General features: G+C 32.5%; 14 protein-coding genes, 1 long non-coding RNA gene and 2 pseudogenes across 30 annotated transcripts in view; 10 read left to right on the top strand and 7 right to left on the bottom strand.

Annotated features, from left to right (window-relative positions):
• Positions 1–1150, top strand: part of LOC105775585 (cytosolic sulfotransferase 14) — a 5136-nt gene extending 3986 nt beyond the window's left edge. The window contains 2 exon segments of the mRNA XM_052622509.1: positions 478–529; positions 532–1150. Coding sequence (XP_052478469.1) covers positions 478–529; positions 532–881 — 402 coding nt within the window. The 3' untranslated portion in view covers positions 882–1150.
• A 14175-nt stretch (positions 1151–15325) lies between these two features.
• Positions 15326–59670, top strand: LOC105776268 (putative disease resistance RPP13-like protein 1). Of its 2 annotated transcripts, XM_052622691.1 has the most exons (4): positions 15326–19706; positions 20275–20474; positions 20660–20756; positions 20844–21135. In XM_052622691.1, the coding sequence occupies exon 1, from the start codon at positions 15697–15699 to the stop codon at positions 19639–19641; it is 3945 nt and encodes a 1314-aa protein (XP_052478651.1). In that variant the 5' UTR covers positions 15326–15696; the 3' UTR covers positions 19642–19706; positions 20275–20474; positions 20660–20756; positions 20844–21135. The 2 variants fall into 2 exon arrangements, with proteins under 2 accessions (XP_052478651.1, XP_052478652.1); XM_052622692.1 differs by lacking the exons at positions 20660–20756; positions 20844–21135 and adding an exon at positions 59364–59670.
• On the top strand, positions 27037–89998 carry LOC128031959 (putative disease resistance RPP13-like protein 1). 4 transcript variants are annotated; one of them, XM_052622699.1, is made up of 4 exons: positions 27037–31595; positions 32118–32240; positions 89577–89673; positions 89763–89998. In XM_052622699.1, exon 1 carries the CDS (start codon positions 27207–27209, stop codon positions 30183–30185), a length of 2979 nt encoding a protein of 992 aa, XP_052478659.1. In that variant the 5' UTR covers positions 27037–27206; the 3' UTR covers positions 30186–31595; positions 32118–32240; positions 89577–89673; positions 89763–89998. The 4 variants fall into 4 exon arrangements, with proteins under 4 accessions (XP_052478659.1, XP_052478660.1, XP_052478657.1 ...); XM_052622698.1 differs by lacking the exons at positions 89577–89673; positions 89763–89998 and adding an exon at positions 32513–33559 and having other exon boundaries at positions 27040–27116; positions 27207–31595; XM_052622700.1 differs by lacking the exons at positions 89577–89673; positions 89763–89998 and adding an exon at positions 32513–33561 and having other exon boundaries at positions 32118–32322.
• On the top strand, positions 30348–31580 carry LOC105776259 (putative disease resistance protein At3g14460). The gene has a single exon (XM_052622510.1). It carries the CDS (start codon positions 30348–30350, stop codon positions 31578–31580), a length of 1233 nt encoding a protein of 410 aa, XP_052478470.1.
• Positions 54056–59356, top strand: LOC128034061 (putative disease resistance RPP13-like protein 1). Its single transcript, XM_052622701.1, has 2 exons — positions 54056–58456; positions 58968–59356. The coding sequence occupies exon 1, from the start codon at positions 54185–54187 to the stop codon at positions 56642–56644; it is 2460 nt and encodes an 819-aa protein (XP_052478661.1). The 5' UTR covers positions 54056–54184; the 3' UTR covers positions 56645–58456; positions 58968–59356.
• On the top strand, positions 56847–58391 carry LOC128033996 (putative disease resistance protein At3g14460). The gene has a single exon (XM_052622511.1). It carries the CDS (start codon positions 56847–56849, stop codon positions 58389–58391), a length of 1545 nt encoding a protein of 514 aa, XP_052478471.1.
• On the bottom strand, positions 60885–63130 carry LOC105776263 (uncharacterized). Of its 2 annotated transcripts, XR_001127939.2 has the most exons (5): positions 62999–63130; positions 62764–62847; positions 62373–62504; positions 61051–62116; positions 60885–60953 (listed from the first exon to the last, which is right to left on the bottom strand). XR_001127939.2 is itself a non-coding variant. In XM_012598833.2 (4 exons), the coding sequence occupies exons 1-4, from the start codon at positions 63104–63106 to the stop codon at positions 61226–61228; spliced, it is 1215 nt and encodes a 404-aa protein (XP_012454287.1). In that variant the 5' UTR covers positions 63107–63130; the 3' UTR covers positions 60885–61225. The 2 variants fall into 2 exon arrangements, 1 of the variants encoding a protein (XP_012454287.1); XM_012598833.2 differs by having other exon boundaries at positions 60885–62116.
• On the top strand, positions 74000–74749 carry LOC128033997 (NAD(P)H-quinone oxidoreductase subunit H, chloroplastic-like; annotated as a pseudogene).
• Positions 84377–99525, top strand: LOC105776260 (putative disease resistance RPP13-like protein 1). 3 transcript variants are annotated; one of them, XM_052622702.1, is made up of 3 exons: positions 84377–88713; positions 89191–89385; positions 99182–99525. In XM_052622702.1, exon 1 carries the CDS (start codon positions 84535–84537, stop codon positions 86704–86706), a length of 2172 nt encoding a protein of 723 aa, XP_052478662.1. In that variant the 5' UTR covers positions 84377–84534; the 3' UTR covers positions 86707–88713; positions 89191–89385; positions 99182–99525. The 3 variants fall into 3 exon arrangements, 1 of the variants encoding a protein (XP_052478662.1); XR_008190098.1 differs by lacking the exons at positions 84377–88713; positions 89191–89385 and adding exons at positions 97608–98202; positions 98786–98995; XR_008190099.1 differs by lacking the exons at positions 84377–88713; positions 89191–89385 and adding exons at positions 97629–98202; positions 98786–98913.
• LOC128033998 (putative disease resistance protein At3g14460) lies at positions 86707–88648 on the top strand. Its single transcript, XM_052622512.1, has 2 exons — positions 86707–87193; positions 87342–88648. The coding sequence occupies exons 1-2, from the start codon at positions 86707–86709 to the stop codon at positions 88646–88648; spliced, it is 1794 nt and encodes a 597-aa protein (XP_052478472.1).
• LOC105776267 (uncharacterized) lies at positions 90121–92276 on the bottom strand. The gene is made up of 4 exons (XR_008190100.1): positions 92024–92276; positions 91731–91941; positions 91004–91635; positions 90121–90762 (listed from the first exon to the last, which is right to left on the bottom strand). It is a non-coding gene; the product is annotated as an uncharacterized LOC105776267 (long non-coding RNA).
• Positions 96593–119765, bottom strand: LOC105776261 (uncharacterized). 9 transcript variants are annotated; one of them, XM_052622695.1, is made up of 15 exons: positions 119621–119765; positions 119385–119468; positions 118994–119125; positions 117679–118746; positions 117406–117490; positions 117245–117315; positions 115187–116228; positions 114819–115099; positions 112993–113099; positions 112302–112452; positions 111288–111440; positions 110897–111040; positions 110603–110813; positions 110269–110505; positions 109118–109635 (listed from the first exon to the last, which is right to left on the bottom strand). In XM_052622695.1, exons 1-12 carry the CDS (start codon positions 119657–119659, stop codon positions 110909–110911), a joined length of 3345 nt encoding a protein of 1114 aa, XP_052478655.1. In that variant the 5' UTR covers positions 119660–119765; the 3' UTR covers positions 109118–109635; positions 110269–110505; positions 110603–110813; positions 110897–110908. The 9 variants fall into 9 exon arrangements, with proteins under 9 accessions (XP_052478656.1, XP_052478655.1, XP_052478654.1 ...); XM_052622694.1 differs by having other exon boundaries at positions 110130–110505; XM_052622693.1 differs by having other exon boundaries at positions 109986–110505.
• Positions 119766–123369: 3604 nt separating this feature from the next.
• On the bottom strand, positions 123370–124100 carry LOC105776782 (putative lipid-binding protein AIR1). The gene has a single exon (XM_012599692.2). The coding sequence runs from the start codon at positions 124059–124061 to the stop codon at positions 123615–123617; it is 447 nt and encodes a 148-aa protein (XP_012455146.1). The 5' UTR covers positions 124062–124100; the 3' UTR covers positions 123370–123614.
• A 3305-nt stretch (positions 124101–127405) lies between these two features.
• Positions 127406–127855, bottom strand: LOC105775586 (putative lipid-binding protein AIR1). The gene has a single exon (XM_012598089.2). The coding sequence runs from the start codon at positions 127853–127855 to the stop codon at positions 127406–127408; it is 450 nt and encodes a 149-aa protein (XP_012453543.2).
• A 2274-nt stretch (positions 127856–130129) lies between these two features.
• LOC128033999 (NAD(P)H-quinone oxidoreductase subunit H, chloroplastic-like) lies at positions 130130–132471 on the top strand (annotated as a pseudogene).
• Positions 132472–135751: 3280 nt separating this feature from the next.
• On the bottom strand, positions 135752–136467 carry LOC105776781 (putative lipid-binding protein AIR1). Its single transcript, XM_012599691.2, has one exon. It carries the CDS (start codon positions 136426–136428, stop codon positions 135982–135984), a length of 447 nt encoding a protein of 148 aa, XP_012455145.1. The 5' UTR covers positions 136429–136467; the 3' UTR covers positions 135752–135981.
• Positions 136468–143702: 7235 nt separating this feature from the next.
• On the bottom strand, positions 143703–144149 carry LOC128034000 (14 kDa proline-rich protein DC2.15-like). Its single transcript, XM_052622513.1, has one exon. It carries the CDS (start codon positions 144147–144149, stop codon positions 143703–143705), a length of 447 nt encoding a protein of 148 aa, XP_052478473.1.
• Positions 144150–144179: the final 30 nt, after the last annotated feature.

Below are 144179 nucleotides of genomic sequence, written 5' to 3' on the forward strand. Positions count from 1 at the left end.
TCAAGAAAAATCTAATATTGCTACCACAATACTCATGAAGTTATATTTAACAACTCACTAAGTGAATAAAGCTACAGTATCACTTATACATAATATTCCTAGCATAGTAGGATTTTAAACAACTTTAACTCTTCCAAAATTTCTTTATTTTCATTTGCGTTTCTTTACTTTCCACACTCATTCCATATGCATAACACACAAGTCATAAGCACATCATTCAACCATAGATACAGGCTAGTACATTTAAACATAGTCCTTTTTCGAATTAATCACACGATAACTCATTTTATAAGAAATTGCATAACTTAAAATTTACCACTCTTTCATGAACACAAGTATATTTTCACTTGAGCACTTACCCTTTCAACGCATCATATAATAAACATATTACCATTTAACCAGTAACTTGGCACTTGTCTAAGCGTCAACAACAGCACTTGTTAGTATACTTGAACATATTTCATATTTCATAACCAGAAGGGTTCCGGACCTTTCTGGGACCATGTTCTTGATTACTGGAAACAATCAACGGCAAACCAAACAAGGCCTTGTTCCTCAAATACGAAGAAATGAAAGGAAACCCAGTGGGTCAAATAAAAAAGATGGCGGAGTTCATGGGATGTCCGTTCTCAGAGGAGGAAGAGAAAGCGGGTGCCATTGATGAAATAGCCGAGTTCTACAGCTTGAGCAACCTCAAGAACCTGGAAGTGAACAAAAGCGGCAGCCTCAAAACCATGAAACGACAAACCAACTCTTTCTTCAGGAAAGCTGAGGCGGGTGATTACGTTAATATTCTGAGCCCATCGGCGGTGGAACGTTACAGTAAGATCGTGGATGGAAAACTCAGCGGTTCCGGTTTAACCTTCAAAATGTGTTGTTAAGATAAAAAAGTTTTACAGTTTCGATGGAATTGCTTTTTCATCCCCCCTATTCCGTGTAGCTCCGTGCGCTACAGTAATTCACTTATTTGGCTCATCGATTAAGTGATTCCCCGCAGAATAAACGCATCTTTATTCACTCAACTCTTGTAATAGGAATTTGTAATAGGAATTCAGTGGTGAGAACTCTGAATAGCTATTCAAACTCCCACTGTACCAAATAAAAAAAAATTCCAGAATTTCTTTTTTACAAAAATTGATATTTCTATCTCAAATTAGTGAATCACAAATCAAATTCAAATTAACAATTTTTACTTTTTTATTTTAAATTAGACCAAAAACAAAAAAAAAATTCTTTGAGCTTCAAGGGAATATAGGAAGTAGATGTTGAGCTTACAAATCCAAAATGAATAAATCATATAAATTTTTTAAATAATAATAATATGGAGTTAGAGATGAACTGATGATGCGATGACCGGTGCATGTAGCCGTTCTCAAAATTAGCTTTTTTGGGTTCTTGAATGAAGAATAATAGAAATTTTAGGAAGATGGAGAGGGAACGGGAATAGGAACAAGCTAGAGAGAATACAAATGTAGAAAAAAATGGAGGATCAGAATGGCAAGTGAGAATGTGCTTTTCTAGAACCTTTGAATGAGTCTACTCCATTAATAAAATTTGATGATTGAGAAAAAGAACCAGAGAGATGAGAAAGCTGAAAGGGAATTGGTAAGGAAGGAGAGCATTGAAAAAAGATAATGGAGGATTAAATGAGGCTGGGTGGGTTGGGGGGAGGGGGGGAGAGCATTGAAAAAATGATAATGGAGGATTAAATGAGGGTAGGAGGGGGTGAGCATTGAAAAAGGATAATGGAGGATTAAATGAGGGGGCCGGGGGGAGAGCATTGGAACAAATTATCTATTATAATTTTTAGTATTGAATTATTAATATTTTAATATATTAAATATTTAAATATAATATTTTAAATATTTAATATAAAAATTTAAAAATATTTTAATTATTTTAATATAAAATAATTATATTAAGAATGTTATTAAATTATATTTAATAATAATTATATTAAAATATGATTAAACTATTTTTTATTTTTATTAAATTATATTTAATAATAATCTTATTAAAATTTAATAACGCATCTAAAAAAATTCGTAAGGGTATTATGGTCATTTTAGTTTTTTTTTCTTTATGCTATTACATATTTATTACATTCAACCAAACACAATAATAATATTACAATTATATTCCATTACATTCAACCAAACAATTGAATTACTGATTATAGCTCTATTCCATTATAGTTTTATTACATTACAGTTCTATTTCATTACAGCCCTATTCTATTCCAGTGAACCAAATGTGTCGTTATGTATTTATTGTTAACATAATTTTCTAGTAAGTACATTAAAATAAGGATGTGGTAAATGGACCAATGCTCCCATTTGCTTCGTTTGCATCATGTTTCCATCTTCTTCTCATTATAAACAGGTGATTGCACCACAGATCTTAATTATTTTATAGGTTGTAATTTCACGTTATTTTTATTTTTTAATAAGAGAACGATAAATTATATTTTTACTCTTAATTTTTAATTTTTTCTCCTGTAAAAATTCAAATATAACTAAAAATGCTAATCGTAATTCTCCTATTAAAATGGATAAAGATGTGGAATCACAATTTCACACAATTCTTTCTCATTATCTTTATTATATATTTATACATAAAGATTGAAGACCTATAAATAAATTGCATGTACAAGCTTATTGAATTTAAAAAAATAAAATATACTTTCACTTTTGTGTCTACTCTCTCTCTTATTCTTATTATAATTATTTTAGTTTATAATATGTTATCGAATAATCTTGCTTAGAAGTAAAATTCTATCTATTAAAAATCAGACTTATCCTTCATGATTTTTCACACGAAGCTTTAGACACAAGATGTAAAAAGTTTTGCAAGGAGTTTTTATTTAACGTTTTATATTGGATTTTTTAAAGTCATGAATAATTATGATGATTTTGTTTAATTTATTTTATTTCTATATTTTAAGGATTGTGAAAAGATTCAATCTTAATATAAATTTTGATCAAAAGTAATTTTATGTCAAATTTAGGAAAATTTACATATCACATCACATGCTTATATGTACCTAGATTTTGTTCATAAAAATTGCATTTCTTAATATATATATTATTTGATATTTGCTTGGTGATTATGTTTGAATGATGATATATTAATTTTAATATTATAAATTGATAGATTTGTAAATAACAATTCATAATTTTATCGATATTTTTATTAATCAAGACCTAAAGTTTACTGCTCTTGACTTTGCATTGGTTCTCATCATCATTAAGCTAATTGTTTTATGTGTTTATTTGATGGTTTCAATTTGAATATATATATTCTAAACTCTAGACAACATATGTTTTTGGATTTTGATATCGTATAATTTTAATTCAATGTTCTTGACGTTGGGGTGTGTCAATAAGTTATTTTGAAAATTTTCAATTGATGAATTTTGATTGGATTCAAAGTATACTGTTGGAGCTTTATTTGCTTACTTCTTGAAAAAATTATCAAGACTCAGTGCTAAACAAGAAAGGTATATCAACTTATTAGATCTCTATTTTTACATTTTTTTGTCAACAATATCTTTAAATATTAAATTAGCCTGATATATGATTTCAATATTTGAGATGGTATTACTTTTAAGTTTTGATTCCATGGATTACTTATTATTTTAAGCATATTATTTGTTCATGAAAATGAATATTGATTGACTTATTTATGTCATTATAATATGTTCTATAATTAAATAATATATTTGACTAAAACATATTTAGTAGGCAAATTTGTTTTGATAAACCAATAAATTTTATGATTGTTCATATTTGAATTAGTTCAAATATAGATTATGTTCCTCTAATGTTTCTTCTTTATTTGGTTATACAATTTGAAAATTTTCAATACTAATACATGCATAGTTCTAAAGACAATTTTGAGTAATGTCTAAAGTGATTTTAGGTTGATTCTAATTTAGAATTTCAAGTTTAATTGTCTGTCATTCTTAATTCTTGAATTACTTTGGTTGAAAACATTTTTATAAATTTAAAATGAAAATTATTATATTAATTTAGTCATTGGTATTTCTATGGACCTCATATGTATTAATCGATTATTGTTTGATAAGAAGCATAAAAAAACTCTTGTGGTTTAATTTTGTAATTGACTTATATTTTTCCTACTATACAACCCTAAGAAACTTGTTACTTTTCTAGAGTGTTAAAGGTAGTTCAAGCGCTTTATATTATTCTATTTGTTAATAATTTAGAGACATGATATGATCCATTATAAATGAAAAGGTTTTAGTGAACATGAAATATATTATTTTGAAGTAAATTTCATGCATGTCTACAATTGTTTATGAAATTTTTTCTAGCACTAGATTATATCAAGTTTGCTATTTTATAAGTCAGTTTTATGCATACATTTGGTTTACAATAACTCCATGCATGACTTGACTATTTCTTTCTAGTTAATTGATGATGCAAAAGTCTTGTGAAAAGGATTTTAAAAGTATTATGAATTGATCTCAGGCATTCTTATGGCTAAAAAAAATAAAGAGTTATTTGTTCCACTGATTCTGCTCCATTCCTCGAAATGAATGTAGCAATAAATAAAAATTATGACAATGAAACCTATTGTCATTATTGGCAAATAGATAAGAAGATGGATGATTCGAAATGTTGCTAAATATTCATTCTTAGAATAAAATGACCAATGATTTATATTAATTAATCATTCCTTGAAGCGAATTACATCTATAGGATCTTATTGGTAAGAAATATGATATATGTATTTTTTACACATTCTTTGAAATGTCACACCTCTTATTTAGGGTTAAAAGTATTAAGGGCTTTTGGTTGGATTGGTTTTTGAGAAACACGGGCGTGTGTCGTACACGGGTGGTCCACACGGGCGTGTGCCGCACACGGGCGGTCCACACAGGCGTGTGCCGCTTAAGAAATGGGCTGGCCACACGATTGTGTGACCCCTGTTGGGGTTTTTGTCGATCACACACAGCTTGAGGAGATTCCACACGGCTTGAGGCACGATCGTGTCTCCCCTGTTTCTAATTTGTGATTTTTGTCACACGGGCATAAAGAGTTACATGATCTGCCCACACGGCCGTGTGCCCAGTCACACATGCGTGTCTCTCAGCCACACGACCCTGTATCTTAGCCACACAGACTTGTCCCTTAGCCACACGGTCATGTATCCTTGTCATACAGCCTGGACCTTTCCACACGGCCGTGTGGTTCTACTTTGCAATTTTTATCACTTGTTTGCAAATTGACTCATTTTGGACCCTGAGTAAATCTTTGCTCGTTTAAGCTTTTGTAGGATTGGTTGGGATGCTGTTTCTATTTGAGGAAGGACTCTAAAGTGTGTTATTGGTTGGATTGTTTATGTATATATAATCATAAAATTTAATATGGTTATTTGTATGAGTGCTTATATGACGTGTTAATTGGAAATGGTATATGTTATCATTCCGCTACTTTGTAACTGAATACAGGTATGTTTGATTCTGAATCTACAAAACTAAATTGGTTACAAATACGTTTATTGAATATGGAAACTAAATATGAGTATTTCTGATTTTGTTTATCCGTATACATATTACTATTTGCATCTGCGTTTGTGGTTGGGATTTGGATATGAAGTGAAGGAAGTTTGATTTGGCAGTAAACATGCATTTCTACATTCTATTGGTAATACCGCAAATATGTTAGCAGCTTGACTGCATAACATACAAGTGGCATACAACCACTTTATGGTGTAATTTGGCTGGATGAGTCCACCATAACCCAATATTGGTGTATAGAGGTTGGAAAGGGTTTATTATACCATTAACGATGTGTATGCAAGATTTACAGAGATGATGTGTAGTGGTTGAATAGGATGGAATTGGGACTAGTACATTTGAACATGAATTGCATTTGTTTTGTTTTCGAATAAGTACTACATATATGACTATTTGATTGTGATATTTGTATTTGTTACGCATAAGAGGATGTACTACGTATGAGACTGTTTACAAAATTTGTAGAATTATCTGCTAATTTGATGTGTTAGCTGCCATGAATTACTTAGGAATTTTGTATGTTTAAATGTGAGTTCGTTTGACTCTGCTTAATTGCATTGGTTTTAAACTCACACTGAGCTTCGTAGCTCACCACATTAGTTTTCACTTTTATGGTAATTCTCGAGGTTAGGTGTTAGACTCAACAAGTCGGAGGTCTCAGAATTGACATGTTTTGGTTTGATTTAATAAAGTCTTCCATAAGTTTTAATAAATTGATGTCATTCAAATTGTAATTAAATTTTATGAACTGTGGTATGAGTTTTGACTTGGACTTTTGAAAAGCTATGAGTTTTCAGTTTGGAACTACATTTGTGATTCCATGCATGGGTTTTAAAATAATTGGATATGGTTTTTGGTTCTAAGTTCACCTTAATGTTTTCGTGCATGAGCATAAATTTTGAGACTATTTTGTTTAAATAAACACCTAAATTTAAGTGTCAATTTTACGAATTTTGAATTATAGCAAAATAGCGGTTTTTTGCAGTAATAATGTTTTTGAAACTCCGAGTAACGATTTGCTAAATCTAAAGTGTTTGCTAACTGATTAAGGACATAACGAAATGGTTTTAACTTTATCTCAACAACTTTTAGACAACTGTTTGCAAAATCTAAGTAAAGTCTCTTACTGAATTTTGTTAAGATCAAGCAAATGAAGTTTTCAAAAAGAAATTTAGAAATTTGATTAGCATTTTGTTTTGGGCTATTCCGATGACCAATGTGACCTCCAAAATTTGGTCGAAACTTCTGGCCCAGGTTTGGGGTGTTACATGAAGTGAATGTCTACAATAATTATTCTATAATCACTTTTCTTCATTAAATTCAATTTAGACATTTGAAGATTTTGACATATTCACTGAAGTAAATATTGCATATAATTGTTTGCAAATTATATTTTTTTATTGAGTTAATGACATTATAGACTTCACATTGATTTTGACATTTCTAGAAGTAAATGTTACAATATTGTTTATATTTAGATACAAAGTAAAAGGAATGACAATAAAATTACTAATTGTTAATATTTATATTGACATTATTAGTACAATTGAAAAACATGTTAAAAGTAAACCAAAAGTGTACTAATAAAATACATTTACTACTTGGCGTGACCAATTAGACCATCCTGGATAATATATGATGCAAAAAACAATTGAGAATTCATATGGTCATTAAAGAACCTGAATTTTTTTTAATTTAAAGAATTCTCATGCATTGCTTGTTCTCAATGATAATTGATTATTAAAAACTCACTAGCTAAAGTTGAGATTTAATGTCTTACATTTCTAAAATGAATATGAGCTCATTCATCTACCATGTGGATGGTTTTGATATTATATGATTTTGGTAGATGGTCCTGTTGTCAAATGTAGTAGTTAATTCTGGAAATTTCCCCATTTAAGGTGCTTGTTTTCTACGCAATTTAGGATTCAATATTACCTTTCTAGTATTTAGGCCTTAGGATTAAATATTAATAAAATATATTTTTAACACATTTTGTAAGTGTTGTGACCTAATAGGCTGACATGGGCCTTAGGTTGTACTAATATGTTTAATTGAGTGTGTAGGATGAAGATATAAAGACCCAATTGACATGGAAGTGAGAATTCTCTTATCTCTTCTCTTCTCCTTTTTATTTATCTTTGGTTAACTCGGTTGATTAATGTTTGCATGAATAATCGAATAGAGTATTGTGCTTTATTTATATCTTGTATGATTCAACTTTTAAACTAATTTATTTGTTAAGGGATTATTGATCCAAAATTGATTATTTATTCAAGAGTACTTAGTATATTAGGGAGTGACGCCCCTGATAGAATAGCGAGACAGGTGAGACCGGAAGGCTATCTTGTCATGTATAACTTGTGCTAAGCAGTGAGACCAGAAGGGTGACTTAGGTGATAATCCTTAGTAAAGATGAATTGGGAGGGTAGTCTTACTAAGGGTGATAAATAACTCAATCTAGGATAATTAATTATATAACTAGATAATTAGGGATTTAACCGATCATGCTTGAGGCTCACATTGTTGACACTAGGAATTGGAAATTCCATTAGGTTAATTTAGGTTAGTTAATTTAATTAGTTTAATTAAATTATTAATTTGGATCTGCACTACTAATTCGTGAATCTATTAGATTAGTAATTATTTTCTGTAATTAATTTAATAACTATTTTTCCAATCTACAATCCGTTGGGTATGATCCTTGGAATACTTACCGGTGTTTTATTGTAAACCTTACTATATTAAAATTTGACCCGCACGCTTGTGGACACCGCTATTTTAATTTATTATATTTTTTGGTATGATATTTTTACTATAAACGATAACACGTTTATAGGCAGTTAGTAGATGCATCTACAAAATAATCATATATATATGTGTTATCAACTCGCAACTTGCTGTTTGCAAAATTGCTTGTTTAAATGATTAATTTCATATTATGCAATTAAAACAAGGCATAATTTTCGAAAATACCCTTAATGTTTATGATTTTTTTTATTTGAGCCATTAACCTTTTCTTTTTAGATTGACACCCTCAATGATACAATTTTTCAGAAATAATCCCAATTTTAACGATAAACGTGAGTTGACTATCAGTCAAACGATAGGTCAATGATGTCATAGATGACGATACAAAAATTTGTTTAACAAAATTATTTTTTTTTCATTTTTTACCTATCTTCTTTCTTCTTCAGGGTGTTTACCACTCTAGGTGTGGTCTGAGTTCGAGTCACGCTAGTCGCGTTACTATTAGGGTTTTGCCCTCGTATTGTAATTCTCTAAAAAAAAAATCAAAGGGCACTAGATTCAACATGTCATTCGTTTATAATTTCAATGAGTTAATAGAGGGACCAATTGAACATACACGATTGAGGTTCAAATGATTTATAATTAAGTTTCATCTTTTTGCCTATTAATTATGAACTAATTTAGTTACAAAGTCATTCTATTATAGTATCATGATTGAGCTCTTCCTAATGGCATACCATTACGAAAGTAACTCGATTAGTACTCGTCCAATGATCTTTTCATAAGTATGTTACCCTTGTAGGATATCCTTAATCTCTTTGGGATAATATCCATTCTCCCAATATGATCCTATTTTTTCTCATGGTAACTATTGCATCTTCCTTCATGAAAAGTCAATTATTATCAAATAGTAATCAAGTCATCTATCATAAAGATGAACAACCTGTAATCACGCTTACTTTTCATCAACCATGTAATGTCAATGAGAGGATATCGTTTACCCATGTATCGGACTATGAATTCCACTTTTGTGAATGACTCTACATACTGTAGAAATTGTATACCCAACGCACCAGCTTTTTGATTCCTTATATATTTGAACTTGGACTTTTACTTATATCATAGAATACGAGTCACACATACATAGCCCGTTATCCACTCAAGATTTAGGTATGCCACACTATGAATGTCACAAGTGAATAAATTTATAAATAAATTTAGGATCTATTCTGCTTGGGTCTAGTCTGATCTACTGTTAGTTCAATCAGTCACATCTATATCTCTATTTTCTGGGAGTCATCCGCTTTGATGTCCAAGACAAAGCATCTCCCCAATTGAACATGATAGACGACATATTAGTTTTTCAATTAGTTTTCTTATTTCTGATTAGACTAATGATATGTTTTGGTTCGTCTACTAATACAAATTGTCTTTCCTTATTATGATTTGACCACGTAATACCGCTTAGTATGGGTTTAAACATTAGACAACCAATGAGAAATATTTGCTTCCATTTTGCTTTGCATGCAAAAATCACGTGAGAATAATATACAAAGTATTAATGTAATTAATGAATAATTTTATTAATCAATCTGTTCACAAAAATTATAAGTGTACGTAGACAAAAGTATTACACTTAGGGCACCATATCCAATAATTTGATTGACCAATCTAGTCATGTTCAAGCTTTTTATGATTTTTTTATAAGTTTATATATTTTTAATATATTTTTATGATTTTTATAAGTACGTTTTTAATAAAATTTTGAATATTTTAAATGTTTAATTAATTTTATAAAATTTTATAACTCATAATTTGAATTTATTATATATATTTTATATTTTATAATATTTATAAGTTTATATCAATTTTAATAATTTTAATAATTAATAAATTTTTATTTTTAATGTATTTTTGAAAATATTAGATTAAACTAGAAGTTATCAATATCATCATCCGATTGATTCGTTAAATTTTTTTAACGATCAATATGATCAATGACAAAACCATTAACACAAGGCTCAAATGATTTCTTTATTAACTATAAGTCTTAATTAAGTGCAAATTTAATACAAAAATTTAATTAATTTTGTATTACATTTTCCTAATATTTTTTTGACATAAAAACCTATAAATAATACACATTCCAAAAACACAATACAATCAGATGAGGGCCAATCTGACTCCACCACCCATTTTGTACACTTTTTATTATTAGTTTCACTATGAGGCAACTATCGCATGCCGTTAAATTATTGTACTCTATATTTCTTTACCCCACAAAATGTATTAGTATTACTAATAGCATTCAAAATTTGTTTTCCAGTTTTCTTGATGGACAAGTTGCCAATTTTTTTTTATGAAATTAAGTTATATTTTTTATTAGAGCACAAAATTTTATTATTTTAATAGTTTATAGTTTTATAGATTTTTAAAAATTAAATCAAAATTTCATCATTTTTAAAAAATAAAGTGAAAGTTTATTATGTATTAATTTAAAATTTTATAACTTTTAAAAGATCAAAGGTGGAGTTTTCATTTTCTAGGGAGACGGGAGACGGGGCGGAGCTCCTAGCAGCCCCCTTTGACCCCGCTCTTGTTGGATTGGGTGCTATTGAACAAAAAACATGTTTATAAAAGAAAGTTTGATATGCTTTTTCTAAAAGCGGTGATGATCGATGATAATATTCTGTTTTATTTTCTCTAAAAGCCATGCTGGTATTACTACTTATAATTTTAGTTGTTGCTTTTAGTTTTGTTTTCACAAAATTTCGTTTCGGAAAAGGTTAAATCATTTCGGAATTGATTTTGTGTACCACTAGTACTGAAGAGTCTTTTGGGGATCTTTACCATTGTTGCTATTAACCCAAGTTCATTGTCAATGTAATTTGATAATAATTATTATGGATTGATCATGAGGGTGCATCTTTAAGTTATATTTATATGATACATATGACTAAGTTGAGAATATATATTAATTACAAGTTTCTTTGTATTTTTAGATGTTTTGAATGTATTGAAGATTGAATTATGATATGATTTGTGATTACAATTTTGATGCAATAGTTTTCCCGACATTAGGGGGAGAGAAATAATAATTTGTAATGAGTTAGTGGGAGAGTAATTTGAACCAAAAGTTCAACAAGGATAACTCATTACAAGTTAACTGTCAGATGTATTTACAAACTTAATGAGAATAATCAAGTTAATATTTTAATTTGAATCAAAGTCCCAGTAGGACAATTAGATTGATCGGTTCCAAAGATGAAAATTCTTCTTGATGGTCATATAGTGGAGGCAGATGCTCTAGAATAGACCCAAAATATAACTAATAAGTAAAACTCCAGAAGAGATTCAGGTACCTGAAACTGAATTTTAAAATAATAAAAATAAAAGATTTCGATAAGTTATGTCGATTCGAGAAAATATGGAACCGAAAAAGAAAAGTGGTCGACAATGATTTTGCATGCAATATTATTATTGAAATAATAAAATAAAAGGAAAATATTGAATAAATCAATTGAGAAATGTAGATATGGAAAAAATTGATCAAAATAAAAAGACACAACTCAAGTACAATTAAATTCGTGGAGTTTTTGGACCAGTAGTCCAAATATCTAAAGGTATAAAACCAATGAGGATTTTGCAAAAGCGGAATAAATATATGAAGTTTTTCGCTAAGCCCTGACGTTAATTGTGAAAAGATATAATACTCTTTCGCTAAGCCCTAACATTAATTATGAAAAGATATACTATTCTTTTGTAGTGGATGCAATAACCTTTAGATATATTATTAAACCGGTAATTCCTAAAAAAATTAGCTTGCGCCTAATAATTATTGTTACAATCTTTTATGATCACTATGTAGTAAAGTTTATGTTAAAATCGTTGAAGGATTTGAATGTTAGAAGCATATTGAAATTCTTGAGAAATTGTTCATTTATATGAATTGAAATAATTTGAACATATGTGGTAAATTTAACTTAGTGAATAATAGTTGAAGGAGGATTATAAAATGATCCAAAATACTTATTTGTGTTTTATAGAAGAATTATGATTAAAGTTTACTATGATTATTGTTAAATCTTCTGAAGAGATCAAAATATATTTCTCCCAAAATTTCCCTCACTCATGACTTTCAAAAGAATAATAATATAAATGCTTAGCAAATACATTCAAATAGTCATTTGAAAAACTAATATTCAAGATTGAATATGTAGAATATGAGAAAGTATGTGATGTTTTCATGAGGGGGAGTAAATACGAACCACACTCTTTTTCCCTTAACCAATGTTTTGTCCCATTGAGTTTTTCCAATAAGGTTTTTAATGAGGCAGCATATTATGCGTATTATAGATATGTGTACTCTTTTACCTTCACTAGGAATTTTTTCCACAGTGTTTTTATTTTAGTAAAGGTTTTAACGAGATACATTATCAACTAAGGAATATCCAATGGGGAGGTTTATGAATATCTTATTAAGTGGATGTCCATCCCGATCAAGATAAATTTTTATCTACTTAAAATTCTAATAGTCATTATTAGATTAGAATTAGATCTCAACTTCATTTATACTTTTATGCCTATAAATATAGACTTTGGAGAAGCAAGATAAATATTCTTATTGATTAATAAAATACACTCTCTCTTTGCTCTCCCCATTTTCTTTGTTCTAATCTCTATCTCCACTTTATTTTATAACAAGATTTAGTTTATGTAGTTAAAAAGCTAAAAATTAAGTATATATTTTTTATATATATTGGTATTATTAATATTTTCATTAAAATTTGTTAACTTAACATGTTGATTAAGTTATATTTATATGATACATATGATTGAAATAAACATATCAAATTAATAAATTTTGATAAAAATATTAAAAATATTAATGATTAACTTAAAATTTTTAAATAAAAAACAATTTAAGGTTTCAAATATTGTATCTAAATCTCAAATTTTACCAAAATAATGAATTAAATTAGCATCATAAAGTAAATTTTGGTTTACATCAATTCATTCAAATTGCAGCAATTTATTCAACAATAATTCATAAGGTTTAAAATGAAAACTTAACCATAAAGATGAATTCTAAATAAAATAGATAGAACTTTCTCTTAATTTCAGGTCGATGGATCTTCTCAACTGGAGGATCCCCTATATGGATAATATATGGATAATACACATTCTAGTTGGCCAAGCCTAATTCTATTCTAATTTTTTTTTGTTCCGAAGCAAAAATATTGATGGGTGTCGAATCCACCAGTATAAACCTACGCCTAATTTGCAATTTAAGCAGTATAGGTGTAGGGTCGATCCCTCAGAGACTGGGTTTACTGAAAGTTATTTTTATTTCTCGATCAGATTCGTGTCTGGGCAGTTGTCGTGCCCAAGAAATTTGGGGGGAGAATAAAATTGAAAACCTGGAACCAAGAATAAACAGGAAAAAAATGCGTGAAAAGTAAAATTTGAGAATTAAATAAAAACAGTTAAATAAATCTGAAGAGAAATTAATTAAATTAAGCTCAGCTTTAGACATGGGTTTTTCTCGTCTTTGAACCGATCCTCGAAATTAAATGAACTCCTCTTTTCCAATAAGCTAGTTATAGCTACCAAGGACGCCTCGGACACCAACTCTTCCTTGTGTAAATTAGTTATGGAACGTCCAATAACTAACTCTTACCGATCGAACAACCAACGAAACGTTCGTGATTTAGAACTCCGGCAGCTTTGCGTTCTAGAAGAGCCTAGCTCGAACCAATGCCCTCAACCGCGTGGGACATTTAAATCCGGTTACTACTTCCCTTGACGGAACCAAACAACAATCTCCACTTGGCACGCCAATGAGTTCACAGAAAACCGATTAGACAATCGATCATTTTGGAATTTCAACTGTACGCCTAACCACACTAAATCAAACGACGTCTTTTCTGACTTAGTGTTGATTTGACTTTGTGAGTTGACAAAATCATATTCTTAATCCAGAGAAATAATAAGTACTGGAATTTTAGGAGTTAATTTGCTCAGGTTCGTAACTCACGGGTCTTGACGAGGCTAACTCCGACCTAAAGCTGAAAATAGATTTAGTTGGCGAAGGTTTGGGGCATGTTGGTATTGGATAAATTAAATAAGGTAAAAAAAATGGGTGAAAAGGATGGGTGGTGTGACGAAGTATGGGGACTGAAAATTTAGTAATATATTAAAGTGGGATTGTTAGCTACTGGAAATGAAAAGGGAATTTGAAAAAAGAATTGCAAATGGTTTAAGTTGGTGGCTAACTAGGAATTAATAAATTGAAGAAAAAGAAACTAAAAACAACAAAATGCTATGTGAGAAATGAAGAAAAGAATGCATTCAAAGATGAAAGCTTGATTTATGACTTGATGAATAATTGAACAATGTAGCCTCCTATTTATACTAGTGGCCTTGCTAGAGCCACTAATCATAGAAAATCAAGGAAAAATATTAAAAATCCCTACATAATCTCCTACTAAGTCAGCAAAAATTTCAGCTAATTATATTTTGGAAAAATTCTGCTTTGGCCCTTATTCTTTGCTTCTTTCTTCAATCTAGCCCAATTGTTTCCTTTTTCTTCTATTTAGCCTCAAATTGCATCCCTGCACAAAATTCAATATAAACATGGAAAAATTAGTGGTGCACTCTCATAAATTAACCAATTTAATTACATAAAATATGTAACTTTAGCATTTAATCAAATATTCATAAAGCGATTTGCCCTATTCAAATATTCACGACCGAGAAGTACTGAATTCTCTTTTAAATAAAATTTTCATTCATAAAAATAAAATATATTTTATAATTTTATTTTAAAATAAAAGATGTCAACTACCTTAATTTCGAAAAACAAAGTTAATTGTATATTTGCCAAGTATCATGGTCTCTTGTGAGACGTAAATAATTATCTTACATTGTCAACTTTTGTGAGTGGGGCCGATGGGTGGCAATTATTACGTTCATTATAAATGTCCCATTTAACATTACCGCCAACCTTACCTGTCTGCTTCCCACTGTTAAGGGTAGAAATTACGACGAAAAGAGCTGGCATTTTCTTTAGAAATTATTGTGTAGGAGGATTCGAAAATCAAGAGGTAAAAGCAAGATAGCAAACTTCATTCACTTCCCTCTACCTTCGCTCAACACTCTTTTCTCAACCTTTCTCTACTCTTATTTCTTGCAAGATGGCAACCAAGCTTTTTCTTGATGCCTTGTCCGCTATAAAATAAGTTTTTGTCTCCAAGCTCGTTGACTTTTCCCTTGAGAAGCTGGCCTCATCCGACCTCCTGCAATTCGCTACTCAAAAAAAGGTTCTTGAGGAGATCCAGAACTTGAGGAAGGAACTGAAGCAGATCCGTAGGGTGCTTGATGATGCTGAAGAGAGACAGATGAAAGAGCAGCTGGTGAAAGACTGGTTGATCGACCTCCAAAACTTGGCATTCGATGTGGAGGATGTTTTGGACGAGTTTGCAACCGAAATTGGCAGGCGCAATCTGATGATGGAACGTCGAGGCAGCTCAAGTAAGAGATCCAGACTCAATATTCCTCATTCATTCAATGATGTTCTGTTTAACAGAGATATAGTGTCCAAGATAAGAGATCTTACAGCCAAATTGAAAGATTTGGAACCTCAGAGAAACAAGTTAGAGTTAAGAATGACTGCTTGCGAAAGACCCACAAGACGAGAAGAAAGACTGCAGCCTACTTCTTTGGAGATTGAAAATCATGTGTATGGCAGAGACAAAGACAAACAGACAATTCTTGATTTGCTCTTGAAGAGTGACGACGAAAGAAATTTTGTGATTCCCATCGTTGGGATGGGTGGGATTGGTAAGACAACCCTTGCCCAGCTTGTTTACAATGATGCTTCCATTCAACATCATTTTCACCTCAAAGCATGGGCCTGTGTTTCTGATTATTTTGATGTTCTGAGAATAACGAAAGAAATCTTACAAGCAATCACTTCCGTGTCATGCAATGATAATGATCTGAATATAGTTCAAGAAAAGTTACAGAAGGAGTTGTCCGGGAAAAAATTCTTAATTGTTTTAGATGATGTCTGGAATGAGAATTATCATGATTGGACTATCTTACAATCTCCTTTCAAAACGAGGACTCAAGGAAGCAAAATTATTGTGACAACAAGAAACCACGGTGTTTCATCAACAATGGGTGCCTTGCATGCTCATTCTCTAGAGCTTTTGTCAGATGATGATTGTTTGTCTGTATTTGCGCAACATGCATTGGGAGCAAGGGACCTTGAAGGACATCCAAGCCTAAAGGAAGTTGCTGAGAAGATAGTGAGAAAATGCAACGGTTTGCCTTTAGCTGCTAAAACCGTCGGTGGCTTATTGCGCACTAATGTAGACCTTCATGCTTGGGAAGATATATTAGAGAGCGAGATATGGAAGCTATCTAAAGATCAGTCAAGTATAATCCCAGCTCTACAGCTAAGCTACCATCATCTTCCTCTACATTTGAAGCGATGCTTTATGTATTGTGCCATTATTCCCAGTGACTATGAGTTTGAGAAGGAAGAAATAATCTTGTTATGGAGGGCACAAGGGTATCTACAAGAAGCACGAGATAAACAGTGCATCCATGATTTGGGTCACAAGTATTTCAACGACCTAGTGTCAAGGTCCCTTTTCCAAGTGGCCATCAACAATAATTCTCGATTTGTTATGCATGACCTCATTAATGATTTGGCTCAATCAGTTGCTGGAGAAGTATGCTTTAAAATGGAAGGTAGCCAACAAATTTCGAAGCATGCTCGCCATTTATCTTACATTGCTGAGAGGTTTGACGGCATCAAAAAATTTGAAGGGATTTATGAAGCGCAACATTTACGAACCTTTCTTCCATTAAGGTTTTCTTCGGTCTTTCGAACTGATAACTATCTAACCAATCATGTCCTAACGAATTTGTTGCCAAACTTGAGATGCTTAAGGGCACTTTCTTTGGAAGGGTACGAAATCATCATGTTGCCAGATTTTGTCGGAGATTTGAAACTCTTAAGGTACCTAAACTTTTCTAGGAATAGTGTTATTAAATGCTTGCCGGAATCAGTTAGTACCCTTTACAATTTAGAAACCTTTTTATTAAAGGGGTGTTGTAACCTTGAGAAGTTACCATCAGGGATGGAAAAGTTGGTCAACCTATGCTATCTTGATATCACTGGTGCATATAAATTAGAAAGCATGGCAAGCAATTTCAGCATGCTAACTAATCTTCAAAAACTTTCCAGTTTTGTTTTGGGCAAAGAGAAGGGACATAAAATAAGGGAGCTAATGAATTTGTCAAATCTCAGGGGTGAACTTTGTATTTCAGGATTACAGAATATAGCTGAGCCTCAAGATGCATGGATGGCTAGATTATCTGATAAGTCGAGACTTGAGAATTTAGAATTGCAGTGGAGCAAAGACTTTGAGAATAGAAGAGAAGAAGTGGAGAAAAAGGTGTTGGATGGATTTCAACCTTCTAAGAAGCTCAGGGAGCTCAGCATTAAGTTCTTTTGTGGTGAAATGTTGGCAAATTGGTTGGGAGATTCATCCTTCAATTGTTTACAATCTTTATGCCTTGATGATTGTAGAAATTTATTGTCATTGCCATCAATTGGGAAATTGCCATTGTTGAAAAAGGTACGTATTAAAGGTTTGCGCAGTGTAAGGACTGTGGGAGTTGAGTTCTTTGGAGAGAATAAGACCAACACATTTTCTTCATTGGAGATTTTAGAGTTTGTGGACATGCTTAATTGGGAGAAGTGGAACTTGTGTGAAGTTGATGAGGCAGCTAGGACATTCCCTAAACTTCGTGAACTCTTTATTGAAAATTGTCCCTTATTGTTAGGGAGTATGCCGGAATACCTCCCTTCTTTGAAGAAACTTGCAATTCGTAGTTGCGGGAAGTTGATAATTTCTGTTCAAAACTTTCCATTGCTTTCAGAATTAGAAATTCATGGTTGCCACGAGGTAATTTATAAAGGTTTTGTAGATTATAGCTCTATAAAAAGAATCTCGTTTGTTCGGATTTCCAAGTTTAGTTGGGCAACAGAATGCTTGAGGTTAAGATCAATCAAAGTGGAATCGTTTGAGATTGGTGATTGTGAGGAGTTGTGCTCTTCTCGAGAGAACAATTGGGGATTGCTAGCTCAGTCCATATCCCCCCAAGATTTGAGAATTGAAAAATGTTCGCAACTTGTATCCATAGCAACAGAAGAGGAAAGAGAAGAATTGATGCAAATGAAGATTCCTTCTAGCATTGTAAGAATGACAATAAGGAATTGGGGAAGGCTAGAAAAACTATCGACAACCTTGTACTCCCTCACATTACTTATGGAATTAGAGCTTCACGGTTGCCCAAAATTGATTTCTGTTGCAAGGAGCAATTTACCTTCGAATCTGAAAGTGCTAAGGATTATTAAATGTAAAAATTTGCAATGTTTATTGTTGGATGAAGGAAAGGATGTTGACTCCAACAATGCATATGCTCTTCAGCAGTTGGATATTTTCAAGTGTGAATCTCTAGAGAGAGTAAATAGAAGTGAGTTACCCTCCACACTGAAAGAACTTCGAATAAGCAAGTGTGCAAAGCTAGAGTCCATATGCCAAGAAATTCAAGATAACTCTTCTCTTGAATCTGTTGTAATCGATAGATGTCATATGCTTAAGGGTTTACCTCAAGGATTGAATAAGCTCAAGCATTGCAAGAGCATATGGATAAATAATTGTTCAAATTTGATTTCCTTACGAAACAGTGGTTTGCCCACCCCAAACCTTGAAGTGCTCCGCCTCCGCTCTTGTATACTTCTCCAAGCTTTGCCTAGGAATATGCACAGTCTCAACTCTCTAAAAAATTTAGGAATAAGGAATTGTCCAAATTTGACATCCATTCTGGAAGAGGGGATTCCTACCAATCTCACATCGCTTATAATCGATGGACCCAATATCTGGAAGGCAATACTTGAGAGGGATTTGCATACACTCACTTGTCTTAAATCTCTCTCCATATCAAATGGGTGTCCAGATGCAGTGTCATTTCCTCAAGATGAGATAGAAGTCACACTGCCCTCCTCTCTCAGCCATCTCTACATCTCGGATTTCCCGAAACTGGAGAATCTATCCTCCAATGGCTTTCGGAACCTCACTTCTCTCCAGCACTTGACTATCAAAAATTGCCCAAACCTCAAGACTCTTTCGGGAAACAACATGCTTTCTTCGCTTTTGGAGCTAAATATCGTGGGGTGTCCAATGATGGAAGAATGGTGCAAAAGGGATAAAGGACCTGAGTGGTCCAAAATTACCCACATACCTTGTGTTGCATTTTGGAATTAATAGTCTGTTGATGATTCAGAGACAAGTTCTTTAGAGAAACAATAATTTATGAATCAAATTTGCAGGTATGTCAATTTGGGTTCAGTATATCTCATACAAATTTTATTTTATTTATTATCTTTTTTACAATTATTGTCCTATTCTATAACTAGAAAAACAAAATATATTGTCCCTTGGCTGGGTCAGGAATATTATTATTTTAAAATACGAGTTATTTTAATATTCACTGAAAAATAGAATAATTAATTTTTGTAATGGTTTCTGCATAGTTAAGTGAAGCACCAGATGGTTTTAATCTAAACTATACAATTTTGCATGTACCAAAAAAGAAACAACAAAATTTTGTTTTACCCTTTTTTTATTTTTCATCCAAGTTCTAACCATTAATTGAAGGACTAAACAGTTTATGAATGAAAGTGAGAATCAATATAATTAATGTTATTGTCTAGCCGGCAATGCCTTGCTGCTGTTTAATATGTTTTACTTGGCACTGATGAAGGAATTGCATTGCCCCTCTGATACCGACCTACGCATGAATATCCTAATTTACATCTCTCTTTTAGTTTCTTCTATATATTGCTATTCGGATATGATGCAACTTTTATAACACACCTTCATATTTTGTTCTTGCAGTTGCTCCTCTGTCAAATGTGACAAAACAGCCTTTCCAACCAAATGATGCAAAACTGATGAAGAACAAAAGATGATTGGTGTTAGTTTATCAGGAATTTGGCTGACATCCCAATCACAAGTATATTATAATTGGAAATGCACCTGAATTTATTTGTTATTAAGAGGAATTTGGCTGAAATCCGATGAAGAGGATGTCTGAGGTATATGAGAATTTACAAATGCATCTGAATTTATTTGTAACCTTTAGAATTTTCTAATTAGGGAAACTTAGATAAGCTCTCTTATTCCTAATTTGCTAATTAGGAAAACTTAGATAAACTTCCTTGGGCTTCACATCATTTGATTAGTTAACAATTAATGAAAGCCCTTTGACCAAAACATGCAGGACTCCTTGGGGAAATGCAGACCTTTTCTCCAGCGAAAGAGTTGAGCTGATTCAACTCCTAATTTCATAGGCTTCTGCTTGGATGAGCTTTACATGGGTACCCTTCCATTGTATCAAAAACTTGTCTTTCATACCATGCCTCTAAAACTGTATAGCTATTTACACTTTGAATCTCTGTTTGCAGACACTTATGACAGTGACTACAAGACTCGTGTATGTTAGTTTTGCATGATCGGATTTGTTACCAATAGCTGTAGCTTGTGGATCTTCGGCTTCAAAGTTTGTCTCAATTGTTGGAATTTCTCAAACTTTTTCCGTTATATTTTGGAATAATCACTTCTTGATGATAGCTAAGATAGAGTTATGTATTTATTGTGATCATGTAGCCACACTTTTATATTATAGTGAAGTTTTGAGTGTACTCTCAAGTCCCGTGGTATTTTCCCTTTGATTTAAAGGGGTTTTTCACGTAAAAATTTTGTCTCATGTGATTGATGCTGTGATTATTCTTGGCTGCTTTGTGTTTTTCTTTTAAGAATATTTAGAGCTATTTGTGCTGCGGTAATTACCAAAAAAGAGCTGTAGTTATGCTTGCATCTCTTCTGTTGGGGAGCAGAGCATTCTATGAAAATAAATAAAGAATAAAACATCATCAAATACGAGAAGCTGCAAATCGAACTTCACATCTGAGACTGAGTTTTCTTTGATTTACTGATGTCTGGTATTTGGTATTGGTAAAGCTCAAAGTTACATTTAAAAAGAAAGAATGAATACATAAGAAGTCCTCCATCTCCTACAATTATAAAATTAATCATTTTCGTAAATATAATTTAGTCATAGTATAACATCTGTTTAAAATAAAGTATGTGTAACTAACTTACAGGATAACCCTCGGTGGCTGAATCAGTTAGTACCCTTTACAATTTAGAAATCTTTTTATTAAAGGGGTGTTATAACCCTGAGAAGTTACCGTCAGAGATGGAAAAGTTGGTCAACCTATGCTATCTTGATATCACTGGTGCAGATAAATTAAAAAGCATGGCAACCAATTTTAGCATGCTGACTAATCTTCAAAAACTTCCCAGTCTTGTTTTGGGTAAAGAGAAGAGACATAAAATAAGGGAGCTAATGAATTTGTCAAATCTCAGGGTGAACTTTTGTTGAGTCTTTTAAACAAATCAAAGATCAAAACAACTAAAATTTGTGTTGAAAGATGAAAACAGATGCAAAAATCGAATGCTGAAGGAGAAAAGAAGTTGTCTTTCTCTCTTACTTCATTAAGCAAAATAACTTGTACATATATGGTTCTATTACATTGGAAGAAAAAAAAGTCTTGCTTGATTCTGGGCCTAGTCGGAACAGTGGTTTCGGGACCACAAATCCGACGAGAGAAAATATGATTATCATTATATTTTTATGGTCTACAATTTCACGGAAAAATTTCATAAAAATTTCGTAAGAAAATTTCGACATTTGGGCACTCAATTTAGTCAAAAGAACTAAATTGTAAAAAGTGCAAAAGTTGAGTTCTACATGTTGAAGTGTCTAATTGTTATGAAATTATAAATTGGGGGTCCTTATATGGTAATTAGACCATTAGTTAATTGATGGTCAAAAATAGATATAAGAAAGGGGTGAAATAGATTTTTTTAAATGGGGGCATTTTAGTCATTTAGTAATAAAAAGAATTAAAAAGGGAAAAAGATGGCAAAATGTGCTCATCTTCTTCAAGGTGAATGAAATCAGCAAGGGGGAAGCCATAGTTAGGGTTTTTAAGCTTCCAAGCTCAATAGTAAGTGATTCCAAGCCCCGTTTTTAATGTTCTTTACGTTTTTAGAGTCCCGGTAACTTAATTTAGCTTATTCTAGCAATAATTTAACCTAGGATTTATATTTGGAAAAATACCCATAGATGAAAAGTGTTTATTTTGCTATTTTATGGTGTAATATGTAGCTAGAAATTATGTTAAACAACTTTTGCTAAGCGATTTTAAACGAAAACGGGTAAATTGACATAATCGATAAAAATACCTAATGTTCAAAAGTGTGTCTTAGAGTGAGGATTTGATGTTGTCATAGAAGGGAAAAATGTTCAGCATGTCATAAAACATAAGAATAAGAGATGAATTTTAATTTTCGAGCTTAGAGATAAAAGTGTAAATATGTAAAAGTTTGGGGCAAAATTGTAATTTTTCAAAAAAGTTGGGTGGAGGGCTATTTTATTAAATGTGAACATTAAATGAGTTAAATTTGCTATTATAGATCAAGAAAGACGAGAATACTACCTCAAACGGGGAAAAGAGAAGATAGTGGAGTAAATTACAAAATTACGATATTTTGCGCTGAGATAAGTAAACATGTGATTTAATGCATTATTTTGATATTATTCAATATATGTTAGGATTTAATAGAACATAGAATAAATATTCGGCAAGATCTTAAAAATGTGGTTAAGTTGGGAAAGGTGGTAAAATGTTGAAAATATGGGTTTCGGTTGAACACTCGAAATAAGCCGGAGTACATTGAATATAAAGGGGGTTGCTAAGTGTTGATTCCCCCAAGGGGTTGCTAAGTCTGATTCTCTGACTCATTGGTGGTTGCTAAGTGCTGATTTCACCGTATCTTTGAATATAAAGGGGGTTGCTAAGTGCTGATTCCCCGATTCATTGGTGGTTGCTAAGTGCTGATCCCAACGTATTTTAAATGTGAAGGGGGTTGCTAAGTGCTGATTCCCCCAAGGGATTGCTAAGTGCTCATTCCCCGAATCATTGGTGGTTGCTAAGTGCTGATTCCACCATATCTTTGAATGTGAAAGGGGTTGCTAAGTTCTGATTCCCTGAATCACTGGTGGTTGCTAAGTGCTAAATCCACCGATAACGATTAACATTCTGAGTGTTCAACGAGTAAATTGGGAAGGTGAATATTTATATGTGGTGGACAAGTTTATGGGAGGAATATTGGGTTTGATACTTAATCAACCCATGTATAAGATGGGAGGAAATATCAAAAATACAAAAGAAACAATTTAAATACAAAACTGTTTTGAACAACAGTAGTTGGGAAACTTTGAAAAATCACCATAAACGGTGGAAAATTAATTAGAGGTTGAATAATATATGAAATTGAAGCTGAATGAGTCTATTTTCATATGAAAGAAACAGAGAAAGCAAAAGAGTTGTATATTTGGGGATATTTGAATTTATTTGAGACAGGGTTGGATTGATTTCGAAATCCCCTGTTCCAACTTTGGAAAATGACCAAAAATTGTAAAAAAATAATTATGGCCTAAAATTTATATTCCTGGATTCCTTAATGAGTCTATTTTTAATAGAAACAAACAATAACATTTTTTTAAATTTTTTACAGGGAGTTAATTAAATTTTAGTAAAGGGAGGTCAGAACCATCGGGTAGTGAAATAGGGGAATCTTTAAAAAATAAACTGTAATAATGGGCTAAATAAAAAATTCTGAAAATTTTATGGTTGAAATGTATATGAGTCTAGTTTTGGGGAAAATTTACGGAACTTAATTTGGAGTCTTGTAGCTCCAGATAAAAATAAATTAGCATCTGTGATGCAGAAAGACAGTTTGCTGGAAATTAAACGAACCTTGAAATTTATGTATGATTAAAATTATGTTACTATGTAATCATGTGAGGAATTTATTTATTTTTCATATGTTTACTTACTAAGCTATATGCTTACTCGTTTTTATTTTCCCTTGATTATAGTGACATCAGCCAGCTCGGAATTTGGACGAAGTCAGGAAATCATCCACACTATCATCAACTTTTTGGGTATTTTGTAATTAATATTTTTGAAATATGGCATGTATAGATGACTTTATGTGATGTGGTATAAGTATATATATAGTATTGTTCGGTTTAATATGTTGGTGATTATTAATGGAAAAATTATGTCTGAACATATATCTGTAATTGGTTGGAAATATTGAAGTTGTTTGAAATTGTTTTTGAAAAGTTGCAGGGAGTTTTATGTAAAAACAAGTAGAAATGCTGCCGAATTTTTTATAAAAAATAATTTATAAGTGTTTGAGTTCTAGTAATACCTCATACTCTGTTTCGGCAAGGAACACGGGTAAGGGGTGTTACACAGATGCTCCAGAATAGACCCAAAACATAACAAATAAGTAAAACTCCAGAAGAAATTTAGGTACCTGAAACGGAATTTTAAAATAATGAAAATAAAAGATCTCGATAAGTTATGTCAATTCGAGAAAATATGAAATCGAATAATAAAAGTGGTCGACAATGGTTTTGCATGCAATATTATTATTGAAATAATGAAATAAAAGGAAAATGTTGAATAAATTTATTGACAAATATGGATATGAAATAAATTGATCAAAATAAAAAGACAAAACTCAAGTACAATTAAATTCGTGGAGTTTTTGGACCAGAAGTCCAAATATCTAAAGGTATAAAACCAATGAGGATTTTGCAAAAGCGAAATAAAAATATGAAGTTTTTCGCTAAGCCTTGACGTTAATTGTGAAAAGATATAATATTCTTTCGCTAAGCCCTAACATTGATTATGAAAAGATATACTATTCTTTTGTGGTGGATGCAATAACCTTTAGATATATTATTAAACTGGCAATTCCCAAAAAAATTAACTTGCGCCTAATGATTATTGTTACAACATTTTATGAACCACTATATAGTAAAATTTATATTAAAATCGTTGAAGGATTCCGAATGTTAGATGCATATTGAAATTTTAGAAATTGTTCATTTATATGAATTGAAATAATTTGAACATATGTGGTAAATTTAACTTAGTGAATAATAGTTGAAGGAGGATTATAAAATGATCCAAAATACTTATTTGTGTTTTATAGAAGAATCATGATTAAAGTTTGCTATGATTATTGTTAAATCTTTTGAAGAAATCAAAACATATTTCTCCTAAATTTTCCCTCACTCATGACTTTCAAAAGAATAGTAATATAAATGCTTAGCAAATACATTCAAATAGTCATTTGAAAAACTAATATTCAAGATTGAATACATAGAATATAAGAAAGTATGTGATGTTTTCATGAGGGGGAGTAAATACGAATTGCACTCTTTTTCCCTTAACCAAGGTTTTGCCCCATTGAGTTTTTTTGGTAAGGTTTTTAATGAGGCAACATGTTATGTGTATTATAGGTATGTGTACTCCTTTTCCTTCACTAGGAATTTTTTTCCATAGTGTTTTTATCTTAGTAAAGGTTTTAATGAGGTACATTATCAACCAAGGAATCCAATGGTGAGTGTTATGAATATCTTATTAAGTGGATGTCCATCAAGATCAAGATAAATTTTTATCTACTTAAAATTCTAATAGTCATTATTAGATTAGAATTAGATCTCAACTTCGTTTATACTTTTATGCCTATAAATATAGACTTTGGAGAAGCATTATAAATATTCCTATTGATCAATAAGATACACTCTCTTTTGCTCTCCCCATTTTCTTTGTTCTTCTCTCAATCTCTCTTTATTTTATAACAAGATTTAGTTTATGTAGTTAAAAGCTAAAAATTAAGTATATATTTTTATATTGATATTATTAATATTTTCATTAAAATTTGTTAACTTAACTTGTTGATTAAGTTATCTTTATATGATACATATGATTGAAATAAACATATCAAATTAATAAATTTTGATAAAATATTAAAAATATTAATGATTAACTTAAAATTTTAAATAAACAGAACATTTTAACGTTTCAAATATTGTATCTAAATCTCAAATTTTACCAAAAATAATGAATTAAATTAACATCATCAAGTAAATTTTAGTTTACATCAATTCATTCAAATTGCAGCAGTTTATTCAACGATAATTCATAAGGTTTAAAATGAAAACTTAACTATAAAGATGATTTCTAAATAAAATAGATAGACCTTTCTCTTAGTCTCAAGTCGATGGATCTTCTCAACTGGAGAATTCTCTATATAGATAATATATGGATAATACACATTCTAGTTGACTGAGCTTAATTCTATTCTAATTTTTTTTGTTCCGAAGCAAAAATATCCATGGGGCGATTCGCCCTATTCAAATATTCACGATCGAGAAATACTGAATTCTCTTTCAGATAAGTTTTTCGTTTATGAAAATAAAATATATTTTATAATCAATCATTTATTTTAAAATAAAAGATATCAACTACCTTAATTTCGAAAAAACAAAGTTAATTGTAAATTTGCCAAGTATCACGGTCTCTTGTGAGAAGTAAATAATTATCTTACATTGTCAACTTTTGAGAGTGGGCCGATGGGTGGCAATTATTACGAACGTTTTGAAGTCTGTTCTCATTATAAATGTCCCGTTTAACATTCCGCCAACCTTAACTGTCTGCTTCCCACTGTTAAGGGTAGAAATTACGACGAAAAGAGCTGGCATTTTCTTTAGAAATTATTGTGTAGGAAGATTCGAAAATCAAGAGGTAAAAGCAAGATAGCAAACTTCATTCACTTCCCTCTACCTTCGCTCAACACTCTTTTCTCAACCTTTCTCTACTCTTATTCCTTGCAAGATGGCAACCAAGCTTTTTCTTGATGCCTTGTCCGCTATAAAAGAAGTTTTTGTCTCCAAGTTCGTTGACTTTTCCCTTGAGAAGCTGGCCTCATCCGACCTCCTGCAATTCGCTGCTCAAAAAAAGGTTCTTGAGGAGATCCAGAACTTGGAGAAGGAACTGAAGCAGATCCGTAGGGTGCTTGATGATGCTGAAGAGAGACAGATGAAAGAGCAGCTGGTGAAAGACTGGTTGATCGACCTCCAAAACTTGGCATTCGATGTGGAGGATGTTTTGGACGAGTTTGCAACCGAAATTGGCAGGCGCAATCTGATGATGGAACGTCGAGGCAGCTCAAGTAAGAGATCCAGACTCAATATTCCTCATTCATTCAATGATGTTCTGTTTAACAGAGATATAGTGTCCAAGATAAGAGATCTTACAGCCAAATTGAAAGATTTGGAACCTCAGAGAAACAAGTTAGAGTTAAGAATGACTGCTTGCGAAAGACCCACTAGACGAGAAGAAAGACTGCAGCCTACTTCTTTGGAGATTGAAAATCATGTGTACGGCAGAGACAAAGACAAACTGACAATTCTTGATTTGATCTTGAAGAGTGATGACGAAAGAAAATTTGTGATTCCCATCGTTGGGATGGGTGGGATTGGTAAGACAACCCTTGCCCAGCTTGTTTACCATGATGCTTCCATTCAACATCATTTTCACCTCAAAGCATGGGCTTGTGTTTCTGATTATTTTGATGTTTTGAGAATAACGAAAGAAATCTTGCAAGCAATCACTTCCGTGTCATGCAATGATAATGATCTGAATATAGTTCAAGAAAAGTTACAGAAGGAGTTGTCCGGGAAAAAATTCTTAATTGTTTTAGATGATGTCTGGAATGAGAATTATCATAACTGGACTATCTTACAATCTCCTTTCAAAACGAGGATTCAAGGAAGCAAAATTATTGTGACAACAAGAAACCACGGTGTTTCATCAACAATGGGTGCCTTGCATGCTCATTCTCTAGAGCTTTTGTCAGATGATGATTGCTTGTCTGTATTTGCTCAACATGCATTGGGAGCAAGGGACTTTGAAGGACATCCAAGCCTAAAGGAAGTTGCTGAGAAGATGGTGAGAAAATGCAAAGGTTTGCCTTTAGCTGCTAAAACCCTCGGTGGCTTATTGCGCACTAATGTAGATCTTCATGCTTGGGAAGATATATTAGAGAGCGAGATATGGAAGCTATCTAAAGATCAGTCAAGTATAATCCCAGCTCTACAGCTAAGCTACCATCATCTTCCTCTACATTTGAAGCGATGCTTTATGTATTGTGCCATTATTCCCAAGGACTGTGAGTTTGAGAAGGAAGAAATAATCTTGTTATGGAGGGCACAAGGGTTTCTACAAGAAGAACCAGATAAACAGCGCATCCATGATTTGGGTCACAAGTATTTCAACGACCTAGTGTCAAGGTCCCTTTTCCAAGTGGCCATTAACAATAATTATGGATTTGTTATGCATGACCTCATTAATGATTTGGCTCAATCAGTTGCTGGAGAAGTATGCTTTAAAATAGAAGGTAGTCGACAAATTTCGAAGCATGCTCGCCATTTATCTTACATTGCTGAGAGGTTTGACGGCATCAAAAAATTTGAAGGCATTGATGAAGCGCAACATTTACGAACCTTTCTTCCATTAAGCTTTTCTTCGGGCTTTCTATGTGATAACTATCTAACCAATCATGTCCTAACGAATTTGTTGCCAAACTTGCGATGCTTGAGGGCACTTTCTTTGGAAGAGTACCAAATCGCCATGTTACCAGATTTTGTGGGAGATTTGAAACTCTTAAGGTACCTAAACTTTTCTAAGAATAGAGTTATTAAATGCTTGCCGGAATCAGTTAGTAACCTTTACAATTTAGAAACCTTTTTATTAAAGGGGTGTTGGAACCTTGAGAAGTTACCGTCTGAGATGGAAAAGTTGGTCAACCTATGCTATCTTGATATCACTGGTGCATATTACTTAAAAAGCATGGCAAGCAACTTTAGCAGGCTAACTAATCTTCAAAAACTTTCCACTTTTGTTTTGGGTAAAGAGAAGGGACATAAAATAGGGGAGCTAATGAATTTGTCAAATCTCAGGGGTGAACTTTGTATTTCAGGATTACAGAATATAGCTGAGCCTCAAGATGCATGGATGGTTAGATTATCTGATAAGTCGAGACTTGAGAATTTAGAATTGCAGTGGAGCGAAGGCTTTGAGAATAGAAGAGAAGAAGTCGAGAAAAAGGTGTTGGATGGACTTCAACCTTCTAAGAAGCTCATGGAGCTCAGCATTAAGTTCTATTGTGGTGAAATGTTGGCAAATTGGGTGGGAGATTCATCCTTCAATTGTTTACAATCTTTATGCCTTGATGATTGTAGAAATTTATTGTCATTGCCATCAATTGGGAAATTGCCATTGTTGAAAGAGGTACGTATTAAAGGATTGTGGAATGTAAGGACTGTGGGAGTTGAGTTCTTTGGAGAGAATACGACCAACACATTTTCTTCATTGGAGATTTTAGAGTTTGTGGACATGCTTAATTGGGAGAAGTGGAACTTGTGTGAAGTTGATGAGGAAGCTAGGAAATTCCCTAAACTTCGTGAACTCGTTATTGAAAATTGTCCCTCATTGTTAGGGAGTATGCCGGAATACCTTCCTTCTTTGAAGAAACTTGCAATTCGTAGTTGCTGGCAGTTGAGAATTTCTGTTCAAAACTTTCCATTGCTTTCAGAATTAGAAATTCATGATTGCCATAAGGTAATTTTTGTAGATTATAGCTCTACAAAAAATATCTCGTTTGTAGGGATTTTCAAGTTACGTTGGGGAGCAGAATGCTTGAGGTTAAGATCAATAAAAGTGGAATCGTTTGAGATTGGTGATTGTGAGGAGTTGTGCTCTTCTCGAGAGAACAATTGGGGATTGCTAATTCGATCCATGTCCCCCCGATAATTGAGAATTGTAAATTGCCACGAACTTTTATCCATAGCAACAGAAGAGGAAAGAGAAGAATTGATGCAATGGAATATTCCTTCTAGCATTGTAAATATGACAATAGAGAATTGTGAATGTCTAGAAAAACTATCGACAACCCTGTACTCCCTCACATTACTTATGGTATTAGAGCTTGACGGTTGCCCAAACTTGATTTCTCTTGCAAGGAGCAATTTACCTTCGAATCTGGAAGTGCTAATCATTGGAAGTTGTGAAAATTTGCAATGTTTGTTGTTGGATGAAGGAGAGGATGTTGACTCCAACAATGCATGTGTTCTTCAGGAGTTGGGTATTTCCGATTGTGAATCTCTAAAGAGAATAAATAGAAGTGTGTTGCCCTCCACACTGAAAGAACTTGATATAAACAAGTGTCCAAAGCTAGAGTCCATATCCCAAGAAATTCAAGATAACTCTTCTCTTGAATCTATTAAAATCTGTGGATGTGATATGCTTAAGGGTTTACCTCAAGGATTGAACAAGCTCAATCATTGCAAGAGATTAGTCATAAAGGATTGTTCAAATTTGATTTCCTTAGGAGAGAGTGGTTTGCCCACCACACTGGAAGTACTTGAAATAAAGAAGTGTCCAAAACTAGAGTCCATATCCCAAGAAATTCAAGATAACTCTTCTCTTGAATCTATTGAAATCTGTGAATGCCATATGCTTAAGGGTTTACCTCAAGGATTGAACAAGCTCAAGCATTGCAAGAGATTAGTCATAGAGTATTGTTCAAATTTGATTTCCTTAGGAGAGAGTGGTTTGCCCACTACAAACCTTGAAGAGCTCCGCTTCAGCTCTTGTAGAAGTGTCCAAGCTTTGCCCGGGAATATGCACAGTCTCAACGCTCTAAAACAATTAGAAATAAGAGGTTGTCCAAATGTGACATCCATTCTGGAAGAGGGGATTCCTACCAATCTCACATCGCTTACAATTGGTGGACCCAATATCTGGAAGGCAATACTTGAGAGGGATTTGCATACACTCACTTGTCTTAAATCTCTCTCCATATCCAATGGGTGTCCAGATGCAGTGTCATTTCCTCAAGATGAGATAGGAGTCACACTGCCCTCCTCTCTCACCTATCTCCACATCTCGGATTTCCCAAAACTGGAGAGCCTATCCTCCAATGGCTTTCGCAATCTCACTTCTCTCCAGCGCTTGACTATTGAAAAATGCCCAAACCTCAATACTCTTCCGGGAAACAATATGCTTTCTTCGCTTTTGGAGCTAAATTTTTGGGGGTGTCCAATGATGGAAGAACGGTGCAAAAGGGATAAAGGACCTGAGTGGTCCAAAATTACCCACATACCTTGTGTTGCTGTACGCACGTTCTTTAGAGACACAATAATTTAAGAATCAAATTTGCAGGTATGTCAATTTGGGATCTTTAGAGAAACAATAGAATAATCTTATTTATTATCTTTTTTTACAATTATTGTCCTATTTTAGAACTAGAAAAACAAAATATATTGTCCTTTGGCTGGGTCATGAATATTATTATTTTAAAATAGAACAATGAATTTTTGTTTTACCCTATCATTTATTATTCATTCCAAGGTTCTAACCATTAATTCCTGCTATTGGAAATACCGGCATATTGAATCTATGTATGGATTTTGCTTTTCTCTGGCCTGTAAATTAAAGGACTAAAAAGTTTATGAATGGAAGTGAGAATCAATATTATAGATGTTATTGTCCAGCCGGCAATGCCTTGCTGCTGTTTATATCCTAATATTAAAGGACTAGAAAGTTTACTTGGCACTGGTGAAGGAATTGCATTGCTCCTCTGATACTGGCCTACGCATGAATATCCTAATATATTGCTATTTGGACTTGTGAAAGTTGAGAGATTATGATGTAACTTTTTGTTCATATATTTTGTTCTTGCAGTTGTTCCTCCGTCAAATGTGACAAAACAGCCTTTCCAACCAAATGATGCAAAACTGATGAAGAACTAAAGATCATTGATGTTAGTTTAGCAGGAATTTGGCCGACAATCAGAGGATGTCACAGGTTTGTGATAATTGGAAATACTCCTCAATTTATTTGTTATTAAGAGGAATTTGGCTGAAATCCAATGCAGAGGATGTCTGAGGTATCTGAATTTATTTGTAACCTTTAGAATTTGCTAATTAGGAAAACTTAGATAAGCTCTCTTATTCCTAAATTATTTGCGTGTTCAAATATATAAATCGCTTTAATTGATAGGTGTTTCGTAACTTTCTTGGTTTCACATCATTTGATTAGTTATCAATTAATGAAAGCCATTTGACCAAAACATGCAGGACTCCTTGGGGAAATGCAGACCTTTTCTCCAGCGAAAGAGTTGAGCTGATTCAACTCCTAATTTCATAGGCTTTTGCTTGGATGAGCTTTACATGGGTACCCTCCCATTGTACCAAAAGCTTTTGTCTTTCCATACCATGCCTCTAATTCTGTATAGCTTGTGGATCTTCGGCATCAAAGTCTGTCTCTATTGTTGGGATTCCTCGAACTTTCTCTATTATGTTCTGTAATAATCACTTCTCGATGATAGCTAAAGTAGAGTTATGTATTTATTGTGATCATGTAGCCACACTTCTATATTATAGTGAAATTTTTGAGTGGACTGTCAAGTCCCGTGGTTTTTACCCTTTGATTTAAAGGGGTTTTTCCACGTAAAATTTTGGCGTGTCTGGTGTGATTGATGCTTTGTGATCATTCTTGGCTGCTTCTGTGTTTTTTTGGAGATTATTTTGAGCTATTTCTGCTATCGTAATTACCAAAAAAGAGTTGTAGTCATGCTTGTATCTCTTCAATTGTGGAGCAGAGCATTCTATGAAAATAAATAAAACATCATCAAATACGAGAAGCTGCAAATCAAACTTCACATCTGAGATTGAAGTCTCTTTGATTCACTGATCCATCTCCTACAATTATAAAATGAATCATTTTCTTAAATATAATTTAGTCATCCTATAACATCCGTTTAAAATAAAGTATGGGTAACTAACATACAGGATAACCAGCAGACTGCAATTTGATAGAAACAGCCGAATGAAACCATGGAAGAAGCGAAGAACTACTCCAGAAGCTTGTTTGAAAGTTAATGGGTTAGTAAAGGAGACTCTTTTTGCCATATCCAAACCATCTATTTTTCTAAACTACAACTACGTTTGAATACTTGAGGCCATCTAGTCTGCTATCCTAACTCGACCTCGTAGATTGTGCTGGTAATTTGTTAAAAACATGGAGGCTGCAGTCATCGAGCTCCAACTTTCATGTTATCCTCACTACCTTAAGATCATGCCTCAGAGAAGCCTAGAGAGGTAAAGGGGAAACACAACATCATACAAAGGCCAGTTATTCTAGTGATGAAACGATTAGTTTCCAAGAAATACTGTTAGCAGTCCGGTCTCAGGTTGGGCAGTAAGGGTCAGAAAAGGGTGATCACTCGATTCTAAAAACCAACATTCCCAAAGACCACTTTCATGGTTTCACCTTAATATTTCAAAATTCGAGCTGCAAGAAGATGGTTTGTCCTCAATTAAAGGCTAACTTGGAGGAGTTACACTAGCTTTCGAAGATTCGTTCATTTTCTCGAACCTCAGGTTGGCAGATTCCAATATAGGGAGAGAAACATGGCCGTCCAAGGGATGAAAACAAATGTACAGTTAATTCCCTATTCTTGCCATTTCATGGAACCATATTCAACCGGAAAATGTCTCCTTCGAGTCCTTTTGACTTGATTTGCTTCTTTCGCAAACCCAACACCATAAAGGAGAAAAAAAGATACTTGACTACTGAAAGAATATTGTACTTACGTCAAGCATAGTTCAAACTTCTCGACTCCAATTCTCAGAAATAGTATTACTTGAACCCATCACAGCATGCAGAGTGGTGAAAGGAAGAAGCTTCCCCGAGTACAAGCTCCTTACGATCCAGCTACATGATTACAATAAATATAGGATCCAATTTACAGAGATAGAAAATATAAAAAAATTGTTTAAAATTTTAAAATATATATTAAAATTGATATAGAGTTGTAAAAATTATAAAAAATAAAAATAAAAACTTGAATTGAACCGGTTAACCTAAAATCGACAAGGGTGCCAATCCAAGGAAAACCATCAGACCGGTTGACCTGAGAACCTGGTGGTTGAATCAATTTTCTATTTTTTTTAAATACTTTTAACAAACCAAACTTTCATTATCCAATTTTTAGCATATGACAGAATGAGATATTTTAACCAAAGTTTTTAGAACCAGACCAATGATCAAATCGGTCAAGCCACTAGTTTGTTAGTTCAATTGATTTGTTTACTTTGATTAAATAAAAATTTAAAAATAAAAATAATTAAAAAAATCAGTTCGATTCCCAGGCCAACCGGTCTCACTGCTTTCATCAGACCAATACCCTTATCGATTTCAGTCTAATCGATCCAACCAACTGATTCGATCCAATTCAAGTTTTTTATAATTTTTATAAGTTTATAACAATTTTAATACTTTTGAATTTTTTATATTTTTTATATTTATAAAATTTTAATACGTTTTTATACACTTTTAAAATATTTTAAATATTTTTTATTACTTTTATAATTTATTAGATTTTATTAGATTTCCTTTATCATTTTATAACTTTATATCAATTTTCATATATTTTTAATTTAGTAATTTTTAATATCTAATAATTTTTATAATTTTTTTCTGATTTTTAATCATTTTTATGAAAAAAATATTATATTAAACTAGAAGCCGCCACATGCCACCATTTGATTGATGCATCAATTTATTTTAACGGTCAATTTGATTAATTATAGAAATCATTAACGAGAGGCTTAATCGATTATTTAATTAAATGTAGGGGCTTAATTGGGTGTATGTTTAATACAGTGATGTCGAGTTCAGCTCGTCGGGACTCCATGCATCACGTCGTCAGGACGACGGGTTCTTCTTGTTAGGACATGGTGTGTCATGTCATCGAGGACATCAACTCTTCTTCATCACGACATCGACTTTGTTTCTTCCGAAATACGAAACACACTCCACGAAAGTTACATAAAGATTCCATGTTCCAACCTACACAAACCAACACGAAAGACTAGACCAATTCAAAATCTCCAATTTTGTGCTTGATTTCTATTGTATATAAAGTATTTACAAATAAAATATATTATTATAATTTTATGGTATTTATAATATATATACATTTATACAACAATAGTATAGACGTATAATATGTATACATTTAAGTTATGTCATTATATTCTTATGGGGATCTTGTTAACGAAGACCATTCAACAACCCTTACCTGTTATTCTCAAAAGTTTGAATATAAACTATTGAATGCAATAGTTGATGAATTTAAGCTTTCAAGAAGTTTTTGGACATGGAGGTTAAAGCTCCACTTGTTTCAAAGCAATTCTAGGCTTCTGGGTCTTTAATGGCAATTCTAATGTGTTAACCTTATAAACTACTTTTAAAAATAATGAATAATAATTTATATTAAGTTATGTTGTTGGTGTGTGGAGATAAAAATAAACTTACTAGAAATTAACAAAAGCTTTGAGGTGTGTATTAATGTCACTTTTTTTAAGTTTCTATTCTCTCCCACTTATGTTATGGTGAGAAAAAGAGTTACCGGCAAATGAACCTCTAGTATACAAGTAAGTCCAATGATTGTCTACACTTTGCACCGATGAAAACAACCTATTAAGTATTGAGCATTGAGCGGAGCATAGCAAGGATATCAATTTTTATAAAAATTTCTGCAGTAATTCTTTTTAGAATAATCTAGGAATATAAAAGATGGTGGGAGAATAGAGAGAAACTTAGTTTTTATGTTTTTGGGTATATCCTACAAATGAAATTTCTCTCCTATTTATAGGAGGTCTATGTCTCTTCATAGGGACATAATTACCCAAATTGATAGTCATATCTTTATCCATCAACCTAATTATTCAATATGTATTTACTTGAATAATTATGACCCTTTGTTATTAATTAAGTGGTATAATTTTTAGTGACAAGAGACATAATTAAGTGGTATAGTGATAACTCTTGCTTAATAACTATGCGACATTATTTTTGGATCACTTGTGCCTTTTCATTTGTAACTATTGAAACACTATATATTTTTTAAAAATTTTCCAACAACCTCCCCCCATTTTCAAAATATTCCAAATTTTGATAATCTTGGAAACCAATTGCATAAATAAATGTGTCTTACAATTGAATCTTCACTTAGTGAAAGCATGTTAAAGTTAATCAAAATTGCATGGTAGGCTATGCTTTGAACCAACTATTCATTTGATTAATTGAACATATCTCACACAATAATTTCAACACCATTCAATGCATAATTTTCAAGGACACTATTATAGCCATGTGTTTGTAGTCTTTTTTAATGAGTGTTGTTAGAGTCAAGCCATTGAGCTTTTAGAAGTGGTCACACTTCCACTCACATAGGTAGATCCCATCGAGACACTTCACGTAATTATAACACTCAAACAAATTTATGTTATGGGCCAATTAAGAGTATAATACTCATCCTCCCCTTTATCATTACAGGTACCTAGCACTTTTCATCTTGGTATGATATTATTATTTTTTTATAGTGCTAGCAATCACATACTGATGATGTTCTTGTATCTCATCTCAAATTTTCAACTTTCCAACTTAGCTATGTTAATTATCTATATCACACGGTGAAACTTTATATCTATTTGTCTTGAATATTCACAAGGCCAACATCTCCACCATGTTCAATTATCGATTCTTTCGCAAAAGAATGATATTAAGGATATCATTTCTATTATTGTCAAATTATAGTGGTCACTTTTTTTTTTCTTATCATGACACTTTCATATTTGACTATTTTACTTATTTATTGATATTCAAGAAATTAATTTCACAATTACCAAATATATGAAACCGAACATCATGTCTTTTTCACCAAGTAAGTTGTTGTAAAGAGGCCTCAAACCTCTTGGTGAAACTAGACAACATATTTACTATTTGTCATAGCTTCTTTTCAAAGTTAGTACATTTTTTCTCTCAACAGACTTTATATATACAATGGTGTAACATATATAGTCATATTAAAGGACCATCAATTGTCCAATCAAGTGATTATAAAATCACACATTTATCCACCCTTCACCATGGACATTATCAATTATTTCCTGACTATGATTGAAATCATGTCCAATAGTCAAATCAGTCAAGCCACCAGTTTGTTAGTTCGATTTCTCTGTTTACTTCGATTAAATAAAAAATTCAAAAATAAAAATAATAAAAAAATTGGTTCAATTGTCTAATTCCCAGGCCAGCTGGTCTCATGGCTTTCATCAAACCAATACCCTTATCGATTTCGGTCTAATCGATCCAACCAACTGATTCGATCCAGTTCAAGTTTTTATACTTTTTTCTAATTTTTATAAGTTTATATCAATTTTAATACTTTTTAATTTTTTATAATTTTTTATTTTTATAAAATTTTAATATGTTTTTATACACTTTTAAAATATTTTAAATATTTTTTATTACTTTTATTACTTTTATAATTTATTAGATTTTATTAGATTTCTTTTATCATTTCATAACTTTATATCAATTTTCATATATTTTTTAATTTAATATTTTTAATATCTAATTTTTTATAATTTTAATAATTTTTTATGAAAAATATTATATTAAACTAGAAGCCGCCACATGTCACCATTTGATTGATGCGTCAATTTATTTTAACGGTCAATTTGATTAATGACAGAAATCATTAACGAGAGGCTTAATCGATTATTTTAATTAAATGTAGGGGCTTAATTAGGTGCATGTTTAATACAGTGAAATCGAGTTCAGCTCGTTAGGGCACTATGCATCACGTCGTCGGGACGATAGGTTCTTCTCGTTAGGACATGGTGTGTCATGTTGTCAGGACATCAACTCTTCTTCATCACGACGTCGACTTTGTTTCTTCCGAAACACAATACGAAACACAATCAACGAAAGTTAAAGAAGGATTCCATGTTCCAACTTACATAAACCAACACAAAAGACTAGACTAGTTCAAAATCTCTAATTTTGAGATTGGTTTCTGTAGTATATAATATATATATTGTATTATATATTATATAAAGTATTTCCAAATAAAATATATTATTATAATTTTATGTTATTTATAATATATATACATTCATACAACAATAGTATAGACATATAATATTTATATATAATGTGGAAAGGAAAAAGAAATTAATATAAAGAAAGGAATGCTGTGAGAATGTGCCATTGATTTTAATAGAAATCACACCTTTTTTTTCAAATTTTAGTTTAAAATTTAAAATTAAAAAATGTTTCTTATCATGGAACATTATAATTACTTGGCTTCATTTCTTTGTGAATAGTTATATTACTTCATAAAGGGTCATTTAAGCAATTATTTATGTGTTAGATTGAAGACTTAAATGATTTTTTTCTATTAAGTGTTTTTGGAATCATTTTGATTTATTAGAATAATTTAATAACAATCACATTGTTTTAATCCAAGATAAAGATATTGTATATCGGACAATCATTTCTTGATTGTCCTGCATGACAGAGGAAAAATAAACTATTCTTAAGATAGTTCTTACGAAATGTCTTCTCTTTATAACTTTGTAATTTTTTTTGGATCCACCAATTTTTTTACAATTTGATCTTCCACAAAGATTAATAAGAACTAGATTCCTCGTATCCATTTCGAGATGCCATTAGCCCTTTTATTATCACTCAAAATACCACAACTTCGCCATAGACTTTGAATTTCTCAAAAGTTTCAATATAAACTATTGAATGCCATAGCTTTCAAGAAGTTTTTGGACATGGAGTTAAAAGCTCCACTTGTTTCAAAGCAATTCTAGGCTTTTGGGTGTTTAATGGCAATTCTAATCTGTTAACCTATAACATCCCAAACCCGGCCTAAACGTTATGGTCGAATCTGGTAATGTTACAGTAAAGGATTTTGAAAACAGTGCAAATTCATTAAAGCTTTGTAACCCATTTCCGTTTACACACCTTTTATTGAAAACATTATTTAATTAATTTATTTGCCAAATCATAATTTACAGCGAAAATCTTAAGAATCGTTATATTTGGAAATCCAGCTCGTATTTTCAAAAAAAAAAACTAGTTTTCATAAAATCGAGGTTGCAGTCAAAATCGCAATAAAAGATTAAAAATGCATCCAAAACCAAGTTAAAAATCAACAGTCTGGATAGTCCAATAATACAAAACTCCCAGAAATAGTCCTTAATTTAATTTAAACCAATATTTAGAGTCAGTTTACAAACTCGTGGTCACCGTGAGACTCCGTCGCACCGATCCGCCTAAGTCCTTTACAGATATAGATAAAGATACAGATACAGATACAGTTACAGAGACAAATATGCAGAACAGATATACAGAATCCTACCCCCATCCTCTACACACCAACTCCGACCATTCCATCACACCATGTGAGGTTAAAAACACCCACCTATCCCTACACACCACATTATGTCATTATGACACATGTAATAGCCCGATTTCGATCCTAATCGGACATAGTGGTTCCGGGACCACAAATCCGAGTTGGAAAAATATTTTAATATTATTTTGTGTGTTTATTATGTGTGAATTTATATCCATGAAATTTTTGCATTTTAATTTTGTTGTTTGAGTGCCGATTTAATAAAAAGGGCTAAATTGCGTAAGATGAAAAAGTTGATAGTTAAATATGTAAGGGCCAAATTGTTGTTTTCTTTAAAGGATAAGGTAATTATGATGCAATTATACCATTTAATTATGCATGGACACTTTTGGACATGAGTAAGTGGAAATGGAATAAAATGATAAAAGTTAAAATAGTAATTAATATATTATAATGTAAATAATATAAAACATAAAATAAACAAAGCCATGCATGTTCATCTTTGGGATAACCGAAAACAAGAAAAAGAAATAAGGTTTTAAAACTTTGAACATTCGGCCTTGGTGTTGCTCAATTAAGGTATGTTTCGGTTTCAGTTTTTGATAATTTTTACGTTTTTGAGATCATTGCTTTGTATTCTTTAAAGCCCATGCTTCAATTTTGTGAATTGGTGATGATTTTGAAATATGCCATTGATGAATTCATGAGTTTTGTGATGTTTGAAGGTGAAATATGAACTATATGTATTAAATTAACATAGTTTGTTTTTGAATCTTTGATGAAATTGAGTAATTAGGGCTAAATCGTAAAAATAAATTTTTGAGGGACTAAAATGCAAAATAAATGAAATGTGTGGACTTGTATAAAGCTATTGAATATTCGGCCCTAGCACAGTGTAAGGAAATTTTGTGTATTTTGTGTTTTATGCAATAGGGACTAAATTGTAAAAAAGTGTAAAATGTCAGGGGCAAAATGGTAATTCATCCATTTGTGTATTTTTGGATTAAATTGAATTAATTTATGAATAAAAGGGTTAAATTTGAATATGTATAGATCAAGAACTGAAGAAAACGAAATTAGATCGGGGAAAGTCGAAAGTAGTTGAGTAGTCGATCGTATCCGTCGATATCCGGAGTAGGTCGATAGGCATTTAAATTTTGTTAAATTCATTAGCATATAGTAGATATGTGATAAATTGAAATATTGACTATAGTAATAGTCTTGGCCGATTGTATATATTGAAATAGGTAAATTATTTGAATTCAATTTTAATTGATAATTAATGTCTGAAAGCTGTACGAACTCTAGAAATACATGAGATTTTTTATAAGTGTTTCTGTGTAAGACCACGTCTAGGACGTTGGCATCGACTTGTGTTTTCGTGTAAGAACCTGTCTAGGACAGTGGCATCGATCAGTGATTACATGTAAGACCACGTCTGGGACGTTGGCATTGTACGAGCTTCCAGACTATTCGCATATCCTTTTAAATTTCAAATAGTTCAACGGAAAATGTTAAACGAAGACGGATATGTAATGAATTATATATACCGGTATGTATTAGTTATGTGATTAAATGGAGATAAGGTAGGTAAATTATTTAGAATCATATATAATATATGGTTATGAGTAGTAATTTATCATGTTTATATATAAAAGTAATTTTGGGATAGTTGGTTACTATGTTGTTAAGGGTGAATGTTTTATAAGCATTCATACAAGAGAATACTCGGTTTACTAAATGATATATGTGGTTGAAGTGTGATTATGAAATGTATAGTATATTTATAAAATAAATGATGTGCCTTTATTCTTTACAGTTAAATATTATTCATGCTTACGACTTATTAAGTTTTGAATAGCTTACTGTGTGTGTATTTGTTTATCTTTCCTTTATAGATTTTGAAGTCGTTACGAGTTCAGGGATCGTCAGTAAAGCTTATCACACTATCGACTATTTACGGTATCTTATGAACTGGAATTTCTTTTGGGATTTTGGCATGTACAGACTAGCTTTAGGGTTTGCTTAATTCGAATGTGTATATATTAAAGCCATCACTACACCAAAACAGGCTTTTAGCGGCGGTTTTAGCGGCGTTTAGATAAAAAAACGCCGCTAAAAATCAAGCATTAGCGGCGCTTTTAATAAAACGCCACTAAAGATAGAGTATTAGCGGCGCTTTTTAAAAAACGCCACTAAAAATGAGCATTAGCGGCGTTTTCCATAAAGCGTCGCAAAAAACCTAAGTCCAACGACGTCATTTTCTGAGTTTTGAGGGCATTAGCGGCGTTTTTGAAGAAGCGCCGCTAATGCTAAGGGCTTTAGCGGCGTTTTTGAAGAAGCGCTGCTAATGCTCAGGGCTTTAGCGGCGTTTATGAGGAAGCGCCGCTAATGCTCAGATTTATCATATTAAATAATTTTTTGGGTTTTTTAAAAGTTTTTTGGGTACATTACTGAGTGTTTTTCATTTACATATTAAATAATTTTTTATATAATCGTAAAAAGATATTTATCACTATAGTTTAAGGTTTTTGGTTTAGGGTATATGTGGTTTAGAGTTTAAGGTATATTGGGGTTACTATTTTAAGGTTTTTGCATATTTTTGTTGGTGTGGTTTGGATCCTAGTGTTTCTTGATATTTTGTTGTTGGTGGTTAGAGATTTTTGTTGCTTGATAGAAATGTGTTTAACTCTGGATGTTTTCATCATTTCAGGCAAGAATGATTTATTTTGATTATGGTCTGATTATGGTTTTAGTCCCGATCTGTTATCATTTTATTTTAATTTAGTATAATTTGGTTTCTTTAATTTTATAATATTGACGTGAATTTAAAAAAATGGTAGATGTGTGAATTTATTATTCGTTAGGATTGATTGGAATTTTAGGTGTTCATGTGTAAAAGTTTCATAACTTGTTTGTTCTGTTGTTTCAGAAACTGAATATGACCCATGGTTTTGCTTGGCACTTTTACATTTTAAATTATCTCGTAACACCTTACTATTTTCTTCTTCCTATGGATACCATTACGACTTGCGTTGAATGTTTCTTTTAGGTATTCCGCCTCCAATTCGCCTTTACATTTGTTGATTGAATTTTTTAAGTTATTAGGTTTGGACATTGGTGCTAGGGAGAAGTAAGGAAATCCTAAAGTTGATGATGGATTCAAGGTTCCAAAAGAAAAAATCACCTGCATTGCGGCATCTGTTGATGTGGATGAGGAGTTTGAATCTTTCGGAGTTGAAGAAACTAGGAGTACTGTTACAACTAGGAGTTTGAATCTTTTGAAATATCTATATGATTAAGGAACTATACTAAATGCGGTCACAAAACTTATGGAGGACAGTTATAAGGGTTGGGGTTTAAGGGTTAGGGGTTAGGGGTTAGGGGTTTACGGTTTATGTTTTACGATTTAGGGGATAGGAGTTAGGGATTTATGGTTTATATTAATTAGTTTTTTTAAATTTATATATTAAACAATTTCTTATATAATTGTAAAATATATAATATTAATTTTAATATATTAAAATTGTGATTATAGTTTAAATTATTTAAGAACTTAATAGATAAATTTTATATATATTAACTGGTTTAGGATTTAAGGTTTACTTGAAATTTGTTAAATGATAAAAATTATACAATCAATTAATGCTTTTATATTTAAAAATATTTAATCTAAACCATTTGATATATTTAAATATTAGATTTAACAAAAAATTTGATAAATAAATAAATAAAGTAATGATTGATATGAATAGGTAACTATCTATTTTGGATAGGACCAAATTATAACAAATAAAATGAAATACAAAAACTAAAATCATTCCACATCGAACATTTAGCATAATAGTTATATTTTAGTTAAGAAGAAATATCTCTAATAAAATGGAGATTAAATCGAAAATAATAATATAAAATCGTGATTAACATTTCAATCTTTAATAGAAATCGTAATTAACATTGGATAATTCTAATTTAATAATTAATTGCGACCATTAAATCATTTGTTTTCTTATTAAAATATATGATATTTATTTTGAGAGTAATTGATTTTTTATAAAAATCCAATTTATAAAAATAGTAATAATAAATGTTTTAAAAAATCACTTAACTAAAAATTTTTAGTAGACAAAATAAATTTTTTTAGCAAAGTAAAACGGCGTCGTTTTGTTTAAAATTAAATATTTTTATAAAAACGCCGCAAAAGATAAACAATAGCGGCGTTTTTAATAAAAACGCCGCAAAGTTAATCAAAATCCCGCTCACCCAAAAAATGATTTTTTGTTACCCGCTCATTACCCCCCTCTTCTTCTCACCTCTGTCGTGTGCCCTAAATCACCAAATAATAGTTTGTTTTTCTTAGTTGAAATCCCCCAAATTTCCCATTTCCAACAATACCAGTCAATACACCTACACCAATCACACTTCTTTTTCCTTTTCATTTCACTGGACTGAAACCCTAGATGAGAAGAAATCCTAGATGAGAAGAAATCGGAGGAAGAGGAGTTGAAAGATAAAGAAATCGGAGGAGGGGGAGTAAGGAGGTTTTTGCGCTTTGTTTTCCCCTTTCTTTTACATTGCCTTACTAAGATGCCATTGGCTGTTCGCTGAAATAAAGAGATAAAAAAAGGTTGAAGAAGGTGAAGAATCTTTGTTTCAGTTTCTTTTTCTGTCTTTGCTTAACTAGAGTCAGTGTATAAAGCATCAGGGGGAAAAAGATAAATATCATAAGTCATTCTATGGGGGGTCTTCTGGTAAAATGTTTCATGGGCCTTCACAGTGATGTAAGCTATCTATTGCATCTCTTATCTCCTCCTTTTTCTGCTTTACTGTGCTCTTTATCCTTGTTTTTTCCCACACGAGTTCTAGTTTCGTGTTCTATCTCTTTGTGATGCAATGCTTCTTTTCTTGTACAGGTTTTTGAGAAATATGTGAAGAACTAGATTGCGATTGCTGCACCTTTTCGGGGTAAATGGTCTTTATAACTTGAGTATCATGTAAGATGATAGTTTCAGATCATTTGTTGCCCAAAAGGAAGCTGCAAAATAATACAACAATACCTGAATTAAACAAATTCTATTTTAAAGGTCACATAAGACGTATTATAATATTTTCTTCGAATCATACGATGTTGAATTTTTTCCATTGCAATTCTTGATCTACTAAAATCTGAAAATTGGTCAAAATATTGGGTTTATAAGGGAAATTACTGTACAGACTATAGAGTAATGAATCCTAGGTTGAGCTTTTTTTCTTTTTTTAACAAAAATTACAAAATATATATTTGTTCAAGCACCCCAGGCATTTCCAAGTGAGGATTATCTCTGATATGTTTCATTAGAAGCTATCTTAAGATTAGTCACGAGAAGTCTAAGACAATGTAGTTCTATCAAACAATGGCATGCAGTTCCCTTGATGTTCATCTGTTTCCTTATATATGTTCCAAGGTGATTTCTTATAAGCAGGTTTTGAAATATATAAGTTTCTCCAATTAATAGTACACTGGAACTCTCAGTTGAATCACTTCAAAAGAACTTCATATGCTCAATAGCTGGTTTTATTGAGTCAAGTTGCTTATTGAGTTGCTATTGAAATGATTCAACAGGTGCACCTGGATATATTGCTTCTACCTTCCTAAATGGAGTGTCATTTGTTGAAGGGTGGGAACAGAACTTTTTCATTTCAAAGTGGAGCATGCATCAATTAGTATGTGATTATGTTCTAATTACTTTTTTCATTTTCAGTATTTCTACTTAGATGCCAACGAGGGCATGGATAGTCTGTTGACATGCCCATTAATTTATGAATGTTTTATTTAATATTTTTATCGTTATTATTATGTAAATTATGAGTAAATATTTGATGCCACAAATTTTGTCATGTTTTTGTGATGCAATATGGTTTGAGTTCCATTTTATGAAAGACATGAAAAACAAAATATTAGATACTGTTAATTTGAGTTCTATTTTACATTGGCCTTTTTAAGAACTTGGGAAACATCAATGACCTTTCTTCTAAGGACCATCCAGGATATTATGTGATAAGCAGCATCGAATGTTGTTAATTGATATGTTTAAGTGCTGCAAATTTAAGTGTTTAAATGTTGTAAATTGAAGTGTTTAAGTGCTGCAAATTGCAGTGTTTAAGTGCTGCAAATTGAAGTGCTTAGTTGCTGGAAATTGAGATGTTTTATCGCCGTAATTGAGGTGTATAAATGTTTTTAATTGATATGTTTAAGTGCTGCAAATTTAAGTGTTTAAATGTTGTAAATTGACGTGTTAAAGTGCTGCAAATTGAAGTGTTTAAGTGCTGCAAATTGAAGTGCTTAGTTGCTGCAAATTGAGATGTTTTATCGCTGTAATTGAGGTGTATAAATGTTGTTAATTGATATGTTTAAGTGCTGCAAATTTAAGTGTTTAAATGCTGTAAATTGACGTGTTTAAGTGCTGCAAATTGAAGTGTTTTAAGTGCTGCAAATTGAAGTGTTTAGTTGCTGGAAATTGAGATGTTTTATCGCCGTAATTGAGGTGTATAAATGTTGTTAACTGATATGTTTAAGTGTTGCAAATTTAAGTGTTTAAATGCTGTAAATTGAAGTGTTTAAGTGCTGCAAATTGAAGTGTTTAAGTGCTGCAAATTGAAGTGCTTAGTTGCTGGAAATTGAGATGTTTTATCGCTGTAATTGAGGTGTATAAATGTTGTTAATTGATATGTTTAAGTGCTGCAAATTTAAGTGTTTAAATGTTGTAAATTGAAGTGTTTAAGTGCTGCAAATTGAAGTGTTTAAGTGCTGCAAATTGAAGTGCTTAGTTGCTGGAAATTGAGATGTTTTATCGCCGTAATTGAGGTGTATAAATGTTGTTAATTGATATGTTTAAGTGCTGCAAATTTAAGTGTTTAAATGCTGTAAATTGAAGTGTTTAAGTGCTGCAAATTGAAGTGCTTAGTTGCTGGAAATTGAGATGTTTTATCGCTGTAATTGAGGTGTATAAATGTTGTTAATTGATATGTTTAAGTGCTGCAAATTTAAGTGTTTAAATGCTGTAAATTGAAGTGTTTAATTGCTGCAAATTGCAGACTTTAAGTGCTGCAAATTGAAGTGCTTAGTTGCTGGAAATTGAGATGTTTTATCGCTGTAATTGAGGTGTATAAATGTTGTTAATTGATATGTTTAAGTGCTGCAAATTTAAGTGTTTAAATGCTGTAAATTGACGTGTTTAAGTGCTGCAAATTGAAGTGTTTTAAGTGCAGCAAATTGAAGTGTTTAGTTGCTGGAAATTGAGATGTTTTATCGCCGTAATTGAGGTGTATAAATGTTGTTAACTGATATGTTTAAGTGTTGCAAATTTAAGTGTTTAAATGCTGTAAATTGAAGTGTTTAAGTGCTGCAAATTTAAGTGTTTAAGTGCTGCAAATTGAAGTATTTAGTTGCTGGAAATTGAGATGTTTTATCGCTGTAATTGAGGTGTGTAAATGTTGTTAATTAATATGTTTAAGTGCTGCAAATTTAAGTGTTTAAATGCTGTAAATTGAAGTGTTTAAGTGCTGCAAATTGAAGTGTTTAGTTGCTGAAAATTGAGATGTTTTATCGCTGTAATTGATGTGTATAAATGTTGTTAATTGATATGTTAAGGTGCTGCAAATTGAAGTGTTTAAATTTAACTTGTTTTAGTTTATGTGCTATGTGATGATTGTGTTTTAAAATTTAACTTGTTTTAGTTCCTTACATTCTTATAGGATTCACACTCAAGGAGCAAGAAACATCTTAGCAACTCATTGGGATCGAGCAGTCAAAATTCAAATCAAGTGACACACAAGAGCTAGATTTGGAGCTTAAACTGTCACTGTAATCAGTAATTTTTTTGCTACTTTAAATGCATGCTCATGGAACTACATTTTATGCTTTCCTAGAATTGTAAGTTCAAATAAGTTGATATGAACTAGTTTCAATTTTTTTTAAAAAAATTTCAAAGGAATGTTATGTAATCAAAGGTAATTTGACTTGCTGCATGAGATATAGTGAAAAACATTTATCTCTTGTTCATGAATTTTCATTTTAATACGTCTTCAAATTAAATTATACATTTTTTAATTGGTGGAATCTCACATTTGCTGTTGCTGCAATCTCTAACCTAAGAATGGAACAGTTCTAAAGGATTTGCTTAAGCAAGTAAAGGGATTGGCATTTTTATAATAATTTAGGATAGGAATGGAGCAAATCCAAAGAATAAAGTGGCGTTTTTATAATATTTTTTTTAATTTTTCGTGACCTTTAGTGGCGTTTTTGGGAAAAGCACCACTAAAGGTTTTGGTCTTTAGCGGCGTTTGTGGGAGAAGCGCCGCTAAAGGTCTTGGTCTTTAGCAGCGTTTGTGGGAAAAGCGCCGCTAAAGGTCCTGGTCTTTAGCGGCGTTTGCGGGAGAAGCGTCGCTAAAGGTCCTGGTCTTTAGCGGCGTTTTCGGGAGAAGCGCCGCTAAAGGTCTTGGTTTTTAGCGGCGTTTGCGGGAGAAGCGCCGCTAAAGGTCTTGGTCTTTAGCGGCGTTTGTGGGAAAAGCGCCGCTAAAGGTCCTAATCTTTAGCGGCGTTTTTTCCGGCGCTTATCAAAGCGCCGCTAAAAGCCTGTTTTGGTGTAGTGCATGCGAATTTGATGGTGACACATGATAGCCTCTTACCATGTTATGTGACAAATAAAAATAACAAACAAAACATATTTTAAAATATATAAATTAATAAAAAAATTTATTTGTTTCAGTCAAGAAAAACTTAGAAAAATAGCAAATTTGTCCATATTCGTTCTAGATGTATTTTTCAAGAATTTACATATTTTTATTTTTATTTAATAAAATATCGATTTTAAAGTTATTAATGTTTTGAAAAACATATAATATATAAATTTATAAAAATATTGAAATATATAAAATCACTAAAAAATATATCCATTTCGAAATGCCATTGACTCTTTTATTATCACTCAAAATACCACAATTTCGCCATATAATTTGAAAATTCTACCAAGTTCATGTCATTATATTCTTATGGGAATCTTGTTAACGAAGATCTCAAAAGTTTCAATATAAACTATTGAATTCAATAGCTTTCAAGAAGTTTTTGGACATGGAGTTAAAAGCTTCACTTGTTTCAAAGCAATTCTAGGCTTCTCGGTCTTTAATGGCAATTCTAATGTGTTAATCTTATAAACTACTTTTTCTAAAAATAATGAATAATAATTTATATTAGGTTATATTGTTGGTGCGTAGGGATAAAAATAAACTTACGATAAATTAACAAAAGTTTCAAGGTGTGTATCAATGCCACTTTCTTTAAGGTTCTATTCTCACCCACCTATGTTATGGTGAGAAAAAGAGTCACTGTCAAATGAACCTCGAGGATTGGTTGTCTACGCTTTGCACAGGCGAAAACAATCCATTAAGCATTGAGCAGAGCATAGCAATAATATCAATATCTATAAAAATTTATACAGTAATTCTTTATAGAATAATCTAGGAATATACAAGAGATGGTGGGAGAATAGAAAGAAACTTAGTTTCTATGTTCTTAGGTATATCCTACAAATGTAATTCATCTCCTATTTATAGGAGGTTTCATGTCTCTTCATAGGGACACAACTACCCAAATAGATAGTCATATATTTATCCATAAACGTAATTATTCAATATGTATTTACTTAAATAATTATGACCCTTTCTTATTAATCAAATTAATTTGAGTGGACTCTCAAGTCCGTGCTTTTTACCCTTTGATTTAAAGGGGTTTTGCACGTAAAAAATTTGTTTCTCTTGATGCTTTGTTATTTGTGTTTTTTTCAGAGAATATTTAGAGGTATTTGTGCTGTTGTAATAACCGAGAAAGAGTTGCAGTTATGCTTGCATCTCTTTGGTTGTGGAGCAGAGCATTCTATGAAAATAAATAATGAGTAAAACATCATCAAAATATCAAATACGAGAAGCTGCACGGTTTCACCATAATATTTCAAAATTCGAGCTGGAAGAAGATGGTACGTCCTCAATTAAAGGCTAACTTGGAGGGCTTTCGATGATTTATATTCATTTTCACGAAACTCAGGTTGGCAGATTCCGTCATAGAGAGAGAAACATGGCCGTCCAAGGTATGAAACAAATGTGCAATTAATTCCCTATTCTTGCCATTCCATGGAACCATACACCACAGGAAAATATCTCCGACTCCTTTGACTTGATTTGCTTCTTTCGCAAACCCAACACCATAAAGGAGAAATGCTGCGACATTTACAACTCAAATATTCACTTCTGATTCAAAATAAAGATGCTTGAACTACTACTGAAAGAGGATTGTACTTACGTCAAGCATAGTTCAAATTTCTTGACTCCAATTCCCGGAAATAGTACAACTTGAACCCAGATTTCTTACAATCACAGCATGCAGAGTGGTGAAAGGAAGAAGCTTCCCTCCTTACGATCCAGCTACTTGGCTGCAATAAATATAGGATTCAATTCACAAGTATAAAACAGAAAATTAAAACAATGGGATAATTGAATAGCTACAAAATTGTTAAAAATTAAACCAGATTTCTTAACAAATAATAATTTTGTTGTTAAAAATTATTAAAATTAATAGAGTTATAAAAATTATAAAAAAAACCATAAAAACTTGAATTGAACCGGTTATCCTTAAATTGGTAATGATATCAGTCCAAGGAGAGCCATTGGACCGGTTGACCTGGAACTCGGTGGTTGAATAGACTTTTTTGTTTTTGTTTTAATATTTTTATCAAACCAACATTTATTTATCCAACTATTGGCACACATATTTTAACCAAGGTTTTCAAAATCAGAACCAATAGTGAAACCGATCAAACTACTAGTTTGTTAATTCGACTGATTTGTCTAGTTCAATTAAACAAAAACATTCAAAAAATTATTAAAAAAATCGATTTAATTATCCAATTCCCAGGCCAACTAGTCAAATGGCTTTCATCGAACCAATACCTTTGCCAATTTCAATCTAATCAGTCCAACCAACTGGTTCGATCTAGTTCAAATTTTTATGATTTTTTTATAATTTTTATAAGGTTATATCAATTTTTTTATATGAATTTCAATACATTTTTATAAAATTTTACAATATTTAAATAATTTATTAGAATTTTCTTATAAAATTTATAATTTTTTATAATTTTTATAACTTTATATCAATTTTCAGAATTTTTATAATTTTTGATATTTTTATCATTTTTTGAAAAAAATATTATATTAAATTAGAAGTCACCACGTGTCACCATTTGTTTGGTGCGCCAATTTATTTTAAAGGTAAATTTGATCAATGACAAAAATCTTTAATGGAGGGGCTTAATTGAGCTTAATTGGGTGCATATTTAACATTGTGACGTCACGTTTAGCTAGTTGGGACGCCATGCATTGCATCGTCGAGTCGATGAATTCTTCTCGTTAGAGTGTGGTGTGTCGTATCGTTGGGACATCGGTTCTTTCTCGTCATGATGTTGACTCTTTTTTTTTTTTCGAAATGTGAGATGCACTCTACGAAGATTAAAGAGGATTCCATGTTCCAACCTACACAAACCAACACGAAAGATTAGACCTGTTCAAAATCTCCAATTTTTTGCTTCGTTTTTGTCGCATATAATATATATATTTTTTATATTTTATATTATATAAAATATTTTCAAATAAAACATATTATTATAATTTTATGTTATTTATAATATACATATAGGCACATACATACAACAAGGTATAGACATATAATATGTATATATAATGTGAAAAGAAAAAGGAGATTAATAAAAGAAAGAAATGTTGTGAAAATGTGCCATTGATTTTAATAGAAGTCACCTTTTTATCTCAAATTTTAGTTCAAAATTTGAAGTTAAAAAATATGTCTCAGCATGAAACATTATAATTATTTAGCTTTTTTTAATACTTGAAAAAGGGTTACTTAAGCACAGGGCAAATACAGAGGACTCGAAAGAGTTCTGATTACTTAAAATGAAAAAAAATCATTTATACTTTTTTTTATTTTTTAAAATTTTAAATTAATAAAAGTAAAATTTAATTACATTTTTATTATTATAGAATTTATAATTTAATTTCAACCCCATAAAAAAAATTCTATCTTCGCTCCTGCTTGAACACTTATTCGTGAGCTATAAATTGGAGACTTAAATGTATCTTTTCTTATAAAAGTTTTGAGAAATTTTTTTTATTGAGTGTTGTCCGGATTCATTCCGATTTGTTAAAACATTTCAACACAGTTACATTGTTCTAATTCGAAATAAAGGCATTGTGTACTAGAAATAATATTTCTTAATTATCTTGCATAATAAAGATGAAATAAAATATTCTTAAGATAATTTCTAGGTATAACGTCCTACTTTTATAATTATATATATATATATATATATATATTTGGATCCACCAACTTTTATCATCCCCAAAGATTAATAAGAACGGATTTCCTCATACACATTTCGAAATACCATTGGGTCTCTTATTATCACACAAAATACTACAACTTCACCATATAATTTGAAAATTCTACCAAGCTCATGCCATTGTATTCTCATGGGAATATTGTTAAGGAAGACCACCCGTTTTTCTCAAATATTTCAATCTAAACTATTGAATGCAACACTTGATGAACTTACGCTTCCAAGAAGTTGTTGGACATGGAGTTAAAACCTCCACTTGTTTCAAAGCAATTCTAATGTGTTAACCTTATAAATTACTTTTTAAAAAATAGTGATTAGTAATTTATACTAGATTAAACTCCATTAAAGTCCTTAAATTATTATTAAGTTTAAGTTTGGTTACTCAATTTTATAAAGTTACAATATAGTTATTAAACTATTCGAAATTTTTCATTTAAGTTATTGGATTGTTAAAGGCACTGCTGTATAACCTTTTTCGTTTGCACCACCAGCACCATTCTGCAAACCAAAATCTGAACTTTCTTCTTCAATCTCCGACACTATTAGATCGATTGAATCTAAGATATGTTCTTCTATTTATAGATAGATACTATTTCATCGTATTGCTTGTCAAATCGTTTCTTGAAGTTCGTTAACAATCCAGTGATTTTTTGAAATTATGAACCAAACAACCAACATCTATATACAATAAATCACACAAAATATGGTTTCACCAAAAGATTACCTTAACTGAAGATAATAAACAAGTCATCTTAATGAAAGGTGTCCACTATTATGTTTATTAATAAAAAATAATCACATTATTAATAAAAGTCACATGAAAAAAAAAGTTGTCCACTATAATAAACAAGTCATCTTAAAGATGACCTTTTATTATTAATTTCACTAGGAGCCAAGCCAACTAAATTATTGTACTCTTCATTTCTTTATCCCACAAAATGTAGACCCCTTTTTACTATTATTATTAGCTGTCAAAAGTTAGTTTCCAATTTTCCTGATGGGGAAGTTCCATTGTTGGCCGACCGTCTGAATTTTTTTTTTTAAGTTGAATATTTTAATTAGAGTTAAAATGTAATTTTATTATTTTAATAATTTATATTATTTAAAAATTAAATTAAATTGATCATTTTAAGAGTTAAATTATAAATTTACCATATATTAATATAAAATTATAAAATTTAGAAGGTCACATATCTATAATGTTAATGAGTAAATTAAAAATTTTGGAGTTGAAACATATTGGTGCCCAAAATAATGACACACAAAATAATTATGTGACTATCAATGTATTACAATCATGAATCATCTAACTATCTTTTTCAAAATAAATTATCTATTTATTTACTGTGTTAATTTTCTTTTAAAGTTACAAATATAATTACAGATATAATTACAATTATAGCTATAGATAAGGCTTATATCTCAAAAAGGTTATTTTCCTTTGATCCAATTTACAAGTCCTTTTCTCATTATACAAGTACCTCACTCTCAAGTTGTTTCTCACTTCTAAATATTTTAGTGTTTTTTTATTATCAAAGATTTTAGAATTTTGAATTTTATCTCAATTATTTCAAATGTTTTAATTATTAAAGTTTATAAAATTATTTAAACATGACTTCATTTAAAGTTTTTAAAATGTATTTTTGAATTTTTATGAAAATAATTAAAATAATAAGGTAAAACCTTTGTGACAAAAGCTAAATTTCAATAATTTTATGGGGAGTGATAGAGTATAAAGAAAGCTATTTGATAGTGAATTTTTGAGATGGGATCATTAGTGTCTGGTTTAGAGTCATAATTGTATTGTATTTATACTAACATAATTTTTGACACTTTAATTATTAGGTGTGAAGTAAATAATTATCTTACTTTGTCTTTTGCGGGTGGAAATGACGACGAAAAGGCCTGGCTTTTTCTGCACAAATTATTGTGCAGTCAGATTCTCCCAGTCAAGGACAAAAGCAAGATAGCACTTGCGTTTTCCAGTACCTACAATCAAATCCCAAACTTCATTCACTTCCATCTACCTTTGCTCAACACTCTTTTCTCAACCTTTCTCTACTCTTATTTCTTGCCACAACGCAACCATGCCTTTTCTTCAAGCCTTGTCCGCTATTGGAGAAGTTTTTGTCTCCAAGCTCATTGACTTTTTCCTTGACAAGCTCGCCTCATCCGACCTCCTGCAATTCGCTACTGAAAAACAGGTTCGTGAGGAGATCCAGAAGTTGGAGAATGAACTGAAGCAGATCCGTAGGGTGCTTGATGATGCTGAAGAGAGACAGCTGAAAGAGCAGCTGGTGAAAGACTGGTTGATCGACCTCCAAAACTTGGCATTCGACGTGGAGGATGTTCTGGACGAGTTTGCAACCGAAATTGGCAGTCGCGATCTGATGATGGAACGTCGAGGCAGCTCATGTAAAAGACCCACACTCTATATTCCTTCTTCATTCAATGATGTTCTGTTTAACAGAGATATAATGTCCAAGATAAGAGATCTTACAGCCAAATTGAAAGATTTGGAACCTCAGAGAAACAAGTTAGAGTTAAGAATGACTGCTTGCGAAAGACCCACAAGACTAGAACCAAGACTGCAGCCTACTTCTTTGGAGATTGAAAATCATGTGTATGGCAGAGACAAAGGCAGACAGACAATTCTTGACTTGCTCTTGAAGAGTGATGACGAAAGAAATTTTGTGATTCCCATCGTTGGGATGGCTGGGATTGGTAAGACAACCCTTGCCCAGCTTGTTTACCATGATGCTTCCGTTCAACATCATTTTCGCCTCAAAGCATGGGCTTGTGTTTCTGATTATTTTGATGTTTTGAGAATAACGAAAGAAATCTTGCAAGCAATCACTTCCATGTCATGCAATGATAATGATCTGAATATAGTTCAAGAAAAGTTACAGAAGGAGTTGTCCGGGAAAAAATTCTTAATTGTTTTAGATGATGTCTGGAATGAGAATTATCATGACTGGACTATCTTACAATCTCCTTTCAAAACGAGGACTCAAGGAAGCAAAATTATTGTGACAACAAGAAACCACGGTGTTTCATCAACAATGGGTGCCTTGCATGCTCATTCTCTAGAGCTTTTGTCAGCTGATGATTGTTTGTCTGTATTTGCTCAACATGCATTGGGAGCAAGGGACTTTGAAGGACATCCAAGCCTAAAGGAAGTTGCTGAGAAGATAGTGAGAAAATGCAACGGTTTGCCTTTAGCTGCAAAAACCCTCGGTGGCTTATTGCGCACTAATGTAGACCTTCATGCTTGGGAAGATATATTAGAGAGCGAGATACGGAAGCTATCTAAAGATCAGTCAAGTATAATCCCAGCTCTACAGCTAAGCTACCATCATCTTCCTCTACATTTGAAGCGATGCTTTATGTATTGTGCCATTATTCCCAAGGACTATGAGTTTGAGAAGGAAGAAATAATCTTGTTATGGAGGGCACAAGGGTTTCTACAAGAAGCACGAGATAAACAGTGCATCCATGATTTGGGTCACAAGTATTTCAACGATCTAGTGTCAAGGTCCCTTTTGCAAGTGTGCGTCAATAGTAATTCTCGATTTGTTATGCATGATCTCATTAATGATTTGGCTCAATCAGTTGCCGGAGAAGTATGCTTTAAAATAGAGGATAGTCAACGAATTTCAAAGCATGCTCGCCATTTATCTTACATTGCTGAGACGTTTGATGGCATCAAAAAATTTGAAGGCATTTATGAAGCGCAACATTTACGAACCTTTCTTCCATTAAGGTTTTCTTCGGTCTTTCGAACTGATAACTATCTAACCAATCATGTCCTAACGAATTTGTTGCCAAACTTGCGATGCTTAAGGGCACTTTCTTTGGAAGGGTACCAAATCATCATGTTGCCAGATTTTGTGGGAGATTTGAAACTCTTAAGGTACCTAAACTTTTCTCAGAATAGTGTTATTAAATGCTTGCCGGAATCAGTTAGTAACCTCTACAATTTAGAAACCTTTTTATTAAAGGGGTGTTATAACCTTGAGAAGTTACCGTCAGAGATGGAAAAGTTGATCAATCTATGCTATCTTGATATCACTGGTGCAGATAAATTAGAAAGCATGGCAACCAATTTTAGCATGCTGACTAATCTTCAAAAACTTTCCAGTCTTGTTTTGGGTAAAGAGAAGGGACATAAAATAGGGGAGCTAATGAATTTGTCAAATCTCAGGGGTGAACTTTGTATTTCAGGATTACAGAATATAACTGAGCCTCGAGATGCATGGATGGTTAGATTATCTGATAAGTCGAGAATTGGGAATTTAATATTGCAGTGGAGCAAAGAATTTGAGAATAGAAGAGAAGAAGTCGAGAAAAAGGTGTTGGGTGGACTTCAACCTTCTAAGAAGCTCATGGAGCTCAGCATTAAGTTCTATTGTGGTGAAATGTTGGCAAATTGGGTGGGAGATTCGTCCTTCAATTGTTTACAATCTTTATGCCTTGATGATTGTATAAATTTATTGTCATTGCCATCAATTGGGAAATTGCCATTGTTGAAAAAAGGTACGTATTAAAGGATTGCGCAGTGTAAGGACTGTGGGAGTTGAGTTCTTTGGAGAGAATACGACCAACACATTTTCTTCATTGGAGATTTTAGAGTTTGTGGACATGCTTAATTGGGAGAAGTGGAACTTCTGTGAAGTTGATGAGGAAGCTAGGAAATTCCCTAAACTTCGTGAAATCTTTATTGATAATTGTCCCTTATAGTTAGGGAGTATGCCGGAAGACCTTCCTTCTTTGAAGAAACTTGCAATTCGTAGTTGCCGGAAGTTGATAATTTCTGTTCAAAACTTTCCCTTGCTTTCAGAATTAGAAATTCATGGTTGCCACGAGGTAATTTATAAAGGTTTTGTAGATTATAGCTCTATAAAAATAATCTCGTTTGTAGGGATTTCCAAGTTTAGTTGGGCAGCAGAATGCTTGAGGTTAAGATCAACAAAAGTGGAATCGTTTGAGATTGGTGATTGTGAGGAGTTGTGCTCTTCTCGAGAGAACAATTGGGGATTGCTAACTCAGTCCATGTCCCCCCAGTATTTGAGAATTGAAAAATGTCCGCAACTTGTATCCATAGCAACAGAAGAGGAAAGAGAAGAATTGATGCAATTGAAGATTCCTTCTAGCATTGTAACAATGACAATAAGGAATTGTGAAAGGCTAGAAAGACTATCGACAACCTTGTACTCCCTCACATTACTTATGAAACTACTGCTTAACGGTTGCCCAAAATTGGTTTCTGTTGTAAGGAGCAATTTGCCTTCGAATCTGAAAGTGTTATGGATTAGTTTTTGTAAAAATTTGCAATGTGTGTTGTTGGATGAAGGAGAGGCTGTTGACTCCAACAATGCATGTGTTCTTCAGAAGTTGAATATTGTCAGTTGTGAATCGCTAAAGAGAATAAATAGAAGTGTGTTGCCCTCCACACTGAAAACACTTCAAATACACCAGTGTCCAAAGCTAGAGTCCATATCCCAAGAAATTCAAGATAACTCTTCTCTTGAATCTATTGAAATCTATAGATGTGACATGCTTAAGGGTTTACCTCAAGGATTGAACAAGCTCAAGCATTTCACGAGCTTATACATAAGTAATTGTTCAAATTTGATTTCCTTAGCCGAGAGTGGTTTGCCCACCACAAACCTTGAAGTGCTCCGCTTCAGCTCTTGTAGAAGTCTCCAAGCTTTGCCTGGGAATATGCACAGTCTCAACGCTCTCAAAGGATTAGCAATATGGAATTGTCCAAATGTGGAATCCATTCTGGAAGGGGGGATTCCTACCAATCTCACATCGCTTTCAATTGGTGGACCCAAAATCTGGAAGGCAATACTTGAGAGGGATTTGCATGCACTCACTTGTCTTAAATCTCTCTCCATATCAAATGGGTGTCCAAATGCAGTGTCATTTCCTCAAGATGAGAAAGGAGTCACACTGCCCTCCTCTCTCACCAGTCTCTTCATCTCAGATTTCCCAAAACTGGAGAATCTATCCTCCAATGGCTTTCGCAACCTCACTTCTCTCCAGTGCTTGATTATCGAAAATTGCCCAAACCTGAAGACTCTTCCGGGAAACAATATGCTTTCTCTCCAGTGCTTGACTATCGAAAATTGCCCAAACCTCAAGTCTCTTCCAGGAAACAATATGCTTTCTTCGCTTTTCGAGCTAGAAATCAGGGGGTGTCCAATGATGGAAGAACGGTGCAAAAGGGGTAAAGGACCTGAGTGGTCTAAAATTACCCACATACCTCGTGTTGCTGTTCGGGAATAATAGTCTGTTGATGGTTCAGACACAAGTTCTTAAGAGAAACAATAATTTAAGAATCAAATTTGCAGGTATGTCAATTTGGGATCTTTAGAGAAACAATAGAATAATCTTATTTATTATCTTTTTTTTTACAATTATTGTCCTATTTTATAACTAGAAAAACAAAATATATTGTCCTGTGGCTGGGTCAGGAATATTATTATTTTAAAATAGAACAATGAATTTTTGTAATGGTTACTGCATAGCTAAGTCAAGTGAAGCACTAAAAAAACAACAAAATTTTGTTTTACCCTATCATTTATTATTCATTCCAAGGTTCTAACCATTAATTCCTGCTATTGGAAATTAAAGGACTAAAAAGTTTATGAATGGAAGTGAGAATCAATATTATAGATGTTACTGTCCAGCCGGCAATGCCTTGCTGCTGTTTATATCCTAATATTAAAGGACTAAAAAGTTTACTTGGCACTGATGAAGGAATTGCATTGCTCCTATGATATATCGCTATTTGGACATGTGAAAGTTGAGAGATTATGATGCAACTTTTTTAACACGCCTTCATATATTTTGTTCTTGCAGTTGTTCCTCCGTCAAATGTAACAAAACAGCCTTTCCAACCAAATGATGCAAAACTGATGAAGAACTAAAGAACATTGATGTTAGTTTAGCAGGAATTTGGCCGACAATCAGAGGATGTCACAGGTTTATGATAATTGGAAATACTACTGAATTTATTTGTTATTAAGAGGAATTTGGCTGAAATCCAATGAACAGGATGTCTGAGGTATCTGAATTTATTTGTAACCTTTAGAATTTGCTAATTAGGAAAACTTAGATAAACTCTCTTCTTCCTAAATTATTTGCATGTTCAAATATATATATCACTTTAATTGATAGGCGTTTCATAACCTTCTTGGGTTTCACATCATTTGATTAGTTATCAATTAATGAAAGCCCTTTGACCAAAACAAGCAGGACTCCTTGGGGAAATGCAGACCTTTTCTCAAGCGAAAGAGTTGAGCTGATTCAACCCCTAATTTCTTAGGCTTTTGCTTGGATGAGCTTTACATGGGTACCCTTCCATTGCACCGAAAGCTTTTGTCTTTCATACCATGCTTCTAATTCTGTATAGCTTGTGGGTCTTCGGCATCAAAGTCTGTCTCTATTATTGAGATTCCTCGAACTTTCTTTATTATGTTTGGGAATAATCACTTCTCGATGATAGTTAAGCTAGAGTTATGTATTTATTGTTACGCTAGAGTTATGTATTTATTGTGATAATGTAGCCACACTTTTATATTGTAGTGAAGTTTTTCAGTGGACTCTCGAGTCCCGTGGTTTTTACTCTTTGATTTAAAAGGATTTTCCGCGTAAAAATTGTCTCGTGATTGATGCTTTGTGATTATTCTTGGCTGCTTCTCTGAGAATATTTAAAGTTATTTGTGCTCTCGTAATTGCCGGAAAAAGCTGATGTTATGCTTGCATCTCTTCGGGTTGTGGAGCAGAGCAATCTATAAAAATAAATAAAGAATAAAACATTATCAAACATGAGAAGCTGCAATACAGTGATAAAACCTAAAAAACTAAACAACACAAAATTACCAAAAGTAGTAGCTCCAATAAGTGCAGAAGAAAGCATATGAGATGCTTATAAAGCAAGTTAGAGATGAGCAGAGCATGCATTACAATTATGTATAATGGTAGGCAAATTAAAGGAAATGAAAGATCTAGTATCCCAATAACTAGACCGAGTCAAAGTTTGATGAAAGCTAGATGTGGAACGGCAAAGTTACTTTACTGATTGGCCATCAAATAATCTTACTAACAACCTTTATTCAAAGAAATTTATGATATTATCTACTTGCCACTCCCAACACGACAGGTCTTTAATTCTTCTAAAGCTTCTTATTCTTAAATTCTGTATCACTTTCAGTCCCCCCCCCCCCCAACCCCCAAACACACGCTAAAAACAAGGACTGTTGCACTCTAGACAACCTATAATTCAGAACCTACAGGGCAAATACTGCCCAAAAGCGTCGAGACTCATTTTGATAAATTCCTATGAAAAATACAGTGGCTACAAGCAACCCTTATTTTCCTCCTGTTTAATAAAACTGTAAACTTTGTTATTTATAAGACAACATGTACAAGCTAAAAATCAAACTAAATAACAAAAGAACCTGTGAGATTCAAAGATCAATAGAACAAAATAAAGTATGTACCTTCCCTGTCCAACCACCTAACCAACGACTTCTGAATCCATCGGTGACAAATGGACTTGCATTACTTTCCCCTGCTGCATATAAATGAAAGAAAATAAAGGACCTTTAAACATAGCGATTATATGTTTAGAAGAAAAAAAAAGGGGAAAATATAGATATTCTCACCAGCATTCTTCAGATCACATAAATCAGAACAATGCAAATCAGCCTGAGATTGAAGAGAAACATCCACTTTTGAAAAGCCAACTCTCCGAAAGTGTACGAGAATCAGTCATCCAAAAGAAAAATGGTAGAAAGCCAATCCGGTTCTTTCAAATCCTAAGACTCCATCTTAACTAAACCACTAATTTGGGAAAGAAAATAGTTTTACATATCTTGTTTTCTTCTTTATTGAGTTTAGCATGGGGAAGTCAATAGAAGATGAGACTCAAGTCTTTTACCTCTGCAGTTGCTGAAACATGTGAAATCTCCTCGACCATCTCATGCAAAATTGGATCAGAGTTTTTTGAGCTAGAAGTTGGATAATCAGAAGGTTTATTTTGAGGAGAAAAGTCTTCTGCATTTTCAATTCTATCCCCACCCTGAAACAATCTTCAGATACAGGAGAGTCTTTGACTAAAGATACATCTGAACCACAAGCATGCTGATTATTAAAGCAACTAAAGATAATCCAACATCTTCAAATGCATCAGCCATGGTTAAATCATCCAAATCCGAAAGAAAGTCCATCTCATCACTTGTCTCAGTTGGGCAATCAAATGCGTCTTCTGAGCTTTCCAGACGTGCTTGCTTAACCCGAAGGGCAGCTTCAAGTACTGCTGCTGTAGGCAAAGCTTCTGCACCTGAGTCACTCTTCACTAATTCATGTATTACTAAAGCTTCTGATGCGGCAATAGAGAGTTCGACTGCATCTTTAATATCAGTACTTTTGAGGTTTCTGACAGTGACTTTTTCTATGGAATGCTCACTGCCATCATTGGCGTGATTTGATGATTGTCCACCAAAATTCTCTACATCTCTTGAGATGGAAATCATAGGCAAGGCATTTACTGCACAAGAACTATCTATAGTTTGCATCAAGGCAGTCTTTTCTCCAACATTCTCCACATCTCTTGGGTTGGAAGTTATAGGCAAAGCATTTACCCCACAGGCACTCTCTTCATTTTGTATCAGGGCAGTCTTTTCTGCAACATTCTCCATATCTCTCGGGATGGAAATTATAGGCAAAGCATTTGCCCCACAAGCACTACCTTCATTTTGTATCAGGGCAGTCTTTTCTCCAACATTCTCCACATCTCTTGGGATGGAAATCATAGGCAAAGCATTTAACCAACAAGCACCATCTTCATTTTGTACTGGGTCATTCTTTTCTCCAGCTGGTATTTCAATTTGTGGTAATTGCAAAACATTTTTAGAGCCATGCTGAGTGCAAGCTGCACTAAAAAGTTGACTTTGGTAGTACTGTGAATCACCATCTGATGACAGATTTAGACGGAAATGAAGCACCTACAACTCATAATGCATACCAATCAGGCCAAAAATTCCATTCAAAAAATTCAGGTTCCTAACTAACAAACTTTAATATTAAATGAAAATATGTTTCATAAGTAAAATCTTATCGAACAAAATTTCTTCTGCAAGTCTAACCAACAGATAAAAGTTATTTCTAATTCATAAAAAAAAAAAAAAAAACCCACCTCAAACCCTAATTTTCTTTTCTAATACTATAAAACATAAATAATAGATAATAAAAACAACTTACATCCTTGGAAGAAGGAAAAGAACTAATTGGCGAATTGTCTTCTCCTGATAAGATTAAACAAAAACGATTACATCGAATATTTTCCTTTGGCAGCAGCAATTCTGAATCTTCACCTTCTATACATGAAAACTCCTATTTCAAAAAGTAAAATTATTATTTCACCAAATTTTATGCACAACAGTTTCAAATTTCAACCAAACAAGATAAAATTATCATCTGGCAAATAGAAAAGAAAAACTTAAAGTTACATGAAAACTCAGAATTTCCAAAAGTAATAACGACAACTATTTCAACCAAAGTAAGTAAAATTATTTTCTTGCGTATATGAGAGAAATGCTCAAAAAGAACAAGAACAAATCAAATTGTAAAAACGAATCCCAAAACAGAAAACCTTAAATTGTTGGTGAGAAGGGCTTCTGGGCTGCACTGCGGAACCTGTTATTCGTTGAAGACAAGCTGGAAGCCAAGCCAATTCCTATTATTACAACAAAATTATTTGGTATTATTCTCTTAAACTCAGAATTAATGTTAATTAATTAACAGATTAAAAGTAGAAATAATAAAGGGAAAATATTTATCTTCATTTGCTAAGAAAAGAAAACTTGAAGAAGAAAAGAAATGTTCACCTCGGAAAATTGGGGAGGACGAAACCCTAAGCTTCCCATTTGGACCCCAATCAAATTATAAACAGATTTTTGTCGCACTCGCAACTCATAAGTATCTTTTATGAGCATTTTCGCGCCAAAAAAAATCAGGCTAAGTAGGGTGAAAATATCTTTTAGGGATTGAATTAAAATAATCCTTTATTATTGAATAGGTATCTAAACTTAATAATTATGTTGAACTTAAAAAAGGTAAAAATATCACGACTCTGAATTTTATTACATTAACCCCAAATTTTAATGGAGTTAAAATTTATTATTGGCTTACTTAAAAATACATCTCCTAAAATGGAATTTAAATTTAATATTTTCCTGTAAGTTATTAACAAAGACCGTTGTAGACCTGAAAAAATGCCGTCGACTATTCATTGGACCTTTTTACTCGAAACAGAAAGACATCGTTCATACTTTACTACTTATCTAGTTGTCGTTCCATAATGGAACTTACTTCAGCTCCTCCTCCCGGGGTTTCTAATTCTAACCCAACAACTTTTTCATCCTTATCACTATATTTATTTCTATTATGTAAATCAATGAAATTTAATAATTTGCCAAGGAAATTTTAAAAAATGTATAAATTATTACAAATGTATTACTTAATCAATTATACCTCAAATACATATGATTTTACAAACTGATCAGATTTAAAAACAAAATAAAAAGCTAAAATTATTTAATAAACATATTTATAAAATTTGAATAAATAAATAAATGAATGAGACATTAGCTAAAATGATAACTATAATATCTTAAATTCAAATATGGAGTATTTTTAAAAAATAAAAAATTAAGATATCATCAAAATAATAATATTACTGCTTAATATATATACTTTCAAAATATTCTTCAAATTGAATATCATAGATATTGAGTAATGGAATAAACAAAGATAGCTGAATACAAATACGAACAATCCAATCCAATAAATAAAGCAAACTGTGTTCAAACATTGTTGAAGAACAGTATCTATGCGCTGCAAATGTATTCAGTAGCAGCTTTTCTTCCATAGTCTTTATTGAGTAAGAGGTTCAATGAAATAGGGAGGTTGAGGTTAATGCCTAACACATTAGCTCTAAGGGCAGTGCAAAGGCAAACTGCAGCTTCAATATCTGCCAACCCATGGATCAAACTGCAGCAAACTCAATAGGTTAAGACATACAGCAAGATTCAAAGGATCACATGTACCAAGTTGGCCTGGAGTGTTTGGATATAAATCTTCAGGATGAATAAAAACAGGGTTTCTCAAATCAATATTTATTTAATTGAATTTTTAATCGAAACAAGTAAATGTTTATATATCTCCAACTGTATTGTGTAAAATATTATATATATGTATAATGAGTTTGTGGTTTTTAAAGAAAAATTAAAACTAATGAAAAATAAAATAAAATTATAGGTATACAAGTTTTTTATTTTATTTAAAACGTAAGTTACCAATTTACAAATGAAGTATCAACATTTTTTTAGAATGTCGTTTTCGTCCAAAACATTTTTTTTAGCCTCATATTGATATAGCGGTGTTTTAGTTTATAAGGTGAAAAATAAATTTTATTTAAATTATCATAAGAAAATACTATAATTTATAATCTCCATCAATAAGCTCGTTGAGTTTTTTTTGAGTGTGTCACTTTCAAGAGGGTTAAAATCACTATTTATATGATATTATTACTGTTCACGGATATGACGTCGTAGGTAGGTCCCATGTATGTCTACACATACTATACTCTAAGACTAACACATGTTTTCAAGATGTGAGTTCGTTTGTATGGTTCTACAAATCCACATCATTTGAACTCATAAAGGATGCAAACACTTCATGTGCAAACTTAAGGTGCAGGTCAAGATAAAATCAGGTACTCGGGTGGTGGGTCGGTAATGACGAGTTCCATAACAAAACTTATAGCATTGCAATTCATAAATATCTTGTTCTATTAATTAGAAATGCATTTTTATAAAAAAAATATATTAAAACAATAAGTAAAGAAATTATTACAAGAGATGAGAGGGAAAGGTTGAAGAGCCTTTCCTTCATGCAAAAACTGGCAAGAAATGAATCAGCGAGACAACCCAACAACCACTCAGTACATCGAAGAATAATAAAAGAGAATCGCTGTGAATGACGATATTTATGGAGCACAAATATATTCGGTAGCGACTCTTCTTCCACAGTTATTGAGTAAGAGACTCAGGGCTAGTTTGGATGGGCGGTGTGTTTACCTCCGGTGAGGTTAAAAACAGCGGTGGCGGTGAGATTAGTTACTGTAGCGGTGATATTGAGTACTGTAGCGGTGATATTAGAAACAATGGTGGAGTGTGTGTTTGGATTCAAACGCAGCTGTAGCGGTGAGGTGAGAATGAAAAATGACTATTAAGGACATCAGATTAGAATTGATATATAATAGAAGTTATTTAAATTATTTTACTTTTTTTAAAATTATTAAAATATGCAAATTCATTTAATAAAATATTAAAATGTATTTTCCAATATTTTAATGAATTATATAATTAATTTAAATTATTTATTAGATAAAATGATAATTATTTTTAATTTTTTATAGTTATAATTAAATATTTTTTATAACAATGATAAATATTATTTTCACAAATAATAACATTATACTTGGATCAAATTTTGAAGTATCTAAACGGATGATTTTTAATAAAAAAAATATAGTAACATAAGACATAACAAGTTTCATTATTACTAGAAATTAGGTTATGATACAAAATGTGTTTACAAATATTGATTCATTAAACTAGTTGCAATGGTTTCCCTTAACATTGTGATTTCAAGGTCACTTTCTCTGTTAGAAGAACTCGATTCACCTCTGTCAAACTGGCTTGAAGAGACTGGCATGTCCGGTATATTCTCAAATTCTCGAAAATCCTCATCATTTGACCAAGCATGTCTTCGAATGTAATTATGCAAAACCATTGTTGCAATAACTATTAAAACTTGCTTGTCGAATGAATAACTTGGAATATCTCTTAATATTGGCCATTTTTTTTCCACACTCCAAATGTTCGTTCAATCACAGAGCGTAACGAAGAATGGGCATGATTAAAGATTTCTTTTTTTCCAGATACTTGATGATTACCTCGACGAAAATCAGGTAAATGATATCGTTCCCCCCTATATGGACCTAGAAAACCTGCCATTTGTGGATATCCGGAATCCACAAGATAATATTTTCCTGCAAAAAAAGTAAAACATAATATCAAGTTTAAAAATAAATTAAAAATTTTAATATTTTTTATGTAAAAAGTAATTAAAAAATTAAAGTTCGACCTGGTGGAGGGTGTGGAAACTTCAACTCTTGCTTTCTAAGTGCTTGCAAAAAATTCTACTATCATGTCTTGTTCCTTCCCAACCAGAAATGCAAAATAAAGCACATGTTTAAGTCACAAGTCGCCATAATATTTTGAGTTGGTTCACCTTTCCGTCCGATATAAGGTATTTGAGAAGAAGGCGAAATGCATGCTTTTATGTGTGTTCCATCTATGGCCCCAATACAATCCTTTAAAATAAATACAAGTAATGAGATAAAAGTTAGAAATAATTTATGTTTTAAAATATAAAGATTGTGTAAATTTTACCTTAAAGTGAGGCCAATATCTTGTATCATGTCGAATATGGTTCGGTACTTCCTCGAATTGACCTTCAATGGGTTTAATCGTGTCTATTCCCATTCGAGCAAATATATGCAACATATCAGTAAAAATTCGACTAACAGTTTCCCCAGATCGTTGAAATCGCTCTGTTGCATTTGAATTTGATTCTCTATTTCCAAGAATGTACAATGATAATGCTAACTTCTCCATCGCCAATACTTTCCTATTCTTTAAGCCATAATTTGTTTGCAAATCATGCAACAATCTGTGAAATATATTTTTTGGCATCCTAAAACTAATCATGCAACGATCATCGTGCCCATTTAATACTTCGTCCACCCACATTTGACCAGTATAATTTGAATCCATACGAGGTTGCATAGTGAAACAAGTTTCATGGTGTACCAATACACTGCTTAACACATATTCTTCCTCATTATGATAATTGTTGTGCTCAACTTGGGTAACAATTGTGGCTATTCTTCGTTGAGCTTCTTCACTTAATTCAGAGGTATCATAATTCATATCAAAACTATTATACATATTGTTAAATTCATCCATAACCTGAAAAAGTAATCAAATGAAAGTAAATTAATATTTCGTGACATTCTATACAACACAGAAACTTGATTAAAAGCATAGCATAAAAATACCAAACATAAAAAGTATCATATGTTAGTTTTACAAATAAAAAAGTAGTATAGTTATATTACAATAATAATTCTAAGGAGCTTATGGTGGAGGTGGTTGATGGTATGGTTGGAAGGGAAATGAGGATGTTGCTACCAAGGACGAAAATGATGCAATTGGATTTTGTTCAGCATACTCGCGTCGAAGCCACCAAACCCTATCATCTGGATCTAAGTTCAAAAACACTTCTCGTTTCATCGGTATTTGGAACATTTTGGTGGCAAAATAGTACAGTTCATCTTTTTTTGGAATTTCATCTCCCAAAGCATGCAAAGCATCTATTGCATTTGAAATAGTATATTGAGAGTGTGGAAAAATAATTTCATTCACTGACTTCCTTGGACTAGACATGCTCTCACACAATTTCTCAATCTGGGTAGTTAATGTATTTCTTGATGGTTTTCTACTTGAACTTGATTTTTTTCCTTTACCGTGTACAACCCCAAGTGTTTGCTTTCTTCGATCAGAGATTTCATGAAAAGGGTTTGATGGTACCTTATCAGGAGGAATACCTTCATTCTCGTTACTATGTTCATCTGAATCACCAAATCCCTCATTAGGTGCATCATCTCCCATAGGAACCCCACTTGGAAGAACACCAGACGAAGGTGCTCATGCGTTCTCTCTAGTGGCTACAATGCCACCAAACATTTGCCACATTAACTCATTCAATCGTGGTTCAATTCCTTTATTCTTAAATCCTTTAAAATCAGGATTTTCCTACATAACATGTTAAATTTAAATGTTATACTAAGATTTTTATAATTGTAAATTATTAATTTCAATAAACTTTATGCATTAAAATAATGATAAAGTTAACACTAACCTGTATTTTTGCAGCCCACCATTCTTCCGTAGCATCGACCGTCTTTTTAGATGGACACCATCCAATACCTGTAGATTCTTTAAGCAACTCCCTCCATAACCTCCATTCCTTTTTTAATGTATCCCACTTATTTTTCAATTGAGGTTTTCCATAATTTTTTTGTGTTTTTGCTTGAAAAAGAGCAATGACATTTTCCCATCCTTTTGAGTTTAGATGAGTTGTCGGTCTATTACCAAGATTGACTTCATTCACGCAAAGTTCACAAAATATCAACGTCAGCTCATCATCCCAAACAGCTTTTGTTGCTAAGCTACTATCTCCGTCCACAAAATTTCGTGTCTTTACCATCTATTGTCATTGATATAATTAGGTCAATGTGCTAGCATTCACCAAGAAGCATAGAGAACATATATAGTCTATAAGTTATTTTAGACGTCTCCCAATGCTAATCTTTATCTAGCCACACCCAAAAAAAACTGGCACCTTAATTGAAGCTTCAACTTAATGGAAAAAGTGAAAATGAATACAACAAAAATATAATTTTCAAGTCTCATATTTACTCCATTTCTGATTCTCTTGGACACAAGACATATTTATATGGATATCAGACTTAAGTCTCTAGGCCAAACTAATAAAATTAAAGAAAAAATCTGCAAAAACCATTGGTTCATGTTTATTGCTTAAAAATCTATCTACAATACAATTTCTTCATGTTTCATCAAATAAAATCAACAAATGCTAATTTTTTATCTATTTTAGAATGATTTGACAAAACTATAAATTAAAATACTCAAATAAATTTTCTTCTAAAGTTGGAGGACTAAAAAGGTTATTATGCCGAAAAAGAATAATAATAAAACAGATAAAATGTTTATGTTCAAAGAAGCATAAAATTAATACGTGTAATTCACAGGAATTTGACTCGGCGGAGCCACTGAGGGGAGAAAAAAAAAAGAAAGAAAAAGTCTTTCGTTCTTTGTAATATTGGCGTAGGCAAAATAAATCCATTAGGCTTCAAAGATTGAAACTAATCGATTATGGCTTCCTTGGAGATTATGCAGGTCAGTTCGCTTCTTTCTTTGTTTAATTCTTTTTTTTTCTGATACTTTTTTTTCTGATTATTTGAAATTCAATGTGATTTTAATATAGGAGCAAGGCAGTTTTTCATTTATTCTTCTTTTTCTGTTATATTTTTGTGAATAATATTTGGTGAATATGTTTTGATCTCTGTTGTAATTTGTTAGATTTAATCATATTCATTTTTTATGTAAATTTTTGTGGATTAATTAATGGAGTTTTTTTTATAAAAAGATATGTAGGCACGGATCTTTCCTAGCTTTGCTAAAAAAAGTATGAGGCATTGGTTATATTCAATTCCTCATATGTTGATAGATTGGTGGATTGTTATATTGAAATTGTATCAAATCCAATTGGTTCTATGTTCTACCTTCATGCTACTGAGTTTGCAGCAAATTTTTTTGGGTTCATTTTTCTATTTCTCAGGTATCTTTGGTTATATTTCGCATGTTCTATCTATCTTGGAATTGGTAATTATATGTTTGTTGAAATTCACTGATTAAGGTAGTTTTATTGGATTGTATTTTAAATGTTGGTGACTATTTGGGAGTAAATTGCGCGTTTGTATCGATTGGGAAGGATGATGGAATTAAAGGTGCTTGAAAGGAAATCTTCCTCGTGTTCTTTGTAGTTTTACTTCCACTCTTTATTTTGGGATTGGATTTCGATAATGTAATTGTGATAGTTCTTGAGTCTTTGTTGACATTGATTTAGTACTAAATGGTTCGGTGATAAGAGTTGTACCTTACAGTCGATCCAACTCTTTGCTTATGAAACTTATTAGGTAATAAAAGAATATGCATAATGTAATCTTAGAATTGTATTGAAGCTTATTGCGTGTCCCTTGATGGAGTTAGTCATTTGATTTCTAGTTCCTATTGAATTCTAGAAACTTTTTACGGGAAAAGATGGCGAGCTATCTGTTCTCAAAAGACTTGCTGCTGGAGCTTGTGCTGGCATGACATCTACATTTGTAAGTGATTCAATAATCAAGTGTTCTTATATTATTGTTTAGTGCAAGTTTTCTGGTTATGAATATAACTTAAGTGATTTTAGTCTAAAATTTGCATGTTCATTAGTTTTTTTAGGAGTTAATCAGACTCATGAAACTTTGGGCCAATGGTGTGTTGTGTTCATGTCATTCGGGGTGAAAGAGATGGATTTGGAGGAAGATGATGCTATTGATGGTGGTTTGTAGTATGTGAGAAGAGCGATAACTAGTTTTCATTCAATTGTGGTATGTTTTATCCTTAAATAAGTCACTGTGCCTGGCATTTAAGTTTCCCGCTTTACATCATTGACAGGAATGGATCGAGGCATATGGGGGCAGTTCACTCCTCAAAACAATTTATAAGGCTCTAGATTAGGTGAGTGTATGTTCGAAATGACTAAATGCAAGTCTCAGCAGCTGGTAATTTTAAATACCCGATTATGCAGGTTGTGAAACTCTCAGAGTGCGAAATTTATAGTTATAATCCTCACTCTGATGCAGATCCCTTTCTGGAGAAATGATCAATGTAAGTGTGTATTATATTAATACTTTAGTGAGTAATCAGTGGACCATAATTGTTCAGTAACTGTTGTGGAGTTATATTTTCAGATGGTCATTCAGTTTCTTCTTCTACAATAGGAAACTAAAGCGTGTAGTTAGTTTAAGCTTTTCTTTGCTTAAGGTGGGTCTAATTGTGTTTCGTGATATTTATAGTTATGTGTAACTTGTGTTAGGCATGAAGTCATATAGCAAACCCGCTAAACTTGTTCATATTACTACAAGCTTTTCTTTGTTTCGTTTGTTTAGTTGTGCTTTGTTTTGTTTTTGATAGTTTTAGTTTTTGAGGGTTTGAGACATGAATACAACATTCTTGGAGACATGAATATGGATGGTATTATTCTTGATTTGTTTTTTATTTTATCGGTCTCTTTCATTAGATAATAATGTTTTAATTATGTTGATTTATATAGGTTAGAAGGAGAAAATCGGTGAAAGAATGAAGTATCTCGCAAGATTTAGTACCGGATGTAACAAAATCACGACAAAGTGGTATCTTTGAATGAAATCATCAATTATGTTCAATCTCTTCAACGGCAAGTAGAGGTAAAAAATAATGGAGAAAGAACATATGGATTTGTGTTTAAAGGAAAAAGCGAAACTACTTTCATACAATTCAAACACATATATAGAGTAGAAAAAGAAGGGTTTTCACTTACCAGATCAAAGTTGAGAACAAGATTGATAGGATGAGTAGAAAAATATAGCTTCTTTGAGAGTCTGCTCTACTGTTACGGTGGAGTTTTGTTACTGTCAATTGAAGAGCAGGGTTTTTTGCATTTTGGGAATGAAATTAACTTAATTTTTAAGGATAAAATGGTAAAATAATAAATAAAAGTAAGACTATTTTTGTCTGTTATAATGTCAACTGCTCAGTTAGCCTCAATGAAATAGGAAGGTTGCGTTTAATGTCTAACACATTAGCTCTAATGGCAGTGCAAAGACAAACCGTAGCTTCAAGATCAGCTAACCCATGGATCAAACTACAGCATGGTTAGGTTGGTACGTTGCCGAGGTTGAGATTCACCAAACCACCCAACAGATTAAGACATACACCAAGGTTCAATGGATTACAGGTACCATAGTAGCTATGAGTGCTACCATTGTTAGGAAACTTGTATCCAGGAAACAACAGGGTTCTGAGATTTTGTCGGATAAAAAGAACCGTTTGAATTATTATCGATGTTATAAGAGCTAACTAAAGCAAAAAAGAAAAGGTTAAGAGAGAAAAATAGAGCAGTCGATGCCTTAACATTTGAAGCCATTTTTTCAATAGAAAATTACGAATCATAATTTATATTTATTTACGTTGATGAGTAGGTGAGTGTGAGATTGTAATCATTCAGGTAAATTATTAAATTATTATTAAGTTTACAAAAAGTTATAAAATGATCATTAAACTATCAGAAAGTTTTTGTTTATGTTATTAGATTGTTAAAATTGTCGTTGTATGATAATCTCTGTTCACACCCCCTGCACCAATTGAAAACTTTTTTTCTCCTTCTCTTGTATAGTTTAATTTTTTTTATGAAACAACTTTGAACGTTAAAAATTTGAGAACCAAAATCCAAACAATTTTTTTCGTTGATCTCTGACACTAACTGTCAGATCAATTTAGATTTAAGGTATGTTATTCTACTCGTTGATGGGTACTGATCCACTATACTGATTGTCATGCCTAATTTTTTAAAGAAAAAAACCTTAATAACTTAGTGACTTAAATAAAAATTTAAATTATGTATAATAATATACTTATTTATGAACCAAAATCCAAACAACTGACGAACTGATCTCTAGTACTGACAAATTGATGATTATAAATTAGATTAAAATATTTATTTTATACTATATATTTTTTCTATTGTGTAAATAAATTAAAATTAATAATTTCTAAGGAAATTTTAAATATAAATATATAAAAAATTATTACAAATGTATTACTTAATAAATTATATAAATAATATATATGTCAAAACAAACTCAAAATTTAACAAAGCAAGCAAAACACTAAAACCTTAACAAGGTTTTGTATTTTCTTTAGAAAAGAAGTTTTAACGGAGATAAAAGAAAAGTTGCAAATGTTAAAAGATTCAAACTTTACACATAATAAACATCACTTTTAAAGATGATTGTATGAAAAATTGAAATAAGTTCCAAATTCCAACCAAGCTTAAGTAATGAATTTGTGTTTTATTATGGAATAATGAAATGAAAATCCCATAAAAAATAAAGTATTGCTACTGTTGGGGTCGACTTGTATAAACAACGAAATAATAAAAGTGAGGAAGAACAAATGCAAATATTTTACGTCAAAAACCCTCAAAGAAAAAAAAAACAGGAAACTAATTAAATTAAGTTCTTTCTTTGGCCTAATTATCGATTAGTAGATTTAGCTTGGATGAATCAATATTGGTTTAATAGCAGCCGTTTCAATATGATAAGGATCTGTATGGATCCGCTTCTGAAAATTCGTTAATGGTACATTTTTCCTATATTATGTATGTATCATGTCGGGCTTATGAAAACAAATAGATGGTCACAAGGATTGTCTTACATTTTATTCTGATACACGATACTAATTTAATGACATACATATCAATTAGATAGACAAATGAATCAACAAAATCCTATTTGAACTCTCAAATTTTCTGTTTTGTAGAAATCTCTCACTCTTTTCTATCCCTATACGAATCAAATCAAAACCCAGATTGATTTATTTTTTTGAAAAAATAAATAAAGTTCATAATGAACTTAAAATCACCGTGTATAAAAATGACCGGTATTATTATTACTTATTAGTAAAATTAGCATTCAAAAAAGGGGGGAAATTTTTTGGTTTTATGGCACAAAATTCCTTCATCTCAGTTATTTTTCAAGAAAAAAGAGAAGAAAACAGGGGATCTATTGAATTTCAATTAGTTAGTTTCACCAATAAGATATGAAGACTTACTTCACATTTGGAATTGCACAAAAAAGACTACTTATCACAGAGAGGTCTACGTAAAATTCTACAAAAACGTCAATAACTGCTATCTTATTTATCAAAGACAAATAAAATATGTTCTAAAGAATTAATTGGTGAGTTGGATATTCGAGAATAAAGAAATCGTTAATTAGCAAATTTTGAATTAGTCGATTTATTAGATTTTTATTTTGATGTACTTGTTTTCCTTTTCAACAATTCATGTAAGAATGAATCGAGCAAAAACTTATGAATCTATCAGCTACAGAAAAAAGACCTTATAATAGTCAATATGGGGCTCACCACCCATCAATGCATGGTGTTCTTCGTCTCATCGTTACTCTAGATGGTGAAGATGTTGTTGACTGTGAATCAATATTAGGTTATTACACAGAGGAATGGAAAAAATTGTAGAAAACCAAACAATTATACAATATTTGCCTTATGTAACGCATTGGGATTATTTAGCCATTACGTTCACAGAAGCAATAACCGTAAATGGACCAGAACAATTGGGGAATATTTAAGTCCCTAAAAGGGCCAACTATATCAGAGTAATTATGTTGGAGTTGAGTCGTATAACTTCTCATCTATTATGGCTTGGGCCTTTTATGGTAGTTATTGGTGCACAAACCCCCTTTTTTTCTATATTTTCAAAGAAAGAGAATTAGTATATGATTTATTTGAAACTGCCACCTATATGACAATGATGCATAATTATTTTCGTATCGGAGGAGTGGCGGCCGATCTACCTTATGGCTGAATAGATAAATGTTTTGATTTCTATAATTATTTCTTAACAGGAATTGTTGAATATCAAAAACTTATTTCGCGAAATCCTATTTTTTAGAACGAGTTAAAGGGATAGGCGTTATTGGTGGAGAAGAAGCAATAATTTCTATATATACCAAGACTCATTTTTTCTTTTACACACCCCAAGAATTCTCAACTTGTTTGTTCTCTCTTCCTTTTGAATTTACAAAGTATTTTGTGTTATAATTTTAAATTTTTATTTCCTATTTTATAATTAAAAAAATTATTGAATCACAGAGGATACACTATACAATGAAATACCCTTACAAACATTGTCAGACATGCCTCAAATTATTCAGGAAATTACCACCCACAAATAGTGCATTTCAACCTTTCTTAAATCAGGAAATTTCTCATAATGAAAAACTACAAGATTTTTGGCTTACAACACCAGTAGTTTGAAAAACAAAAAGCAAAAAGATTTTATCTTACCTTTCTTTCTCCTAGGGGTATTTTCGGCACTGTTCTAATAAAGATTTTTTTAAAATTATAATATTTTTATTCTAAATATATTTTTTCTATTTTTATAGAAACATAATTTTTAATTACTTTTTCCTATCCTATGAAAGTTTTTTAATTTTCTATTTTCTAGAATAATACTTAATTTACAAAATACATAAAGTAAATTTATAGAACTTTTAGAAGGGTTAATTATGTAATTTGGCTCTTGAACTTGTCTCAAGTTACCTAGTTGGTATCTAAACTTTTTTAGACCTAGTTGGTATCCAAAGTATTCCGTCGTATAGATCGGTATTTATGCACTAACATGGTTAGTTTGTGCTGATGTGGCCTTATTAGTTAATCTGATGGTGACACGTGGTAGTCTCTTACCATGCTATGTGACAAATAAAAATAAAAAAACAAAATATATTTAAAAATATATAAATTAATAAAAAGTTTTATTTGTTTCAAGTCAAGAAAAAACCTGGAAAAATAGCATCAATTTGTCCATATTTGTTCTAGATGTATTTTTCAGTAAATTTATATATTTTATTTTATTTAATAAAATATCAATTTTAAAGTTATTAACGTTTTGAAAATATATAAAATATACACGTTATCCAAATGCTTTTTAATTTAGACAACGTGTCTAGATGCATTTGAATTTGGACAACGTGTTCAAATTCATTCTTGATGTCAAATATTTTTTACTCTTTTATTAATTTATATATTTAAAAATTTAAAATTTTATATATTTTAGTTTCAAAATAATAAAAACAACCTAATGTTTTATTAAAATCTAAAATATATAATTTATATATTCTTTATTTCTTTATCATGATATCAATTTTGTTTCTTACGAAATATAATCTGAAACACACTCCACGAAAGTTAAAGAAGGATTCCATGTTTTAACCTACACTAGACCAGTTCAAAATCTCTAATTTTGTGCTTGGTTTCTGTAGTATATAATATATATAGATTTTGTAGTATATATTATATAAAGTATTTTCAAATAAAATATATTATTATAATTTTATGTTATTTATAATACATATATACATTCATACAACAATAGTATAGACATATAATATGTAGATATAATGTGGAAAGGAAAAATAAATTAATATAAAGAAAGGAATGTTGTAGTATGTGCCATTGATTTTAATAGAAGTCGCACCTTTTATTTCAAATTTAACATTAAAAAGTTGTTTCTTATCATGAAACATTATAATTATTTGGCTTCGTTACTTTGTGAATAACTGTATTACGTCATAAAGGGTCATTTAAGTAATTATTCATGTGCTATAAATAGACCCTTAGATTGAAGACTTAAATGAATTTTAGAAATATTTAATAATAATTACGTTGTTCTAAGCTAAGACAAAGATATTGTATACCGAACTATTATTTCTTGATTGTCTTGCATGATAGAGGAGAAATAAATAGTTTCTAAATGTCTTATCTTTATAACTTTATAAAAAAAATTTGCTCTTTTATTATCACTCAAAATACCACAACTTCGCCATATAATTTGAAAATTCTACCAAGTTCATGTCATTATATTCTTATGGGAATCTTGTTAACGAAGACCATTGAACAACCCCTATCTATTTTTCTCAAAAGTTTCAATATAAACTACTGAATGCAATAGCTTTCAAGAAGTTTTTGGACATGGAGTTAAAATTGCTTCACTTGTTTCAAAGCAATTCTAGGCTTCTGGTCTTTAATGGCAATTCTAATGTGTTAACCTTATAAACTACTTTTTTTTTAAATAATGAATAATAATTCATATTAGATTATATTGTTGGTGCATGGAGATAAAAATAAACTTACGAGAAATTAATAAAAGTTTCAAGGTGTGTATCAATGCCACTTTTTTAAGGTTTTATTCTCACCCACCTATGTTATGGTGAGCAAAAGAGTCACTGTCAAATGAACCTCGATGATTGATTGTCTACGCTTTGCACTGGCGAAAACAATCCATTAAGCATTGAGCAAAGCATAGCAATGATATAATTTCTATAAAATTTTATACAATAATTCTTTACAGAATAATCTAGGAATATAAAAGATGGTGAGAGAATAGAAAGAAACTTAGTTCCTATGTTTTTGGGTATATCCTACAAATGAAATTCATCTCCTATTTATAGGAGGTCTCATGTCTCTTCATAGAGACACAACTACCCAAATGAATAGTCATATATTTATCCATAAACAAAATTATTCAATAGGTGCGTATTTACTTGAATAATTATGATCCTTTCTTATTAATCAAGTGGTATAATTTGAGTGGACTCTCAAGTCCTGTGGTTTTTACCCTTTGATTTAAAGGGGTTTTCCATGTAAAAAATTTGTGTCTCGTGCTATTGATGCTTTGTTGTTTGTGTTTTTTTTAGAGAATATTTAGAGCTATTTGTGTTGTTGTAATAACCGAGAAAGAGTTGTAGTTATGCTTGCATCTCTTCGGTTGTGGAGCAGAGCATTCTATGAAAATAAATAAGGAGTAAAACATCATCAAAATATCAAATATGAGAAGCTGCCCGGTTTCACCTTAATATTTCAAAATTCGAGTTGGAAGAAGATGGTACGTCCTCAATTAAAGGCTAACTTGGAGGGCTTTCGATGATTTATATTCATTTTCACAAAACTCAGGTTGGCAGATTTCGTCATGGAGAGAGAAACATGGCGGTCCAAGGGATGAAAACAAATGTGCAATTAATTCCCTATTCTTGCCATTATTCCATGGAACCATACACCATCGGAAAATATCTCCTTCGAGTCCTTTGACTTGATTTGCTTCTTTCGCAAACCCAACACCATAAAGGAGAAATGCTGCGACATATACAACTCAAATATTCACTTCTGATTCAAAATAAAGATGCTTGAACTACTGAAAGAGGATTGTACTTACGTCAAGCATAGTTCAAATTTCTTGACTCCAATTCTCAGAAATAGTACAACTTGAACCCAGATTTCTTACGATCACAGCATGCAAAGTGCTGAAAGGAAGAAGCTTCCCTCCTTACTATCCAGTTACTTGGCCGCAATAAATATAGGATTCAATTTACAGATATATAAAACAGAAAATTAAAACAAGGGGAGAATTGAGTAGCTACAAAATTGTTAAAAGTTAAACCAGATTTCTTACCAAATAATTTTTTTTTAAAAAATTATAAAAAAAAGATATATTAAAATTAATATAGAGTTATAAAAATTATAAATAAAAAAATCATAAAAACTTGAATTGAACCGGTTATCCTTAAATTGGTAAAGGAAACAGTCCGAGAAAAACTATTAGACTGGCTGATCTGGAACCCGGTCATTGAATCAACTTTTTTGTTTTTTTTTAAATATTTTTATCAAACCAAAATTTATTTATCAAACTATTGGCACACATATTTTAACCAAGGTTTTCAAAATCAGAACCAATAGTCAAACCTATCAAACTACTAGTTTGTTAATTTGACTGATTTGTCTAATTAAATAAAAAAATTCAAAAAACAATTATAAAAAATCGATTTAATTATCAAATTCCCAGGCCAACTAGTCTAATAGCTTTCATCGAACCAATACCTTTGTCAATTTCAATATAATCAGTCCAACCAACTGGTTCGATCTAGTTCAAATTTTTATGATTTTTTTTATCATTTTTATAAGTTTATATCAATTTTCATAATTTTTTATATTTTTTTATCATTTTTTGAAAAAAAATATTATATTAAATTAGAAGTCACCACGTGTCACCATTTGTTTGGTGCGCCAATTTATTTCAACGGTAAATTTGATCAATAACAAAAATATTTAATGGAGGGGCTTAATTGATTTTTAATTAACGGTAAGAGCTTAATTGGGTGCATATTTAATACAGTGATGTCGCGTTTAGCTCATTGGGACGCCATGCATTGCATCATCGAGACTACAAATTCTTCTCGTTAGAACGTGGTATGTCATATCATTGGGACATCGGTTCTTTCTCGTCATGATGTTGATTCTATTTTTTTTCAAAATGTGAGATGCACTCTACGAAGATTAAAGAGGATTCCATGTTCCAACCTACACAAACCAACACGAAAGATTAGACCTGTTCAAAATCTCTAATTTTATGTTTCATTTCTGTCGTATATAATATATATAGATTTTATATTTTATAGTATATAAAATATTTTCAAATAAAACATATTATTATAATTTTATGTTGTTTATAATATATATATATATATATATAAAATGTGGAAAGAAAAAAGGAGATTAATAAAAAGAATGAAATGTTGTGAAAATGTGCCATCGATTTTAATAGAAGTCACACTTTTTATCTCAAATTTTTAGTTCAAAATTTGATGTTAAAAAAATATGCCTCACCATGAAACATTATAATTATTTGGCTTTTTTTTAATAGTTGGAAAAGGGTTGCTTAAGCACGGGGCAAATCTAGAGGTCTCGGAAGAGTTCTGATTGCTTAAAAAAAAAAAACATTTATTTATTTTTTTAAAATTTTTTAAAATTTTAAATTAGTAAAAGTAAAATTTAATTACATTTTTATTATTGTAGAATTTATAATTTAATTTGACTCTATAAAAAATTTTCCTACCTTCGCTCCTGCTTGAACACTTATTCGTGAGCTATAAATTGGAGACTTAAATGTGTCTTTTCTTATAAAACTTTTGAGAAAATTTTTTTATTTAGTGTTGTCCGGATTCGTTCCGATTTGTTAAAACATGTCAACACAGTTACATTGTTCTAATTCGAAATAAAGGCATTGTATACTAGAAATAATATTTCTTAATTATCTTGCATAATAAAGATGAAATAAAATATTCTTAAGATATTTCTAGGTATATCATCTTACTTTTATAATTTTATATATATTTTTGTATCCATCAACTTTTATTATCCCCAATGATTAATAAGAACGGATTTCCTCATATACATTTCGAAATACCATTGGGTCTTTTATTATCACTCAAAGTACTACAACTTCACCATATAATTTGAAAATTCTACCAAGCTCATGTCATTGTATTTATGGGAATATTGTTAAGGAAGACCATCGAACAACCCCTACCCATTTTTTCTCAAAAATTTCAATATAAACTCTTTAATGCAACTCTTGATGAACTTAAGCTTCCAAGAAGTTCTTAGACATGGAGTTAAAACCTCCACTTGTTTCAAAGCAATTCTAATGTGTTAACCTTATAAACTACTTTTTAAAAAATAATGAATAATAATTTATACTAGGTTAAACTCCACTAAAGTTACTAAACTATTATTAAGTTCGTGCTTTGATTACTCAATTTCAAGAGATTACAAAATGATCATTGAACTACTCGAAAGTTTTCATTTAAATTTTTAGGTTGTTAAAATCATTGTTGTGTAACCTTTTTTGTTTGCACCGTTAGTACAAATTTGCTAACCAAAATCTAAACTTTCTTCTTCAATTTTTGACACTAACTATCCGATTGATTTGGATTTAAGGTATATTCTTCTATTCATCAATAGATACCATTTCACTATACCATTTGAACTTATAAAAAAGCTTAACAATCTAATAACTTAAAAATAATTATTGAACTAACTAAAATGTAAACTTATTAATAATTTAGTGATATTCGGTATAGTTTACCCTTTGTACTAATAATTTTATATACCTACTTATTAAAAAAATCTTTCTTTTCTCCTTCTCTCACCTTTTTCTTGATAGTAAAACTTTTTTATTAGTATTTAATTAAATTTAAGTAAAGTATTAATTTTGTAACACCCAAACCCGGCCTAGATGTTATTGTCAAATCTGGAGAGTTATAATAAACTACTTTGAAAATTCCTACCTTTTGTAATTAGAATTCAAACAAGCCAAATCATTTAAACAGTTATAAGTAAACCATAGAAAATCTCATTTTTAAAACGACAAATCCAACAAGTTTGCAAAAGTATAAATCCAAAATAAGATAGTAGAAAGTCTAAACAGAATGATTGAGCTCCTGACACACCGATCCGTCTAAGTCTGTGGTTACCAGAAATTCAAACAAACAAATTAAATGAGTTTACAAACTTAGTGTATAACTTGAGTGTTCATTTAAGCAGAAGTAAATTAGATATGTTTTCGGGTTTTCATTATTCATATAGTTCTCTTATTTAGATGGTTCTCATAGTTAGATGCAAAATCAGATTTAGGATATTTCAGACACAAGTGCAGGTCATATCAGATGTAAATGTAGAGCTTGTCAAATACAAATGCAGATTCCTACCCCCATCCGCTACACACCATCTCCATCCATCCCTATATACCAAATAAGGTATCAAGTACCTGTTCATCCTTACACACTGCGTAGTGACTGTATGTCATGTTTCAAAGTAATTGCAGACTAGCTGCTAGTTCAAAATGCGATAAATAGCCAGAATAAAATATATATACGTGGCTTAGCTACTAGAATTGACAGATTATTAAACTGCCTACACTTCCTTCTTTACCCGAATCCTAACCCAATGTAGATACAGAGATGCACACACAGTAATACAAATTCATATCATATTTAGATATTATAGATCATACTCACTTAGCAGATATCACATTGGATATACATACATATAACAGACTTTTCATCATCAAATCATCAGATATCAAGTTATATAGCCTAATTCAGATCATACGGACCCTACAGAAGGCCTATATTTGATTTGAATGAAATTTACGACCCTAGGGAAAAATTTAAATTTAAATTTTACGAAATAACACAAAAATTATATTTCCTCATTGATTACACAAAGACTCAAACACAAGACTGAAAGGTATACAAAAGCTTAACTATTGAACTAACAAGCTCATTTTTAACACAAAATCATATAAAATTAAACTTAAGTCAAAAAGCTCAATGATAAAAGTTTAGACAAACAAATAACAAAATTTTCTAAAATGGGACTTGATCCTTAGATCCAGCACATAATTAAAACCCTAAACTATTGAAACAAAAACTAATTATTAATAGAATCTAAAAAGCAAAGGTTGAATTTTGGGCGTTACAAATTTTATTCTTAAAATAATAATTCAAATGGAGCCAACCTTACTTAAATTTAAAAAATATATTTTCCAAGATCGACCAGAGCAGGTTAAATATATGGCAACCTATATATTCTATTCATCAATATTATTTTACAAGATGGACTCGGTTCGAGAAAGGTGAGTATACAATTATGGGTAAATTTTATTAATCCATTTTATATTTGTGAATCAATTTTAATTTTTGTCTACTAATATTATCGATATTTAATATTTTAGTCTTTTTCTATTAAGACATTAATAGAATGTTGACATGATTTTTTATTAACATAATAATAAATTTGGCTATATAATATTTATAGATTCTATCAATTTAGTCTCAAATCTAAAAAATTCAATAAATTTTAATTTTGCATATTCTATCAATTTATTTTTAATTCTAAAATTTTAAAAAATATTTAAAATTCATATTTTGATAAAAATACATTTTTAAAAATTTATTAAATAAATATATAGTTTTCATAACATGCTACTTAGCACTAACTCTAAAACCAAAAAACCAACATCTACATACAATTAATCGCACAAAATTTGGTTTCACCAAAAAAATTACCTAAACAATAGATAATAAACAACTCATCTTAATGAAAGTTTGTCCACTATTATTCTTATTTAATCAAGTCCTTGGTTGATTGATAGATCCAAGAAGTATCTAAACCATGGCCGTTAGTTGAATTGGATTAACAAACTACGAGGTCTAACTTCTCAAAGTCTATCACGTAAATTAAGTGTTAGTGTTTGAAATCCGTGTATTGGTATGATAGTTAGGGTATTTATTGCCTTAGGTGTGGCCTGAGTTCAAATCGCACTAATCGCATTGTTGTTAATGCTTTGCTCTCCTCTTAAAATTCACTAAAAAAAAGTCCATCGCATAAAGAGTAGGCGTGATTTAGCAGTGATAGTGAATATTAAGAAACCCCTAAACCTTTGTTTCCTCCACAATTGCTTGGAAAAGGGCAAAGAAAAAAAAAAGAGAAGGACAATTAATTGTTGCGCCAAACTTAAATCGCATAAGAAAATTTGTGATATTTTAAAAGAATTAAATCTCAAAAACACATTGAGACATTTACTTATAAGTCATTATGTTTTAATGGACTTGTAACAATTAAGTTGAAAGGGTAGACTCGTGCATTAGAGTAAAAAAGCTAGGGTAATATATAAATTTATTAAAAATTTAAAAATTATAAATATATAAAAGAACTAAAATTACCCTAAAATAAATCAACTAAACTTTTATAAATGTATAAAAATATTTAAATATATAAAATTACTAAAAAGTATGTTTAGAATGAATCTAGACACATAGTTGTCCAAGTACATTTGAATTTTGACAGCGTGTCTAACTGTATTTGAATCTAGACAATGTACCCAAATTCATTATTGATGTGAAATTTTTTATACTTCTTTTATTAATTTATATATTTTAAAAATGTAAAATTTTATATATTTTTAATTTGAAAATAATAATAATAATAGTAATAAGATTTTATTAAAACTAAAATATATAAATTTACTAAAATACACATGGTATGGAATGAATCTAAACAAATGGGTGTTTAGACTCAGATGTATCTGGACAATAATTTGTTCAAGTTCATTTTTTATGGGAAAAGTTAATACTTTTTTTTTATTAATTTATATATTTTAAAGATTTTTTATTTATGTTTACCACGTGGCATGCTGAGAGGCTACCACATGTCACCATCGAATTGACTATCATGTCACGTAAACCTAAACTAACGATGTTAATGCAATAGCAACTTGTGTGATAGGATACAAGTTCACATATCAAGTAGGTTGAAAAAATAAAATTTAGGTACTAACTAGGTACTTTGAGATAAATTTAGAGGCAAACTATATATTAACCATTTTTAGAATTATAATTAAGTTGATAAAATATATAAACATTAAAGTACTGTTTGGAAAGTCACTTAATAATTTGATTTGAGTGTAATTACTTGCAATTAAACAATAATGACATGTTTGGATAACTATTGTAATTGGTGGGTTCCACTAAACTAGATGTAATTGAAACACCCCAATTATATTTTCAAATTCTAGCGGAGGGTGATAATTAGAATAATTAAATAAGTAATTACACCCAAGTCCAATTATAAAAATATATTTTTATACAAATTATAAAAATTATATTAAAGTATGAATATGTATGAGTGCGTGGGAATTATATAGATAAATTTTAGTGTTGTATTTTAAATTATTTATTATATAAGGGAGAAGTAAATAATTATCTTACTTTGTCAACGTTTGTGGGTGGAAATTACAACGAAAAGGGCTGGCTTTGTCTTTACAAATTATTGTGCAGTAAGATTCCCCCAATCAAGCGACAAAAGCAAGATAGCACTTGTGTTTTTCAGTACCTACAATCATATACCAAACTTCATTCACTTCCATCGACCTTTGCTCAACCCTCTTTTCTCAACCTTTCTCTACTCTTATTTCTTGCAACAACGCAACCATGCCTTTTCTTCAAGCCTTGTCCGCTATTGGAGAAGTTTTTGTCTCCAAGCTCATTGACTTTTTCCTTGACAAGCTGGCCTCATCCGACCTCCTGCAATTCGCTACTCAAAAAAAGGTTCTTGAGGAAATCCAGAACTTGGAGAAGGAACTGAAGCAGATCCGTAGGGTGCTTGATGATGCTGAAGAGAGACAGATGAAAGAGCAGCCGGTGAAAGACTGGTTGATCGACCTTCAAAACTTGGCATTCGATGTGGAGGATGTTTTGGACGAGTTTGCAACCGAAATTGGCAGGCGCAATCTGATGATGGAACGTCGAGGCAGCTCAAGTAAGAGATCCAGACTCAATATTCCTCAGTCATTCAATGATGTTCTGTTTAACAGAGATATAATGTTCAAGATAAGGGATCTTACTGCCAAATTGAAAGATTTGGAACCTCAGAGAAACAAGTTAGAGTTGCGAATGACTGATTGGGAAAGACCCACAAGACTAGAAGAAAGACTGCAGCCTACTTCTTTGGAGATTGAAAATCATGTGTATGGCAGAGACAAAGACAAACAGATAATTCTTGACTTGCTCTTGAAGAGTGATGACGAAAGAAATTTCGTGATTCCCATCCTTGGGATGGGTGGGATTGGTAAGACAACCCTTGCCCAGCTTCTTTACAATGATGCTTCCATTCAACATCATTTTCACCTCAAAGCATGGGCTTGTGTTTCTGATTATTTTGATGTTTTGAGAATAACGAAAGAAATCTTGCAAGCAATCACTTCCGTGTCATGCAATGATAATGATCTGAATATAGTTCAAGAAAAGTTACAGAAGGAGTTGTCCGGGAAAAAATTCTTAATTGTTTTAGATGATGTCTGGAATGAGAATTATCATGACTGGACTATCTTACAATCTCCTTTCAAAACGAGGACTCAAGGAAGCAAAGTTATTGTGACAACAAGAAACCACGGTGTTTCATCAACAATGGGTGCCTTGCATGCTCATTCTCTAGAGCTTTTGTCAGATGATGATTGTTTGTCTGTATTTGCTCAACATGCATTGGGAGCAAGGGACTTTGAAGGACATCCAAGCCTAAAGGAAGTTGCTGAGAAGATAGTGAGAAAATGCAACGGTTTGCCTTTAGCTGCTAAAACCCTCGGTGGCTTATTGCGCACTAATGTAGACCTTCATGCTTGGGAAGATGTATTAGAGAGCGAGATATGGAAGCTATCTAAAGATCAGTCAAGTGTAATCCCAGCTCTACAGCTAAGCTACCATCATCTTCCTCTACATTTGAAGCGATGCTTTATGTATTGTGCCATTATTCCCAAGGACTATGAGTTTGAGAAGGAAGAAATAATCTTGTTATGGAGGGCACAAGGGTTTCTACAAGAAGCACGAGATAAACAGTGCATCCATGATTTGGGTCACAAGTATTTCAACGACCTAGTGTCAAGGTCCCTTTTCCAAGTGGCCATTAACAATAATTCTGGATTTGTTATGCATGACCTCATTAATGATTTGGCTCAATCAGTTGCTGGAGAAGTATGCTTTAAAATAGAAGGTAGTCAACAAATTTCGAAGCATGCTCGCCATTTATCTTACATTGCTGAGAGGTTTGACGGCATTAAAAAATTTGAAGGCATTGATGAAGCGCAACATTTACGAACCTTTCTTCCATTACGCTTTTCTTCGGGCTTTCTATGTGATAACTATCTAACCAATCATGTCCTAACGAATTTGTTGCCAAACTTGCGATGCTTAAGGGCAATTTCTTTGGAAGGGTACCAAATCACTATGTTGCCAGATTTTGTGGGAGATTTGAAACTCTTAAGGTACCTAAACTTTTCTAATAATAGAGTTATTAAATGCTTGCCGGAATCAGTTAGTACCCTTTACAATTTAGAAACCTTTTTATTAAAGGGGTGTCGGAACCTTGAGAAGTTACCGTCAGAGATGGAAAAGTTGGTCAATCTATGCTATCTTGATATCACTGGTGCAGATAAATTAGAAAGCATGGCAAGCAATTTTAGCATGCTAACTAATCTTCAAAAACTTTCCATTTTTGTTTTGGGTAAAGAGAAGGGACATAAAATAGGGGAGTTAATGAATTTGTCAAATCTCAGGGGTGAACTTTGTATTTCAGGATTACAGAATATAACCGAGCCTCGAGATGCATAGATGGTTAGATTATCTGATAAGTCGAGAATTGGGAATTTAAAATTGCAGTGGAGCAAAGACTTTGAGAATAGAAGAGAAGAAGTCGAGAAAAAGGTGTTGGATGGACTTCAACCTTCTAAGAAGCTCATGGAGCTCAGCATTAAGTTCTATTGTGGTGAAATGTTGGCAAATTGGGTGGGCGATTCGTCCTTCAATTGTTTACAATCTTTATGCCTTGATGATTGTAGAAATTTATTGTCATTGCCATCAATTGGGAAATTGCCATTGTTGAAAAAGGTACGTATTAAAGGGTTGTCCAGTGTAAGGACTGTGGGAGTTGAGTTCTTTGGAGAGAATACGACCAACACATTTTCTTCATTGGAGATTTTAGAGTTTGTGGACATGCTTAATTGGGAGAAGTGGAACTTGTGTGAAGTTGATGAGGAAGATAGGAAATTCCCTAAACTTCGTGAACTCTTTATTGGAAATTGTCCCTTATTGTTAGAGAGTATGCCGGAATACCTTCCTTCTTTGAAGAAAACTTAGATAGGTTCAAAACTTTCCATTGCTTTCAGAATTAGAAATTCATGGTTGCCACGAGGTAATATATAAAGGTTTTGTAGATTATAGCTCTATAAAAAGAATCTCGTTTGTAGGGATTTCCAAGTTTAGTTGGGCAGCAGAATGCTTGAGGTTAAGATCAATAAAAGTGGAATCGTTTGAGATTGGTGATTGTAAGGAGTTGTGCTCTTCTGGAGATAACAATTGGGGATTGCTAACTCAGTCCATATCCCCCCAAGATTTGATAATTGAAAAATGTCCGCAACTTGTATCCATAGCAACAGAAGAGGAAAGAGAAGAATTGATGCAATTGAAGATTCCTTCTAGCATTGTAAATATGAGAATAGAGAATTGTGAAAGGCTAGAAAAACTATCGACAACCTTGTACTCTCTCGCATTACTTATGAAATTAGAGCTTTACGGTTGCTCAAAATTGATTTCTATTGCAAGGAGCAATTTACCTTCGAATCTGAAAGTGCTAGGCATTCGAAGTTGTAAAAATTTGCAATGTTTGTTGTTGGATGAAGGAGAGGATGTTGACTCCAACAATGCATGTGTTCTTCAGGAGTTGGGTATTTCCGATTGTGAATCTCTAAAGAGAATAAATAGAAGTGTGTTGCCCTCCACACTGAAAGTACTTCTGATAAACGAGTGTCCAAAGCTAGAGTCCATATCCCAAGAAATTCAAGATAACTCTTCTCTTGAGTCTATTGAAATCCATGTATGTGATATGCGTAAGGGTTTACCTCAAGGATTGAACAAGCTCAAGCATTGCAAGAGTTTATTCATAGCTAATTCTTCAAATTTGATTTCCTTAGCAGAGAGTGGTTTGCCCACCACAAGCCTTGAACTGCTCAGCCTTTGGTATTGTAGACGTCTCCAAGCTTTGCCTGGGAATATGCACAGTCTCAACGCTCTAAAAGGATTAGCAATATGGAATTGTCCAAATGTGGAATCCATTCTAGAAGAGGGGATTCCTAGCAATCTCACTTCGCTTACAATTGGTGGACCCAATATCTGGAAGGCAAAACTTGAGAGGGATTTGCATACACTCACTTGTCTTAAATCTCTCTCCATATCAAATGGGTGTCCAGATGCAGTGTCATTTCCTCAAGATGAGATAGGAGTCACACTGCCCTCTTCTCTCACCAATCTCGAAATCTCGGATTTCCCAAAACTGGAGAGCCTATCCTCCAATGGCTTTCGCAACCTCACTTCTCTCCAGTGCCTGACTATCGCAAATTGCCCAAACCTCAAGACTCTTCCGGGAAACAATATGCTTTCTTCGCTTTTGGAGCTAGAAATCAGGAGGTGTCCAATGATGGAAGAACGGTGCAAAAGGGATAAAGGACCTGAGTGGTCCAAAATTACCCACATACCTCGTGTTGCTTTTTGGAAATAACAGTCTGTTGATGATTCAGACACAAGTTCTTTGGAGAAACAATAATGTAAGAATCAAAATTGCAGGTATGTCAATTTGGGATCTTTAGAGAAACAATAGAATAATCTTATTTATTATCTTTTTTTTACAATTATTGTCCTATTTTAGAACTAGAAAAACAAAATATATTGTCCTTTGGCTGGGTCAGGAATATTATTATTTTAAAATAGAACAATGAATTTTTGTTTTACCCTATCATTTATTATTCATTCCAAGGATCTAACCATTAATTCCTGCTATTGGAAATACCGGCATATTGAATCTATGTATGGATTTTGCTTTTCTTTGGCCTGTAAATTAAAGGACTAAAAAGTTTATGAATGGAAGTGAGAATCAATATTATAGATGTTGTTTATATCCTAATATTAAAGGACTAAAAAGTTAACTTGGCACTGATGAAGGAATTGCATTGCTCCTCTGATATATTGCTATTTGGACATGTGAAAGTTGAGAGATTATGAAGCAACTTTTTTAACACGCCTTCATATATTTTGTTCTTGCAGTTGTTCCTCCGTCAAATGTGACAAAACAGCCTTTCCAACCAAATGATGCAAAACTGATGAATCATTGATGTTAGTTTAGCAGGAATTTGGCCGACAATCAGAGGATGTCACAGATTTATGATAATTGGAAATACTCCTGAATTTATTTGTTATTAAGAGGAATTTGGCTGAAATCAAATGAAGAGGATGTCTGAGGTATCTGAATTTATTTGTAACCTTTAGAATTTGCTAATTAGGAAAACTTAGATAAGCTATCTTCTTCCTAAATTATTTGCATGTTCAAATATATATCTCTCTTTAATTGATAGGTGTTTCATAACTTTCTTGAGTTTCACATCATTTAATTAGTTATCAATTAATGAAAGCCCTCTGACCAAAACATGCAGGACTCCTTGGGGAAATGCAGACCTTTTCTCAAGCGAAAGAGTTGAGCTGATTCAACTCCTAATTTCATAGGCTTTTGCTTGGATGAGCTTTACATGGGTACCCTTCCATTATACCAAAAACTTTTGTTTTTCATACCGTGCCTCTAATACTGTATAGCTATTTACACTTTGAATCTTTGTTTGCAGACACTTATGACAGTGGCTAAAAGGCTCTTGTATGTGAGTTTTGCATGATTGGATTTGTTACCAATAGGTGTAGCTTGTGAATCTTCGGCTTCAAAGTCTGTCTCTATTGTTGGAATTCCTCGAACTTCCTTTATTATGTTTAGGAAAAATCACTTCTCGATGATAGTTAAGCTAGAGTTATGTATTTATTGTGATAATGTAGCCACACTTTTATATTATATTGAAGTTTTTCGGTAGACTCTCGAGTCCCGTGGTTTTTACTCTTTGATTTAAAAGGATTTTCTACATAAAAATTGTGTCTCGTGATTGATGCTTTGTGATTATTCTTGGCTGCTTCTGTGTTTTATAGAGAATATTTGAAGTTATTTGTGCTCTCGTAATTGCCGGAAAAAAGCTGCAGTTAAGCTTGCATCTCTTCGGTTGTGGAGCAGAGCATTCTATAAAAATAAATAAAGAATAAAACATTATCAAACATGAGAAGCTGCAAATCAAACTTCACATCTGAGACTGAATTCTCTTTGATTCACTGATGTCTAGTAATTGGTATTGGTAAACCTCAAAATTACAATTTTTTTAAAGATAAAATGAATACATAAGAAGTCGTCCATCTCCTACAATTATAAAATGAATCATTTTCTTAAATATAATTTAGTCATACTATAACATCTGTTTAAAATAAAGTATGTGTAACTAACTTACAGGATAACCAGCAGACTGCAATTTGATAGAAACAGCCGAATGAAACCATGGAAGAAGCGAAGAACTACTCCAGAAGCTTGTTTGAAGTTAATGGGTTATCAAAGGAGACTGTGTTTGCCATATCGAAACCATCTATTTTCTGAACTCCAACTAGGTTTGAATACTTGAGGCCATCTAGTCCGCTAGCCTAACTCGACCTCGTAGATTGTGCTGGTAATTTGTTAAGAACATGGAGGCCGCAGTCAATGAGCTCCAACTTTCATGTTATTCTCACTACCTTAAGATCATGCCTCAGAGAAGCCTAGAGAGGTAAAGAAGAAACACAACATCATATCAGGTAGAGCAAGTTCAAGCATCTACAAAGTATATGCATATCAGGTTGTGCAAATTTGATTTCATTCCGAGTGGTTTCAAAGAAAAACCGTATACAAAAGAAGTCACAATCACAAATTTCATCATTTTATTAAATATCTTTTACTCAAGCATACTTGATTATGGTTATTAGAGTTAAGGGATGTCCTATTAAAGTAGAAGTAACTTACAGCGTAACCAGCAGAGAGCAATTTGACTAGAAAACAGACAAACGATGGGGCCACAGAGTTTTTGCCATATCCGAACCATCTATATTTCCAAACTCCAATTAGGTTTGAATAAGTGAGGCCATCTCCGCTGAAGCTATACTCTGTTGTCTTAACTCGGCATCATATACGGGGCTAGTAATCCTTATATTTAAATGTGTTAAAGATGGACACTGTAAACCAATTAGTGTTGAGTGCAATAGTAAGACACATTACATACTTAAAGGGAGATGCGAGTTTGAACTTTGGAGATGACATTGTGGGAGAGAGAACCCCAAACCTCAAACATGGAATGTAAAACGGACAAGTAGAATACCAAAAAAAGAAATGGACACTGCAGTCATCAAGCTCCAATATACATGTTCTCTGCACTAAGTTGAGATCATGCCTCAGAGAAACCAAGTGAGGTAAGAGGAAACGCAACATTAGACCAGGCCATTTATTCTAGTGATGAAACAGTTACTTTCCAAGCAATAATGTTAGCAATCTGATCTCAGGTTGGATTGTACAGGTCGGAAAAAGGCAACTTTTAAAACCAGCATCCTTACGACCAAAGACCACGTTCATCGTTTCAACTTAATACTTCAAATTTCAAGCTGCAAGACGACGGTGATCTCAATGTAAAGGCTATCTTGGAGGAGTTAAAGTAATTTACTCTAGCTTTTGATAATTTACTTTCATTTTCACGAACCTGAGGTAGGCAGATTCCCACAAAGGAAGAGAAACATGGTCACCCAAGGGATGAAAACAAATGTACAATTAATTCCCTATTCTTGCCATTCCATGGAACCCTACCCGACCAGAAAATGTGTCCTTCGAGTCCTTTGACTTGATTTCCTTCTTTCGCAAACCCAACTCCGTAAGGAGAAATGCTAGCAAACCCAACTCCATAAGGAGAAATGCTGCAACATATACAACTCAAATATTCACTTCTGATTCAAAATAAAGATACTTGAACTGCTAAAAGAATACTATTGTACGTACATCAAGCATGGTTCAAATTTCTTGACTCCAATTATCAGAAATCATACAATCTGAAGCCGTCACAGCATGAAAAGTGGTATGCTTCTTTTCGTTGAAAGGAATAAGCTTCCCTGAGTACAAGCTCCTTACGATCCAACTACTTGGCTGCAATAAATAGAGGATTCCATTACAAATATATATAAAACAAAAAATCAAAACAATAAATAGAATGGAAGGGGAATGGTGGAATGGAATAGCTAAATATCTTTTGCAAAAGACGTTTCTCTGTGAGAGCTTAATATAATCCTTGTATCACTCTGTTAATTCCCCACCAACCTAACTTGATAACCGACACTCATACAAACGATTATGAATTTATAATGAAGCTGGAAGGGGAAAAAAAGGCACTGACCATCATGGGTATCGTTCTCTCTGAAGCACATTGTCGTAGGTGACGAGACGCCCCATTCTCACCTTCACAAACAACAACTGCCATCGTTATTTTCTCAGCATCGAGATTTTGAATTAAGCACAGGAGAGTTTTGAACACACGTCCCCCTCCATGCTAGCCAACCCAAAAAGAAAATGGTAATTGTTTTAGACTAATTTAACTATGGAAGTGGAAGAAAAAGAAAAGGATATGTTAAAATTGATTGCAACTAAACCAATGACAAAGCATTGTTCTACAAGCTCAGAAGCTTAAAAGGTAGCAAATAATTCACACTTATGACAAGAATTTCAGCACCCTGACTACTATTACACGATATTGACATCAACTATAAAGCAGCTTTTGCAACAAACTAAACTTTGAATGACTAGCAAAATGATGTATGAACACAGACCGGAATATGGCACCCCAATGTGATCAAATTTAATTGAAACCTTTATAAGTAGCCTCTTTAAGGATAGCTCAAACCATGATGGAACATTAACCATTTGCACACATAAATTTCATTACATTAACCAAAATGTTAAAGAATCTAAGTTCTCAATAAGACTAGAAAACTGCTATGTTAACTGAGCCCTCCTACAAGAACTCCTGCTGCGAAGTTTCCTTCAAATATGAATATGATCTTGTCAGGGATTTAGAGGTATTTGAGGAAACTGCTTTATATGCATGACTCTGGCCCTTTCTAAGGAACCAACAGACAGCATTTAATCATTAAAACCAATAATGCTTGTAACTATGAATCATTCTTTGCACTCTGACACACACACACACAAAAGAGAAGTCTGTGAAACAATTGTTTTACTCGTAAATAATCAATAAGTAGCATATAACCTAGTGAGAGCAGCTTTAATATGAATATGTCACTGCAATAATGTGCTTAATAAAAGAGACAATCAGAATAACCAACTAGAAGCAAAAAGCTGTTAGCACTACTGAAGTACCTGAAACTGAAAATAGCATTTACCTGGATTACTTTTGCAAATTTGGTGCAGAAATGTGGTTTCCCATGAAGCATAACTCCTACTCCATCAAAAATATAGCCACTGTTATCATGACGTACGGCTTCCAAATTCTTGTAAGCCTAGTTTCTGGTTGATTCGATAGAACCATGTATCTGCAGGAAAATTAAACAAAATTGAAGTTTTCATCAGAAACAATATAGAGGAAAGAACATGAGTATAAGTCCTTACAAATTAAAAGATGACAGACGTTACTAGAAAAGGCATGATTATTGATTAGAGGCTTGGAGTTTTACTTTGAATCAATTGTGGAACCTAGGTGCTTATTAGGAACAATTCCAATTTATATTTGTATATATTCACTGTTGACACCATTTTTTATATGGAAAACGGGTCAACTTGGGTTTTGATGAAAACGGAAAAAAAAAATGGGAGTCACCACCAATTCTTTTTGATGAGGTGTGATTGGGTCACCTCGTAAAATTGGTTGTTTTTAATAAACGGTTTAATTTTATTAAAACAACGAATTTGGTCCACGAAATTCAGAAAAACGGGTTAGAGAGTCGGTTACGCACGAGGAAGGATTAGCACCCTCGATACGCCCAAAATTGGTACCTAGTTGATTACTTAATGTCGAAAATTGAAAACTTTGAAGAATTTTAAAAATACTATCTTTGTATTAAAATGTTGAAAATTTTGAAAAAAGGAGACACATTTCACGTTAATTGAGAAAGAAAGCATCATATCCGGTAAGTTAGGACATAATGTCTCGAATTCCCGATACACGAATGAATGTAAAATTTACTTATTTAAAAAATGTTTAACTATCTCGAATTTAAAGAAGGGACCACGACCAATAAGTTAGGACACGATTTTTTTAATTCCCGAGATCATTTAAAACTTGAGTTTTGAAATGATTCGTGTATTTAGATTTATCGTGAAAATCGAAACCCAGTAAGTTAGGGTACGACCTTCTCGAATCTAAACACGAGATGCTATTTATTATTTCTTAAAAAATCTCATCTCGGAAAAACAACGCGTCATATCCAATGCGTTAGGACATTACGTATCGAATTCCCGATAATGAGCTTTTTATTATTTTTAAAAGAGTAATATCGATTATTTAGATTCAACGAAGAAAATCGGAACCCAATACGTTAGCTCTCGATTCTCTCGAAGATCCCAAATACAGAGTATTACTTATATTTTTTCAAAATTTTCCGTTTTTTAATAAATCTGAGTAAAGTGAATGCAAAATAATGATAATGATGATGCAAGTAAAATGACATGATCAAAATATAAATAAATAATAAGACTAACATATAAAAAAACAATCAAGCAAGCACAATAATAAATAAATAAATAAAATTAAAGCATAATAATAATGGACATGTAAATAAATAAATAAATAAAATGAGTAAAATTATAAAGATAGAAAAGATATATATATGTATATATAAAATAATGGAAATATGAAAATGTATGTAAGTATATATTTTAAAGTTATTATACATAAAAATTATGCAAATATGTGTGTACATACATATGTACGTATATCACAATTATCAACTATAAGAAAGTATATATATATATATAGGTACGTACATATATATAATAAATTATAAAAATATGCAGATGTATATATATTATATATATATATATATATATATATATATACATACGGTTACAAAAATAAGAATAAGACATGTATAAATACTTCAGGTTTATAAAATATAAGAGTATGTAGGTATGTATATATATGCATATGAAGGTAAAATTAAAATGATAATAATAATAACTAGTTAATAAAGTTGCAACGACTAAATGAAAGGGAAATAAAACTAATAATAATAATAATAATAATAATAATAATAAATGATAATAACATTATTGCTAAAATATGGACTAAATCGAAATAAAAACGAAAGTATTGGGCGAAATCGAAATAAAAAGACAGGAAGGACTAAATTACGACGCGCGCTGAAACGGCGAGGGCTAAAACGGAAAATATCCCAAATATTGGGACACGTGTCCCTTCAGTGAGCGCAGGACTAAATCAAAAACGCTAAAAATAATTTGGGCGAAAATTATAAAATATAAAAAGTGCAAATAGGACTAGATTGAAACACCCCAGAAAGGCGGAAGGACACAAATAGGTAAATAACCCAATCATCAAAAACACGCGGATTCTGAGACGCGGGTCGGGTCGCGCGCGCGGGTTCCCCCACCAAAACGACGCCGTTTTGTTAACTTATTAAAACAATTTTTTTTTTTACAAAAATTCATTTTTTCAGTTGAAAACAAAAAAATTCTTTTTCTCTGTTTTTCAAAAACCCGATATCCCCTCCCCCTTTTGAAACGCCGGTCACATGGCACCACCGTCGACGCGCCGTTGCCATGGCTAGTGGCGGACGACTAAAGAAATGGGCCTCTCGGCCTTGGCTTCGCAGCGCAAGAAGGTTGGGTCTTCAACCCGAGGGACTGAAGAGACTTTAGATCCCGTTTAAGGCCCGATTCCGACGACGGCGGAAGGGCCTCCGTCGACTGAGCCACGGGCGGTTCAGGTATACTTCTTTCCCTCTTTTCCCCTTTTTTATTTTCGTTACAAATGAGTAAAAATAAATAAAAATAAAATAAAATAAGAACACAAGAACAGGAAAAATAGAATCAACCTTTTATTTTAAATCTTTGATCTGCTTTTTTTATTAAACTGTTGTAAAAAAAAAAAAAGAACCCCTTACAATTCGTTTGAATGGCCTTTATATAGCCATTTTTACACAATTTATTTTATTATTGTTTCTACTGTTTTGTCCTTCTTTGCTTGCGTGTTCTCCTTTGTTTTGCAGGTGGAGCAGGTTGGTGCAAGTGGGCGAAACAGTGGCGGTGGCAGAGGGTAGGTGACGGCGGCGGCAGTAGCAGAAAGATCAGAAGAGGTGGCTAGGGTTAGGGGGATTAGGGTTTCTGAAATGATTTTAAAATTTTGGGGCCACTGGGCCTTGTAATTGGGTCTGCTGGTATGGGTTAGTGTTTAGGTGGGTTATTGGGTCAGCCTGAGCCTTAGGCAAAATTGGGCCTGGGTAGGTTTTGTTTTTGTTTGGGTTATGGGTTGTAATGGGTTAGGTCAAAATTGGCCTGTACATTCACAATAGCAAACTTATCAGGAACCCTAACACAAATTTTTTTTTTTCCTTTTGATGCCATTTATGCCAGAATTCAACTGAATTTTAATTTGATAATCTAATGAAGCATTTACTAGTAGGGAAGTGTAAAGAAATTATTATCCAGTTAACCCAAAATTTCCCTGGAAAACAGCCAAGGAACAAGAAAGTAGGCAACAGTAAATCAAGAAAAAAGTACTTAATTATAAAGTTCCAGAAGAAGATAAAATTTCTAAAAGGCAGTTGCACAATCAAAATTATGTTATTTTAACACAAAACCAAGCCTAAGATTAACGAGTGGCAAGTAAAACTAAGATATAAAAGAACTTACTTTTCAGGGGATAACGCAGAACCAGCTGTAACCGAATCAGTAAGCCACTTATCTTTTAGAATTAATGAATTCACCGCACATGCATACAGGAATTTGGTTGTTTGTAGCTGGTAGTATAAAATAAAAAAATTGTCATTCAAAATGCCAACACACAACAAGATCATGCAGACCAAACTTCTAACAGTCTGATTGCCCTAATCGACTTGACAATCAAATTATACCTAATACGTTCTAACAATACCTCACTCAATGGCTAACAGATCCAAAATATATATATATATATATATATATATATGGTCCAAGACGAACTGTAGGGAATTTTTTTGAAACTATTGAATTCGGAATATGGTAAGGTAGTCCCTAGATGGGGAACGACTTCTTTAATTGGTGTCGCAATGGTTTTATTTGCTATATTTTTATCTATTATTTTAAAGATCTATAATTCTTCCATTTTATTAGATAGAATTTCAATGAATTAGATTCACAAGAATTACGAAGCCTTATTTTTCAATACAAAAAGTGAAACTTTTAGTTCTCGATTTTTTTTAGCCCCATTTTATTTTGGTAGTTCGATCGCAAAATTTATTTATTTTTATATTTTCGAAATATAAGCGTGTGACTTATTATAATTGATCTTATTGATAGTCAAAAAAAATGGGTTTGTCATCTTAATTGATATATATATATAACCTAAAAAGAGTGACGAAATTAACAAATAACAAAATAACTTTGTAGACGTCTCCAAGCTTTGCCTGGGAATATGCACAGTCTCAACGCTCTAAAAGAATTGGCAATAAGCGGTTGTCCAAATGTGACATCCATTCTGGAAGAGGGGATTCCTACCCATCTCACATCGCTTACAATTGGTGGACCCAATATCTGGAAGGCAATACTTGAGAGGGATTTGCATACACTCTCTTGAATTAAATCTCTCTCCATATCAAATGGGTGTCCAGATGCAGTGTCATTTCCTCAAGATGAGATAGGAATCACACTGACCTCCTCTCTCACCTATCTCTGCATCTCAGATTTCCCAAAACTGGAAAGCCTATCCTCCAATGGCTTTCGCAATCTCACTTCTCTCCAGCGCTTGACTATCGAAAAATGCCCAAACCCCAAGACTCTTCCGGGAAACAACATGATTTCTTCGCTTTTGGGGCTAACTCTCGTGGTGTGTCTAGTGATGGAAGAACGGTGCAAAAGGAATAAAGGACCTGAGTGGTCCAAAATTACCCACATACCTCGTGTTACAATTTTAGATCTGGAATGGAGAAACAATATTTTATGAATCAAATTTGCAGGTATGTCAAATTGGGATCATTATATCCGATACAAAATTTATTTTATTTATTAGCTTTTTTACAATTATTGGGATGATTATATATTGTCTCTACAGGAATATTATTATTTTAAAATACGAGTTATTTCAATATTCACTCAAAAATAGAATAATTAATTTTTATATTGACTCTGCATAGCTAAGTCAAGTGAAGCACCAGATGGTTTTAATCTAAACAATACATATTTGTATGTACCAAAAAAAAAAACAACAAAATTTTGTTTTATTCATTAATCCCTGCTGAATCTATGTATGGATTCTGCTTTTCTCTGGCCTGTAAATTAAAGGACTAAAAGGTTTATGAATGAAAGTGAGAATCCATATTATTGATGTTATTGTCCAGCCGGCAATGCCTTGCCGATGTTTATATCTTTTACTTGGCACTGATGAAGGAATTGCATTGCTCCTCTGATACTGACCTACGCATGAATATCCTAATTTACATCTATCTTTTAGTTTCTTCTATATATTGCTATTTGGACATGTCAAAGTTGAGAGATTCTGATGCAACTTTTTTAACACACCTTCATATTTTGTTCTTGCAGTTGTTACTCTCTCAAATGTGACAAAACAGCCTTTCCAACCAAATGATGCAAAACTGATGAAGAACAACAGATGATTGATGTTAGTTTAGCAGGAATTTGGCTGATATCCCAATCAGAGGATGTCAGAGGTATATGATAATTGGAAATGCACCTGAATTTATTTGTTATTAAGAGGAACTTGGCTGAAATCCAATGAAGAGGATGTCTGAGGTATATGAGAATTTGCAAATGCATCTGAATTTATTTGTAACCTTTTAGAATTTGCTAATTAGGAAAACTTAGATAAGCTCTCTTATTCCTAATTTGCTAATTAGGAAGACTTAGATAAACTTTCTTGGGTTTCACATCATTTGATTAGTTAACAATTAATGAAAGCCCTTTGACCAAAACATGCAGGACTCCTTGGGGAAATGCAGACCTTTTCTCAAGCGAAAGAGTTGAGCTGATTCAACTCCTAATTTCATAGGCTTTTGCTTGGATGAGCTTTACATGGGTACCCTTCCATTGTACCAAAAGCTTTTGTCTTTCTATACCATGCCTCTAATTCTGTATAGCTTGTGGATCTTCGGCATCAAAGTCTGTCTCTATTGTTGGGATTACTCGAACTTTATTATGTTTTGGAATAATCACTTCTCGATGTAGCTAGCTAAGGTAGAGTTATGTATTTATTGTGATCATGTAGCCACACTTTTATATTATGGTGAAGTTTTTGAGTGGACTCTCAAGTCCCGTGATTTTTACCCTTTGATTTAAAGGGGCTTTTCAGTAAAAAATTTGTGTCTCGTGCTATTGATGCTTTGTTATTTGTGTTTTTTTTAGAGAATATTTAGAGCTATTTGTGTTGTTGTAATAACCGAGAAAGAGTTGCAGTTATGCTTGCATCTCTTCGGTTGTGGAGCAGAGCATTCTATGAAAATAAATAAAGAATAAAACATCATCAAAATATCAAATACGAGAAGCTGCACGGTTTCACCTTAATATTTCAAAATTCGAGCTGGAAGAAGATGGTACGTCCTCAATTAAAGGCTAACTTGGAGGGCTTTCGATGATTTATATTCATTTTCACGAAACTCAGGTTGGCAGATTCGGTCATAGAGAGGAAAACATGGCCGTCCAAGGGATGAAACAAATGTGCAATTAATTCCCTATTCTTGCCATTCCATGGAACCATACACCACCGGAAAATATCTCCTTCGCGTCCTTTGACTTGATTTGCTTCTTTCGCAAACCCAACACCATAAAGGAGAAATGCTGCAACATATACAACTCAAATATTCACTTCTGATTCAAAATAAAGATGCTTGAACTACTGAAAGAGGATTGTACTTACGTCAAGCATAGTTCAAATTTCTTGACTCCAATTCTCAGAAATAGTACAACTTGAACCCAGATTTCTTACGATCACAGCATACAAAGTGGTGAAAGGAAGAAGCTTCCCTCTTTACGATCCAGCTAATTGGCTGTAATAAATATAGGATTCAATTTACAGATACATAAAACAGAAAATTAAAACAAGGGGAGAATTGATTAGCTACAAAATTGTTAAAAATTAAACCAGATTTCTTAGCAAATAATTTTTTTTTGTTAAAAATTATAAAAAAAAGATATATTAAAATTAATATAGAGTTATAAAAATTATAAATAAAAAAACTATAAAAACTTGAATTGAACCGGTTATCCTTAAATTGGTAAAGGTATCCGTCCGAGAAAAGCTATTAGACCGGTTGATCTGGAACCCGGTGGTTGAATCGACTTTTTTGTTAAATATTTTTATCAAACCAAAATTTATTGATCCAACTATTGGCATACATTTTTTAACCAAGGTTTTCAAAATCAGAACCAATAGTCAAACCAATCAAACTACTAGTTTGTTAGTTCAACTGATTTGTCCAGTTCAATTAAATAAAAAATTCAAAAAACAATTATAAAAAATCGATTTAATTATCCAATTCTCAGGCCAACTAGTCCAATGGCTTTCGTCGGGCCAATATCCTTGTCAATTTCAATCTAATCAATCTAACCAATTGGTTCGATCTAGTTCAAATTTTTATAATTTTTTTGTAATTTTTATAAGTTTATATCAATTTTAATACTTTTAATTTTTTTATTTTTATATTAATTTTAATACCTTTTTTTATAAAATTTTACAACATTTAAAATATTTGTTATTAATTTTATAATTTATTAAATTTATTAGAATTTTTATAAAATTTATAAAATTTTATAATTTTTATAACTTTATATCAATTTTCATAATTTTTAATATTTTTAATATCTAATAATTTTATAATTTTTTATCATTTTTCATAAAAGATATTATATTAAATTAGAAGTTGCCACGTGTCACCATTTGTTTGGTGAGTCATTTTATTTTAACGGTAAATTTGATCAATGACAAAAATCTTTAATGGAGGGGCTTAATTGATTATTTTAACTAACGGTAAGAGCTTAATTGGGTGCATATTTAATACAGTGACGTCACGTTTAGCTCGTGGGACGCCATGCATTTCATCGTCGAGATGACGAATTCTTCTTGTTAGGATGTGATGTGTCGTGTCGTTGGGACATTGGTTCTTTCTTGTCATGATGTTGACTCTATTTTTTTCAAAATGTGAAATGCACTCTATGAAGATTAAAGAGGATTTCATGTTCCAACTTACACAAACCAACACGAAAGATTAGACCTGTTCAAAATCTCCAATTTTATTCTTCGTTTCTGTCGTATATAATATATATAGATTTTATATTATATAAAATATTTTCAAGTAAAACATATTATTATAATTTTATGTTATTTATAATATATATATATACACATACATACAAACAACGTATAGACATATAATATGTATATATAATGTGGAAAGAAAAAAGGAGATTAATAAAAAGAAAGAAATGTTGTGAAAATGTGCCATTGATTTTAATAGAAGTCACACCTTTTAGTTCAAAATTTGAAGTTAAAAAAAAATGCCTCACCATGAAACATTATAATTATTTGGCTTTTTTTTAATAGTTGAAAAAGAGTAACTTAAGCACAGGGGTAAATCCAGAGGACTCGCAAGAGTTTTGATTCTTTAAAATGAAAATTTTTTTATTTATACATTTTAAAATTTTAAAATTTTAAATTTATAAATGTAAGATTGCACTTTGGTCCTCTTAAAGTAATAAAATTTTGATTTAATCATTTAAAATTTATATTTTTATTATCGTAGAATTTACAATTTATTTTTGACCCTCATAAAAAAATTTCTACTTTCGCCCTGCTTGAACACTTATTCGTGAGCTATAAATAGATCTTTAGACTAGAGACTTAAATGTGTCTTTTCTTATAAAAGTTTTGAGAAAAAATTTTTATTGAGTGTTGTCCGAATTCGTTTCGATTTGTTAAAACATTTCAATAGAGTTACATTGTTCTAATTGAAATAAAGACATTGTATACTAGAAATAATATTTCTTAATCATCTTGCATAATAAAGATGAAATAAAATATTCTTAAGATAATTTCTAGGTATAAAATCTTACTTTTATAATTTTATATATATATTTGGATCCACCAACTTTTATCATCCCCAAAGATTAATAAGAATAGGGTTGAAGAGCTAATTGAATATGGATGGATGTATAATAATAATTTCATATCATTAAAATTTGTTGATGTAACATGCCTAAAAATCTTAATTTATTCTATTCATATTCATATTCATCATCAATATCAAAACATATCTAATCAATTCAAATGTCGATTTTACAATACGGACTTTCGGTTCGAGAAAGGTGAGTCTATAGTTATGGCTAAATTCTGTCACTACTCATCCGGTAATTATTTTTATTTTTATTTTCATTAATTAATTTTATTTTTTTAATTATTGACATTATTGGCATTTGATATTTTGATCACTTTTCTATTAAAAAATTAATAGAATGTTGACATGATTTTTTATATTAACGTAATAACAAATTTAATCCTATAGTGTTTAGATTTAGCCTCAAATCTTAAAAAATCAACAAATTTAAGCTTCAATTTTGCATATTCTATCAATTTTTTATTCTAAAAATAAAATAATAATATTTAAAAGAATTTAAAATTAATAATTTTAATAAAAATACATAATATTTTTAAAATTATTAAATAACGTTATAGTGTTCACACTAAACTGGTATGAAGCATGACTGGACTATCTTACAATCCCCTTTCAAAACGAGGACTCAAGGAAGCAAAATTATTGTGACAACAAGAAACCACGGTGTTTCATCAACAATGGGTGCCTTGCATGCTCATTCCTTAGAGATTTTGTCAGCTGATGATTGTTTGTCTGTATTTGCTCAACATGCACTGGGAGCAAGGGGTTTTGAAGGACATCCAAGCCTAAAGGAAGTTGCTGAGAAGATAGTGAGAAAATGCAACGGTTTGCCTTTAGCTGCTAAAACCCTCGGTGGCTTATTGCGCACTAATGTAGACCTTCATGCTTGGGAAGATATATTAGAGAGCGAGATATGGAAGCTATCTAAAGATCAGTCAAGTATAATCCCAGCTCTACAGGTAAGCTACCATCATCTTCCTCTACATTTGAAGCGATGCTTTATGTATTGTGCCATTATTCCCAAGGACTATGAGTTTGAGAAGGAAGAAATAATCTTATTATGGAGGGCACAAGGGTTTCTACAAGAAGCACGAGATAAACAGTGCATCCATGATTTGGGTCACAAGTATTTCAACGATCTAGTGTCAAGGTCCCTTTTGCAAGTGTGCGTCAATAGTAATTCTCGATTTGTTATGCATGATCTCATTAATGATCTGGCTCAATCAGTTGCCGGAGAAGTATGCTTTAAAATAGAGGATAGTCAACGAATTTCAAAGCATGCTCGCCATTTATCTTACACTGCTGAGAGGTTTGACGGCATCAAAAAATTTGAAGGCATTTATGAAGCGCAACATTTACGAACCTTTCTTCCATTTAGGTTTTCTACGGCCTTTCGAACTGATAACTATCTAACCAATCATGTCCTAACGAATTTCTTGCCAAACTTGCGATGCTTGAGGGCACTTTCTTTGGAAGGGTACCAAATCATCATGTTGCCAGATTTTGTGGGAGATTTGAAACTCTTAAGGTACCTAAACTTTTCTAATAATAGAGTTATTAAATGCTTGCCGGAATCAGTTAGTACCCTTTACAATTTAGAAACCTTTTTATTAAAGGGGTGTCGGAACCTTGAGAAGTTACCGTCAGAGATGGAAAAGTTGGTCAACCTATGCTATCTTGATATCACTGGTGCAGATAAATTAGAAAGCATGGCAAGCAATTTTAGCATGCTAACTAATCTTCAAAAACTTTCCATGTTTGTTTTGGGTAAAGAGAAGGGACATAAAATAGGGGAGCTAATGAATTTGTCAAATCTCAGGGGTGAACTTTGTATTTCAGGATTACAGAATATAACTGAGCCTCGAGATGCATGGATGGTTAGATTATCTGATAAGTCGAGAATTGGGAATTTAAAATTGCAGTGGAGCAAAGACTTTGAGAATAGAAGAGAAGAAGTGGAGAAAAAGGTGTTGGATGGACTTCAACCTGCTAAGAAGCTCATGGAGCTCAGCATTAAGTTCTATTGTGGTGAAATGTTGGCAAATTGGGTGGGAGATTCGTCCTTCAATTGTTTACAATCTTTATGCCTTGATGATTGTATAAATTTATTGTCATTGCCATCAATTGGGAAATTGCCATTGTTGAAAAAGGTACGTATTAAAGGATTGCGCAGTGTAAGGACTGTGGGAGTTGAGTTGTTTGGAGAGAATACGACCAACACATTTTCTTCATTGGAGATTTTAGAGTTTGTGGAAATGCTTAATTGGGAGAAGTGGAACTTGTGTGAAGTTGATGAGGAAGCTAGGAAATTCCCTAAACTTCGTGAACTCTTGATTCAAAATTGTCACTTATTATTAGGGAGTATACCGGAATACCTTCCTTCTTTGAAGAAACTTGCAATTCGTAGTTGCGGGAAGTTGATAATTTCTGTTCAAAACTTTCCATTGCTTTCAGAATTAGAAATTCATGGTTGCCACGAGGTAATATATAAAGGTTTTGTAGATTATAGCTCAATAAAAAGAATCTCGTTTGTAGGGATTTCCAAGTTTAGTTGGGCAGCAGAATGCTTGAGGTTAAGATCAATAAAAGTGGAATCGTTTGAGATTGGTGATTGTGAGGAGTTGTGCTCTTCTCGAGATAACAATTGGGGATTGCTAACTCAGTCCATGTCCCCCCAAGATTTGATAATTGAAAAATGTCCGCAACTTGTATCCATAGCAACAGAAGAGGAAAGAGAAGAATTGATGCAATTGAAGATTCCTTCTAGCATTGTAAATATGAGAATAAGGGATTGTGAAAGGCTAGAAAAACTATCGACAACCTTGTACTCTCTCGCATTACTTATGGAATTAGAGCTTGACGGTTGCCCAAAATTGATTTCTGTTGCAAGGAGCAATTTACCTTCGAATCTGAAAGTGTTAAGGATTAGTTTTTGTAAAAATTTGCAATGTTTGTTGTTGGATGAAGGAGAGGATGTTGACTCCAACAATGCATGTGTTCTTCAGAAGTTGAATATATTCAGTTGTGAATCTCTAAAGAGAATAAATAGAAATGTGTTTCCCTCCACACTGAAAGTACTTCAGATAAACGAGTGTCGAAAGCTAGAGTCCATATCCCAAGAAATTCAAGATAACTCTTCTCTTGAATCTATTCAAATCTATGGATGTGATATGCTTAAGGGTTTACCTCAAGGATTGAACAAGCTCAAGCATTTTACGAGGTTGCTCATAAATAATTGTTCAAATTTGATTTCCTTGGGAGAGAGTGGTTTGCCCACCACAAACCTTGAAGTGCTCCGCCTTGACTTTTGTAGACGTCTCCAAGCTTTACCTGGGAATATGCACAGTCTCAACGCTCTAAAAGGATTAGCAATATGGAATTGTCCAAATGTGGAATCCATTCTGGAAGAGGGGATTCCTCCCAATCTCACATCTCTTTCAATTGCTGGACCCAATATCCGGAAGGCAATACTTGAGAGGGATTTGCATACACTCACTTGTCTTAAATCTCTCTCCATATCAAATGGGTGTCCAGATGCAGTGTCATTTCCTCAAGATGACAAAGGAGTCGCACTGCCCTCCTCTCTCACCCGTCTCTGCATCTCAGATTTCCCAAAACTGGAGAATCCATCCTCCAATGGCTTTCGCAACCTCACTTCTCTCCAGTACTTGGCTATCGAAAATTGCCCAAACCTCAAGACTCTTCCGGGAAACAATATGCTTTCTTCGCTTTTGGAGCTAAATATCGTCGGGTGTCCAATGATGGAAGAACGGTGCAAAAAGGGATAAAGGACCTGAGTGGTCCAAAATTACCCACATACCTTGTGTTGCTTTTTCATCATTTTATTAAAAAGAAGTCACAATCACATATTTCATCATTTTATTAAATATCTTTTAGTCAAGCATACTTGATTATGGTTATCAGAGTTAAGGGATGTCCTATTAAAGTACAAGTAACTTACAGCGTAACCAGCAGAGAGCAATTTGATTAGAAAACAGAGGGCAACAGAGTTTTTGCCATATCCGAACCTTCTATATTTCCAAACTCCAATTAGGTTTGAATACGCGAGGCCATCTCCGCTGAAGCTATACTCTGTTGTCTTAACTCGGCATCATAGATGGTGCTAGTAATCCTTATATTTTACTGTGTTAAAGATGGACGCTGTAAACCAACTAGTGCTGAGTGCAATACTAAGACACATACATACTTAAAAAGGGAGATTCGAGTTCAAACTTTAGAGATGACATTGTGGGAGAGATAATCCCAAACCTCAAACATGGATTAGACCAGGCCATTTATTCTAGCGATGAAACAGTTACTTTCCAAGCAATACTGTTAGCAGTCTGATCTCAGGTTGGGTCGTCCAGGTCCGAAAAAGGCAACTTTTAAAACCAGCTTAATTGGGAGAAGTGGAACTTGTGTGAAGTTGATGAGGAAGCTAGGAAATTCCCTAAACTTCGTGAACTCTTTATTGGAAATTGTCCCTTATTGTTAGGGAGTATTCCGGAATACCTTCCTTCTTTGAAGAAACTTGCAATTCGTAGTTGCGGGAACTTGATAATTTCTGTTCAAAACTTTCCATTGCTTTCAGAATTAGAAATTCGTGGTTGCCACGAGGTAATATATAAAGGTTTTGTAGATTATAGCTCTATAAAAAGAATCTCGTTTGAAAGGATTTCCAAGTTTAGTTGGGCAGCAGAATGCTTGAGGTTAAGATCAATAAAAGTGGAATTGTTTGAGATTGGTGATTGTGAGGAGTTGTGCTCTTCTCGAGAGAACAATTGGGGATTGCTAATTCGGTCCTTGTCCCCCCAATATTTGCGCATTATAAAATGGCCGCAACTTGTATCCATAGCAACAGAAGAGGAAAGAGAAGAATTGATGCAATTGAAGATTCCTTCTAGCATTGTAAATATGATAATACTGAATTGTGAAAGGCTAGAAAAACTATCGACAACCCTGTACTCCCTCACATTACTTATGGAATTAGAGCTTGCCGTTTGCCCAAAATTGATTTCTCTTGCAAGGAGCAATTTACCTTCGAATCTGAAAGTGTTAAGGATTAGTTTTTGTAAAAATTTGCAATGTTTGTTGTTGGATGAAGGAGAGGATGTTGACTCCAACAATGCATGTGTTCTTCAGGAGTTGTATATTGCCACATGTGAATCTCTAAAGAGAATAAATAGAATTGTGTTGCCCTCCACACTGAAAGAACTTGAGATAAACGAGTGTCCAGAGCTAGAGTCCATATCCCAAGAAATTCAAGATAACTCTTCTCTTGAATCTATTGAAATCTGTAGATGTGATATGCTTAAGGGTTTACCTCAAGGATTGAACAAGCTCAAGCATTGCAAGAGATTAGTCATAGAGTATTGTTCAAATTTGATTTCCTTAGCAGAGAGTGGTTTGCCCACCCCAAACCTTGAAGTGCTCCACCTTCGCTCTTGTAGTCTCCAAGCTTTGCCTGGGAATATGCACAGTCTCAACGCTCTAAAAGAATTAGCAATAAGCGGTTGTCCAAATGTGACATCCATTCTGGAAGAGGGGATTGCTACCGATCTCACATGGCTTAGAATTGGTGGACTCAATATCTTGAAGGCAATACTTGAGAGGGATTTGCATACACTCACTTGTCTTAAATCTCTCTCCATATCAAATGGGTGTGAAGATGCAGTGTCATTTCCAAAAGATGAGATAGAAGTCACACTGTCCTCCTCTCTCACCCTTCTCGACATCTCGGATTTCCCAAAACTGGAGAATCTATCCTCCAATGGCTTTCGCAACCTCACTTCTCTCCAGTGCTTGACTATCGGAAATTGCCCAAACCTCAAGACTCTTCCGGGAAACAATATGCTTTCTCTCCAGCGCTTGACTATCGCAAATTGCCCACACCTCAAGACTCTTCCGGGAAACAATATGCTTTCTCTCCAGCGCTTGACTATTGCAAATTGCCCAAACCTCAAGACTCTTCCAGGAAACAATATGCTTCCTTCGCTTTTGGAGCTAGATATCGAGGGGAGTTCAATGATGGAAGAACGGCGCAAAAGGGATAAAGGACCTGAGTGGTCCAAAATTTCCCACATACCTCGTGTTTTTGTTCTGGAAGAAGAGTTTCTTGATGGTTCAGAGTCTTCAGACACAAGTTCTTCAGAGAAACAATAATTTAAGAATCAAATTTGCAGGTATGTCAATTTGGGATCTTTAAAGAAACAATAGAATAATCTTATTTATTATCTTTTTTTACAATTATGGTCCTATTTTAGAACTAGAAAAACAAAATATATTGTCCTTTGGCTGGGTCAGGAATATTATTATTTTAAAATAGAACAATTAAATTTTGTAATGGTTTCTGCATAGCTAAGTCAAGTGAAGCACTAGAAAAACAACAAAATTTGGTTTTACCCTATCATTTATTATTCATTCCAAGGATCTAACCATTAATTCCTGCTATTGGAAATACCGGCATATTGAATCTATGTATGGATTTTGCTTTTCTCTGGCCTGTAAATTAAAGGACTAAAAAGTTTATGAATGGAAGTAAGAATCAATATTATAGATGTTACTGTGTCTCGTGATTGATGCTTTGTGATTATTCTTGGCTGCTTCTGTGTTTTATGGAGAATATTTAAAGTTATTTGTGCTCTCGTAATTGCCGGAAAAAAGCTGCAGTTAAGCTTGCATCTCTTCGGTTGTGGAGCAGGGCATTCTATGAAAATAAATAAAGAATACAACATTATCAAACATAAGAAGCTGCAAATCAAACTTCACATCTGAGACTGAATTCTCTTTGATTCACTGATGTCTAGCATTTGGTATTGGTAAACCTCAAAACTACATTTTTTTTAAAGAAAAAATGAATACATAAGAAGTCGTCCATCTCCTACAATTATAAAATGAATCATTTTCTTAAATATAATTTAGTCATACTATAACATCTGTTTAAAGTAAAGTATGTGTAACTAACTTACAGGATAACCAGCAGACTGCAATTTGATAGAAACAGCCGAATGAAACCATGGAAGAAGTGAAGAACTACTCCAGAAGCTTGTTTGAAAGTTAATGGGTTATCAAAGGAGACTGTGTTTGCCATATCAAAACCATCTATTTTCTGAACTCCAACTAGGTTTGAATACTTGAGGCCATCTAGTCCGCTATCCTAACTCGACCTCATAGATTGTGCAGGTAATTTGTTAAGAACATGGAGGCCGCAGTCATCGAGCTCCAACTTTCATGTTATCCTCACTACCTTAAGATCTGCCTTAGAGAAGCCTAGAGAGGTAAAGAGGAAACACAACATCATATCAGGTTGAGCAAGCTCAAGCATCTCCAAAGTATATGCATATCAGGTTGTTCAAATTTGATTTCATTCCGAGTGGTTTCAAAGAAAAATCGTATACAACAGAAGTCACAATCACAAATTTCATCATTTTATTAAATATCTTTTAGTCAAGCATACTTAGATTATGGTTATTAGAGTTAAGGGATGTCCTATTAAAGTACAAGTTACAGCGTAACCAACAGAGAGCAATTTGACTAGAAAACAGAAAAACGATGGGGCAACAGAGTTTTTGCCATATCCGAACCATCTATATTTCCAAACTCCAATTAGGTTTGAATACCTGAGGCCATCTCCGCTGAAGCTATACTCTGTTGTCTTAACTCGGCATCATAGACGGGGATAGTAATCCTTATATTTAACTGTGTTAAAGATGGACGCTGTAAACTAACTAGTGTTGAGTGCAATAGTAAGACACATTACATACTTAAAGGGGGATGCGAGTTTGAACTTTGGAGATGACATTGTGGGAGAGAGAACCCCAAACCCCAAACATGGATCGTAAAACAGACTTGTAGAATACCAAAAAAAGAAATGGACACTGCAGTCATCAAGCTCCAACATACATGTTCTCTGCACTAAGTTGAGATCATGCCTCAGAGAAGCCAAGTGAGGTAAGAGGAACCACAACATTAGACCAGGCCATTTATTCTAGTGATGAAACAGTTACTTTCCAAGCAATACTGTTAGCAATCTGATCTCAGGTCGGGTCATACAGGTCGGAAAAAGGCAACTTTTAAAACCAGCATCCTTACGACCAAAGACCACGTTCATGGTTTCACCTTGATACTTCAAATTTCAAGCTGCAAGAAGACGGTATGTTCTCAATGTAAAGGCTATCTTGGAGGAGTTAAAGTAATTTACACTAGCTTTCAATAATTTACATTCATTTTCACGAACCTGAGGTAGGCAGATTCCGACAAAGGAAGAGAAACATGGTCACCCAAGGGATGACAACAAATGTACAATTAATTCCCTATTCTTGCCATTCCATGGAACCATACCCGACCAGAAAATGTGTCCTTCAAGTCCTTTGACTTGATTTCCTTCTTTTGCAAACCCAACTCCGTAAGGAGAAATGCTCGCAAACCCAACTCCATAAGGAGAAATGCTGAAACATATACAACTCAAATATTCACTTCTGATTCAAAATAAAGATACTTGGAACTGCTAAAAGAATATTATTGTACGTACATCAAGCATGGTTCAAATTTCTTGACTCCAATTATCAGAAATCATACAATCTGAAGTCGTCACAGCATGCAAAGTGGTATGCTTCTTTTCGTTGAAAGGAAGAAGCTTCCCTGAGTACAAGCTCCTTACGATCCAACTACTTGGCTGCAATGAATAGAGGATTCCATTACAAATATATATAAAACAAAAAATCAAAACAATAACTAGAATGGAAGGGGAATGGTGGAATGGAATAGCTAAATATCTTTTGCAAAAGATGTTTCTCTGTGAGAGCTTAATATAATCCTTGTATCAGTCTGTTAATTCCCCACAAACCTACCTTGATAACCGACACTCATACAAACGATTATGAATTTATAATGAAGCTGGAAGGGGAAAAAGAGGCACTGACCATCATGGGTATTGTTCTCTCTGAAGCACATTGTCGTAGGTGACGAGACGCCCTATTCTCACCTTCACAAACAATAACTGCCATCGATATTTTCTCAGCATCGAGATTTTGAATTAAGCACAGGAGAGTTTTGAACACACGTCCCCCTCCATGCTAGCCAGCCCAAAAAGAAAATGGTAATTGTTTTAGACTATTTTAACTATGGAAGTGGAAGAAAAAGAAAAGGATATGTTAAAATTGATTGCAACTAAACCAATGACAAAGCATTGTTCTATAAGCTCAGAAGCTTAAAAGGTAGCAAATAATTCACACTTAAGAATTTCAGCACCCTGACTACTATTACACGATATTGACATCAACTATAAAGCAGCTTTTGCAACAAACTATACTTTGAATGACTAGCAAAATGATGTATGAACACAGACCGGAATATGGCACCCCAATGTGATCAAATTTAATTGAAACCTTTAAAAGTAGCCTCTTTAAGGATAGCTCAAACCATGATGGAACATTAACCATTGCACACATAAATTTCATTACATTAACCAAAATGTTAAAGAATCTATGAAGTTCTCAATAAGACTAGAAAACTGCTATGTTAACTGAGCCCTCCTATAAGAACGCCTGCTGTGAAGTATCCTTCAAATATGAATATGATCTTGCCAGGGATTTAGAGGTATTTGAGGAAACTGCTTTATATGCATGACTCTTTCCCTTTCTAAGGAACCAACAGACAGCATTTAATCATTAAAACCAATAATGCTTGTAAATATGAATCATTCTTTGCACTCTGCACACACACACACACAAAAGAGAAGTGTGTGAAACAATTGTTTTACTCATCAGGACTCAAGTAAATAATCAATAAGTAGCATATAACCTAGTGAGAACAGCTTTAATATGAACAAGTCACTGCAATAATGTGCTTAATAAAAGAGACAATCAGAATAACCAACTAGAAGCAAAAAGCTGTTAGCACTATCTGAAGTACCTGAAACTGAAAATAGCATTTACCTGGATTACTTTTGCAAATTTGGTGCAGAAACGTAGTTTCCCATGAAGAATAACTCCTACTCCATCAAAAATATAGCCACTGTTATCATGACGTACAGGCTTCCAAATTCTTGTAAGCCTAGTTTCTGGTTGATTCGATAGAACCATGTATCTGCAGGAAAAATAAATAAAATTGAAGTTTTCATCAGAAACAATATAGAGGAAAGAACATAAGTCATTACAAATTAAAAGATGACAGACGTTACTAGAAAAGGCATGATTATTGATTAGAGGCTTGGAGTTTTACTTTGAATCAATTGTGGAACCTAGGTGCTTATTAGGAACAATTCCAATTTATATTTGTATATATTCACAATAGCAAACTTATCAGGAACACTAACACAAATATTTTTTTTTCTTTTGATACCATTTATGCCAACTGAATTTTAATTTGATAATTTAATGAAGCATTTACTAGTAGGGAAGTGTAAAGAAATTATTATCCAGTTAGCCCCAAAATTTCCCTGGAAAACAGCCAAGGAACAAGAAAGTAGACAACAGTAAATCAAGGAAAAAGTACTTAATTATAAGGTTCCAGAAGAAGCTAAAATTTCTAAAAGGCAGTTGCACAAACAAAATTATGTTATTTTAACACAAAACCAAGCCTACGATTAACAAGTGGAAAGTCAAACTAAGATATAAAAGAACTTACTTTTCAGGTGATAACGCAGAACCAGCTGTAACTGAATCAGTAAGCCACTTATCTTTTAGAATTAATGAATTCACCGCACATGCATACAGGAATTTGGTTGTTTGTAGCTGGTAGTAGAAAATAAAAAAATTGTCATTCAAAATGCCAACACAACAAGATCATGCAGACAAAACTTAACAGTCTGGTGGCCCTAATCGACTTGACAATCAAATTATACCTAATAAGTTCTAACACCTCACTCAGTGGCTAACAGATCCAAAAAGATATATATATATATATATATATATATATATATATAATAACCTAAAAAGAGTAACGAAATTAACAAATAAGAAAATTTATTATCTTAAAAAAACATTATATTAGCAAGATTTTTAACAACTTTTAGGGGGGGAGAATTAAATCTTTGATCTTTTGGAGAAGGGCACTATATTTCTTAGCATTGATGAAGGAAATTATGAACGAAACAAGGTGACTAAACCACCCAATTTTGTTATATAAAAGGTGGAAATACGGTAATCTGTTAGGTTATATTTTGGAACACTTGCGGCACTGATATAGCATGGTTCAAAAACTGAACGTTGTTGTGGCTCTTGGATGATTGAAAAGAAGTGTCCATCATGGCTCTTATAGAGAGGAATTTAGCAGCTACAGTGTGATCCTAAACTAGAGCACTAGCACTTCTATCAATGTTCTCATTGGGATGCAACTAAATCAGATTAGAACCAGTTTCCATGTAGCACAACTTTCTGTTTGTACTTAGCTACATCTAATCCCTACAAGCATTAGTTTCCAACTAGCCACAAGTTATATGGATTTAAATCTTGTGGCATAACATCATGTATCCTGAGTTTTGGCTGTCGTGCTTCTTTTTTCTTATTTTTCTTTTTACCAAACAAGCACTTCCTCTGATGTCATACTAAATTCACCTTTCTTTCTTGACTTCCTTAACACCTAAAAGATGGTCCAAGGTGATAACCTTCAATGCTGAAAGAAAACTTTAGCTGTACCATACCTCTTTGCACTGGCGTTAAATGGAGCTTCACAAGCATCTTAACTAACCTCAAAAGAAAATTGATGTTCATACATAGACATGTCAATTGGCAGGGCCGGATCAGATTTGAATCAGGTTGATTCAATTTAGGTTAGGGTCATCTAAGGTTCAAATCATTCGAATTTAGGTCATTTCAGATTCAATTAATTAAATTCAAAACCAGACTAAATTTAAACAAATAATTTGGTCAAATCAAATTCTTTTAGAATATGAATGGTTTAGATCATTCAAGTTTGGTCAGGTCAATCAAATTCGGATCAATTCAAGTCCAAGTTGATTCAAGTTCCAGACTTCGGGTTTTTTCAGGCTCTGTTAGGTAGTTTCAAGTTGTTAACTTTATATGATTAAATCGAGTTCTACTTCAAGTGAGTTCAGCAGGCTTTTCAGTTTTATATCAGAACTGACAGTTTGGTTTGTACTATGAGATAAATACTAACAAGCAAGAATCCTTTCATAAAAAGTGCCCAACTATCTTAACGAAGGAACTAATCACCTTGTTTTTTGGTCAATAGGAACTAATCACTTTTTCTTGTTTTTGGTTGAGAGTTGCACTGGCCAGAAGCTTTAGACCCTTGAAAACCAGTATTACTCATCAATACTTAGAGAAAGTTTCTAACCTCCAATTTCCTATATATGTGTCAGAAACAAGCTAAACCATGGCAGTATACTTATCAATTCTCAGAAATTATACCAACTCAACACTTGTTGAAACAAATAAACATAAAGTAATATCTGAGGGATCAGGAAAAGAAAAAAAGTTCTAACAACCCACCTTCTTTGGGCATAGAATGATAGGAAGCTGCTGGAACTTATGCCTTGAACATCTCTTTCCCCTGTTCGAAGGAGATGGAATATCAACCAGAACAATACCACCATATTTCCAGATCAATCCTTCAATTTCCTTTTCCTTCGCTCTCGAAAATCCTGTAAGCAGAAATTTTATATCCTGAAATAAAAAACACTTCTGATGCCTGAAGTGCATTGTTGAGCCCCCTTTACCATCTTCAATTTGAGCATCTGATTTAAACCTTTTGCCAGGTCTCAAAGCAGACGCTATATTAAAAAAATCAAGATTCAATATTCAAGAAATCCACAAAGGACAAGGAAATGCTATGTTTGTTTTCCATATAGAAGTATTACATTTTTCGTGTGAAGATTGTCGTGTGGTGAGCTCCTTGTTTTTCTGAAAGTCAACTTCGATTTCTGAGAAACGAACCCTTTTTCTTGCTGGAACCTTCATATCATTATTGCACTCAGATTGCATCCCTTGAATATTGCTGCCTGAGCTATGAAAGACAGAGACATCTTCTGCAACAATCTGTTCAGCATTTGCCTTTGAACCACAATCCAAAAGTTTGGCTGCCTGAAGTCGTTGGCGCATCCTTTGTGGTAGAATAAGAAGAGAGCTCTTTCCCATGGATGGCTGGTCTTGCAACTGAGCCCTATCTTTAGGATGTTCATAGTGCTTATCATTCACTCCTTCTCCATCTGGATTATTCACAGCAATATTTTCTTCGGCATCTCGACCAATTGTACACTCAGGTTTGGAGCTTTGAACCAAGGACATCTCAGAATTTCTTTTATCACAAAATCTAATTCCACTGTTTTTGTCTCTCAAGTGTAAAGAGGTCAATTGATTAACACAAAGTCTTGGACTTCCCAAAATTGAATCATTTTCATGCAAAACTTTACTATATATTTTAAGTGAGGTCAACTGCCTCCGAACTTTTGGTGCAGAATATTCACCATCAAATTCCGGCAGGTCTTGCCTGGTCTCAAATATAGATTCTACATGCATATTCTCATTCTGAGGTCCTACTGAGGAGAATGGACAATTTCTCGCACTACCTTCTCCAGAATTTCCATTCTGACCTAATGCAGTACCAGCATTTTCTGAAGAAATACTGCAAGGAACAACAGAACAAAGGGGATCCACCAAGGATGGATAAGAGGATCTCACATCTTGAGAAACCATAATGCCCTCATCAACTTGGTCAGGTAAACCCTCAAAGTGTACGCTTTGATCCGAAGCTATGTTAGATCTCTCGTTTGCACACTTCCTGACTAATGAGTTTTCATCAGGTGCAACATCAGCAGATTCAGAGAAGAAACTAGTCTCAGCAGCAAAAGACTTAGTGATATTTTTGGTTTTTGGGTTCAGCTGTTCAGGATCAGCTTCCTTCTTAAGATAGAAACAAAAGAAATGAAAAAGAAACACCAAAATTAGGAACTTTTAAATATTAAAAGAGAGGAACATTAAATGCCTAGTTAACATACATGTATGTGCCCAAAATTAAGAGACAACCTAACGAAAGTAAAATAATTTTAGACAATTAGACTTGGATATAAAAGAGATTATAACAAAATAACAAGCAGCCTGCCAATTTAAACAGCAAATACAGTGATAAAACCTCAAAAACTAAACAAAGCAAAATTACCAAAAGTAGTAGCTCATTTTAGACAATTAGACTTGGATATAAAAGAGATTATAACAAAATAACAAGCAGCCTGCCAATTTAAACAGCAAATACAGTGATAAAACCTCAAAAACTAAACAAAGCAAAATTACCAAAAGTAGTAGCTCCAAAAAGTGCAGAAGAAAGCATATGAGATGCTTATAAAGCAAGTTACAGATGAGCAGAGCATGCATTACCATTATGTATAATGGTAGGCAAATTAAAGGAAATCAAAGATCTAGTATCCCAATAACTAGACCGAGTCAAAGTTTGATGAAAGCTAGATGTGGAACGGCAAAGTTACTTTACAGATTGGCCATCAAATAATCTTACTAACAACCTTTATTCAAAGAAATTTATGATATTATCTATTTGCCCCTCCCAACACGACAGGTCTTTAATTCTTCTAAAGCTTCTTATTCTTAAATTCTGTATCACTTTCAGTCCCCCCCCCCCAACACCCCCAACACCCATACACACGCTAAAAACAAGGACTGTTGCACTCTAGACAACCTATAATTCAGAACCTACTGGGCAAATACTGCCCAAAAGCATCAAGACTCATTTTGATAAATTCCTATGAAAAATACAGTGGCTACAAGCAACCCCCTTATTTTCCTCCTGTTTATTAAAACTGTAAACTTTGTTATTTATAAGACAACATGTACAAGCTAAAAATCAAACTAACTAACAAAAGGACCTGTGAGATTCAAAGATCAATAGAATAAAATAAAGTATGTACCTTCCCTGTCCAACCACCTAACCAACGACTTCTGAATCCATCGGTGACAAATGGACTTGTACTTTCCCCTGCTGCATATAAATGAAAGAAAATAAAGGACCTTTAAACATAGCGATTATATGTTTAGAAGAAAAAAAAGGGGAAAATATAGATATTCTCACCAGCATTCTTCAGATCACATAAATCAGAACAATGCAAATCAGCCTGAGATTGAAGAGAAGCATCCACTTTTGAAAAGCCAACTCTCTGAAAGTGTACGAGAATAAACATCCAAAAGAAAAATGGTAGAAAGTCAATCCGGTTCTTACAAATCCTAAGACTCCATTTAACTAAACCACTAATTTGGGAAAGAAAATAGTTTTACATATCTTGTTTTCTTCTTTATTGAGTTTAGCATGGGGATGTCAATAGAAGATGACACTCAAGTCTTTTACCTCTGCAGTTGCTGAAACATGTGAAATCTCCTCGACCATCTCATGCAAAATTGGATCAGAGTTTTTCGAGCTAGAAGTTGGATAATCAGAAGGTTTATTTTGAGGGGAAAAGTGTTCTGCATTTTCAGTTCTATTCCCACTCCTGAAACAATCTTCAGATACAGGAGTGTCTTTGACTACAGATACATCTGAACCACAAGCATGCTGATTACTAAAGCAACTAAAAGATAATCCAACATCTTCAAATGCATCAGCCATGGTTAAATCATCCAAGTCTGGAAGAAAGTCCATCTCATCACTTGTTTCAGCTGGGCAATCAAATGCGTCTTCTGAGCTCTCCAGACGTGCTTGCTTAACCTGAAGGGCAGCTTCAAGTACTGCTGCTGTAGGCAAAGCTTCTGCACCTGAGTCACTCTTCACTAATTCATGTATTACTAAAGCTTCTGATGCGGCAATAGAGAGTTCGACTGCATCTTTAATATCAGTACTTTTGAGGTTTCTGACAGTGACTTTTTCTATGGAATGCTCACTGCCATCATTGGCGTGATTTGATGATTGTCCACCAAAATTCTCTACATCTCTTGAGATGGAAATCATAGGCAAGGCATTTACCGCACAAGAACTATCTTTAGTTTGTATCAAGGCAGTCTTTTCTCCAACATTCTCCACATCTCTTGGGTTGGAAGTTATAGGCATAGCATTTACCCCACAAGCACTCTCTTCATTTTGTATCAGGGCAGTCTTTTCTGCAACATTCTCCATATCTCTTGGGATGGAAATTATAGGCAAAGCATTTACCCCACAAGCACTACCTTCATTTTGTATCAGGGCAGTCTTTTCCCCAACATTCTCCACATCTCTTGGGATGGAAATCATAGGCAAAGCATTTAACCAACAAGCACCATCTTCATTTTTTACTGGGTCACTCTTTTCTCCAGCTGGTATTTCAATTTGTGGTAATTGCAAAACATTTTTAGAGCCATGCTGAGTGCAAGCTGCACTAAAAAGTTGACTTTGGTAGTACTGTGAATCACCATCTGATGACAGATGTAGACGGAAATGAAGCACCTACAACTCATAATGCATACCAATCAGGCCAAAAATTCCATTCAAAAAATTCAAGTTCGTAACTAGCAAACTTTAATATTAAATGAAAATATGTTTCATAAGTAAAATCTTATCCAACAAAATTTCTTCTGCAAGTCTAACCAACATATAAAAGTTATTTCTAATTCACAAAAAAAAAAACCCTCAAACCCTAATTTTCTTTTCTAATACTATAAAACATAAATAATAGATATTAAAAACAACTTACTTCCTTGGAAGAAGGAAAAGAACTAATTGGCGAATTGTCTTCTCCTGATAAGATTAGACAAAAACTATTACATCGAATATCTTCCTTTGACAGCAGCAATTCTGAATCTTCTCCTTCTATACATGAAAACTCCTATTTCAAAAAGTAAAATTATTATTTCACCAAATTTTATGCACAACAGTTTCAAATTTCAACCAAAGAAGATAAATTTATCATCTGGCAGATAGAAAAGAAAAACTTAAAGTTACATGAAAACTCAGAATTTCCAAAAGTAATAACGACAACTATTTCAACCAAAGTAAGTAAAATTATTTTCTTGCGTATATGAAAGAAATGCTCAAAAAGAACAAGAACAAATCAAATTGTAAAAATGAATCCCAAAACAGAGAACCTTAAATTGTTGGTGAGAAGGGCTTCTGGGCTGCCCTGCGGAATCTGTGATTCGTTGAAGACAAGCTGGAAGCCAAGCCAATTCCTATTATTACAACAAAATTATTTGGTTTTATTCTCTTAAACTCAGCATTAATGTTAATTAATTAACAGATTAAAAGTAGAAATAATAAAGGGAAAATATTTATCTTCATTTGCTAAGGAAAAAAAAACTTGAAGAAGAAAAGAAATGTTCACCTCGGAAAATTGGGGAGGACGAAACCCTAAGCTTCCCATTTGGAACCCAATAAAATTATAAACAGATTTTTGTCACACTCGCAACTCATAAGTTTCTTTTATGAGCATTTTCGCGCCAAAAAAATTCAGAGCTAAATAAGGTGAAAATATCTTTTAGGGATTGAATTAAAATAATACTTTATTATTGAATAAAGGCTAAATCTTGGATTATTGCAATTTTCTACCTCTCAACTTTATAATTAGATCCCTTTGGTATCTAAAGTTAATAATTATGTTGAACTCAAAAAAGGTAAAAATTTAACGACGTGCTGCTCTGAAATTTATTACATTAACCTCAAATTTTAATGGAGTTAAAATTTAGGGTAAACTACACCCATAGTCACTTTTGTTTACCATTGGTTACATTTCAGTCACTTATGTTTGAAATGTTATGTTTTAGTCACTTACGTTATCGTGTTGTAACATTTTAGTCACTAAGCCGTTAATTGTCGTTAATGGTGTAACAGTAAGCTGACGTGGCACGTTAAATTATCATTTCAAACAAAAAATTTAGGTTAAATTATACAATTGGTCCCCAGAATTTTTCGTTTTGAGCAATTTAATTCTTTTACGTTCTTTTAACTTTCTTTCTTTCTTTTTCTTTATTTTCCATTCTCTTTTGCTTCTCTCTCTGTTTTCCTACCTTCTTTATTTCTTTTAACATACCAGGAAGTCGAATTAGTAGTGAAGAAAGAAGCATGGTATGGGTTTATGGTTTTGGTTATAGGCAAATGATGACAATCGACTTCCTACTTCTTTTTTCACTGCCAATTCGACTTCCTAATATGTTAAAAGAAATGGGAAATGTATGAAAATAGTGGGAGAAACAAAAGAGAATGGAAAAAAAGAGGAAATTTTAAAGAACATAAAAGAAAAAAAATTAAATTACTTAAAACGAAAAAAATATAGGGATCAATTGTATAATTTAACCTAAAATTTTGTTTGAAATGATGATTTAACGTGCCACGTCAGCTTACCGTTACACCATTAACGACGATTAATGGCTTAGTGACTAAAATGTTACAACATGATAACGTAAATGACTAAAACGTAACATTTCAAACATAAGTGACTAAAACGTAACCTAAGGTAAACAAAAGTGACCATGGGTGTAGTTTACCCTAAAATTTATTATTGGCTTACTTAAAAATACATCCCCTAAATTATACTCATGTGGGTATTTAAATTTTTCTTTCATCAAATGTGATACTTAAATTTAATTATGATTGCCTATTTAACCCCAAAAATTAACATCCTTAGTAAAAAAAACTTTGACCAATCATCGAGCAACTCGTGGTAAAAAATGTCAAATAAGTAATTTTATATCTTTATTTAACTCAAACAATTTCAAATAAATAAATAATTAAAAAATTTATATAAAAATATATAAATAAATCATCAATATATAATTAAAAAATTTATATTACTATTTTATATTAATAATTAAAATAATTATATTAATTTTAAAAAAATCTCCTTCCCCCCACCCCCACCCCTGTCCCTCTCTCCTCACCCCTCCACTGCTCTCCTCTCCGAAGGAGATATGGTAGAATAATCATTAGCTACTGCTTCTACCAACAAATGATACACCACCATAGAAGTAAATAAACCACACATTGCTCTTCATAGCTCATGGGAGAACAGTTAGATGTCCGAAAACATTTTTGTTTTTTGTTCTAAGTACTTGAGAGGTAAGGCTAAAAGAAAACGTACAATAAAGATGAGTTATACAAGGCAAGGAAACAACTGAGGGGGAGAGAGAGAGGGACAAGGTTGGGGGAAGGAATTTTTTTAATTTTTTTAACATTAATATAAATATTTTAATTATTTATTTATAATATTTTCTATTATTTAATTTTTTTGGAATTATTTGATATAAATAATGATGTGGTATTGCTTACGTGTTCAAAAATGTTTCTAACGGTGTGAACTTTTGGAGTTTAAATGGGTAACGGTAGTTAAATTTGAACAGATTTGAACAGCTAAGTCAATGTTCTTCTCCACTGAACTTCCCACCGGTTGAACTCTATTTTCCTTTTCATTTTCAGCAGCTTTGTTCCCTACGTTCACCAGCAAATCTTTGAATGCCAATGTCAACCAGCCTTGCATCATTAATTCATGACTTGTAACTTCGTTATGAATAATCTTCTGTTCTGTTTTATATCTGCCCCTTCTCCAAAATGAAGACCTGGCGTTAAAACGAGCAAGGTTCACCTGAATGCGATGCCTCCATATCATTGCACCATCCATGCCGTAGATAGCACCTTTTGCATCGTTCAAGCATGCAAAGCGTACGAAAGAAAAAAACCTGAATCCTCTTATACTCTCTTTAGGGATAAAAGTATCCACCAGGCGTCCATATTTTAAGAAGAATTTCCTAAGCCATCTCCAGTGAATATTTTTCGATAAGTTATTAACAAAGACCGTTGTAGACCTGAGAAAATGCCGTCGACTATTCACTGGACCTTTCTACTCGAAACAGAAAGACATCATTCATACTTTACCACTCACCTAGCTGTCGTTCCATAATGGAACTTACTTCAGCTCCACCTCCTGGGGTTTCTAATTCTAACCCAAAAACTTTTTCATCCTTATGACTATATTTATTTCTATTATGTAAATCAATTAAATTTAATAATTTGCCAAGGAAATTTTACAAAATATATAAATTATTACAAATGTATTACTTAACAAATTATACCTCCAATACATATGATTTTATAAACTCAGATTTAAAAACAAAATAAAAAGCTAAAATTATTTAATAAACATATTTATAAAATTTGAAAAAAAATAAATAAAAGAGACATTAGCTAAAATGATAATTATAATATCTTAAATTCAAATATTGAGTATTTTTTAGAAAATATAAAACATAAAATATCATCAAAATAATATATATTACTGCGTAATATATATACTTTCAAAAATATTCTTCAAATTGAATATCATAGATATTGAGTAATGGAATAAACAAAGATAGCTGAATACCAATACAAACAATCCAATCCAATAAATAAACAATACCAATTCAATGCACAATAGAAAGCAAACTGTGTTCAAACATTGTTGAAGAACAGTATCTATGCGCTGCAAATGTATTCAGCAGAAGCTTTTCTTCCATAGTTATTGAGTAAGAGGTTCAATGAAATAGGAAGGTTGAGGTTAATGCCTAACACATTAGCTCTAAGGGCAGTGCAAAGACAAACTGCAGCTTGGATCAAACTGCAGCAAACTCAATAGGTTAAGACATACACCAAGATTCAAAGGATTACATGTACCAAGTTGGCCTGGAGTGTTTGGATATAAATCTTCAGGATGAATAAAAACAGGGTTTCTCAAATCAATATTTATTTAATTGAATTTTTTAATCGAAACAAGTAAATGTTTATATATCTCCAACTGTATTGTGTAAAATATTATATATATGTATAATGAGTTTGTGGTTTTTAAAGAAAACTTAAAACTAATGAAAAATAAAATAAAATTATAGGTATATAAGTTTTTTTTATATTTAAAATGTAAGTTACCAATTTACAAATGAAGTATCAACATTTTTTAGAATGTTATTTTCGTCCAAAACATTTTTTTACCCTCATATTGATATAGCGGTGTACGAATTTTAGTTTATATCAAGAAAAGATCAAATTCGTATAAATTATTATAAGAAAATACTATAATTTATAATCTCCATTAATTATCTCATAGCATTATAGTTGATTGGGATTTTCATAGACATCTTAATTTATTGCTTAGAAAATGCATCCTTATTACAAAAATAAATTAAGACAAGAAGTAAAGAAATTATTACAAGAGATGAAAGGGAAAGGTTGAAGAGCCTTTCCTTTATGAAAAAAACAACAATTCGAGAAGTGCTATGAAATGAATCAAAGAGAGAATCCAACAAACAATCGATAAAAGAATAATCAAAGAAAATTTTCTAAAACGACAATATTTATGGAGCGCAAATGTATTCAGTAGCCACCCTTCTTCCACAATTATTGAGTAAGAGACTCAATGAAATAGGAAGGTTGAGTTTAATGTCCAAGATATTAGCTCGGACAGCAGTGCAAAGGCAAACCGCAGCTTCAAGATCAGCCAACCCATGGATCAAACTGCAGCATGGTTGGGTTGGCACGTTGCCGAGGTCGAGATTCACCAAACCACCCAACAGATTAACACACACACCAAGGTTCAATGGATTACAAGTACCATAATAGCTTTGAGCGCTACCATCGTTGGGAAACTTGTATCCGGGACGGATAACAACAGGGTTCCGAGATTTTGTGGGGTAAGAAGAACCATTAGGATTATTATCAACATTGTAAGAGCTTACTAAAGCAAAAAAGAAAAGGTTAAGAGAGAAGAAAAGCGCAGTTGATGGCTTAACCTTTGAAGCCATTTTTCCAATAGAGAATAATTTGATTTCACTGACAAAATGGACTGCGGCTTACGATGAAGGTGATGAAGTGATCAAAGGGTTTTTATAGAACACAAGGATGAGGTTTAAAACTAGAAAATGAAAGCCACTAAGTCATATCATTTGGATACTTTGGATATGTTTTCGTTGGCTTTGATTAACAAATCTCCCAGATCTATGAATGAGTTGTTATTATAATTATATATCGTAATCCCAACCATGGACCAAGCCGAACTTTTAAATTTTAATTATCAACCATAATTTATATATTTACAAGAGTAAAACGCTGCTATGGTTACTTGTCAAGTTATTCATCCAACCTCAAAGGTGTACTTAAAATTTTGAGAGGATTTAAATAAAAGTATTGAGCTCGAAATTAAAATTAGACAAAAAATAAGTTCATTTAAAATATGGATCGAGTTTGGACAAAAGCCACACATACGGTCACGCGACATGTGGTGAAATCTAAAAATTGCTTATTAACGGACTCAGACGATGAAGGTGGTGAAATGATGAAAGGATTTTTATAGAACACAAAGATGAGCTTTTAAAGATAGAAAATGGAAGTCATTAAGTCATATTATTTGGAGAATTTGGATACTTTAAGATATTGTTTCGTTGGCTCTAATTATGGAATCTCCCACGTCTACAAATGAGTTGATATTATTATCATTTTTTTTCTAATTGCGAATATGGTTTAAATTTTAATTATTAATCATAATTTATATTTATTTAAGTTAATGAGTTGGTTTATTCATTATCTTGAAATGATGTTATCAATTGAGTGCAAGATTTTTATTATTCAGATCACGTGGCTAAGTTGTGAGATAGATTTCAGGTCGTGTGGTTCAGAGACATGGTCGTGTGGCCAAACTATGTACAGTTCGAATATAGGGTCACACAGTCATGTCGTTAGGCCGTTTGCAATTCGAAATTGGGTCACACGTCCGTGTAACAACCTGTGGCCACATGGGAAAAACTTGCACAAAATTTAAATAAGACCGTGTGTGGTACGTGGCATGTGATAGCCCGTGTTCCATGTCGTGTGCACCTAAAATGACTTCCAAAACAAGACAAATCATTACTCATTTCTTAGGTACCAAGCCAAACCAATTTCAACCAATTTCACACCTTCAAAACACATTCAAACATGCTTAAAACATACCAAAACATTCAACCTAAGTGTCTAACCAATATGCCCTCATTAGCATCACATTTCATACACCAAACCAAATTCACATTCAAAGTCACAAGCCTTTATCTTATACACATGCCAAACATTTCAATTCGTCCATTCTATTCACATACAAATTTACCATATCTCAACCATTTTCAAGAAGTATAAACCAAATAACTAAAGGCAGATATATATAAACATATACAACCCAAAACTAAAATATATATACACATCCACAATATGCTTTAACCAAAATTTAAATAACATCATAGTAAAAGAATTTAAAAGCTTCTAGTATATGTCATTTATAACCCAACATCAAAATGACCAAAACTTCTACCGAGATAAAGAACAGATTGTGTGTGTGCTTTGACTTGAACTTCCAATCAATCAACATTTTTGATGATCTACAAGGAAAGAAAACAATTAAAGTAAGCAACTAGTGCTTAGTAAGTACCTATAATGTAAACTTTAACTTACCAAACATGTTTATATTCAAACCATTCGTGCATAAATTCATTCATTAGCTCATGAGCATATATTTCTTTCTTATATAACACAAACCTCATAAGGTTAATTAATAAGTGTGACAATGAAACATATAATTCCAACATATCATGGAACATGTAATAATAAACATATCAAGTACACATTTCATCCATCACATATCCCATAAGCATAACTTTTCCATTTCAAGTGTTCATAACAACATTTTCCAATTCACATGTCAAGATCATATAACATTTCATATATATATACACATTCGTTTAAACATTTATCACCTGTTGAACCAAATGAAATAACATCGAATGCTTGGGAAAATGCTCACACAAGCTGTGACTGTAATTGTATATGCTCACATGAACTATGAAATGGGCCTGCTCACACGAGTTGTGGGTCAAGATGTTAGGCTACACGATGCTACTCATACGAGCTGTGGAGAATCCGCACAAATGCAGGATCTCAACCATTTGTAGGACATCCATGATCAGCACCCAAAACTGTAAATAACCACTAATGACATGTCATTGGCATTCTAAGTATTCACGAGATTCATACAAGTCACTTTACATATCCGAATCATTTAACTTCATTTCTATTATACCATTTCAAACATACAACCGTGTATTTCACATTTTCCAAGCATAATCATCAATTTAATCAACATCATAATTTTGTCCAAAATCACTAATCGACATATATCATTCAATTTAACCATATGTAACATGAATAATCAATAAAATGTTACAGAGCATCATTTAATGAGTTTAAACAATATACAAACTTACCTAAACAAAGATGGTTATGAATACGAGGTGACGACTAATCCGTTAATTTAGCTTTTCTACAATTTGAGTCTAGTTGATTCGTTTCTTGATTTAAATAATATTTTTCACTCAATTAATTATAGGTATATAAGGTTTTTTTATTTATTTAAAATGTAAGTTACCAATTTACAAAAGAAGTATCAACATTTTGTTTAGAATGTTATTTTCGTCCAATTTTTTTTTTGAAACATCTTGTTTTAGCCTTATATTGATGTAGCGGTGGTGTACAAATTTTAGTTTATATATGGTGAAAAAATAAAGAAAATACTATAATTTATAATCTCTGTGAATAAACTTGTTGAGTTTTTTTTTTTAAGTGTGTCACTTTCAAGAGGGTTAAAATCACTATTTATATAATATGGTTACTGTTCACGGATATGGCATCGTAGATACCTCATGCATCCTAGCACATACCCTACTTTGGGACTAACACATGTTTTCAAGATGTGGGTTTGTTTGCATGGTTTTGCGAATCCACATCGTTCGAACTTATAAAAGAATGCAAACACTTCACGTGCGAACTTAAGGTGTGGGTCAAGATCAAATCAGGTACTCAGGTGTTGGGTCGGTAATGGCGAATTCCATAATAAAACTTATAGCATTGTCATTCATAAATATCTTGTTCTATTAATTAGAAATGGATTGTTATAAAAAAATATATTAAAACAATAAGTAAAGAAATTATTACAAGAGATGAAAGGGAAAGGTTGAAGAGCCTTTCCTTTATGCAAAAACTGATAAGAAATGAATCAGCGAGACAACCCAACAACCACTCAGTACATCGAAGAATAATAAAAGAGAATCGCTGTGAATGACGATATTTATGGAGCGCAAATATATTCGGTAGCCACTCTTCTTCCACAGTTATTGAGTAAGCGACTCAATGAAATAGGAAGGTTGAGTTTAATGTCTAACACATTAGCTCTAATGGCAGTGCAAAGACAAACCGCAGCTTCAAGATCAGCTAACCCATGGATCAAACTACAGCATGGTTGGGTTGGTACGTTGCCGAGGTTGAGATTCGCCAAACCACCCAACAGATTAAGACATACACCAAGATTCAATGGATTACAAGTACCATAGTAGTTATGAGTGCTACCATCGTTAGGAAACTTGTATCCAGGACGGATTACAACAGGGTTCCGAGATTTTGTCGGATAAAAAGAACCGTTTGAATTATTATCGACGTTATAAGAGCTAACTAAAGCAAAAAAAAAGAAAAGGTTAAGAGAGAAAAATAGAGCAGTTGATGCCTTAACGTCTGAAGCCATTTTTTCAGTAGAAAATTATTTGATTTCACTGAGAAAATGGACTGTTTTGATGAGAGAAATCTAAAAATTGCTTATTGGCTGCCTCAGACGATGAAGGTGGTGAAATGATCAAAGATGAGCTTTTAAAGCTAGAAAATGGAAGTCACTAAGTCACATGTTTTGGAGAATTTGGATACTTTAAGGTATGGTTTCGTTGGCTCTATTTATGGAATCTCCCACGTCTAATTATAATTGTTTCTTTTTTCTAATTGCAAATATGGAATAAGCCAAAGTTTTAAATTTTAATTACGAATCATAATTTATATTTATTTACGTTGATGAGTTGGTCAGTGTGAGATTGTAATCATTCAGTTAAATTATTAAATTATTATTAAGTTTATAAAAAAGTTATAAAATGATCATTAAATTATCGGAAAGTTTTTATTTATGTCATTAGATTGTTAAAATTGTCATTGTATGATAATCTATATTCACACTGCCTGCACCAATTGAAAACTTTTTTTCTCCTTCTCTTGTACAATTCAATTTTTTTTCATGAAACAACTTTGAACGTTAAAAATTGGAGAACCAAAATCCAAACAGTTTTTTCCGTTGATCTCCAACACTAACTGTCTGATCAATTTAGATTTAAGGTATGTTATTCTACTCGTTGATGGGTACTGATCCACCATACTAATTGTTAAATCGTTGGTTGAAGCTCACTTGCTGGATTTTTTTAAGAAAAAAACCTTAATAACTTAGTGACTTAAATAAAAATTTTAATTATGTATAATAATATACTTATTTACGAACCAAAATCCAAGCAACTGATGAATTGATCTCTAGTACTGACAAATTGATGATTATCAATTAGATTTAAATATTTATTTTATACTATATATTTATTTCTATTGTGTAAATAAATTAAAATTAATAATTTCTAAGCAAATTTTATATATAAATATATATAAAAACTATTACAAATGTATTACTTAATAAATTATATAAATAATATATATGTCAAAATTCAAACATGTAACAATACAAACTCATAAATTTAACAAACAAAGCAAAATACTAAAACCTTAACAAGGTTTTGTATGTTTTTTACAAAAGAAGTTTTAACGGAGATAAAAGAAAAGTTGCAAATGTTAAAAGATTCAAACTTTACACATAATAAACATCACTTTTAAAGATGATTTTATGAAAACATTGATATAAGTTCCAAATTCCAACCAAGCTTAAGTAATGAATTTGTGTTTTATTATGGAACAATGAAATGAAAATCCCATAAAAAATAAAGCATTGCTATTGTTGGGGATCGACTTGTATAAATAACAAGATAACAAAAGTGAAGAAGAACAAATGCAAATATTTTACGTGAAAAACCCTCAAAGAGGAAAAAATAGGAAACTAATTAAATTAAAGTTCTTTCTTTGGCCCAATTATCGATTAGTAGATTTAGATTGTATGAATCAATATTGGTTTAATACTAATACCGGCAGTCGTTTCAATATGATAAGGATCCGTATGCATCCGCGTCTAAAAATTTGTTAATGGTACATTTTCCCTATATTATGTATGTATCGTGCCGGGCATATGAAAACAAATAGATGGTCACAAGGATTGTCTTACATTTTATTCTGATACACGATACTAATTTAATGACATACATATCAATTAGATCGACAAATGAATCAACAAAATCCTATTTGAACTCTCAAATTTTCTCTTTTGTAGAAATCTCTCACTCTTTTGTATCCCTATACGAATCAAATCAAAATCCAGGTTGATTAATTTTATTTGAAAAAAAATGATAAAGTTCATAATGAACTTAAAATCACCGTGTATATAAAAATGACCGTATTATTATTACTTATTAGTAAAATTCACATTCAAAAAAGCAGGAAATTTTTGGTTTTATGGTACAAAATTCATTCATCCCAGTTATTTTTCAAGAAAAAAAGAGAAGAAAACAGGGGATCTATTGAATTTCAAATAGTTAGTTTCACCAATAAGATACGAAGACTTACTTCACATTTGGAATTGCACAAAAAAGACTATTTATCTCAGAGAAGTCTACGTAAAATTCTAGGAAAACGTCAACGACTGCTATCTTATTTATCAAAGACAAATAAAATATGTTCTAAAGAATTAATTGGTGGGTTGGATATTCAAGAATAAAGAAATGGTTAATTTGCAAATTTTGAATTAGTCGATTTATTAGATTTTCATTTTGATGTACTTAGTTTTCTTTTTCAACAATTCATGTAAGAATGAATCGAGGAAAAACTTATGAATCTATCAGCTACAGAAAAAAGACCTTATAATAGTCAATATGGGGCCTCACCACCCATCAATGCATGGTGTTCTTAGTCTCATTGTTACTCTAGATGGTGAAGATGTTGTTGACTGTGAATCACAATTAGGTTATTACACAGAGGAATGGAAAAAATTGTGGAAAACCAAACAATTATACAATATTTATTAGATTTTAATATATCAAATATATCAAATTTAACTCATTTTCGTAACATATAGGGATTAGGCAACCATACAAATTTTATCAATTGTTATTTGGGCACATTAGACAGGATTGAAGAATGCCCATAGAAAAATATGGAAATTTGTCATAAGGAAGCTTTAAGGAGAATGGGGAATTTCGGACTTATAGAAAATATTGTGGATGCTCCTAACCGTTGTGGGGGCGTGCACCAAAATAATGAAATTATTAAACAATATGAAAACACAGTTTTAACTGTAAACATATAAGGTAGAGCTGTAATATGGAAATTTTTAGAATGAATATAGAACATTTTAAGCATCGGATTCGAGAGATTATTAAAATTAGTAAATAGTGGTATCAAATTAATTATTCCAAAATAATTATTAACCTAATCAATTCACAAATTAGTAGTATCAAAGAACATTGTATTTCATGCAAACTAATAAATATTAGTTCAATCAATTTACTAATTGTTAATTAAGCTAATACACTATTTTAATTGAGTTGCTTATTTCTACTAATTAGGATTATTCTCTTGGTCTCCTCCTACGTAAGAGTTATCACATAAGTTGTCCTCGTCACATTTTATGTCAAATCATTATAGGATAAATTTTTCTTTTGATTTCATTTGTTTAAATATTCTTCTAGATTCGTCAATTCTAGTATTTTAAAATTTTCAGTTATCCTAAACCTACCAATTGAGTGTTTGCTTAAATTATAAGCATAATGTTCTTTTTAACATACATAGCCACACGCATGGTTATTTGTTAGTGAATTAAATTATTAAATTTTTAAAATAAATAGTTTCATAAGTTTTATATTTTTGAAAATTAGGAATTTAGTCAATGTATTTATATTTTATGAAATTTATTTTCTCTACTTTTAAGATTTTAAATTTAAAGTCCAATTGTTAACACCGTTTTTTTGTTAAAATTGTTGTTATAATATATTACAAATAAAAAAATACATACTTGGCAGCTATGTAATTAAATGAATGACTTTGTAATTAACTTGAATTTAATAAAAATAATAATAGTATTAACAATTAAATATGAATTTTAAAATCTGAAAAGTATAGACACTAAATTCTTAATTTTCAAAAAATATTATTAATTTTGGGTTTAAACTCTAGATAAAAATAAAAACATTATAATATAAAAAATATGAATATGAATATGAAAATAATTATTAAACTTGACATGCCACGCCACGTCTGCTTGTATATATCTTTGGTAATCATTAGCAATATTTAGTTAGGCCTTTGAGTTCAACAGATTTTTGAATCAGATCTAAGTAAGAATAATAACGGTAATTTAAAAAAAATTCGAAATCATAAATTTTCATTTTGATGTACTTATTTTCCTTTTCAACAATTCATGTAAGAATAAATTGAGGAAAAACCTATGAATCTATCAGCTACAATAAAAAGACCTTATAATAGTCAATATGTGGCCTCACCACCCATCAATGCATGGTGTTTTTCGTCACTTTGGATGGTGAAGATATTGTTGACTGTGAATCAATATTAGGTTATTTACACAGAAGAATGAAAAAAATTGCGGAAAACCAAACAATTATATAATATTTGCCTTATGTAACGCGTTGGGACTATTCAGCCACTACGTTCACAAAAGCAATAACCGTAAATGGACCAGAACAATTAGGGAATATTCAAGTCCCTAAAAGGGCCAACTATATCAGAGTATTTATGTTGGAGTTGAGTCGTATAACTTCTCATCAATTACGGCTTGGACCTGTTATGGTAGTTATTGGTGCACAGACCCCCCCCATTTTATCTATAGTTTCAGAGAAAGAGAATTAGTATATGATCTATTTGAAGCTGCCACCGATATGAGAATGATGCATAATTATTTTCGTACCGGAGGAGTGGCGACCTGTCTACCTTATGGCTGAATAGATAAATGTTTTGATTTCTGTGATTTTTTTTAATAGGAATTGTTGAATATCAAAAACTTATTACGCGAAATCCTACTTTTTAGAACGAGTTAAAGGGATAGGCGTTATTGGTGGAGAAGAAGCAATAAATTGGGGTTTATCTGGCCCAATGCTACGAGCATCTAGAATCAAATGGGATCTTCGGAAAGTTGATCATTATGAGTGGGGCAAATGAGGTTTGTCCCTTTTCACTAAATGAGTAAACAAACGATAGTGCAATATGTAGAAGATGACCTAAACGTACAACCTATACATTACCTAAAACCACAAATACAAATCTCAAAACCTCAAAGGGCAAACTGATAAACAAAACCCTAAATCTCATAAGGCACTCACAAAAGGGTATAAAATACTCTCCATAATTAACACAAAACTCATATGCGTTTACATCTTGTCACCCCAAAAAAAAGCCATTTTTTGCATTTCAAAACAAGGATACAAGGCCCTTTTAAATATGTTAAGATTAGAGTTCTAATCATATTAAAATATCCCTGGAATAATCAGAGTTTAACTAAGAAAAGATAGCATAGTTTAACTGGAAGAAGAATACGAGGCACACCCCACAAATCTCCATCTTGACTAGTATTTATCACACCTTTTTTTTTCCATTCCCCATCATGGGCCTAACTCTAATTTTGGAGAATGTCAACTAAGGCTAAAATATACTCAAACTTCTAAACTAAAAGACTTTTAGTCTTTAAATCAAAATTGTATAATGCAACAAGGGTCAGTAACACCCTCTACCTAACAGCAGCCCTTTGTGACTAACCTTGCCTGGAAACATTCTGCAAACCATTCAAGTCTTAAAGACCAAAAGGAGATTAGATTCTTTTCTAAATCAGGCGCATGTCTAACATCTGACACGACCCCACCTTCAACCTAATTATGTGTGGAGAATAACAAATCATCAATATTGTCCTTGGCCATATCAGCTACTTCTATAATTATCTGAAACTGCTAGAAACTGAAATTTGTCGTCTATCAAACTTCTCGATATCCAAAAATGTTGTTGTGCCACCGAGCAAGGCAATCTGCAAAAGCTGAACAGTAGCTCTGATGACAATTTGTTGGAGATTAACCCGTATAAACAACGAGATAATAAAAGTGAAGAAAAACGAACGCAAATATTTTACATGAAAAACCCTCAAAGAGGGAAAATTCACGGGCAAAGGAGGTATCACCTTTTCACTAAATGAGTAAACAAACGAGAGTAAAATATGGAGAAGATAACCTAAATGCACAACCTGTACATTACCCAAAACCCCGAATAGAAAGCTCAAAATCCCAAAGAGAAAATCGGTAAACAAAACCCTAAATCTCATAAAACACTCATAGAAAGTGTATAAAATAGTTTCCATAATTATCACAAACCTCTCACCAAAACTCATATGCGGTTACGTCTTCTCGCCCCCAAAGAAAAGCCCATTTTTTTTATTGGTATCTCAAAATAAGGATACAAAATGCCTTTAAAGAGGCTAAATTTAGAGTTCTAATCATATTAAAATATGCATGGAACAATCAAAATTTAACTGACAAAAGGTAACAAATTTTAACTTGGAGAAGAATACAAGACACACCCGATGGCTACATAAATTTATATTTATTAATCAATAGTTTTATAATTATATAGATATACTAAATATGTATACTAAAATTTATATAATTTTCTTTTAAAAATATATTTCAAATTATTTAGTAATATAATAAAGAAGGGTTATTGAATACAGATGCAAACAATACAATCCAACAAAAAAAAAATGAAAATTCAATAAACAATAAAAAGTAAAGAGTGGTCAAACATTGTTGAAGAACTATATCTAAGGGCTACAAATGTATTGAGTAGCAACGTTTCTTCCACACTTATTGAGTAAGAGGCTCAATTAAATAGGAAGGTTGATGTTAATGCCTAACGCATTAACTCTAACGGCAGTGCAAAGGCAAATTGCAGCTTCAAGATCAACAAATCCTTCAATCAAGCTGCGACATGATTTTGTAGGTACGTTTCTGAGATTAACATCCACCAAACTCAACAGCTTAAAACACATCGAGATTTAGGGGATTGCATGTATTGAACCGTCCTTGGTTATTTGAGTACACATCTCGAGGATGAATAAAAACAGTGTTTTTAGAATCTTTTGAATCATTATTGATATTATAAGAGCTGACTAAAGCAAAGAAGAGAAGGCCATTTTTCAAAAGGAATTTGTTTGAAGTGGTTGAGAGAAAGCCAAAAGTTGTGACGAAGTGAGGAAAGGGTTTATATAGAAAAAAGGGATGAACATAAAAACTAAGTAACTGAGAGGCACTAAGTGAAATTAATTGGGATACAGAAATATTTGATTGCTGGCAAAGACTGGAATTTCCCCTCTGTATGATGGTTATTCGAATCCAATAGGCCAATTTTTAAATAATAACATGAGCACAACGTTGTCACTATCATAACTACAATTAATTTAGCACTTTGCAAATATCATGTCACCAGCACACACCAAAAGACAGTACATATTGCAAATTTGTACCTTTGGGTATCTTTAATATTAATTAAAGATTAAAAAAAAAACTCTAATAATTAGGCTCACACGCTGCTAAAATTCAATTAACTCAGAAAGGTTTAAGTCGTTAAATCAATAGGAGTTGAGTTAAATTTGAGTTTTCTTTACTTGAAACGAGAATTTATTTTAAATGTAAAATGCCTTTCTGATTATTTTAAATAAATTATTTTTAATATAAATGCGTTGCATGTGATTTTATACTTTTAATTTTTAATTAATTAATTTTTGAATAACGTATTTTTAATTATTATTACCTATCATTGATAATGATGATTTATCTTAATTTTTAAATAATATATCAATTTGAAACTATATAAAAAAATAAATTATAATATTCACTTTTCCCAAACTCCCTTTTCCATCCAAAAAAATGCTCCCCTGATTTCCAATAAGTCATTTACTTTTCAAAACATTTTTACTCGGACGTTTGATTCCCAGGGAGAAAAACACTATCTTCCTCACAAAGCTTCAGTTGGGTTCTCTGATCCATTCGTCTTCCAGCGTTTTAATTGCATGACTTGGTACTGCACCATCCAGGTAAAACCCTTTCCTTTTCTTCAAATTCTCAGTGGCTATAATATGTACCAAAGCGTTTGCTGTGCGATGGACATGCTGAAATTTTATAGATTTGAACTCGCTTAGTAGAGTCTTAATGTTGTGGATAATGGAACATATTTCTGATTTATCTCTGGATTTTTAAGTTTATTTCTTGCTTCACACAACATTAAAAATTGTACCCACATTTTCTAAAGATATTATTTTATTCTAATTTTTTCAAAACATATTCGCTGTGCCAAATTTAATTTATATCAAGAAAAGATCAAATTCGTATAAATTATTATAAGGAAATACTATAATTTATAACCTCCATTAATTATCTCATAGCATTATAATTGATTGGGATTTTCATAGACATCTTATTTTATTACTTAGAAAATGCATCCTTATTACAAAAATAAATTAAGACAAGAAGTAAAGAAATTATTACAAGAGCTGAAAGGGGAAGGTTGAAGAGCCTTTCCTTTATGAAAAAACAACAATTCGAGAACTGCTATGAAATGAATCAAAGATAGAGAATCTAACAAACAATCGATAAAAGAATAATCAAAGAAAATTTTCTAAAACGACAATATTTATGGAGCGCAAATGTATTCAGTAGCCACCCTTCTTCCACAGTTATTGAGTAAGAGACTCAATGAGATAGGAAGGTTGAGTTTAATGTCTAACACATTAGCTCGGACAGCAGTGCAAAGGCAAACCGCAGCTTCAAGATCAGCCAACCCATGGATCAAACTGCAGCATGGTTGGGTTGGTACGTTGCCGAGGTTGAGATTCACCAAACCACCCAACAGATTAACACACACACCAAGGTTCAATGGATTACAAGTACCATAATAGCTTTGAGCGCTACCATCGTTGGGAAACTTGTATCCGGGACGGATAACAACAGGGTTCCGAGATTTTGTGGGGTAAGAAGAACCATTAGGATTATTATCAACATTGTAAGAGCTTACTAAAGCAAAAAAGAAAAGGTTAACAGAGAAGAAAAGAGCAGTTGATAACTTAACCTTTGAAGCCATTTTTCCAATAGAGAATAATTTGATTTCACTGAGAAAATGGACTGCTTCCTACGATGAAGGTGATGAAGTGATCAAAGGGTTTTTATAGAACACAAAGATGAGGTTTGAAACTAGAAAATGAAAGCCACTAAGTCATATCATTTGGAGAATTTGGATATTTTAAGATATGTTTTCGTTGGCTTTGATTAAGAAATCTCCCAGATCTATGAATGAGTTGTTATTATAATTATATATCGTAATCCCAAGTATGGGACCAAGCCGCAATTTTAAATTTTAATTATGAATCATAATTTATATATTTACACTAGTACAACCTTGCTATGATTACTTGCAAATAAAAATGTTCATGAACCAGGTTATTCATTCAAACTCGAAGGTGCACCTAAAATTTTGAGAGGATTTAGACAAAAGTATTAGGTTCGAAATTGAGATTGGATGAAAAATTGGTTCATTTAAAATATGAACCGAGTTTGGACAAGAGCTACATGGGCTACCACACAACCATGTGACAGGCCGTGTCGATTTCGCGAATTGCACTCCGAACAGTGGAAAAACGTGATTTTTAGGGTTTTTCGAGCATTCTGAGAACTATATATGACAAAAATAAGAAGATAGTTGTGAGCCGTCATAGAATATTCAAGAAAACAACTCGAAAAACAACATTGAAGCTGATTCTAAAGTAATTTTCCGTCAAGATTGAAGATTCCTAGTTGATTTCTTAAGAGATTATCATGAGTTTCTTTATTTCTTTTGGTTATACTGTCTCTGGGATATTTTTATTTTCAAGCATGAACTAATTTTCTAAATACCTAGGGGGAGATGAACCCCATGATGAATTCTATCGTTTGATTTTTATTTTAAGCAATAAATACTTGGATCTTGTTATTAATTATGTGTGATTGATTCTTGGTTTGATATTTCTAAATTATTGATCCATATTTGATGTACTTAAATCAGAGGAGGAATAGACACTGCTTAACAGTAGATCTTGAGTAATTTAGTAGAATTGCATGCAATCCTAAAAATAGGACGACATAAATCTATCGAATTAGAGTCAAATCTAATAGGGGACTCCATAAATCGAGTTAATGCGATAGTAGGGGTTTTAATTAGAAAGAAATTTCAATTAATCAACCTAGAGTCAGTTGCTCTACTCTCGAAAGAGTTATTAGCATAGTTTAGGGATGTTGTAATACCTTGATTAATTTAAGCCTGTTTTTGTGAAATTTAACAATTATGTATATGTTTCAGTGGTTAAGTGTTTTGGGTGTGTGTATGAGGTCTTGGGTTCAAGTCTCACATCTAATAATTTTGCTATTTTAGATCCAAACCTTACCCTTGTTGAGTGGGCTTATATAAAACTGTCTGTTAATCTATATTAGAATAAGCTTGCTGGTTTGAGTGGTAAGGGGTTGTTGTGTTGGAGTTCTTGTGTTTGAATCCTTGTGTGAACATGGATGTTAAAATTTTTGCTCGGTTGTTTGGTCGAGTTTCGGCATAGCTAAAATTCTGAGGTAGTTGAGATTGAGTGTTGGTGGGGAGTTGGGATTGTAATCAATTTGTTAATTTTATTTCCTGTTTTTCAATTTTTCTTCCTATTCTTTACCATTTTCATCTTCCTCTTCCTTTCCGATGATTTTGTTTTTCATCTTTTTATCTGCTGTCGTAATTTCGCATCTCGATATTTTGGTGTTCTTTGTGCATTTTTGGTAAGTGTGGTTATGTTTTGGTTAGTGAATCATTGGTTGATAGGGTTCGTTATTGTTGCTTAGGAGAAGATCAAGGGGCTGGGGGCTTCCAATTGGTGCTATAGTTGTACGAAATCACCATTGCCCATTCGAAGGTAAAGGTTTTGATTCAATAAAGGATTGTCTATTTCAATGTAGTTACGGTTTAGTTTCAATTTAAGCGACTAATTCGGCAATTTATTGGTCAATTTTAGGTGTTGTGTGGCTCGGGAGTGTTTTCGCATAAAAAACGATCCAGGTGTGTTCCCAAAACGCAGAAAATTGGGTTTCGGCAAAAGCCAAAAAAGTGTTCTGTCGATGCCACACGGTTGTGTGCCTGGCCGTGTTGTAGGCTGTGTTCAAGACACGGTCGTGTGTCTGACGAAGGTGCGGCCGTGCTCAAGACACGACCGTGCGATGGTTGAGTGTGGCCGTGTGGGCCACACGGGCTAGGCCATATTGGGCGTATGAGCCTACACGGGCATGTGGGTTTTGGGCCAGGCCTTGTGGACCACGCGGGCAAGGCCAATCTGGGCGTGTGGGCCGCACAGCATGTAGGCCCAAAATTCTAAAATTTTCCCTAAGATTGCACGGGTCGTTCCAATTGACTGTGGACCTACCGTAGAGTCGCTAAAGGCTAACCAAACTCTAAATTATGTGATCTGATATTCTGGTAGTATGCTTTGAGTAGGACACCGTTATGCATGTCTGATTATTCTGTTATATATATGTATATGTTATCTGTACGCAAGCATGTTAAGCATGATATTTCTGTATCTGGATATTGTATTTATGACCGGGGTGAGAATCGTATATGTGGAGGAAGTAATCTGTACAGCGACCTGTCACCTATATTCTGGCAGCTTGGCTGCATATTATTTGTTCTGTGTTGCATGTGTAAGGTCTTTCTTGTCACATTCAGGTGGGCAAGGACCTATTTTGAGCCAAAAACAGAGATTTAACCAGACAAAGGTTGCTTTTATCTATCGGCTTTTCCAGTTTTTTGAAAATCATCAAATTTCGTCTAAAAAGCCACAGCCTTCCTGCCAGTATTAATTCCAGATCCTCCTCTTCTTCAAATTCAATCATGAACAAGTTTTGACCAGAAATTTTGATCTCAAATTTCTTTTTTGTTTTCCAGATACTCTTCAATTGGGCTCGAAACCTATCTGGATTGTAGGTTTTCATTGTCCATACAATCCCTAAAAGAGTCAGCTTTCCATTGGGGACCACCAGGGAGCTTTTGACAGTCAAATGTACCGATTCTTCTTCCAGGAGAGAGATATCATCCCTCGCCATAGCTATCTTTGTCACCGCCCTACTCAAGACCCAACCACAGCAGACTTATTTCTTTGGGAGACTATGAGAGAGCACTCTTGACTTTTTTTTTGCTACATAAAAGAAATTCTTAAAACATGAAAGAATTGTTTAAATTTTGAAAAAAATTCACTTTTTTAAAGATATTATTTTATTCCAATTTTTTTCAAAACATATTAGCTGTGCCAATTTTAATTTATATCAAGAAAAAGATCAAATTTGTATAAATTGTTATAAGAAAATACTATAATTTATAATCTCCATTAATTATCTCATAGCATTACAATTGATTGGGATTTTCATAGACATCTTAATTTATTACTTGGAAAATGCATCCTTATTACACAAATAAATTAAGACAAGTAAAGAAATTATTACAGGAGATGAAAGAAATTATTACAGGAGATGAAAGAAATTATTACAGGAGATGAAAGGGAAAGGTTGAAGAGTCTTTCCTTTATGAAAAAACAACAATTCGAGAACTGCTATGAAATGAATCAAAGAGAGAATCCATCAAACAATCGATAAAAGAATAATCAAAGACAATTTTCTAAAACGACAATATTTATGGAGCGCAAATGTATTCAGTAGCCACCCTTCTTCCACAATTATTGAGTAAGAGACTCAATGAAATAGGAAGGTTGAGTTTAATGTCCAAGACATTAGCTCGGACAGCAGTGCAAAGGCAAACCGCAGCTTCAAGATCAGCCAACCCATGGATCAAACTGCAGCATGGTTGGGTTGGTACGTTGCCGAGGTCGAGATTCACCAAACCACCCAACAGATTAACACACACACCCAAGGTTCAATGGATTACAAGTACCATAATAACTTTGAGCGCTACCATCGTTGGGAAACTTGTATCCGGGACGGATAACAACAGGGTTCCGAGATTTTGTGGGGGTAAGAAGAACCATTAGGATTATTATCAACATTGTAAGAGCTTACTAAAGCAAAAAAGAAAAGGTTAAGAGAGAAGAAAAGAGCAGTCGATGACTTAACCTTTGAAGCCATTTTTCCAATAGAGAATAATTTGATTTCACTGAGAAAATGGACTGCTTCTTACGATGAAGGTGATGAAGTGATCAAAGGGTTTTTATAGAACACAAAGATGAGGTTTGAAACTAGAAAATGAAAGGCACTAAGTCATATAATTTGGAGAATTTGGATACATTAAGATATGTTTTCGTTGGCTTTGATTAAGAAATATCCCAGATCTATGAATGAGTCGTTATTATAATTATATATCGTAATCCCAACCAAGGACCAAGCCGAAGTTTTAAATTTTAATTATGAATCATAATTTATATATTTACATGAGTAAAACGCTGCTATGGTTATTTGTCAAGTTATTTATCCAAACTTGAAAGTGCATCTAAAATTTTGAAAGAATTTAAACAAAAGTATTAAGTTCAAAATTGAGGTTAGACGAAAAATAAATTCATTTAAAATATGGATCGAATTTGGGCAAGAGCTAGACGGGCTGCCAAACCACCATGTGGTGAAATCTAAAAATTAATTATTGACGGCCTCAGACGATGAAGTTGGTGAAACGATCAAAGGGTTTTTATAGAACAAAAAGATGAGCTTTTAAAGATAGAAAATGGAAGTCACTAAGTCATATTATTTGAAGAATTTGGATACTTTAAGATATGGTTTCGTTGGCTCTAATTATGGAATCTCCCACGTCTACAAATGAGTTGATATTATTATCATTTTTTTTCTAATTGCGAATATGGTTTAAATTTTATTTATTAATCATAATTTATATTTATTTACGTTGATGAGTTGGTTTATTCATTATCTTGAAATGATGTTACAAATTGAGTGCAAGATTTTTATTATTCAGATCATGTGGCCAGGTTGTGTGACAGATTCCAGGTCGTGTGGTTTAGAGGCATCGTCGTGTGGTCAAACTATATACAGTTCGAATACAGGGTCACATAGTCATGTTATCAGGCCGTTTGCAATTCGAAATTAGGTCACATGGCCTGTGACCATGTGGGAAAACTTGCACAAAAACTAAATAAGTTACATGGCCGTTTGGGGTGACCGTGTGTGGTACACGGCATGTGACAACCCGTGTCCCATGTCGTGTGCACCTAAAATGACTTTCAAAACAAGACAAATCATCACTCATTTCTTAGGTACCAAGCCAAACCAATTTCAACCAATTTCACACCTTCAAAACACATTCAAACATGCTTAAAACATACCAAAACAGTCAACCTAAGTGTCTAACCAATTTGCCCTCATTAGCATCACATTTCATACACCAAACCAAATTCACATTCAAAGATCACAAGCCCTTATGTTATACACATGCCAAACATATCAGTTTGTCCACTCTATTCACATACAATTTTACCATATCTCAACCATTTTCAAGAAGTATAAACCAAATAACCAAAAGCGCACACACACACACATATATATATATATATATATATATATATATATATATAAACATATACAAGCCAAAACTAAAATATATATACACATCCACAAGTATGCTTTAAACAAAATTTAAACAACATCATAGCAAAATAACTTAAAAGCTTATAGTACATACCATTTATAACCCAACATCAAAATAACCAAAACTTCTACCGAGATAAAGAACGAATAGTGTGTGTGCTTTGACTTGAACTTCCAATCAATCAATATTTTTATGATCTACAAGGAAAGAAAATAATTAACGTAAGCAACTAGTGCTTAGTAAGCTCCTATAATGTAAACTTTAACTTACAAACATGTTTATATTCAAACCATTCATGCATAAATTCATTCATTAGCTCATGAGCATATATTCAAACCTCATAAGGTTAGTAAGTATAAGAATGAAATATACAATTCCAACATATCATGGAACATGTAATAATAAACCTATCAAGTACACATTTCATCCATCACATATCCCATAAGCATAACTTTTCCATTTCAAGTGTTCATAACAACATTTTCCAATTCACATGTCAAGATCATATAACATTTCATATATATATATATATATATATATACATTCGTTTAAACATTTACCACCCATTGAACCAAATGAAATAACATCGAATACTCGGAAAAATGCTCACACAAGCTGTGACTGTAATTGTATATGCTCACACGAACTATAAAATGGGTCTACTCACACGAGTTGTGGGCCAGGATGTTAGGCTACACGATGCTACTCACACGAGCTGTGGAGAATCCGCAACAAATGCAGGATATCAACCATTGCTAGGACATCCATGATCAGCACCCGAAACTGTAAATAACCCTTAATGATAACATATATCATTCAATTTAACCATATGTAACATGAATAATCAATAAAATGTTACCAAGAGCATCATTTAATGAGTTTAAACAGTATACCAACTTACCTAAACAAAGATGGTTACGAATACAAGGCCAACGACTAATCTGTTAATTTAGCTTTTCCACTATTCGAGTTCAATTGATTCATTTCTTGATCTAAATAATACTTTTACTCAATTAATTATAGGTGTATAAGGTTTTTATTTATTTAAAATGTAAGTTGCCAATTTACAAAAGAAGTATCAACATTTTTTTTAGAATGTTATTTTCGTCCATTTTTTTTTTTTTGAAGCATCTTGTTTTAGCCTTATATTGATGTAGCGGTGGTGTACAAATTTTAGTTTATATATGGTGAAAAAATAAAGAAAATACTATAATTTATAATTTCTGTGACTAAACTTGTTGAGTGTTTTTTTGAGTGTGTCACTTTCAAGAGGGTTAAAATCACTATTTATATAATATGGTTACTGTTCACAGATGCGCCATCGTAGGTACCTCATGCATCCTAACACGTATCTTACTCTAGGACTAGCACGTGTTTTCAAGATGTGGGTTGCATGGTTTTGCGAATCACATCGTTCGAACTCATAAAAGAATGCAAATACTTCACATGCGAACTTAAGATGTGGGTCAAGATCAAATCAAGTACTTAGGTATTGGGTCGGTAATCGCAAGTTCCATAACAAAACTTATAGCATTGTAATTCATAAATATCTTGTTCTATTAATTAGGAATGCATTGCTATAAAAAAATATTAAAACAATAAGTAAAGAAATTATTACAAGAGATGAAAGGGAAAGGTTGAAGAGCCTTTCCTTTATGCAAAAACTAATAAGAAATGAATCAGCGAGACAACCCAACAACCACTCAGTACATCGAAGAATAATAAAAGAGAATCGCTGTGAATGACGATATTTAAGGAGCGCAAATATATTCGGTAGCGACTCTTCTTCCACAATTATTGAGTAAGAGACTCAATGAAATAGGAAGGTTGAGTTTGATGTCTAACACATTAGCTCTAATGGCAGTGCAAAGACAAACCGCAGCTTCAAGATCAGCTAACCCATGGATCAAACTACAGCATGGTTGGGTTGGTACGTTGCCGAGGTTGAGATTCGCCAAACCACCCAACAGATTAAGACATACACCAAGATTCAATGGATTACAAGTACCATAGTAGTTATGAGTGCTACCATCGTTAGGAAACTTGTATCCAGGACGGATTACAACAGGGTTCCGAGATTTTGTCGGATAAAAAGAACCGTTTGAATTATTATCGACGTTATAAGAGCTAACTAAAGCAAAAAAGAAAAGGTTAAGAGAGAAAAATAGAGCAGTTGATGCCTTAACTTTTGAAGCCATTTTTCCAGTAGAAAATTATTTGATTTCACT

This window comes from Gossypium raimondii, chromosome 10 (genome assembly GCF_025698545.1).
Source record: "Gossypium raimondii isolate GPD5lz chromosome 10, ASM2569854v1, whole genome shotgun sequence".
In the NCBI taxonomy this organism is placed as follows: Eukaryota; Viridiplantae; Streptophyta; class Magnoliopsida; order Malvales; family Malvaceae; genus Gossypium; species Gossypium raimondii.

What these genes read in the sequence shown, in the direction of transcription:
- LOC128033998 (XM_052622512.1), top strand. Translation starts at nt 86,707, where the DNA reads ATGGTTAGATTATCTGATAAGTCGAGAATTGGGAATTTAAAATTGCAG. An exon ending in TTGTCCCTTATTGTTAGAGA is followed by an intron (nt 87,194 to 87,341) that starts GTATGCCGGAAT and finishes TCTCGTTTGTAG; the next exon opens with GGATTTCCAAGTTTAGTTGG.
- LOC105776261 (XM_052622695.1), bottom strand. Translation starts at nt 119,659, where the DNA reads ATGGGAAGCTTAGGGTTTCGTCCTCCCCAATTTTCCGAG. An exon ending in ATGTTTCAGCAACTGCAGAG is followed by an intron (nt 117,491 to 117,678) that starts GTAAAAGACTTG and finishes GTACACTTTCAG; the next exon opens with AGAGTTGGCTTTTCAAAAGT. An exon ending in AATTTGCAAAAGTAATCCAG is followed by an intron (nt 111,441 to 112,301) that starts GTAAATGCTATT and finishes TGGGCTGGCTAG; the next exon opens with CATGGAGGGGGACGTGTGTT.
- LOC128033996 (XM_052622511.1), top strand. Translation starts at nt 56,847, where the DNA reads ATGCCGGAAGACCTTCCTTCTTTGAAGAAACTTGCAATTCGTAGTTGC.
- LOC105776263 (XM_012598833.2), bottom strand. Translation starts at nt 63,106, where the DNA reads ATGCTCATAAAAGATACTTATGAGTTGCGAGTGCGACAAAAATCTGTT. An exon ending in CTTCTCACCAACAATTTAAG is followed by an intron (nt 62,505 to 62,763) that starts GTTTTCTGTTTT and finishes TTTTTGAAATAG; the next exon opens with GAGTTTTCATGTATAGAAGG. An exon ending in CTTTTCCTTCTTCCAAGGAT is followed by an intron (nt 62,117 to 62,372) that starts GTAAGTTGTTTT and finishes TATGAGTTGTAG; the next exon opens with GTGCTTCATTTCCGTCTAAA.
- LOC105776781 (XM_012599691.2), bottom strand. Translation starts at nt 136,428, where the DNA reads ATGGCTTCAAAGGTTAAGTTATCAACTGCTCTTTTCTTCTCTGTTAAC.
- LOC105776268 (XM_052622692.1), top strand. Translation starts at nt 15,697, where the DNA reads ATGAAAGAGCAGCTGGTGAAAGACTGGTTGATCGACCTCCAAAACTTG.
- LOC105776260 (XM_052622702.1), top strand. Translation starts at nt 84,535, where the DNA reads ATGCCTTTTCTTCAAGCCTTGTCCGCTATTGGAGAAGTTTTTGTCTCC.
- LOC105776259 (XM_052622510.1), top strand. Translation starts at nt 30,348, where the DNA reads ATGGTATTAGAGCTTGACGGTTGCCCAAACTTGATTTCTCTTGCAAGG.
- LOC128034061 (XM_052622701.1), top strand. Translation starts at nt 54,185, where the DNA reads ATGCCTTTTCTTCAAGCCTTGTCCGCTATTGGAGAAGTTTTTGTCTCC.
- LOC128031959 (XM_052622699.1), top strand. Translation starts at nt 27,207, where the DNA reads ATGGCAACCAAGCTTTTTCTTGATGCCTTGTCCGCTATAAAAGAAGTT.
- LOC105776782 (XM_012599692.2), bottom strand. Translation starts at nt 124,061, where the DNA reads ATGGCTTCAAAGGTTAAGCCATCAACTGCGCTTTTCTTCTCTCTTAAC.
- LOC128034000 (XM_052622513.1), bottom strand. Translation starts at nt 144,149, where the DNA reads ATGGCTTCAAAAGTTAAGGCATCAACTGCTCTATTTTTCTCTCTTAAC.
- LOC105775586 (XM_012598089.2), bottom strand. Translation starts at nt 127,855, where the DNA reads ATGGCTTCAGACGTTAAGGCATCAACTGCTCTATTTTTCTCTCTTAAC.